Consider the following 144,179-nt stretch of genomic DNA (forward strand, 5'->3'; position numbering starts at 1 on the left):
TGAGAAACTATAAAATAAAATCTTTGTAAGAACTATTTACTTTTTCCTTTTTTATGGAACCCCTAATTTCTCTTCCAGGAGGCTGAGTGCCAATTCCCTAAATGAAAAATCTAGTTAATGATATTGTACATAAGTAATGTTTTAACTGTAGATGTGTGTGTGTGTGTGTGTGTGTGTGTGTGTGTGTGTGTGTGGTTATTTTTTTTAAAACCACAAAACCAGAGGGGGAAGTGTGGGAGCAGGTGGGCTGGGCAGTGGCAAAAACCTCATGACACATTTCTCCGCCTCCCGGAGTTGGTGGAGAACGTCTGGAGCAGCATTTAAATACTGGGAGGTTAGGGTTGTCAGCAGCAGGAAGAGGAGCCAGAGAGCACAGCATCTTCTGGCACTGGTCTCTCAGGTCACTCTCAGCCTTCTCCACCAGACACCAGCCAAGGTAAGCCTGCAGCTGGCTACTGTGCTGTGGGGTGTGCATTCAGTTGAATTTCATGGGGAAGTCCAAGTTGTAAGGAAAATAGTATTAACTGTAAGGCTGTTAATCAGACTTTTATTATTCTAGTCTTTTGAATAAGCAGGTCAGACGTATGACAGGTCTCCTGGATCAAAGGTTTCCAGGTATTTTGAAAGCCAGTCATATTTAAAACTAAAAAATACTTCCAGGGGTTCTCAAAGGACGTGAAATCAATGCTTCCATTCAGAAGGTAAAATTTTACATTCCTTTGGGATAAGTATGGCTACATCACTATAAGGGACTAGATGATCATGGAGGAAATTAAAACAAGAAGAATCTTTCATGCTAATATAAACTACTGATGAGGCTATTTTAAAAATTATTTATCTCATTTTTAAGGAAAAATAAAACCCTTTCTGAATATCTTACTTTTGCATGTTAAAATTTTCACCAACTGTAGACTCGTGATCCCAAACAGAAAATCTGTTAACTGTTTTCAATGTTTCTTTGCTCATTTTAAATTTCTAGAATACCGTATTAAATAACTTCAAAGATAGTTCATGGCAACTAAGCAACACCTTAATAATTTAAATTAAAATTCACATTTGAAATACATGTTGGAAAAATGGAGAAAGCAAATTTTCTTTTATACTTTTATTTTCTCTTTGTGTTTTTCTTTCCTGAAAAATAAATATTCCATACTCTAGTTTATTTTTTAATTATTAAAATTGTTGATCTGAGATTTAGATAGACGAATATATCAGCTAGTTGTTGTATAATCTCTGGAAATCTAAATTTAAAAGTTGAATAAATATAGAGTTGTAAAATTTCTCTCTCCCTTGCTAGTAATGAGAAATGGAGAAAAGGGGTGGCAATACAAATATTAATTCAAAGGATTTGAATATTAAAAAGAAAAGTTTTCTAGAAGCAATAGAAAATATTCTGTAGGATATATTTTATTTGTGATTATTCTGTAAAGTGGCAGCATCTAAAAGTATGTCTTAACCTATGAAAATAGTAAATCCTCCTTACAAATGTTTTGCAGGAAAGGTCACTACCATGAGATTTGCAGTGATTTTCTTTTGCCTAGTAGGCATCGCCTACTCCTTCCCAGTGAGTACAGCTGAATCTTAAAATTCTTGAGAACAAATAAATCATGTGCTTCCCTGTACTAGGAATACTTTCACACTGCAATTTCTTTTCCATCTTTTCTCTCTGAAAGGTTAAACAGGCTGATTCTGGCAGCTCTGAAGAAAGGCAGGTAAGCACGTTTTAGGTTTATCATGTAGTTAAATTATGCAACTTTTGCGAGAGGTGCTGTAAACATATTTGTTGCAATTTTATCTTCATAGTCAATCCTATGAATTTTTAAGTATTTATGACTGCTTGCTCTAGATCTAAGCCAGTAGCAAGCATGGTATACTTTTTAATGAGTATTCTCATAAAACTAGATGTTTTCATATAATAACATAATGCTCTGGGCCATTGTCACTTATACAAAATTGGTTCTGTAAAATTCTGTGAGTTTTTTTTTCCCTAAGAGTCAACATGCTGTTGGAGAAGCAGAAAATTCCATCCTTTGCTTTATTTTGTGAAACGATGAGTTTAAAATTCACCTCAGATGTTAGAACTGTTGGTATGACCATAATAGTCACAGCATTGCCTAAGATTTTAATAAGAAGCCCATTGTGAAAGTCTATTTATGCTGTTTTTATCTATTGTGTTCATCAGCTGACTTTAGATCACATTTTCTAACCGAGCATAAGACCAAACCAAATGCTTTCTTACAATTATTTGACTACCATGGCAGAGGTACCTGCCCCTCCACAATAGATGAAACTGTGCCAGAGGAATAACAAGTGGGCCTTGTCCAGAGGATTTTGGACAAAAAGGCACACAGAGTTCAAACCCAGATGAATGGAATAGAGGCCAGTGTAGAGTTGCCTGGGGTCATGGCAGTTAGATTGCTTAATGAAGACAGCAGAGAGGTGTTCTTTCTTAGTCTGTGTGATCCAGCTGTGTGTGGTGTGTGAGTGTGTGCAGGTGTGTCAGGATGCATGTTTAAAGGACACATGAAGTCATGGCAGTGTATCATTAAATGGTCTTCAGAAAGTAAGTGAAGAGCTCAACGCTCAGCCTTTCAGAATCCCAGACATTTAGAGGAGCTGGTAGGAAATACAAGAAAGTCTGTAAGGATTCAGTCCTGAAGATGAGCACTGGGAGTGCTTCTCTGGGAGTGTGAGGATCACTGAATTTTTTTAAAAGTTTTAAATTTAATTTTATTTTTAATTATTGGGGAAGGAACCTGGAGGTACTTTACCCTGAGCTATATCCTCAGTCTGTTAATTTTTAAATTTCGAGATAGGGCCTTGCTAAGTTGCTGTGGGTGTCACTAAGTTGCTGAGGCTGGCCTCAAAACTTGCAGTTCTCCTGCCTCAGCCTCCAGAGTTGCTGGGATTACAGATGTGCCATCACGCCTAGGCTCTGAATGTTTCTTAGTCTGTTAACTTTGTTTATATTTTCTTCATGTGACTTTTTGAATTATAGATTTAACTTATAGTCTACTTGGGCCTGTATTCATATGCCATCAAGGAAAAACAATATATATCGCAGTAATTTTTGCATCTTTTTCAGGCCAGCAACCTCTTCTTTCAGCAAAATCTTTAGAGAAGCCCAATATTAAGCTGCTCTGTTTAGAGTCAGCCATGAGAGAAATCCTAAGTCTTACTGTCTAGTTCCTTCCCTGCTCACCTCTCCTTCATGTGGCTGTGGAGGGGACTGTGTGGCATCCCCAGGGTTCTCATTTTCAAATGACAGAGCTGTGAAGTGATTGGGCCAGGGCAATACAGCCTGTCAGATGACACTCACCAGAGCAATTTCTATTTCTCTGCATTGATCTATCATTACTTTCCATATAGATTAATTTGGCTAAAGGAAAGCCCATTCCACTTACATTTTTGTCACATTAGAGCAATAGAACTTATGTGCAATGTTGTTTTTTGCTGTATTTCTTACTATCTGATAAGACAGCCACTAGACACAGGTGGCTATTAATAATTCAAAATGTGGCTCGTGCAACTGAGGAAGTAAAATTTTTAAATATTTAAAAATTGTAATTAACTTAGATTTAAATAACCACATGTGGTTAAATATACTATATGAGACAGCATTGCCTTAGAGAGTTTATCTTTGTTCTGAAAAGAAAAGAACAGTGAAGATGAACGGAAATTAAGTGCATCTCTGCTCCAGGGATGCTTTATCAGAGAGAGAAATTCATCCAGCAGAGATAGAACAGCAAAGTGTAATGTTAAAATCAGTTTTGAGGGCTAGTAAGCCTGAATTTGAACTCTGAATCTGCCTCTTATTATCAGTTAACCACATTGTGACTGAGTTTCCTTATTTGTAAGATGGGGAAACTAGTGGTAAACATTATCAGAGTGTATTAAAGGAATCAAGTAAATTAATATTTGTAAAACACTTTGAAAGAATGCTTGGCCCATAGTAGGTTCTATTAAGTTCAATAAATGAATCTACAAGTAAAAGTAAGTTATAAAAAGGGTATCTAAAATATGTTTAAATGAATGCATATTATGTTTATCCATCCGGATTAGTATAGTTGTTTTTCAATAGTTGGATATAGTTACATAACATTTTGATATTCCTTGGTTTTTTTCTTTCTTTTTTTTTAATATTGACAAATATGCACCTTTTCATAGCTTTACAACAAACACCCAGATGCTGTGGCCACATGGCTAAAGCCTGATCCATCACAGAAGCAGAATCTCCTAGCCCCACAGGTATTCCTAAATTTCTCAAAACTAAAACCAGGTCATTCAGGCTGGTAAAATGGTCCTTCCAACCTGTTGGGAAATGCATGCTCGGGACACCAATTGGTCAGCATGTTGGCCTTTTCCACTCTAAGACATCGACCACTGAGGCTGAAAAATACGACCTTCTTTGGACTGAAAAATTAATTTTGAATCAAAACAACTGAGAATGTATGATGTACACTAACATGTCATTTCCTCCTCCAGAATGCTGTGTCCTCTGAAGAAAGGGATGACTTTAAACAAGAGGTAAATTCTCACTTTAATCAAAGACCCACCACTTGAGACATGGAAGAAGCTGGAATCTCTTATCAAATTCCATTAGCAAGTTTCCTAGTAAATCAGCAGTCTAAAACTTGCTCAGTAAAATAATATGTATTCACTAACTGTCAGAACTACAGGTTTCCTCAGATAAGTGTAGTGTTGCAGAAAATGTCTACTAATGCCTATTACTTGAAACATTAAGCTTCTTGGCATTTATTTAAGGTTTTTCAAATATGTCTTATATAGTACCCGATACACATGGGATTAATGTTTACCAAAGTCAAGGTTTTTTGCCTTTAGAATATTTTTGTTCTTAACACAATAGTTGGTTTGATAACTATTCTTTTTATTAAGACTATAAATGTATTTTTTGAGCAAGGAGATAAATCTATTTTCCATTAAAATTCAACTTGTATATGCTAAAATTGCTAATAAGGAAAATTAGATGAATGATACATTACTGGCTGATTAGAATTTTAATAGACATTTAATGATTAATTCAGTGGACATATTTAAGCTGTGGTTTATACACATATGCATAGCAGAGTCATCTTTTTATTATACATGATAATAGGGATGTGGTTATAGGTTTTGTATACACATTAAAATATGAATTATCTGATAACTTCAGAATTTTCATTTAAAATAGAAAAATCAACCTTATAATTATGTGTCTATTTCTACTACATCATTTAACTTGTAAAATAAATAATGTCTAACATGTATAGAAAAAGTAATGTTGTAATATGAACATTATACTCAGATATTTGTCTTAGAAATATCTATGAAAATTATTTTTTACTGGAAAGTAAGAAAAGTACCCTAGAGCATATTTCACTTATTGTTGTGTTAAAAGAGACATTGGAAGACACTCACTTCATAGAGTATATTGTAATTGCAAAGATTGTGAAACTAAATAAAAGAAAAATTAAAGACTTGCACAATAAAAGCTGAGGGAACATAAAAACCAGAGACACTAATTTGTTGTACTGTCTTGACTTTCAGACCCTCCCAAGTAAGTCCAATGAAAGTCATGACCACATGGACGATGTGGATGATGACGATGATGGAGACCACGTGAACAACCAGGACTCTACTGACTCAGATGACTCTGATGAGGATGATTCTCACCATTCCGATGAGTCTCACCATTCTGATGAATCAGATGAAGTGGTCACTGAATCTCCCACTGATGGTCCAGACACCCCGGTTTTCACTCAGATTGTCCCCACAGTAGAAACCTATGATGGCCGAGGAGATAGCGTAGATTATGGAGTGAGGTCAAAGTCTAAGAAGTTCTACATTTCTGAAGTCCAGGTAAATCCTTTAAAAGACACATCCAATGGTAATGAAGAGAATTCAGTTCTAGGAAATCAGAGTCTGCATACTTCTTTATCATTCATCAAGCAAGCAAATATTTATTAATAATCTATGATCATTAAATACAAAACTTTTTCCACTTGGTGGTTTTTAAGTTCACACAATTTCTTCCAAATTTTTCCACTCCAACACAATTCTATGTGTCCAAATTCTGTCTCCAAAGCATTTGATATAATTATTTTTTTAGATTAAAAAAGACTTCAGAAAACAATGATTGTTTGCAAAATATGAGGTTCATATTTTTATAACTAAGAGGAATTTTAGAGTCACTAACTGTATTGAACCCAGAGGCAAAGGATCAAGATATGGCCTAGCTTCACACTTAGTATTCTTTTCATAATTTAACTCTCAGAGTTGTGTTCTCTTTATGTAAATTGGAGATAATGAGACTACCTCAAAGGTTTCATTATATAGGTAAATGATGTACCTATTAACTCAAGGACGTGACTTATGTGAAAGGGGCTGGTAAAGTACTTAGCAACATGCTAGAATTCTTATTTCCTTCAACCAAATTTAGACAATGTTTAGAATAATTTGGCCTAAACATTACAGAGAGCTAAAAAGAATTCTAATGTTCCCATCCTTGACTGTTCATATCATTCTTCTTCTGTCTGTGCTCTGGTTCAGTATCCTGATGCTACAGACGAGGATCTCACCTCACACATGGAGAGCTCAGAGCTGAACGATGCTCACAAGGCCATCCCTGTTGCCCACCGCCTGAAAGTGCCCTCTGATTGGGACAGCCATGGGAAGGACAGTCATGAAACCAGTCAGCTGGATGACCACAGTGTGGAAACCCACAGCCAAGAGCAGACCAGGGAATACAAGAGGAACGCCCGTGATAACAGCAGTGAGCACTCTGATGTGATTGACAGTCAGGAAAGTTCCAGAGTCAGTCAGGAATTCCAAAGCCACGAATCTCATAGTAAGGAAGACAAGCTGGTCCTAGACCCTAAGAGTAAGGAAGATAAACACCTGATATTTCATGTTTCTCATGAAATAGAGAGTGCATCCTCTGAGGTCAATTAAAAAGAGAAGGGAAAAAATGTACAATTTCATATTTTACTCCTAATAAAAAGAAAACATACATTATAGAGATTGAAAGACAATACTCAATGCTTATTTCTCAGTTTAGTGGGTGAATGGATATGTGGATCAGGAAATAGATAATGTTTTTGATCATTAGCTTGTAGCTTTGTCATGGTAACACCCTTGTAACCTAAAAGCTTCAGCATGTTGTCTACATCTTTTCTATTGAAAAAATGCAAACTATCACTGTATTTTAATATTTGTTATTCTTTTATGAATAGAAAGGTATATAGAAGCAAAAGATACTTATACACACTTAAGAGAATATAACATTTTATGTCACTTTAATCTTTTGTTTTTTTAAATGAGTGTATATTTTGTTGTGATTATTTTTGTTGGTGTGAATAAATCTTGTATCTGAATGTAATGAATATGGTGGAGTCAATTATTTATTTGCTTTCCCACAGTAGTCTTGGAATTAGTAACATGTAACCATTCTAACTAATCTGCTGCATTTGACAGAGATCCTGCTGGGGTCAGAGACAGGATCCACTAACCATTTTTTGGCTGAGCTTAAGTTCCTAGACAATGAAACCAGGGTCTGGGAGCTGATACTCAGCTATAATGCCTCCAGCCATGCCAAAAAAGTCTTTTTACTAATTTTAACATAGCTGATACAGAAACTAACAAAAGCCTAGATGCAATCACAAATCTGTTGTATTTTTTCTCATCACAACTCATTAAATTTGGACAGTTAACTTTTTTATTTCCTGCCTTTGATGAAACCTTATGCAGGTATGATAGCTATTCTGATCACTCTTAGATAAGAAAGAGACAGACCCTTTGTAACAGAAACATTTTAAATGCTGTTTCAAGTATAATCAGAATTCAAATTTTCATCAAAACTAAAACTATGGAAGACCGAGTAGAGCAGGCTTCTTCAATTCCATGTTTTGCTCTTCTGCTGTTTCTGAAACCTGATATTCTATTTAGAAATTCAAAGATTGCCTATTTTCCCTTGGGACAAAAGAAGAAAAATTAAAACCGTAGAATATTTAAAAAAAGAAACATTGAAGACAAAAATCAATATAATATAGTTAATCCAATAATCACAGGAATACTGATAGCTTTACATCCTTGCAACAAAACAAAAAGAATAAAATTAAGTGAATTGAGCTCTAGTCTTAAAAATTAGAAAAGAGCTACAAAACAAAGCAAAAGAAAGAAATGATAATATGAGAAGTAAAAGTAATGAGATAGAGAACCGGATAAAAAGAAACTAATAAATCAAAACACTAGGACTTTGGGGAAAAAATCAACAACATAGATAAACCACTAGCCAACCTAATAATGAAAAAAAAGGCAGAAATCACAAATAAGAAATAAAAACAAGGAGATAGCCAATTAAACTTAGAACACCTCAAAAATAAAAAAGAAACTATTTGTCACAACTGTATTCAAATCAAAAGGTAAACCTAGATGACTTAGATCTTTTTCTTGGAAAACAACACAGGTGATCCTTGACTTCTGATGGAGTTACATTCAGATAAACCCACTGAACCTTTGAAATATTATAAGTCAAAACTGTACTCAATGAACAAAATGTCAAACATTACAGCTTAGCAACACTGTATACTATGCAGCATCAGCTGCTTTCCCTCCTGATCATGTGGATGACTGGTTCCTATGGCTCACTGCCACTATCCAGCATCATGAGAGATCATCATACTGTGTATCATCATCATGGGAATTCATAGTGTGAGTTCTACTGAACGTCTATAATTTTCATACTTGTTATAAGTTGAAAAATCTTAAGTCAAACCATCAGGAGTCATCTCTATACCAAAATCAACTCTGGAATGTTCAGAAATAAACATACAAATTTCCATTGAGGAAAGAGAAAAAATAACTACAAAAAATATAAAGAATTAGCTATAAAAAAACTAATTCCAAATAATTTGACAGGAGAATTCTATCAAATTGTCGAAAACTAGATAGTCTCAATGCCACTCAAATTGTAGTAGAATAAAATAAAAAACATCTCTCAAATGATCTTTATTCCACTATTATAATCAATTCTGAAAAAGATTGCATGCAGATATGCATGTACACACACACACAAAAAAAAAAAAAAAAAAAAAAAAAAACTACAGACCAGTCTCATTCATGACTAGCACTGGAAAACGCCTAAATAAAATGTCAGCAAGCAAAATGTGAAATCAAGCTCAAAGAAGCCCTCAAAATCAAAGAAAATTTATTCTAGTGCAATGGTGCTTCAATATAAGTAAGGTCATTCCTATAATTCACCATATGTTTGTGTCTAAGGAGAAAAATGTCATGTGATTAGATTTATAGATGATAAAAAATACTTTATATTTGTAAGCTCTTTCAGTGGCAATAATGAGCAGGATACACTCTCAGGGCTTTGCCACAGGTACTATTTACTTTTCTTCTTCCCCAGTTTGTAGTTGATCAGAGTGGTGGTGCTTGAGGGTGCAGGATGGATTTAGTTGTGCTCCACCTCTCTCTCAGTCTGGGAACAGCAACTGTCCCAAGGCAAGTCCTGATGGAAGGAGCAGAAACACAAGAGGAGTGAGCATAAACATGATGTGTTGCACTCAGAACTGAAACACTACTGTCTTTAATCAAATTTCATTGTTCAAAGCATGTCACATGGTTAAAGCCAGTATCAATGGACAAGTAAGACATACTTCCTTCACAGTGAATTGGAATAAATGAAGAGAAAAATGAAATAATAGTGAGCAAGTAATAACATGTTATATAGCTTGTGACATATTTGACATTCATTCCTAATTTTGTAACACAAAAGTTAAGGGATTCTTTCTTAATATGATGAAATATTTTATGCCTCAGCCCCCAACCAGTATCATCCTCGATGGAGAAACATTAGAGGCATTCCCATTTTAAGATCAAGGACAAAGCAAATATGCCCTCTATCTCCACCACTGTTCAGCACCATATTGAGATACAAATTTATGATATTAAACATGAGAATTGGGCAAATTATATTTCTATGTAGGTAAGAATCAATACTGAATATGGTAACTAATAAATTCTGTAAGTTTGTATGATATAAAATTGACCTAAAACATGCCCCCCAAATACAAACACTAACCACTTAGAAGACATGTCATTAATATAGAAAAAAAGATAAAATACTTAACAGAAAATGTATAAACAATGATACTATCAAAACTAAAACACTCCTAAAAGCCAAAGAAGAAGACTTGAACAAATGGAAAGATAGCATTTATTTTTTGTATTGCACTATTCAACACCATAAAAATGTCAGTTCTCTGCAAGTAATATACACATGTAATTTGATTCCAATAAACAATGAAAGTAAAAAATTCTCCTGGAGCTATGCAAGCTGCTTCTAAAGTTTATATGGAAAAATAAGCATAAAAATATGAAGACAGATTCTAAAAAATTACAGCAACAAGGGAGTTCTAACCAATATTAATATACACTATAAAGACTCTAAAAGAAATGTTGTGGTACTGGCACATGAATAGACAGATCTGTGGAAGGGAATAGTAAGTTCAGAAACAGATCCAAGCACATGTGGGATATTAATATATGAAAAAGGTGATATCCAAGACCACTTAGGAAAAGATGGACTTTCCAATATATGAGTTTGAGTGGCTTGATATCCATTTGGACAAAGATAAAATTGGAACCATATCTTACCCATATATCAAAATCAAAACAATATCCAAATACGCCAGAGATTTAAATTTAAAAGGAAGCCATTAAAACAATAGACAAATAGATGAGTGGGTTCCATTAAATCTGGGTATCAGAAAAACTTTTCTCCTATGACAAGGCAATCCCATACCACAGTCCTGGTAGGCATCATTAGTCAAGTGCCCCAGCATTTTGGGCTCCCAATGTACTTGCTTCAATTGGCACTTCATCACAATTAACTGCAGCTGATAGCCTAGTAATTGTGTAATCCGTACATGCCACAGAATGCAAGCATCTCATTTCCTATCAGGAACACTGCTCAGCACTGTGCTCAAATCCTAGGGCATCACCAAGTTTATCCCGAAATCACATCTTTCAGTAGTGGTACCAAACCCCAGTCTCTGGAACACTTCTTTATCAGTCAAGGTTCAGAAACAGAAAATTCACCAGTAATTTGAACAGGGAAACTTGAACATAAAAAATTATTAACTAGAAATAAGAGGTTAACCAGAGAGGATAAAAGACAAATTTGGTGAGGGCATAGGGATGAGATAAGGAACAATTTAAGCAGAGACTCATGCCTATTGGAAAAGGTGCAGCGACAGCCCCCAGGAGATGGTAGAGAAGTTTGTTGTGTCCGGTCCACAGCGGGTGGGCTGAAGTTGGTAAACAGGATACTGACCACAAGCGGCTAGAAAACCGAGGCTGGCGAGTAGGAAATCATGGGGCAGGGCAGCTGAGCTGGAAGCTGGAGAATTAGCACCAAAGCGGCTGCGCCTTAGAAGCAAGAAGAGCAAGGACACCCGGAACGCCTGAGCGGGCCGGTTCGTCAATGTCCCTCCAGCGCCCTCTACTGACAAAGCTCGGCATTGTGCAGCAAGATAAGGAAGCATGTTTGCAGGGTCCAACTCTAGAATCATAAAGCACAAGAGAGGCAATGGATTTGGAGCAGAATGGTAGTAAACTAACTGATAGTTGGACAGGCTTATTAGAAAAAAAGCCTAATTCCTGGTAAGAAGAGTAAAAAGTAAGCCTGGGACATCTTTTTATGATAGAATGAAAACAAACACTCAAAGACAACCTGGACTCCTATTCATGGTACTAAAAAGCAGGGACTCTCTATTGACCAACACCAGCTATTGAAATAAGTAGTAAAAAGAAAACTGTAGTAATGGATTGTAACAAATTGAATTTTAAAATTCCTTTCTTATATATAGTGATGGGTAGAGAGAGGTTAGGAGGAGAACATTTCTTTACAGACAAATGCAAACTAATAATAAATGCAGAAGAAATGATAAAATTAGAAAATAATTTCACAAGCCACAATGTAATAATTGATTTAGGAAGTTACCACTAGTGAATGTTAAAATCAGTGCATAAAATGTGACTGGGAACAGGTATTCATTTGGTCTCAATATATTACCCCACAAATTACTCAAAAATTTCAAAAGGAGGAAGGTGTTTTTAACTAGAATGATTTGGTAGTAAACATTTTAATCCAGTATTGAACTTAGTTTACCAATGAGACCATTAACTATGTCTCCTAGAATGTGATGAAATCAGAAGCATGCAACATCACTTATAAAATATTTCTCTAAATAATATTAGTGGGATCAGATCACTGAAAAATAGGTAAATACAGAATTTGAACTATTTTATAAAACATCCACCATGGACTTTCCAAAAAGAAGAGCTAACAAATAAAATAGAGACTGTCCAGTTAAGTTTGAATTTCAGAACAACAAATCATCCTTTAGTATAAACATAGTACACATTACACTGAAAGATAATCTATTGTTTATCTGACATCCAAATTAACTGAGCATCCTTAATTTTTATTTTCTAAATCTGTTAGTCTTTTAAAAAGGGAGTTGATGTAATGAGACATAAAAGACATGAAGATTCAAAGTCTAAAAGACACAACCAAGGATATAGCCAGCCAATGATTGTTTATTGGTTCCTGGATTAAAAAATACATAGAGTTATAAAAAAATGTAGAGATAATGGTGATGATCTGATTGTGCACAATATGAGAGATGATTTTGTAGAATTATCGTATATTTTTCAGGTGATAGTATTGCATTGTTTATGAAAGCAAATGTCCTTATTCTTAAGAAAACTATGTTGAATATTTAGGTATGAAGGTTCTTATAATTTTCTTTCTAATGGTTCAAAAAGGGGAAAAACAGTACTAGCAGGAAATGGGAAGAGGCAGGTAAGAAGATACAAACTAACAGATACAGAGGATGAATAAGTCTAGAGATTCAATGTACAATAATATGAGGGCTACAATTAATACCATCATACTGTGTATGAGATCCCTACTAAATGAGATTTTAATCCTTCCTGCCACAAGACAAAACAAGAAAAGGGTAAAAATGTGAGATCATGGATATGTTAATTTGCTTCATTATAGTAAACTTTTTGAAATATATATGTATGTGTCTGTATATATATATATGTATATATACACATATATATATATAACTCCCATAACATGTTGTATACCTTCAATATACAAAATAAAATTTATTTTAAAAAAATAAGTAAAGTGGCATACAGAAAGAGAAAATGAGTATGGCAAAATGTCTTATTCTTTCAACTTTGCACAAGGTTTGAAAATCTTCTGAAAATTGAGAGGAGAAGGAAAGAGTAGGCAGAATAAAAGTGAGTGTATAATGAATAAAGTCCATAAAAGAATATCTCAAATATTATTGATATAAAAGTGTCAGAACACTTTCTTCATTGTTCAGCTCATGAAATTATGGAAACAGCATTCATAAATTATTATAAATTATAAAACAATGTTTAAACCAATGTCCCATCACCTTCCATATCCCCATAGTAGATACTCACTTTGGAGGAGCTCTTCTTAGTCTGAGAATCTATTCATCATTCTCTTGTGGCAACTATATGACCTCATTGTGATTCAAACTCTTTATTTCTGGTTCCTGGCAAGGCCTCTCCCCTCAGCCACTTCCATTTTCTACACTCCTAGTAACAGTGTCTCCAAATACTGTTTGATTGCAATTGCAGCATTAAGAACCAAGTCTCCTATGGTGCTCAGTCTAGCCTGTGGAGTCAGACACAGACAAAGAACAGTAACGAGCAATTCTGATATTGATATGTGCCAAGCATGCAAACAGGACTTTAAAAACATCATTGTGGAGATTGAGGAAAAGGCTATTTTCTACTTTGAAAATTCACAAGGCAATTTTCTGTACCTATTTGATATGGCAAATTCATACACTGAAGCATAATTATGTTCTTCTTCACTTGAAACACCCATTCCCAAATCATAAATTCTCTCCAACATTGCAAATTCAACTTCAGTGTTATTTTTAAACACTTTCTTCACCTTACCTATTTTTTTTTCCAAATACCATAGTGGTTCATGTCTAATTAATATGATATGGTATTTTAATCCAACTAGCAGCTAGATATTATCCATTAGACCTAAATCTCTAATAGTATACCCTCCTAAGATGAAATTAATCCTAGAGATCCATGTAGCTGAATATGTTCAGCTTGTCACATTGAAAGAAACATAAGGTAGCCAACAAAGAGATAAAAGATCAGTTTTCTCTGAGGTTCTATAATGAGAATGTGAAGCAGTCCTAAAGAGAAATCCAAAAGTAGGATTCTAAAGTGTTCTATCACCAATGTTGCTCATAACATATCAAGACTATACTTGAAGTTATTTTTTTTTAAAGAGAGAGTGAGAGGAGAGAGGGAGAGAGAGAGAGAGAGAATTTTTAATATTTATTTTTTAGTTCTTGGCGGACACAACATCTTTGTTGGTATGTAGTGCTGAGGATCGAACCCGGGCCGCACGCATGTCAGGCGAGCGCGCTACCGCTTGAGCCACATCCCCAGCCCTACTTGAAGTTATTATTTTAATATTATTAAATATAATATTTAATAATATTTTAATATTATTAAAATAATAAAAGTACTGATTAAATAAAAGTACTCATGTTTTGCTTTTGGAAGGCAGGGAAAAGTAATACAGGCCTTCCTCTAGGTGCAGCTCCAACACTGGACATGCATAATTTTCCTCTTTATTCCTGAGAGGAATAAAGAGAAGAAGGGGCTTAAGTGCTGATGCCAGGCAGATTTGATGCAGCAGTTCCTAGACCTCTCATATGAGAAAAACAACCATTTAAGATCTCAGCCCAAGAAACTAGAAAAAGAAGGGCAAAACAAATCCAGAGTAGGCAGAAAAAAGGAATAATAAGGAGAAGAATAGAGATCAATGAAACTGAAAACAAAGAAAATTAAACAAAGTGCTCATTCTTTAAAAAATAAGTAAATTCAAAATCTTCTAGCAAGATGGTTAAACAAGAAGTTAAAAGACACATGTTCACATCAGGAAATAAAGGTAAAAGACCACACAGATCCTGTAGCCATTAAAGGTAATTAGGGAATGATAGTATTATGAGCTGAATGTATTCCCTTAAAAAAGAGATATCAAAGATCTAACATCCAGTATTTCAGTAAGTGACCTTATTTGGAAAGACTTGTTGCAGAGCTAATTGGTTTAGTTCAAATGAAGTCATACTGGAGCACAGTGTGCTCCTAAAGCAATATGATAGATATCCTGATACGAAGAAGGCTATGTGCAAATAGAGATGCTCAGGGAGAGATGGATGGTATACACTGCTGCAAGCCAAGGAACACCACATACTGTGGAAACGACCAGAAGCTAGAAAGAGACAAGGGAGGATTCTCCAATAGAGGTTTCATAATTCTTAGGCATAAATACTTAGGCTAAGTGCCTTTCCTTTAAGAGGGAGAACAAAGCATGGATGTCCACTCTCATAACTCCAACTCAACATAGAACTGGATGCAATATAGAACTGGATAGAACTCACTGCAATCAGACAAGAAAAACAAATAAAAGCCACATAGATTAGAAGAGAAGAAAAGGCACTATTTCTATTTTTAGATAACATCATTATGTTGAAAATCTATATAGACATTCCCAGAACTAATAAATGAGTTCAGCAAAATTACAGAATAACAGAATTAACTCAAAAATCAATTAAATTCCTATATTCTGTCAACGAACAAATAGAAACCCAGAGCACACATCACACAAAGGACTTATATCAAGTTTATAAATGTCCCAATTCCCTAGCCACTGATAAGAGTCTGACCATTCAATTCAAGTCTGACACTAAGTACTCAAGAGTCAGTGCAGGCTCCAAAAGCTAAAGGGATCAGTCTCATAAGACTGAACTCACTTCACATACCAGTTGCGCAAGACTTAGGTCCCCAGGACACCCACACTGATGTCCAGTGTGGCTACAAAATCAGGATTTCCATGACTCTCTTCAGGTTTAATAGCTCATTGGAACAATACACAAAACTCAGAAACATACTTGCCTGTGTTTACTGGTTTGTTATAAAGAGTGCAACTCAGGGAAAGTTGACTAGAATGGATGAATCAGGCAAGGCAGGGAGAGGGGGTGTGCAAAACTTCCATGCTTTTTCCAAATTGCTGCCCTCTGAGCTCCTCTGTGTGTTCACCAACTTGGAATTCCTGGAAACTCATGTTTTAGGGGGTTTTACTGGAGGTTTTATTATGTAAGGCATGATTGATTAGATCATTTGCCAATGGTGATTAAACTGGGTTGCCAGCCCCTCTGCCCTCCACAGAGGTTAGGGAGTGGGGCTGAAAAGCTCCAACCCTCTCATTATGGCTTGCTCTTTCTGGCAACTAGCCCCCTCTTGAAGCTATTCAGGGACCCAGCCACCACTCATATATTTAACACAAGAAAGGCAGTAGTCACTCCTGAGAATCTGAGTATTTTAGGAGCTATGTGCTGGGAACCAGAAACTCAGATTAACTTTTTCAATTATTATTATATCATAATAAGGAGCTCTCAAAAGTTAAAATTTAAAAATCAAACAATGCAACTGAAAAATAGACAAAAGATGTTCCCTGACATTTCACTGAAGAGGAAGTACAGATGGCAAATAAACACATTAAAGAAAAAAAAGTGATGTCAACACTGAGGAAGATTTGGTGTAAGGTACACAGAACTTCCTTATATATTTCTTTGATCTTGCTATGGATCTATAATTATTCCAAAATTAAAAGTTTGATTACAAAACAAGATAGATGGCCTGGCTTTTTTGATAGTACCTTTCTAGTTCTCACTAAAATACCAATGAAGACAAAGAATAAAATGGATATTCACACAACTATGCAGCAAGTAATTAATTTGAGTATAACCTCTCCTAAACATAAGATAGGGAAGCATGAATATTTTTCCCTCCAGACTTCCTCAGACTTTACCTCAGGTAACAGAGATCAACGAGGAGGAAGAGGAGGGGAAGTGGGAGGAAGAGAACCAAAGGGAAGAGGAGACAAAAGAAGAGGAAAGGGGAGAACATAATTGCTTATACTTGTGGACATACCTGCCCACTGTCTGGTGGTGAACTCAGAGTCAAAGAACTTGTACGAACCAGAAAGAGGTCCAGTAATTCCTCCATCTTCTACTGGTGATTTGAAAGAGAGTACCATTCTGTTTTTTGCCTTTTCCCGGATATCTTAATCTATCAGAGAAGAGAGTTCATTGGCAGAGAGCAATGAATATATTTAAGTATAAAGAAAATTTATTATATTATTGTTTTACAACAAAATGAAAATGTATAGACTTTGGTGATGTAATATTATTATTTATTTTAAAATGTATTTGTTAGTAGAAAGGATATATTTGCTAATATCTTAAGTCAAAACCTTCAGTAAAAGGGGAAACTTAAAAAAAAATAATACAGACAAGCCAGACTGAAGGAAAATATTTGCAAAAGATGTATCTGGCAAAGGACTATTATCCAAAATACACATCTCTTAAAACCCATCAACAAGAAAATAACCAATCTGGTTTTAAATGGGCCAAATACTTGAATAGACACCTCACCAAGGGAGCTGTATATAGCAAATAAGCATATGAAAAGATGTTTCACATCGTATGTCATCAAGGAATTGAAAATGAGATATTACTGCTGAAGTATTAGAATAATCAAAATCCAAACACTGACAACTTCACAGCTGGGGAGGACATGAAGCAAGTGGAACTCTCACTCATTACAGGTGATAAAGCACTTTAAGATATGTGACTTGCATGCTTCTATCAAATGATCCAGCAACTGTGTCCCCAAAGCAATTGAAAACTTGGGTTCATACAAAAACTTAAACATGGATATTTATAGCAGCTTTATTTATAATTGCCAAATTATAATTTACTAGATGTCCTTTGTCGGGGTCGCCCTGAACAGGAGCTGAGCATGTCCCCTTAGCCTTGAGTAATGGGGTATGGAACTTGCATTACACGCAGTGCAAAACAAGTGGGCCTTACCTTCATTTGGCAAGGAAGTGCAGCTCTGGGGTTGGGCGTCACCCAATGGGACTGGGCTACACCCCCTGTTTGTTGTAAGACAATCCCTTGCCTTATTTGGGTGGAATATTCTATGGAATGTCTTTCCCCTAGTAAAAACAGGGGTTCCTGTGCCAGCCCAGTTCACCTGTAGTGACCCTAATTCTGTTGATGCAGGACGTGGGCTATAGTTCTTCAGAAGGCAAAGAGATCAAACTGTGCTACGTATAAACAATGGAATATTATTCAGCACTAAAAGCAAATGAACTAGCGAATGTGGTGGCTCACATCTCTAAGCCCTGTGGCTCTGGAGCTTGAGACAGGAGGATCACAATTTCAAAGCCAACCTTAGCAACTTAGGGAGACCCTAAGCAACTTAGGGAGACCTTAAACAACTTAGGGAGACCCTATTCAAAACAAAAAATTAAAAGGGCTGGGGATGCAGCTCAGTGGTTAAGCTCCTCTGGGTGCAATCCCCAGTACAAAAGAAGAAAGAAAAAGAAAAGAAAAGAAAAGAAAGAATCATTTGGCCATGAAAAAGTGTAGAGGAAATTCAAATGAACCCTACTGTTTTAGTTTTTTGTCACTGTGACAAAATACCTAGGATAATCAACTTATAAGGAGGAAAGGTTTATTTGGGCTTGTAATTTCTGAGTTTTCATTTCTTGGTCACTGGGTCCTATTGTTTGGGGCCTGTAGTAGCAGGACATTATGGTGGAAGCACAGGAGCATTGCTCACCTCATGGTGGCCAGGAAGAAAACACAGAGAGGAAGGAGCAGGGTCACAATATCTCATTCAAGGACACACTACCAATGATCTAACCTCCCTTCCACCAGGATCCACCTCCTAAAGATTCTTTCACCTTCCAATAGTGCAATAAGCTGGGGGTCCATGGGGTTTGAGGGACACTCCAGATCCAAACTATAACAATTTTGAAGAGAAAGAAACCAACCTATATGATTCTAACAGTCTGACATTCTGGAAAAGGCAAACATTAGAGACAGGAAAAATATCAATGGTTTCCAAGAGTTAGTGGAGAAAAAAGGATGAATAGGAAAAGCATAGAAGATTTTTGATGAGTGATACTATTTATTCTGTATGGGATTGTAATGGTTGACAGATGTCATTACAAATTTGATCATTAGAATATACAACACTAAGAGGGAATCCTAAAATGTCAACCATTGACCCTCAGTGATAATACTCTTTCAATGTAGGTTTATCAATTGTAATAAATGTAGTACTTTGATGAGGCATATTGATAATGGGGTAAGCTGTGTGTGTATGGGGATAAGGGGTGTATGGGAAATCTCTGTATATTCTACTTAATTTTGCTATGAATCTAAAACTAACTTAACAAATAAAGCCTATTTTAAACATTTTTTTGTTAACTGATGATTAATATTAAAATTTGCATTTGTAAGTGATTTCTAAATATCATTCAAACAGAAACCCAATATAGCTTACGAATGCTTGCTGATAAACTAATGAGTAGCACTTGGGTCACATCAAAGTAAGGGCTGTGATCACAAAGAATCATTAAATAAAATGAAGCCATTGAAATTTACAAATTTAAAATATCTTATGGAGCCAGTAAGCAGCAGTATGAGAAAAGCTACTTTAACCAAGCTGGGATGATGTTAGTAAAAGGCTAAACACATACATCAGAGAACAGAATAGAATATACAGAAATAGACTTACTTGTATATATGTGGCCAATTTAATTTCAACAATGGTACAAAGATGATTCTAGTCTTTTCAACAAAGAGCTCTGGAATTATCTGATATTCATATACCAAATGACCAAACAAATCAAAACAAACCAAAAAAACCTTCATCCATACCTCATATCATATACAAAATTATCAAAAATGGGCCATATGCTTAAATGTGAAACCTAAAATTATAACACTTCCAAAAGAAAATATGGACAAAAATACTTGTGACTTCAGATGAAGCAAAGATTTCTAAGACATGACATCAAAAATAAAACCATTAAATAAAAAAATTCATAAATTGAACTTTATCAAAGTGACAAGCTTCAGAAAATAATGTCAAGAGAATGAAAAGGCACTTTTAGAAGGTTCTTTGGAATATTATTATAGCAAAGATTTCAAAGTTTCAATTTAATGGCATTTAAAAAGAAAAAGTTGAGGTTAGTGTCTCCAAAGTCCCTAACTTCCTCACCTGGTAGAGTGGGAGCCAAGCCAGCCACCTCAATTCCTTCTTTAGCCCCCTCAGCTCAGACAAGGGGCCCAATGATGTGTTTGTATAGCTTTTTATGCATATGTCTAATATGACTTTTACCAGTCTATAGGATTCACTTCTGTTCAAATATATTATTTAGTGTAATTTTATTTTCAATTAACAGAAATCCTAACCTTAATAAATCAACCAAAAAGGAAATGTTTCAGCTCATGAAATCCAAAGTTCTAACTTTAATTAGTACTTGATTTGGAGGCTCAAACATCATTAAAATATGGTCTTGCTCCAACTCTTTGCTCTCCTCTTTTAAAATACAGATTGCTAAAACCTACCTAAGACATAATAAATCAGGACCCCTAGGGATTAGAGCCCATAATCTGTATTTAAGATAAAAAAAATTCTACAACAATACCTTTCCAGAAGAGTGTCACAAAGCTCTTGCTGGTTAAATGTTTTATCTGTGTATAGCAAGTTTCTTGCAGTATGCAGGATGAATGGGCAGGTATTCTATAAAGTCTGGAATATCTGGGAATTCTAAAAGCCTCATTTATGTTGGCTTCAAGAAGCATTTGAAAAAAAATCTGATAAACTTTTGGAAAAGTCTATGCTAGTGGTAGTACAGTTGGAGTCCGTTTTTAAACAAATACACTCATAGGGTATTAATGACTAAGTTAGAGTTGTTGAAGAGAAGAGCTTCACACAGTGTTCCAAGGAGCTCTGTTCTTGGCCCTACCTAGTTCAAAATTCTTTGGAGCTTGAAAAAGACAGATGATAAATAAAATATCTACATCTCATTAAACCAGGTGATGGCACATGATAAAAATGTATATTGTAATGTTCCTGACTATCATGGCTACCCAAATATTAGTTCAATTTTGATATTCTTCCAGTCTTCACATTGCATGCACTTTCTTGTGTATGTGCTCCTGGCTCCATTTTTTGGAGTGTCAACATTTTGGCTGCCATTTCGTCTGGGCTTACATCCTTACAACTTCAAATCTAATGGTAAGAAAAGCTTTTCTTTTCCAACAACTGGGAAATATCTCTGGCCTGGTTTTCACTGAATCATTTTCGTTTTCATTGTTGAGTACCATTCAGAGGGGCCAAGGGAACTCGATGTTCCAGGCACGCCTGAGTTCCATGCTCACCACTTGGGAGCTTAATGGTGGTGCAGCCTCACCTGAATCACAGACTTGGTTATTTTATCACTGTAAAGGAGACTTGCTTTTGAGCTGCTCAGCAACAATTAAATAAGTCAGAGTCTCTACTCTATGAGTTTTCACAATTCTTAAGATGATGACAATGTGAAAAAATACTTCTAATATAGGATGCAAATGTTTAGATAAAGGTTTGCTGGGCATACGTGCAAGTAAGTTTGGGGCTGGGAACCAAGATCAGGTCAGTTGTTGATGTCTGAATCTAGAAAGATTCACAAGTCTATGTAGGATAGAAGAGGGAATGAGAGAAACATAAGGATGTTTCCCTGCAGTCTTTTGATTCCTCCTGAAGGTAGGCAATCATGTTTTATCTTTGTCTCTCCCAAGTCCAACATGGTGTATGGCATCTAGTGGACACTGAATAAATGTTTGATGAACTTATTATTTTTTCTTGATTAATCTTCAGCAAAAATTCCACAGGGGATTTGAGCAAATATTTAACCTCATTGTTTAGAGAAGAAAACTAAGGGAGAGAGGGTAGGTCCTCAAGACCACAGTGCCAGCCAGCGATGACGCCAAGATAATCCCACAGAGACAGAAACACACAATGGCAAATCCAAACCAAACCCAGACATGAAGAAGAATACCACAAAGCCTAGCCTGTCTTATTAGAGCAGAAAAATGGGAAATAAAATAAAGTCTAAGTTTTACTATGCTGAGCAGTTCTTATAAAGTCCCAAACACCAAATTTTCTTCTAATGATTTCAGATGTCAAGTGGTAAAAAATTTATTTTATGATGTTCTTGAATAAATAAGGACTGAGAAAAAATGTGGGGGAAACATGTTTGTTTGGGTGAATTGCTAAGCAACACCACACATGCCAGAAACTCCTTTTGGATTTCCTTTTAAAGGTGGAGACGGCGAGACTAACGGGTACTTCAGCTCATGTCTGTCTCATCAGTTCTCACTGGAAAATAAAAGCAAACCAGGAAATAAACAGGCAATTCTAACAATAAATAAGTTAGAGATGGGGAGATGATGATGTATCCATTCATCTGAAATCTTTTTACTGTTGTCTTTTAAAAATGTCCTCTCTAGCACTAAAACTAAGAATGGGGTCTGCACATCACGTCCCCCAGAAACCTGCTACACAGATAAAATAAAACTAAATAGCATCCAGGCCAGGTTATCTGTCCCACCCCATATTCAAGACTTCTGGGATTATTAATACTGGTAATATCACAACAGGACTGTGACTGTCAGATGAAGAAAAATGCAACTTTGTGAACTGTGCTTATGTAATAAGAGAAAACTTCTTATGAGAAGTAGAGTTTTAAGATGGATATTAAAGGAAGGAATTCTATGGATAGAGAGAGAAATTTACAGCCTTGGAGATAAGTGAAAGGTAGAAAGTTTGCAGGGGTAAACTATTTTAAAGTAAAAGCACAAATGGGAACATTAGAAAGCCAGAAAGAATGGATAAAAATTTGGATGACAGGTTTTGGGTTTACGATGCTAAGAGAAACTCTTGGAGTGTAAGATTTAATTAAGATGCAGTGGGCCAAATGCTATTCAAATTATATGATACAAGAATTGCTGACAGTTTTTTTTAAAAAAATACATTTCTTTTGTGATAATTTGTAAACCAAATTGTGGGTAAACACACATTGAACTCTAAATTATGTATGTGTAGACACATTTTCAAGCAAGATGATTAAAATTTTTTTTTTGAATTTATTCTATCTAGTTGTACATGATAGCAGAATGCATTTCAATTCCAAGATGAATTATTTTAAGGGTGATGTGATAGAATCAGGAAGAATGTTTCTGATTTTCTTTTAAATAATTTACACTGTTAAAAACCCCAGATCTATTAATATTTACTGCATAATAAAATCTGATCTGGCCCTAGTATCTTCCCTCCCACTTCAGCCTGGTAATCTCTTCTCTAAACCTCTTCTTGTGTGTCTCTCAAATAAGAACACAATTCCCCAAAGGATCTATCTAAATAGTATTTTTGTTCTGTTCCTCCTAAATCAAATAATGTTTTTATATGCATAGTAAAAGTATAAAATTTAAACCCAATATGTAGATAAAAATTGAATTAATTTGCTCAATCTACTGCCCCTGGATATGATTATTTTCTTATCACTTCTCTCTTCCTTGTGTCACTAGACTGCAGACCCTCTACCTGACTAGATTCATTCATTCACTCAGAAAATACCCGAGGAATGTAAGTCCTCCCCTTTAAGGGCTAGGCTTTTAGCCTATTTTCTTGATTATTCTCTTGCTCATAGTGTTGGGCTTGGTACATAGTGGTACTCAGTAAGTGTTTCCTATAAAATCCTGTGCTTGGCATGGAGCCCCTGTGCTCAAGAAGGTCACAGTCCAATTGGGACAAAGATGACCAAATAAGCAATTATAGCAGTTGAAAATAATTATTGAAGATAGACAAGTTAATACAACCCTAGCACTGCTAGCATTTACCATTGCCAGACAGTGTTCCACATGCCTTACTGCTCTAGTCTGAATGTTAATGTTTTCTTAAATTTGTATACTGAAATCCAAACCCACACAGAGATGCTATTACGCAGTGGTGTCTTTGAGAGATGAAAAGGTGGTGGGAATAAGGCCCTTATAAAAAGGATTACTGCCCTTATTTTAAAAGGTCCAAAGGGGCTGTGTTAGTCAGTTTTTTATTGCTGTGACAAATTCCTGAGATAAATAAAGTTAAAAGAAGAATAAGTTATTTTTGATAACAAATGTTTTAGTCCATGGCTGATTGGCTCTATTGCCATTGGACCTGTGGTAAGGGAGACCATTATGACCAAAAGTGTGTGGTGGAGCAAACCTGATGACTTCATGGAAGCCAAGAAGCAAAGAAAGAGAGGAAGGGACCTGATTCCAACATTCCCTTCAAGGCTATGTCCCAAACAACCTAACTACCTCACTCTAGGTCTCAATGCAGAAAGCTGCCTCCTAGCAGGGCCACAGGCTGACAACCAAACCTTTAACACATAAACCTCTGGAGGACATTAAAGATTCAAACCATAACAGAGTTCTTTTGTCCCTTTCACCTTATAAGTCTACAGCTAGAAGGTTTCCTCCAAATCAGAAACTGAACCTTCACCAGACACCAAACCTGCTGGCACCACTATCTTAGACTTCCCAGCTTCCAGAACTGTAATAATTAAATGTTGTTTATAAGCCACTCCTGTTTGGTAATTTTATTATAGCATCCTACACAGATGGACTAAGATATTTATGTGTATTAATTCACCTAATTCACACAACACTGTGAAATGTGCATTCTCATCATTTCCATTTTTACAGACACAGTCAAGTGCGATAACTTGTCCATGGTAACACAGCTCAGAAGTAGAGAGCAATATATAAACCCAGGCAGTCTGCCTCCTGGGTAGAGCACTGCAGTCACAAACCAAAGAATCAGACTGACTTAAAAACTACTGAAATTTCTTCCAGGACTGAGATTCTAGGTGATGGCATCAGTGGTAATAATGAAGCATAGGACAATGGAAAAGACATTTATGAAAGCCTTTCCATTTGGAACATACTGTTGCTTCTCAAACTTAGGGTGCTCCAGAATTCAGAAGATTTAGAATTCCAGGTCTGAGGTCCTGGAGTTTCTGAACCAATGAAGTTGGAGTGTGGACTTGGAATCTATATTTTTAACAAATCCTTCAAGTGATACTGGAAGTCCAAGTCATATTTAAAAAGCATTGCACTAGATCTTGTTATCTCTTTCATTCCTGGCTCTCCTCATTTTTTTTGGGGGGGGTAACTGGAATTGAACTCAGGGGCACTCAACCACTGAGCCACACCCCCAGCCCTATTTTGTACTTTATTCAGAGACAGGGTCTCACTGAGTTGCTTAGTGCCTCGCCATTGCTGAGGCTGGCTTTGAATTTACCATCCTCCTGCCTCAGCCTCCAGAGCCTCTGGGATTACAGGCATGTGCCACTGCACCCAGCTCTCCACTTTTCTCTTAATTTAAAACTGAATTAACAATGCAGTACAGGTGCTGCTGCTCAGGGCACTCCATCTTTAGAAGCCTCTTGAATGACAGGGTTCATAGAATCTGTTCAGGATGTAAATCTCTGTTTTTGGTTTTGGTTGATGTGTCTCTTCTGGAAGCCAAGAACTATATCACACTCTGTTTAATGTGCTTAGATCCTTTCTTGGAACACAGGAAATTTCTTATCTACAGAAGGAACTGATGAATAGCAGGAGTCAGGCTTGTGCTCTGGACCAGTCACCAGTCCTGCCTTTGAGAAGCTTACAATCAGGAGAAGGACACAGACACCTAGATCAGGTGATGGGTAGCCATAACTTTCTAAATATGATCAGCATATATGAGTGCATAGGAACCAATAAATAATACTGAATAGACAAATGTACAGAATGGGAAACCATACTAGAAAAGTACCTTAGAGGCTGTAACCGGCTGAATTGTGTCCTCCCATAAATCGATACATTTAAAGTCTAACTCTAGTATTTCAGAATATGGGTATACTTGGAGATAGGCTTTAAGTGAACTTATTAGGGAAGTCCCTAATCCAATATGACTGGTGTCTTTGTAGGAAAAGAAGATTAGAGAAAAGATGAGCCATTTTCACGCCAACATCTTGAAAGAAAATAAATTTCCATTGTTCCACCCTGACCTTGGTAGTTTGTTATGGTAGCTCTGTGTTAGCAAAGTAATACAAGAGTAAACCATGAAAATTTACTAAAGCAAACTACAGAAATTAAATGTTATTTAAACTGCTGGAAGTCCACAGAGATGTCTAAGCATCAATATGATAAATTAGCGGCTTTGATTCTGTAATACAATTTGCAAACAGTGGAACACTGACAAGGAGAAAAGAAGTGGAATTGAAGGGAGGTCATTTGATCCAATGTAGAATAACAAGATGTAAATCAAGGCTAGTGGGAATGAAAAGTAGAAATTTCATCAGAGAGACATTTGGGGGCAGAAATAACAAGATTCAGAGAACAAGAGGTGCAGGAGGTGAAAAGCAGACAGATAAGAGTATTATGTAGAAAAGTAGCTTGGGAAGTCAGGAAGGCAGTGCTGATGAATAAACCCTCAACTGAGGGTGTGGGCGAAGCAGTTTTAGAAGTGGAGAAAGGATTAAAAGTTGAATTTGGGGTAGATTGAGTTTGAACGTCCAGTCGGCTGTATGAGCTGAACAGAAATACAGTTCTAGACTTCTGGCCTAATGTAGGATTCTGTTACTCAGAGGCTAGTGCTGGCTAAGGGGAGAAATAAAGTCACCTTGGAAGCACTAGTGATCTGAGATCCAAGCCCCAATCCTTGGGATCCCCACAATGTGTGGAGAAGCCAACTAAAGACTGAAGAAACCACCAAACAGCAAAATCAGGGAGAGGAAGGTGGCAGAAGGCAAAGCAAGTCAGTCTTAGTAGTTTGCTGGTGGTCTCTAAAAGAGGGAAAGTTTTCTTTGCTCCTGCTGAGACTTCAGCTTTGGCTGGATTTTACTAATTTACGCTATCCTACCAAAGAGTTTCGATATTTCTGTGTGTGTGTGTGTGTGTGTGTGTGTGTGTGTGTGTGTGTGTTAAACGCTTCGATAAATCAAGGCAATAGTGGCTAGCAGTTAAACAGCACCATTATTTGGAGGTCTCCCCGCAGTCGGGCGGATCAGTTACTCCCTCCCTTACTGAGCCTCTACCCGAATGGAACGTGGGCGCCCGCAGGGGCGCCAGCTCCGACTCCACTTGGAACGCGGGCCGGGGCTCAGCAGGGCGCGCGCTGGCCGTGGGGGAAATCTCCTTGCGCCTCCCCAAGCAGCGCGCCACGGCTTCTGGGCAAGGCGAGGCGAGGCTAAGGGAGGCGGGCCGAGGGGGCGGGCGAGGGACGCGGGACTGCGGGGCGGTCGGGGGCGGGGAGCGGGCGGCGGCGGCCCCAGGAAGAAAAGAACATGGCTCCTGCGGCGGGCAGCACCGAGGGAGGCGCAGCGCATCCGCGCGCCGGGCGCCAGTGACCAAGATGGTGAACTCCAGCCGCGTTCAGCCGCAGCAGCCCGGGGACGTGAAGCGGCAGCCCCCGCCCCGAGCTCCCGGCCCGGGCCGCCTGATGGCGGGCGGCGCGGGCCTCGCAGCCCCGGGCGGCCTCCGGGAGCAGCGGGGCCTGGAGATCGAGATGGAGCGCATCCGGCAGGCTGCCGCGCGGGACCCTCCAGCGGGAGCCTCGGCCTCCCCCTCTCCTCCGCTCTCGTCCTGCTCCAGGCAGGCGTGGAGCCGCGACAACCCGGGCTTCGAGGCTGAGGAAGACGACGACGAAGAGGAGGTGGAAGGGGAAGAAGGGGGAATGGTGGTGGAGATGGACGTGGAGTGGCGCCCGGGCAGCCGGAGGTCAGCAGTCTCCTCCACTGTGAGCTCTGTGGGCGCCCGCGGCCGGGGGCTGAGTGGCTACCACGGATCTGGCCACCCGAACGGGAGGCGGCGCCGACGAGAGGACCAGGGTCCGCCATGCCCTAGCCCGGTCGGCGGCGGGGACCCACTGCATCGCCACCTCCCCCTGGACGGGCAGCCGCCCCGCGTGGCCTGGGCTGAGAGGCTGTTTCGAGGGCTGCGAGGTAAGACCGCGACCCGCAGTGGCTGATGCACAAACCAGAGTTGCTACTAGTGGCCGGAGCTCTCGCCCTTGGCTGATAGCTGTCCAGGCCTCCACCTAGCGTTCCCCTCTAGGTCCCCGCCTCCTTTGGAAGGGCCTTCCCCACCTCTGCTAATTCTGCTTTATTTCCGGTACCCTTCTTGCGATTCCACTGAGCCCACGTTGGTCAGAATTTATTGGGTTCCTCCCTCTTTAGGATATGTCCGCATGAGACATATCCTAAACAAGTGAGAACAAGTCAAAGACAAATTGGGTTTTAGTTGGGGGGGGGGGAGAGTGAAGATTCCAGTATAACTGATGATGGTTGCAATTGCATGTTTTCTTAATGTCACAAAATCCAGAACAAAATAAACTAGCTCCCTTGCCTGCTGGTCCTCCGGCGTTGATGTTCCATTATCCCCCCATTCCGTTCTGGAAAGAAAACAATACAGTGTTATCCAAATTATGGGAGGGGTGTCCTTAGGTTGTCATCGATGTTGTTTTGATGATGTGTGTATCACAATTTGGGGAGGAGTTGTTGAGAACACCATAAATAGAATAAAAATGATGTCTATGATAGTAGATTTGGGGGACATTTCTAGTTCTAGTCATTTTTCTAAAACAGTTGCAAAGAACAGATTACATTGCTTAAAAAAAAAGTGTTTTTAAATAACAGTGTTCCTTGGAATTCCAACAAAATGATGAAATCTTCAGATGCCACTTGATAAATGTGTCTGACTTGGGTGCACTCAAAAGGCAGGAGAGGAGTTTTCAAATTATCTGGTGCCTACTAAGAGGACACAGATTTTTATAGTAGCAAGTGAGATCCTGTTTTATAAATTTTTGTAAGACACATCCTTGGAAAAGCGTTGCATTGACTCTTACCACCAAATTATTTTAATATCCATCTTTACAAGTTTCCATTCTCAGTTTTTTGGAAACCCTCCCTACATTTCCCTGTCAATTTTGGAAATGGTTCACAAAAATTCTACAGATATTGTTATAGCAGTGTAATTAAGACAGGTCAAACCTACATTGGAGTCCCAGTTCTGCTACTTGTTGGCTATATGACCTTGAACAAGTTTGATCTCTTTGACTCTTAAATTTTGCATCTGTTAAAAAAGAAAAGAGATAATCATAGTACTTCTTGATTTGTTGGAAGAATTAAATGAGATATCCAAAATGGGAAGGAAGCCTTTGCCATATTGTGAGTGCTTTATAAATATTATAAATTGTGTTTCTTTTACATGTGTGCTTGTACTAGTTTATTTGATTCAGGATATTTGATTGAGGGCATTTGGTTAAGGATATGATGGAGAACAAAAGATACTTTTTGATAACCTAAATGAGCATGTTAGTAAAGCACTAATAGTTTTTAAGGATCAAAAATATATCAAAATTAATTAGATATTATTTTATACTATGTAAAATGTGATTTAAAAAAGTCAGTGAAGTGAGAGAGAAGTTTCTTTTAAGTTAATAAATACTAATAAGTCTCGTGATCTTTTAAAACTCAGATTATTTAATAAAACAACCTTTCACTAAACTCAATAATGGAATATAATAAAATGAAATATGTATTTTTATTTGAGGATATATACACATTTATTTCTTTTGAAGAAAAATTTGAGGGCTATTACAGTGAATACTAGTCAAACCATTTCAGTGGGAACTTCCACATAGCTGAACACATGGGACTTCTAGAGTGTGGTGTTCCTGGAAAGGACATGGAGGCTGTGCACCCCTTCCCAGTGGTAGGCCCTGTGAATCTGTTCATTTGTTTCCTTGGTAATATCAGTTATATTTAATTGATAAATATAAGAAGGAAAAAATCCATCAGTGGTCTAACTTATAGGAGAGGAGACTCAAGCATAATTATTAATTATAGAAAATGTTTTAAATTTTGTTTTATTTCTTTTAGGTAGAGATATAGTTGGCATTCTTGTTGCTTACAAACAACTTGATAAATATCACCTAGTATGTAGTTAATCATGTGCTAGCAGCTAGGAAAGGAAATAAACCAGAGTGGTACATCACCATTTTCTTATGGAGAGAACTAAGAAATGCAAAATTAACAACCATAAATGGATTCCATTATTTTCCCCTCTCAGGATATGGATGATGGGAATCTTTTTTGTAATATGTAAGCAGTGCCCCAGGATCAGAAGAAAGTAACTTTTTGATTTTTAAAGGTAGGAGAAATTACTGGAGCTTGGAGTGGTCAGGAGATTGTCTGGAGTTCTCCCACCTTTGTGACTTTAAACAAGCTTCACCATACTTGGTTGTTGTTTAATGACATGAATCTGAGATGGACAGCAAATGGTCCTTCCTGCTCCTTGGACAATAGATAGATCTGTCTTTCTAGCAGAAGATGGTGAGCAAAGAAGTGCTGAGAGCTGGTTGTGGAATATATTGTATCTAAACAAGGAATTGAGAATGTCTTCCTATATATTAAGAAGCAACTGAAGGTTTCTGAGTAGGAGCAGAACATGCTGATAGGAACTAGGAGTCAGCAGCTTGGAGAGCAGGAGAACTTGTATTTCAGGAGAACTTGAAAAGGGAGATACCAATCGAGGAGACTGAGTAGGAAGTAGCCAGAGTGAAGGCGCTGAAAATGTGGACCAGAGGCAGCAAAGGATGGCTGGAAGATACAGGCAGTGCCCCAGACTAAGAGAGATTCCCAACAATCTTCTTTATTCTTTTTTTATATATTTTAAAACTTTTCTTAGTATAAATGTGAAATGTGGCACTCAATAGTTATCATATAGTCTGAATTTCTAAAGTCGAATGATTTATGATTGTATCAACTTGCTAAAGTCAGTTTTTTCTTGTTATTTTAAATATGTGTTCTTGAGCTATTTTGGTTCCTAAGAAATTACAAAATATATGTTAAATATTTCTTATCTGAAATACTTGAACCAAGAAGTATTTTAGATTCTGGATTTTTTTTTTCAGATTTTGAAATATTTACATATACAATGAGATATCTTGGGGCAGGAACCCAAGACTAAAGGTGACATATATGTTCCATATATACCTTATACGCATAGTCTGTAAGTAATTTTATACAATATGTTAGTGCACTTGCATTTTAACTATGATATATCAAATGAATTCAGGAGTAGAGTTTTCCATTTGAGGGATCAAGGTGGTCCTCAAAGGGTTTCAGATTTTGGAACATTTTGAATTTCTAATTTTTGCATTACGAATGTTCAACTAGTCACATTGGTCAGGGTGAGCTAAGTTACTATAAGGAATAAACATCTTTTTTCCCATTTGGTGGCCTGAAGAACTAAAGTTGATTTCTTATCCTCATTACATTCTAAGGAGGGTGTCCAGGTTAGTGGCAGCTCTCCTCCATGGAGTTATTCAGGGACGTAGGCTCCTTCTTTCATGTGGCTTTGCCAGGGCCCTCTCATGGTATCCATGACCAAAGCTGGATATCCAGGTTCTTGTGACAAGAGCATAAAGATGGCTTGTCATTGCTGTTGACTTAAAGGGTTCATCCTGGAAATGGCCCCCATAACCCCCACTTACGCTCCATTGGCAAAGTTCATAATCACATAGCAAAGAATACCAGCAAGAGAGGTTGGGAAGTATGATAATAGCCACATGTCTAGAGGGAAGAAATGGATTTGGTTAGACAGCTAGCAGTGTCTGCTATATTGGTGCTAGGGCTCAAGTGAAATATTAGGTGTACTCTTCTAAAGGAATCAGACCCTGATATTGAGATTGATCTGCTATTTGTATTTGATAAGTGACTTTGCTGTACTCTTATTGAGTACTCTTGATTTTCCCTGCCTTTCCATTTGATATCTTTAGGGGAGAATATTCACAGTGATTAAGACTTAAAAAAGATCTGAACTTGGCTGTAGCTGATGGTACTAAACCAGATCGATAAACATGGAACCCACCATTCTTTGTTGCATTTCATGAGAATTCATCTAATTTTCTTAAGGCTTCAGAATTCAGTCTTATTTCCTCAACAGCAGTGCCTTGTTCTAAATTGGAAGCCTTTAACCTTCAGCCTGGGTTCAAGGGCAGTTTTGTCCTTCAGGGGTCTTTGGCAGGTTCCCAGTACAATTTTTGTTTTTTTGAATCAGGGTGTGAGGTGTATGTTTGTGAGGGGCACTCCTGGTATTTCTGGGTAGAGGGCAAAGATTCTACTAAACATTCTACAATGCACATATGGTCCCCCGCTCCTACCACAGTGCATTATCTCCTGCCCCAAATGTCAAGAGCGTAGAGGTTGAGAAGCCTTGCTGAAAGTTGATAAATTGAATAATAATAATCTATTCTTCACTGTGTTCTAGGTACTGTATTGAACTCTTTATTATGTACATACTTTGATTTTTATCCTCAGGACAACCCTGTGAAGCAAGTTCTATCATCACTACCATTTTACAGATGAGGTTAGACCACTTGCCCAGTGTCACAACTATTAAATGCTTGAATCAGGATTTAATTCCAAGCATTGGACCCCAAAGGTGTTATTATCCACTATAGTATATCCTTGGAATGCCTGAATGTAACTTCAGCCAGCCATTCTCCTTACAAATATGAATTCATTAGAATATTCCAGATAAATTTGCATATCCAAATTCTTGATCTAGAGAGTAAGAGAGCCTGCCTTTCTTTAAAAAAAAAATGGCATATATAACAGAAAAATATTGTTTTAACCATTTTTAAGGCATTTTATTTTATTTTTGTATTTGTAGTTGCTAATGGACCTTTATTTTTTATTCATATGAGGTGCTGAGAATTGAACCCAGTACCTCACACATGCTAGGCAAGCCCTTTGCCACTGAGCCACAACTCCAGCCACTGTTTTAACCATTTTTGAGTGTATAATTCTGTGGCATTTAAGTAAATTCATAACATAGTGAATGTGCTTTACTTTTATTATTTCCAGAACTTTGTCATCATCCCACAGAACCCTTGTATTCATTTAACACTGATTCCCTAATCCTACTTACCCCAAATTCTGGTAGCCTCTATTCTATTTTCTGCCTCTATGAAATTCTCAATCCGTGGCTATCTAATATAATAAGTGAAATCAAACAATATTTGTCCTTTGCATTGGCTTATTTCACTTAGCATAATGTTCTCAAGGTTCATCCATGTAGCAGCAGGCCCTTCATTCCTTGTTATGAATGAATTGTGTCCCATTGTATGTCTGTACCATGTTTTGTTTTGTTTATCCTTTCCTTAGTTAGTAAACATGGTTCCCCTCCAACCCCCACCCTTTGGCTACTGTTACTTTCCCTTATTTTTAACCCAAACTTTATCGCTTCCTTTTCCTTTTTTGTTTGCACCATGATTTTGAACAAATGGGGGTTTGTATTTTCATTACCTGGGGGGATTCTTTTGATGGAAGTTTGCTCCCCTTTGGAGATTGTTAAGGTTATGCTAGTAACAGAATTCATGCAATCAATGGTCATATTTTGAGAATCCCTTTTATGGTAGGTCTTAGGGATACAGAAAAAATAACACCAGGACCCAACTTTTAGAAGGTCAGAGTTGAGTAGGGGTAGTAGAGGTGATAGTAGGTCCCAGGGATAGAAGGAACCCAAAGAAGAGGGGGCTAGTTCTGCCTGAGGAGGTCAGAGACTTCCAGAAGCAGGTCAAATTTGAGCTACATTTTGAAAGTATGAGGTAGAAATTCAGGGAGGGAACCACCGAGGGAGCAGGACCAAGCAAACCTGCAGCTAACATTATGGAATTGGAACTTTTTCCAGTAGGCAGTTGGAAGACAGAGAGGATGGGGTAAGGTGGATGGTTCTGAACCCCAGGTCAGGAGCAGGCTGATAGGGAGGGGTGACCAAGGCCACAACCAGACACATGAGGATGGAAGAAAGAGGTTGTCAGGACTGTGGAACCAGCTCCATGTGAGGGCTACGAGGAGGGCCTATTTCTGACTTGATGCAATTAACCCAGACAGGAAAACTAGTCTTCTAGAGAAAGAAAAGAAAAATCTTTTGGGCTATAAAAGTCTGAGCCACCTATGGAATGTACAATTCAAGTACCCCTATTTTGGATAAGAGTTACATATTTAACTGTTCTTACTTTATCAGTGATATTAAACAAGAGAAATAGTTGACTACAGGACAATTATTTTACCCATCAGAATGTAAATAAGTCCTTGTCTCTCAAGGTAGATCCTATATGTATGTACACACACACACACACACACACACACACACACACACACACACACTGAGTGGGAAAATGGAATGAAAATGTTAAAAACCCATAAATATTTGAGGAGGTAGGTAGAGTAGTTTAGAAAAAGTAAAAAACACTTAATAATTGATCATATAAAAATATAAGTAAGGGGACTTGTTTCTTTCTTAGAAATGTTTCATTTAAGGGCCAGAATTAAATTGCCATAGGTTATTGCAAATTTAGCTTGAATAAAATTTGATAGAAATCTGTTTGTTTTTTTCCATTTAAAGGCCAACAACACCATCTGTGAATATTAAGAATGATTCCTATTGTTTACATGTGGTTATCTGTCAACCATGGGAAAGAATGAAATCCCTGACCAAGTAGGGCAAGGTAACAGCCCTTCCTGATGCCAAGGAGACTACAGTCTTTACTCACATGACTATTTTATACTGGGGCTCCAAAAGAAGTCTACCAAAAGAAATGGTGTGGTTGTATCCGGGACTACTTAATCCTTGGCTGCTTAATCCTTGGCTGCTTCTATTATTCCAAGTTGTAATTTTCCATGTCATTTAAATTTGTAATAATTCTTTAATATGATAGAGTTTCAATGAACAAACATTCTGCTTGCTGCATTTCTTTTGAGTGAGTAATTTCTGACGACTACCAGATCTTGGCAGAAGCAAACCTGGTCATAAGTTATGCTCCATTTTCAGAGTGGTAAAACCTGTGATGTGTAACACAGTGTCTTTCAATTCAGATGCTCATTTTCCTAAAGGAAATTGGGGAGAAAGAAAGGAAGGGAAAGGAAAGCATATACTCAAATTTAAGAGTACAACTAATGTATTATCCTAAGATAATACTAATAATGAAGTCATTTCTTCACAGTGAAAGATTCTATACAAAATTTCCCTCTGTTCTGAATGGCTTGATTGTAGTTTAAGTGCCATGTGAATTTCAATTATTGAAGGTCTGTAGAATAAAAGCATGAGGGGACATGTAAGGATTATTAACAACCAACCTAATTCATCAGAAAGGATTGAGAAGTTTGTCTTTTCTGGAAAACATTAAGGTTCTTCCAAGAAACTAGTAATGTGACTTGACCACACTGTTCATTAACAGAGGTTTGGATGGCCACCATGTCTGTCTGCTGGCAGAATCCAAAACTGTGGTAACTCTCTCCAGCAAGCTCACGGAGGGTTATGTCATCTTTACGTAGCCAGCCCAACACTTTTTCCATCTGCTAAAATGTAGAACATAATTGCTGATTTTACTTTTTCTTCAGTGGGGCGGGTTGGGGATGAACTGTTGCTTTTAAATTAAAAAGCATATGTTAATTGGCATTTTAAAAATCTGCTAAGCTAATCAGGCACCATGGAGTTTCTTAAAGGACAAAGATGAGCACAGAGTAGCTTTTCTGCCAGCGCCTTAGATGCTTGATGGGTGTTTCCAACTTGAATTGATGTACCAACCAGAAATTCTTTTCACTGGGGTGACCTGAAAAGTCATTAGCAATGCAGTCCTTTATCTACTTAGCTGGGTTTAGTAGTCAGATACCAGGTTGTATTTTTTTCTCAAATAGAAAGAGCTGTGAGTTGTGCACAATTGCTTAATCTCCTCTTTGAAATTACCCTCGTTTCCTGTCTTAAATTTTTACTAAAATTTTTGCTAATGGTCTTGGGAGTTGAGAAGATGACTGGATTGTTGCCTCATGTTTTGCACGTTCAGGGGAACAGGAGAGCATGTAAAATAAAAGCTACTCCTGCTAACCCCAGCTTCCTAATCACATTCAGAGATTGCTAAAGTGTTCATATTTATAAATGAGAAACCCCCGTACAGATTATACTATTTATTTCATGTTTTTCCCTTTTGTCATTTATAACATTTCTTAAATAAAATGACATCTTCTTTTTCCATTATTATTTTAAAGGTCTCTGGGGAACAAGACTCATGGAAGAAAGCAACACTAACCGAGAGAAATACCTTAAAAGTGTTTTACGGGAACTGGTCACATACCTCCTTTTTCTCATAGTCTTGTGCATCTGTAAGTAGTCTCTTAGCTTCCACTAATGGAAAAGTTTTGAAAATGTTTGACCTGTCAAAATTAATTAAAAAGAAGTATGTAGGCACTGGAAGCATGTTGGCTCGAACCAAGAGTTCTCATTTGCTTTGTTTTCAATACTGATTTAGAATTGGGTAAACTCTTTTCTATCCTCTAGAAAGCACAGATTAAAAATCAGCATATCTGACTGGCCAGTTCATTGTCAGTTGTGGTCTTTTTTTTTTTTTTTTTATAAGAAGCATGGAGTCACTTGCCAAACCTGAAGAACCCAAGTTAAATGGTTTTAACATTAGATTTCATAGCAATGAATATGGTATCATCACTATTAGGAGATCAGTGAATATGAAGTCTTCTGTTTCAGAAGAATGACTTTCCAAGTTTAACTTTCAGGAAACTCAGATAATGTTACCTGGTATTATTTTGATATACATTTAAAGGTCCCTTCTTTTGGATTTGGATATGCCATGTCAGTGTTTCATACCAATTCTTTATTTTTTCCAAATCTTCAATAATTGTTCCACTTTACCTCAAGGAAACTTGTGCAGGCCCCTCCCACTCTCCCCACTACCATAATTCTGTTTCCATGATTTCAGCTATGTTAGATTTCTCATGTAAGAAATATGAGATTATTGTATAAAACATCCTAGAAATAAAAGCTAAAAACTCGAATAATCTATATATTACATTAAAAATTGCAAAGCAAGAGATGACATCTTAAACTTTTATGTCCCAAGCTGCTAGAAACTTTTATGTTCTAAGCTGTTTTTTACTAGGACTAGTAAGCTTCTAACAAGTTTTACCAGGGAATGTCTTCTTTTTATATTTCCTAAGACTTTGCCTACCCAAGTGGAAATTTAAGAAAGAAATGAAGTTTTTTTAAGCTAAAACCTCTATATATATGAAAAACATCATCTTCTTGTTTTTTTCACACTAAGTTTCTGAAGTTTAGTTTTAAAATATTTATTTAGGAAGAAATGTCTCATGCTTTTAAAAATGATTTTAGTCCTTTTTTTGTTTTTAAAGAAACTCATGATACTTTATTTTTTAAGAAAAAAGCTTTATTGAAGTATAATTTACAAAGCTTTATTGAAGTATAATTTAACTCATCCATTTAAATATCAAATACATGTATTTCTTTTTATAAATGTACAGAGTTGTGCAACCCTCAAATTCAATTTTAGAACATTTCCATCATCTCAAAAATATCCCCCAAACTTCCCTCTGTTGGTTGCATTTGGCAGAAAGCCCCTTTATCCTTCAAATGCTTCTGCTAACCATTACTTAGCTTTTGGTTTGTAGCATCCTACTGACTTTATTTCTTAATTTTTTGAGGGGGTTTTGAAAGGACTTGTTTGGTTTTTATGTCTTTGACTCATTACTCTACCCCCTTAATTCTGTTGCATGAATTTGGCCATGTTAGATTCCTCATGTAAGTGATATGAGATTATTTTATAAAACATGTTATCTAAGAAAGAAATGCTAAGATGCTAGAATAATCTATATATTACATTAAACATTGCAAAATAAGAGAAGACATCTTTTAAACTCTTGTGTTCTAAGCCAGTAGAGCTTAGAGTACTGAGGTTGAATTTGTTTCCTGCATGGAAATGATGTTTAAATACTAAACTGCAGTAGCCTAAAATATTAACAGGTTGATTAGAACTATTAAACTTTTTCAAGCATTACCTATGCACACATATTTCTTAAGCAAAATAGGCCTTCCCTTTAAGTATATCTAGAATTATAGAAACTGCCTAAACATCAGAACTTCCAAGAAAATTAAAAAAGAAAGAAAGAAAGAGAGAGAGAGAGAGAGAGAGAGAGAGAGAGAGAGAGAGAGAGAGAGAGAGAAAGAAAGAAAGAAATCACAGTTGGCCAAGATCCACTATCCCACCTTCCAAGATATGAGTTTTCAGATGCATTAGTAAGTTTGGGAAATAGGTCAGATAAGTAAACAGAAGAGTTTAGAAAACCTACCTGCAGTCACATAACAAATTAGTGTTTCTTACTTATTTTAGAATTTTTATATTCTTAGTTTGTTCTTTTTTACCCTAAATATACTTTTCCTTAGTTCAGAATCTACATATTTTAATATGCATAGTTTTATTTTTAGAATATTTTATCATCTCTGGTTAAGATCAGATCTTAGTAGCCATATGGTCAAACTTACATTGAATGTTAAAATTTCCCCTGCACCATCCCTTCTGAATGGCCATCATCCTGCCTCTGATTGAGGAAGAGGCCAGGTTAAAAGACCCACATTTTGGAACTAGTTTATTTCTTTGTGGCTAAGTTACAGATTTCTTCCTTCTATCAAGCCAAAGACTTTCCTCTGTGACTCCTTCTCCTAGTTCTACCCTCCAAACTTACTGATGCCAAATACCTTTTCTATGTCTCTTCCAATCTAGCCCTTTGGATGTCTGCAGGCAGACATCCACTCATCGTCTTCTCCAGGATTAAGCTTTCTGGTTTGTTCAACTATTGATCCTGTGATTGTATACATGCTTTTGAGGAACTCACCCCATGGTAACTCCTAGTAGCATGTGTTCTGTTTTTCAGAGTCCCTCACTATGGATATTGGGGCTGTGAGCTTCTTTCTCCAGATACTGCACTGCCTTCATGCACCCTACCATCCTATTTAGAAGGTTGCTTCATCAATGATTCCCTAGTCTCTTCACCCAAAATCATAAAGTTCTATGTCTTCTGATTAGTATTTGAGGTTTTCCCTTTCAGATTGTATTTTTAATCTCATTAGATTCTGCTCATCATTCCAGTTTTTTGAAATTATTTAGATTTATTCATCTCACATATCAGCTTTATTTCAGCTTCACAGTATTAGCCGAGTTATCCTTCATGTTCTTATACTTGTAGTTGAGAAGTCAAAAAAGATTGACCTATGAACATCAGTCCATTAATCAACACCCTTTAGATGAAGTTCACTCATTGCATATCATCCAGCTCCGTATTCATGGAAGGTTAATGGTTTATGACTTCTTAATGCCTATCTGAATAACTCTACCATTCCTCTGATAGATCAGCTATTGACTAAATTGAAAAATGAGGATTACCAGGCATGATTCAGTCCTAATAAAGCCTTCTGTCTTCTAATGATGGAATTCTTCAGAAACCATCTTTTCAATCACTAATCTTAAAATTTCACCATCAATATCAAATGATTATGAATTTTCAAAATCATTACTCTGTGTGCAAATGAGATCATATGCTTAACCCTATGTATGTCTACATATTTGCATAATTAAAGCTCTTTTGTTTCATAAAGATCTGAGTTCCAGTTCTACCACTGAGATGCTAGGTAAACTTGAGTGAATTATTTAATCTTTCTGAACATTTGTTTTTTTCATCTGTAAAATACTTGTTTTGAAGATTAGAAGTAATACATGAAAAGTTACCAGGATACTGTCTCTCATACAATAGCAATGATAAGTAAACCTGTAAATCATTAAAAACATCAGAATGACCAAATTAATGAGTTCTAAGAACTATAAGGTGTTATTATTTGAACCCAGATTCCCAATTCCTTTGGAGTAGCTAAATGCCCATTAAGAGCTTATTTTTCACCTTAACATTGTTAGTTCTGTTTCCTGTTTTAAAAAAGCAGCCTACTTTGTTTGCCAAGAGGATAGAAATAACAAGTAAATTAAGTATGCCTATTTTCTATTTTAGGATTTATTCTTAGTTGAAATCTGAGGTTGATATTAATTCACTATCAAAGTACTTATCAATATATATGGGTTACTATTTTAAATAATAATAGTATCTCACTTATGTGAGTTAGATGCTGGCTGAAATTATAGGAAGGAATAAGGAGTATTTCCACAGATTTTTGCAAAAATCTTTTTTCTTTTCAGCCTCTATGATAAAAATATATCTCTCTTTTCCTTTTTCTATTCTCTTTACTCATCTACAAAGTTGTTCAACCTCTTAACTGTGGATATAATGAAAATTAAAAATCTAGTTGAATCAGTACCATAGAAATACAGTATTTCTGAAAGTCAAAGAAATTAAAATGCAGAAAAATTGCAAAGACCAAGTACAAGGAATATAACAAACTATTAATATTTTAATAAATTTTAAAGTCAGAAACCACTGAGGTGGTTCTGTAAACATTTGCAGGAGAGAAAACGTAACTTTTTTCACAGAGTGGAATATGTAATCCATTTATGTGGGAAGTCTTTGACTTTAAACCCACTGGTATGCAAAGAAGTAATAAAAATGAAAGAATAAGCAACAAAAGTCACAGTAAAATCTGATAGGTCCTAGGAAAGGAGGAGCTCTTTTAAGAAGAAATATGTCTCTCCATTTTTTTATATTAGAAGGTGACTTTCCTTTCCTTCTTAAAAGAAAAAAAAAGGCATATTTCATTTTACTTGTAAAGGACTGCAAGGATGCTATAGATAGTTTGCCTGATTAGCAGCAAGTCCACACAGATTGAATTGCTGATAACTATGTTCATTGAAGTCCAGGTCAGTGGTTTATGGCCATACCAGTGGGACACTGCTTCCATTTCTGGTGACAAACATTCTAATAGCTTTCCATGTAGTTTTCCAAAATGGAAACATCACAGGTCACAGTCCCTAGGAAGTAACTGTTAAAGCCTTTGATGGTGGCTGGAAAACTTCTTGTCCTTTCTGGTAAATGACTAGACAAAAATTCAACTTTACAATGACAAGAAAGCAAAGATGTATAGAAATGACTTTAATCATGACCTTTTTTTCCACTTGGCATATTTTTTCATCTTTCTGGTGATGCACATTGTAAATTTTCCTCTTGTTTTGAAACAGAACAAGCAAAATGCTAGTCTAGCACTGATGTTCTCAAAAGCTTCTGTGTCAACATCTTCTATCCCTTAAATATTCCCATTAGAACTTGTTATTTACCATTTTCTTTGAAATTTTAGCCCAAACTGGATTAAACATGGGAATTTGAATAACTTTATTTCATGAACTCTCTTGTTGATTCCGCAGTCTCTCTTCCACCTCTTAAGAGCCCTGCGCCAAGGTTACTGGGGATCTATTTATTGCCAAATTCTATGGGATCTTTTCAGCCTTTCTGGGATTTGGTCCCTTGACATTTAGCATTCTGGAATCTTCCTTCCCTTTTTGACTTCTATAACTTCCTGTCTTCCAGTACTCCTCCTTGTCTTATTTAATTTCTTAGTTTCCTTTGTTCTGAAACCTGTAGGCAGAGTTTTCTCTGTGACTAGTTTTCTCTTAGATGAATTTTCCCAAAGCAAAGCTTCAACTAGTACTTTTATATGGTGACTCTCAAGTCCTTCTATCCAGCTCCAGACCTCTCTAATGAGCTACTCATCTTGTGCCATATTCTACTAGACATCCCAATGGCATTTCTCACAGGCATCTTATCCCTAATAGTCCTAAACCTGTCTCATCACACCGCCGTTTCAAGCATGTTTCAGTCACGTCGTCTACCCAGGTGAACATTACTATCCTCTGTGAACACCTTAGCCAAAGCTCAAGAGGCATCTGAGACACCTGCCCTTACCTCTTCAGTATCTCTCAAATATGTCTTCTTTTAAACATCAATCTTGTTCCTCTTTTAACCCTCTCTCCTGAATTATTCATGTTTCATTCATATGACTGTTTACTAAATTATAAACAGATTTAGGTTCTGCCCTTAAGTGTTGAGAGCCATCCATGGTTTGGAAGTGTGTCACTGTGCATAGAGCCTTCCTCATGGATAGAGACATCTGGTATCTGGGAATGATGCTCTAAAAATGCACTTTATCTGGTCAATTGCCCAGGGAAAATGTGAATCTCTTTCTTGCTCTGCCATGGTCCACACAGTACCAGAGACAGGTGTGGCCTGCCAACATGTCAATCAACCTGCTGACTGCAAGACATCTGGAAGCAAGACTCCACCCTTTAAACATATGCCTGCCTTTCATGTACACTTTAAATAAACCACCAGAGCCATTTTCCCTTTTTCTAGTTCCAGAACCCATGTGGACTAGATCTGGCCATAGACTCTCCAATACTTAAGGTTAGTGATATGAAAGTTTAAAACTGGGAAAGAGGGTTCTCCTACAGGGAAGGCCTTTCTGAAGATTGAAGCAAGAGTGTGAGCCACCCAGATAAAGAGAGAACTTCATGAAGGTTCTGAAGCAGGAAAAGACTCAGAGCATTCCAGAAGTTGAATAAAGCCAGTTACTGGATAATGCCATCTAATGAAGATGGAAAAGTGATCATGGCCCAGACTCTATAAATTTTGTGGGCTTTCATTAGGGGCTAACAGTTTGAAGCCAGGACTTTAAAAGAGTTATACAGTTCATTTAAGTTTTAAGAAGATGACTGGATGCCAGGTAGGAGACAGTTTGGATGTATACCACTCTCCCTCTGTCTTGACTTTTAGGATTACCATGCCCTGCCTCCAGGCATTAGAGCTTCTAAAACAGATTAATGCAGTTGGATTTCCCAAGGGACAAGGTGTAATCACCTCTTCTTTAAGATACAATTTTAAATATTTAGATAATGGACCAGCATTTTACTCTATGGTCTTTGCTTACTTTTTTAGAACTTCCATTTCCTATAAATAATGGCACTTCAACCTCCTCAAGATTTGAGAGTCAAATTTTGACTCTCAAAAGGATCTCCAGGTGTAAGTTTCCCTTCCTGTCAATCTAATTGCTGCTGTTAAAGAAAAACGATGCAGTATTTATCAAGACATAGTAAGGTAGACAGGACCATCATGGTGGGTATAGGAAAGGATGCTCTAAATGCAGCATGGGCACGTGGAATTTATAGCCAAGGAGCAGGGTGGGGAGTGAGGGAATAAAAAGTTCCTAAGAGGAAATAGCAGCTTAAGGAGGATTCTGGCAAATGATGGGCCAGAGTGACCAACTGGGGGAGCTGTAGGATGAGGAACCTGATCAGATACGGAGGATGAAAGTCTTGCTAAACAAATTTAGCAAATTTCTTTGCTGAAGCTGGACTTAACAAGGAAGTATGTAGATGAGCCTAAGAGAAGGGTCAGGATCTTGACTGTAGTTTGACCAAGCAAAAAGTCTTTGTCAATCCTTACTCTTCAAGATCAGCTCAGGAGCCAGATCCAGAGAGAAGCCCTGGGCCACCTCTGTCATGCATCCTCAAATGGATTGGCAGACTGGCTCATGGTCCCTCACCCTCACAGGGAGGGAGGAAGCACACTGCAGTGCTGGCATGAAGGCTTCTCACTTACTGTTGACAGCTTTCCCATTTCCATTCTCCCTTTTGTTCACTAGTGCTTCTCATTCACTAATGCACAGAATATTCCCTACAAGTTGATGACAACTAAATCAGTTCAAGCCTAATAATTCTTTGATTTATGTACAGTGCTTGGCATTTCTTTATGATAGATTTAGTTTCTAGAGTGCCTTCAAATATATGTTTTTATTATATCTTCAACATATCCCTATAAGAAGATGGTACAATATGAAGTTAGCGAAAAAGTTAAGCTTCCTGTGCAAAGTGGCTCCTTCACTTTGTGGCACATGGCCTGGAATCCAGGACCAATATGTCTTAGTTCTACCATCTTTATATCTGGGACAGTTACATTTTTATGGTATTTTGATTTCCTCTTTGGCCCATAACTAATTAAGGGAAAGAAACTTTTTAAATTGTTTCATGACATAATATTATATGTTCATGCTATATGCATCCTTTTGTTCAATTTCATAATTTATTGTTTAAAATATATTGGCTTATTATGTTTTTCTATTTGTTGTGAGGAGTTCATTTGTCTTGTGTTTTTCCTTAAAACTATAGAAATTTATTGCCTCAAGAGTTCTGAGGCAAAAAGTCTGGAATCAAAGTGTGGACAGGGCTCCCTCTGAACTATGGGGGTCTTTGCTTGTCTCTTGTAGCCTTTGTGGTTGCTGCAGCTCTTGGCCTCCTAGGTATAGCTGCATTGCTCCAACCCTCCATCTCCATGTGGCATTCTCCCTTTCTCTCTGTCTAAACACATCAGTGTCTTCAGAAGTGTGCCCAGTTTATTTTTAATTTGGGAGATTTACTGATGTTCTTTTTGTGGCCTAGCATATTACCAAGTTTGTAAATGTTCCACAAATACTTGAGGAACAATGGGAGTGATCTCTTTTGATTATACTTGGGTAACTCTTATCCAAAATACTTAGGACTAGAAGTGTTTGGGATTTGGGAGTACATGTTGGTATATTTGCCTATATGTAATGAGTCATTTTGAGGATGGGACCCATGTTTATATGTACCTTATACACATACCCTGAAGGTAATTTTATACAATATTTGTAATAATTCTGTTCATGAAATAAAGGTTCATAGCATGGAATTTTCCACTTGTAACATCATATCAAGCCCTCAGAAACTTACAGATTTTGGAACAAATTTAGATTTCAAATTTTTGAGTTACGGTTACTGTATGAAGTTTTATATTTGTATAGTGAGTCATGTGTTCAGTTCAGACACTCCATATGCCTAGATAATTTTCATCTACTTTCTCTGTCAAAGATTGAAAGATGTAAGGTTAAGTTTCTATGATTTTTGCTAATTCTTACACTACTTGCAAGTATTAGTTTGTATTTGTTGATGATTTGTTATTCAATACACATGAATTCTTGATACTTAAATTATTGTGTATGGTACCATATACAATAACTTTATATGACTCAGTGTTTTCCTTATAATCTCTTTTGTCATATTCTTAATCCACTTAATAACTTTAATAATATTTTGTCCCTTTTTTCATTTCAACTCTACATTGAATGTTTCTTATAAAAACACTAAATATGCTTTTTCCCCCCTTTTTAACCAATTATTTAAAACCTTGTTGTCTAGTAGAGTTTAACTTATTTCAAAATTATTAGTTGTCCAAGATTCTAAGACACCAAGACCCATAGTCATTATCCCTAGAGCCATATATTCAGAATAGAACATAGCTAAAATCCTGATCCAAATCATCTGACTCCAAATTCAAGGGTTGTTGAGCAGCCACCAACATGGACTCAAGGCTGTGACTCACTCCTGGAGTGTGTAAAACTGCCACTCAAAGACATCACATGACAGCTGGGTGTGGTGGTACATGCCTGCAATCCCAGCTACTCAGGAGGCTGAGGCAGGAGCATTGTAAGTTAGAGATTGGGCTCAGCAACTTAGAAATACCCTGTATCAAAAAGTAAAGAGAGCTGTGGGTGTAGCTCAGTGGTAAGGCAACCCTAGCTCCAATCCCCAGGACAGGGAGTTAAAAAAAAAAAAAAAGGAATATGCAGTAGTTCATTCTAGGGCCTGGTGCAAAAAAGCGGCTGACCTGATGAAAGGTCTGTTAAAATAATCATCCTTCAAAGTGAGAATGTGTTGTTTTCCTGGCTGTCCAGCAGTTGGTGCTACACAAGCAGGAGAAGCTTGCTTCCCTTTGAGTGTAGGTGTGGATGCCAATATAAATCCTGAGAATTTAAAAGGCAAAACTCAATATTGGGTCTTATATACATGAGGAAAATGAAAGATAGGCATATTTAAATCACTGGCTAAAATACTTAAATTTACACATAAAACAGGATCATATTTAGAATTCAGAAGGTTTAAGCTGTCAAAATTCATTTTTAAAAGCAACGACAAACCCATAGGCAAAAAAAAAAAAAAAAAAAAACAAACTCTTTCACAATATTCTTTATTCTCTCATCCAAAGGAATTATAATTTCATGTTAACTAAAAACAATCAAGTTAATCATTTAGTTGGCTTTAGGAGCCTTCATTACTTACTCTTTCATGTTATCTTTGCCCCATTAATTGGCTCTGGATCCGTAGAAGGCCTCTGCAGAGTGTATTGTACCTGTGTCTACCTCTTGGTGGTATATGAGCAGACAGCACATCCCCTGAAATGCTATAAACTCCTCTCCTGGAGGAAGAGGTCACCTGTTTGTCTTCATGTTTAGTACCTGTTCTGTCAATGTTAATAGGTTAGAATTATAAACCTTTAACAAGGATCCAGTACATTTTGAAAGGTAGCAACTCGGATAACACTCGGAGAAGACTGTTCTTGTCCTTAGTACTTCAGGTCATAGGATGACAGGTGAGGGAGCCTGACCAAGGGTCAGGAAATTATTCATACTTCTTTGATGTATTATTTAATTGTCCATATGTGTATATTTCTTGCTGATTGCTTGGGATGAGCTTGATTGTACTGAATCACTATTATCAATTCCTCTTGTTTAATAATCTGCATTTTTATATGCTGAAAAGGTGAAGAGGGCTATAGGAGAGATTGACTAAATAACACTGAATCCCAACATAATGTAAGTTTAATATACATTTTGTGAAGCCTGAAGATTATTATAAAGTCAGGTAAGTGTTAATCATCTGCTGGGTGTTCAGAGCTGTGTTCAAAAGAAATATAACACATATTTTGTCCCCTTGAGGCTTTTTGTGAGCAAATTATGGGAAGTGTACCATATTGCACTTATAATAATTAGAACCCAGTGTGAAACAATACTTCTTAATTTGCTGAAATTTGCAATAGATAGATTGTAGCAACCCAGCAGGGAGGAAGAATCACCATGATTGGACATTTGTTAAGTGTCAGGCATGTAGTGCTAGATAAATCTTATTTTTGTGTAACTATCAGAAACTCTCATGGAATAGCTAATTATCCCATCATACAGAAGAGAAAACTGAAGCTCATGAAGTTTAAGCCACCTGCTCAGTGTGGGTAGTAAGGAGCATGGCCAAGAGTCAAACCCTGATTTACATTGATCTCACAAGTTTATAAATTATTTTCCCACCTTTTCTAGACCATTCAGTGTAATGAGTGAGTGTTCATGGGTTAGGATAGGTCTGTAACAGTGGGCCTCCAGGGAGAGAGATGGTGAAACAAGGTGATAATTCAAGTCGAATGAAGAGGCTCTTTGAAGAGTTGTGGCAGCAGTAAGGGAATTAGCACTGGAGATGAGGCACTCCGGGGAAGGTTACCGCCTCCAGGATGGAAGAGACTCTGGGAGGGAATGGCCTGGCAAAAATGCAGTGTATCTGTGGGAGAATATTCCACCAGAAGCTGTGGCCAAGATATAGGATCCTTTGCTAAACTGTATTAGATGGTCAGAATGGAGCGTAAGAGTAGAGGGAAAAACCCAGACCTCTGTCTCTTCTGAGCTACCCGGTCAGATGCAAAGGCTCACAGGTGATCCAGTTCACAGTGGTCACCCTCAGGAACTGAGCAGGGAAATAGAAATGGAAAGTTCATCTCAGGGAGCCAGAGAAGGGCCTGTCCATGTTATCCCCATAGCATGGACACAGCCATAGCTTGAAAAACTTGGCACTGCTCCTTTTGAACCTGTGCACATCAGACTCACCAGCCCGTGGTCTGACACAGGACCACTCTATGGGAGATGACAAACTGGCACATTGGAAACCATCAAGTAAAATGATCTGATCTTAACGTGATGCTCAATGATGAACCAATTTTGTTTCACAGTGGTCAATGTTAATGTTAAATGTGTTTTATAAGCCAAAGATATAGACATGTTTAGAAGAATGATGTAGGAAGGAAGACAAGTGTAAAAAAGACCTAACATGGATGTTTGTCCATTCAAAATGTTCATCAACCAGGCATAGTCCACCTGTGGAAGCTGTAAGCTTTGCAAATGTGTGTGCAGGTTGCCTTGTGGAGTTCATTTGGCTCTTTCTGTGTTCCAGTGACCTATGGCATGATGAGCTCCAATGTATACTACTATACCCGGATAATGTCGCAGCTCTTCCTAGACACCCCATTGTCTAAAACAGAGAAAACGAACTTTAAAACTCTTTCTTCAATGGAGGACTTCTGGAAGGTATTTTCAAATAACTTTGAAAGTACATATTTATGCCTTAACTTTGTTTATTTGGCCTCAGAATTTCACTGCATGTGTTTCTTCAGGGCCTGCTGAGTGTTTACTACTTTGTGAGATGTTGTAAGTCATGGTGAGTTCTTCAAATCTACTGCTGCTACCTTCAAAGAAGGATAAAGTTAAGATTTATTGAGATCTTTGCAGATGCCTTATGCCACACTGGGTATTTCATACCTTCCCTATTTAATCCCCATGGTAATTTACAAGGTCAATACTGCTGCTGTCCCCAGTTTGCAAATGAGATTCAGGTGTTTAAATGTGCAAGGTCACTTGGCTGGGGAATAAGAGACTTGTTCCTACTATGACAGCCACTTTTCTGCGCCAGTTTATTATTCATTCAGCCATTCATGGTTCAGTAAACATTGAGAATCAGGAGAGCATTTTGGTTGCTTGCTCTGTGTTGCTTGGATTTTGTGTTTTGTCTTTGTTGGTGATGACATGTATCCCCAGCTCTTGGGATGATGTTTAATACAAGGGAAGCATATTCTTTCAAAGGTTTGCCAATGTAAAATTCCACCCAGCCCCTTTCCCAGTGTCACAAATTCAACCATAGTAGCAGAGCATAAGCAAAAAGTTATATAGAACATATTTTAAGCCAATCTGGGCAATACGGTGCTCAGTGTCTGAGAAAATCTGATGGAAATGGAAAGAAAATGATTGATTTTCCATGATGATATACTTTGTAAAATTCTGACTAACCTCTGGGTAAAAACTGTTGATTTTAAGCATAAAAAAAAACTGAGTCATGGGAATCTATTAATAAATAACAGTACTTGGCATCAAAAGCACATTTGTATAATATTAACATTTGCCCCCTCAGTGGAACTGGTTGCTATCTCTGCTGATCATCTGATAAAGATTATACGCTGAGAAGTGGCTAGATCTCTCTTCCCTTGGGGTGTAGCTCCTTGTACAAACTAACAAGAGATTTCTCACACATATACAATTCTGTGATAATAAATTCCAAGCTCTAAAGAGGAGGAGATATGTTGAAAGGCTCCAGTAGAGCAGGAGTCCAGACATTAAAAAAAAAAAAAAAATCCACCAGATGATAGGCTGACAATTGACACTCTTACCTTTTAGCTCAGAGCAATGATTATGTGGAATGCTGTTTTCATAATGCTGTGGACTCACACAACACTCTCACCTGACTGCCTTTAGTCCCAGAACAGAAATCAGAGTGGCCACTTATTAAGCACCCATCCTGTGCCAAGTGTACTGACAACAGAACCCCCTCTTACTGCTCTACCTTGTTCAGAGTAGCCAAAGCCCTGGTAATGCAAATATTTCAGGCAGAGGGAAGACAGTGACTTGGAGATTTTTTTTAAAAAAATCATGCCATTGTGCCAGGGATGTGGCTCAGTGGAAGGGTGCTTGGCTGGCATTTGTGAAGTTCTGGGTGTGATCTAGCACCAAATAATTATAAAAATAAATAAATAAATAATGATGAAAAAAGGCAAAAGAAGAAAAAAAAAAGTTGTCTTTGCTTTTAGTTTGCAGAAGGCCCCTTACTGGATGGGCTGTACTGGAAGGTGCAGCCCAGCAACCAAACAGAAGCTGACAACCGAAGTTTCATTTTCTATGAGAATCTGCTGTTAGGGGTTCCACGCATACGACAAGTCAAAGTCAGAAATGGATCCTGTTCCATCCCCCAGGACTTGAGAGAGGAAATTAAAGAGTGCTATGATGTTTACTCTGTCAGTAGCGAAGACAGGGCTCCATTTGGGCCACGAAATGGAACTGCGTAAGTATCTGGGACTGTGGCCACTAAGTGACATTGACTCATTGACTCATTCTCTGACCTCCCACTGACATTCCATCATTTATTCTCTGATGGTTTTAGCAATTAGAAGATGCCTTCAGTGAGTCTTCAAAGCTTGTTTTAAAGCTTGGGCCAAACTGACATCTGGTGTCTTAAGTTCTCTCTACTTTTCAATTCCCTTCTAGTTTCTCTATGCATATTTCCAAAAGGCTAAATTGTTGATTGTATGATCCACAAAAAACAAATTACCTGAGTCTTTAAAGTTTTATTTAAGATGTTTTGATCTTTTTTAAATCAGTGCATTATAGTTATACATAATATTGGGGTTTATTTTGATAAAATTATACAAGTATGGAATATAATTTAATTCAGTACCCAGTGCTTCCCCCTTTACCTTCCTACTCCCTCCTCCCTTTCCCCTTTCTTTGACCCTACTGGCCTTTCTTCTGTTTACTTATAGTTTTTTTTTAAATCACTATATAATGGATAAATATATATATATATAAAGGTGAATTCACTTGTCGTATTCATGTATGTACATAGCATAATTTGGTTAGTTCCATTCCACTGTTTCTCCCTTTTCCCAGCCCTCCTTCTTCCTGCTTAGTCCATTTTCTCTCCTTTACTGATTTCTTCTCTGTTTTCATGGAATTCTCCCTCAGCTCCTCACTTTCTACCTTATTTTGGTCTAGCTGTTGCATATAAGAGAAAACATTTGACCTTGACTTTCTAGGTCTATTGTCTCCTAGGTTATTCAGTAGGAACTTTTCTGATGTAGAAATTCCTTTTTTTTAAATATTTCTTATAAATAGTTTTTTGTTTACAGTGTAGTTATTTGAAGTGTAACTTATTTGAAAGTTGTTTGAAAGTTGTACATATTTATGGTGCAGTACAATAATTTGACCAGATTTACAATAAGTAATGATCGAATCAGAGTAATTAATATTTCCATCTCCTCAATCATTCCTCTGTGTTGGGAAACTTTGGTTACTTCTTGTTATTTGGAGATATTATCATTACAGACCCTAGTTCCCCCTGTGGTGTGGAATATCAGAAGTATTTCTTCCTATCTGACTGGGGTTTTGTGCCCTGGATCTGGCATCTTTTGTCCCCACTCCATGCTCTCTCCTAAACTCTAGTGACTACTATTCTGTGCTTGTATTTTATGAGATTGATTTTACAACTTTCACATATGGACATAAACATGTAATATTTACCTTGTTCCTGTCTTCTTTCACCTACATCACATCCTGTCCTCCAGGTCCATTCACTTTTACACAAATGGCAGGATTGCATGCATTGTTTGTTCTTTCTTTCTTTCTCTCTCTCTCTCTCTTTCTCTCTCTCTTTCTTTCTTTCTTTCTTTCTTTCTTTCTTTCTTTCTTTCTCTCTCTCTCTCTCTCTCTCTCTCTCTCTCTCTCTTTCTTTCTTTCTTATTGCTTAACAATATTCCTCTCTGTGTGTGTGTGGTTTTTTAATCCATTCTTCAGTTGATAGACACTTCTTTTGATTCTATATCTTAGCTAAAGTGAATAGTACTACAATAAACATGGGGATGCAGAGGTCCCTTCGAAATACTGACTTAATTTCCTTTGGATGAATACCCACTAGTGAGATTGCTGGCTTATATGCTACTTCTACTTTTAGTTTTTCAGGGAATCTCCATGAAAAGTGTAGTTTTTAAAAGTGTGAGCTGGTAAGGCAGCATTTTCTTTTTTTCTTTCTTTTTGTCTGACTTAAAGCCCCTGGTTTAAAATGTATGTTTATAATCCTAAGTATACATTTGTACATGTGCACCTTTGCAGGAGTTTTAGTATACTTTAGCACCCATGCTTCAAATGTTTCTGCGTTCTAAACTTCCTAGGTTTAGAATTATTGTAGTTATGCCAGATAAATGGGCAAAGCTCTCAGGCTATCTCAGGGTGGGCCTCCTGAGGTGACTGCCCCAGGGTAAGTCACTATGGCAGAGCCACCTTCTAAGCAATGCTGAATGACTAATGTCTGGTCATCTGCATAATTTTCTTGAGAACTGAGTCACCCAGAATCCACATTTGTTATGTTCAATGAGACAAATACCTTTTTCAATGACAAGTTAATTTACCTACAATTCAGTGTACACTGTATTTAGTACCAAGGCTCAAAAGTCACAAATTTAGTAGAAATCGGGAGATTAGACCAAAGGTACTAAATAATCTGAAAAGATTTTTTCCAGGTTATGAAAGTGATTATACTTTCTAATGCTCCTTTTTCTAAGTCCTGCAGAATAATATATTTAATCAGTGGCACCTTTTCAAATATTTTACTTTATCTCACATCATTAATAAGAAATTTTTCCAGCCCCTACTCTGTGTGAGATTCTTTTTATAGATGTATTATTTTATCTCTCACAAAATATATGCATCTCTATATAGGCATCATGTGTATTTTATATGGAAAAAATGGAGACCACATAGCAAGACACAGGATGGACTTGTCCCCTTTTATCTGTGATTTTCACTGGGGACTTGGAGTCATGTAGTCCTTGAGTATAGACAATCATCAGGGAAAGTAGCAATGGGAACTCGGGACTGATGGCAGAGGCTCTGTGGACAGACAGACCCTTGTGTATTCTCAACTCTACCATCAAAAACTTTGGGACTAAATTGATCTCAGTAATCCTTAGGACCCTCAATGCCTTACTGGGGCTAAAAACTGTATGACAATTCAGTAAGAAAACACTAATGAAGTACCACATCAAGTGTATTACTCAGTATGATAAGACTTATTTCTTTTTTTAAAAAAATTATTTGTTCTACTTAGTTGTACATGACAACAGAATGCATTTCCAATTCATTGTACACAAATGGAGTGCAATATTTCAATTCTGTGGTTGTGCACAGTGTAGAGACGCATCATTCATGCATTCATACATGTACCTAGGGTAATGATGTCCATCTCACTCCACCATCTTTCCTATCCTTATCTTATCAGGAACCTTGTAACTGCCATTGGTATTTCACTGATTTTACCTGTTTGTTTTTGTTTTTTAAATTAGTTGGATCTACACAAGTGAAAAAGACTTGAATGGGAGTAGCCACTGGGGAATAATCGCATCTTACAGTGGAGCTGGCTATTACCTGGATTTGTCAAGAACCAGAGAAGAAACAGCTGCCCAGATTACTAGCCTCAGGAAAAATGTCTGGTTGGACCGAGGAACCAGGGCCACTTTTATTGACTTCTCAGTGTACAATGCCAACATTAACCTGTTCTGCGTGGTCAGGTGTGTACTGAGGGCACACAGTGCTCCCAACTCTGGGGAGTGCCTGTATATCCTATTTTGGAGATAGGCCAAACAACTCTTGCCTATGGCCTTATAAATGAGGATCCAGGCCAATAACAAGGCAGGGGTGAAAACTGAAGTCTTAGTGGGACATGGAAATTTCAGGAAGGGATTTATGATCCTAGAATATTATGATTTGGAAAGAACCTTAAATCTAGTCCAAGTTCATCCCAGTTCAGACCCTTTTCAGAAAAAGCATCTGATTTTCTAACACCTATCCTCAGCCATTATGAGGATGATCGAGCTACATGCTCCTTTACATGTTCCAAGGCTGCCAAACATAAATTCCCTTCCCTGACCTTCCCACTCTCAGATGATGCCCAAGCTATTAGTACATAGACAGTGTCAGGGGCTATACCTTATGGATTCCTGCTCATGCTTAAGTCTCACCAAAGGCACCTGAGGTGAACTTTCCCTTAATGATTCCAAGAGAATTAGAAGAGGATAAAAATAGGCAAGCAGCCAACATTTAAGTCAATGTCTATCTATAAAAATTCTAGCTCTATCTCTCACTTAGTCTTAGTATGTCCTTCCCAGACTTTAAGGGTGATGACCATCAAGGCCAGTTACTCCGTTTTCCTGTATAGTTTTCTAATTTTCTGGAAGTGGTTGCCAAGTACAGAGCCAGAATGGGTCAGAGAGAGATGACTTGACACAGAGCCACTTCCTTCCCCTTACAGTTGACTCTGAGTCTGTCTCCAGGCTCTGCTCTCCGTATTGCTCTCTCGAAATTGTGGTCCTCATTGCTACTCTCTAGTCCTACCTGTACCAGAGGAGATATCGATGCCTAGTAGCTTCCCAAGGGCCTTTAAATGTCTGAAATCATGGAGTTATTAAAGATTCTGTTTCTAATTTGATAGGAAAATGGTACCATTAAGTGAATCATTTAACTTGCTTAATGTGAGAACTGTAAAATGGGAATTTTAGTTCAGTCATAGGAAAGCACTGATTATCAGTGCCATCAGTATGAGTGAAAACATGTTACTGCTTCAGACAATAGGCCCTGATTGAGAGCCTGTGAACCCCAAAGCACTGGGGAGGGGAAAGAAAGTACCCTGGAGGAAAGTATCTGGTGCTAATTAGGCATTAACTAGTAAATGAATGAATGAATGTGATGCTCAGGCCTATCTTCACATATTGCAAAATATATACCCTACTTCTCAACCCTATCATATGTTTTAGTGCATATTTTGTATTTGGGTTTTTTTTTCATGCTACCTAGTAAAATGACTTGCACCTAATAGTAGCATTAGAAAGATTTCTTTGTTGAGTAACTATCCATTTTTAAAAAATGTACAGTATTTTAAACAGTACAAATGCCAGAAAATATAAAGGGAAGCCTGAAGAGAAAGGAATCTTTTGGATGCAGGTCTTGGGAATTCTGGTTCCTTTTTTAGTATAAGATTCTACAAGTGTGTTGGTATTGGCCATAATAAAAATGATTTGCCACTAGCTTGGGTGAGCTATGGTAGCAGATTTATTACCTTGTAATTCAGAGAAGGAAGAAACACCCTTCTGGCTATAACCCTGTGCTGTAGTTGTTTTAATTGTTCTTATTGCCATGCAGGTTATTGGTTGAATTCCCAGCAACAGGCGGTGTGGTTCCCTCTTGGCAATTTCAACCTGTAAAGCTGATTCGCTACGTCACCACTTTTGATTTCTTCCTGGCGGCCTGTGAGATTATCTTTTGTTTCTTTATCCTTTATTATATCGTGGAAGAGATATTGGAAATTCGCATTCACAAACTACAATATTTCAGGAGTTTCTGGAATTGTCTGGATGTTGTGATCATTGTGGTAGGTTGAAAAGCAATACCAATTTCCCCACCTTATCCCAAAAGCATATTAATTACAGTCTTTGATCTCCTCAGAACTGTGGATCTTGATATTTCCAGAAGAAAATCTAAAATGTCCTCTCTCTTACATCCACTTCTGCATTACAAATTATTTTGCATGTGAGACCTTACTAACTATGGTGTAGAGGGCCATTTACAGTGAGCTCTCAAATAACCACACTAATCATGAGAATAACTCAGCAATTACTATTTGACTGTGGCCAGCCATATGAGATATAGGAGATAAAATTATTTATTTGGGGTTCAACTTCTATTAAAAAATTATTGACATTTTTCTGCCTATGTGTCAAGTTATGGCAAGAAGGAACATCCTGAAAATATTTTGAGTGAAAGAGTAAACCTTCTTAGGTTAAGAATTTCTTATGAATAGTCCACAGAGAACAAAATTTAAGTCATGCCCATCAAAGTTCTCTGTATAAGGTACAAGAAATCATGAAGCACAGTTACATAGTCAAGACTAAAACAACTTTTAGATGTTGTGCCTGCCCTTGACTGTATTTTAACTTCTAACAATTGTTCCATTTGTTTTCCCTTCGTTGGAGTCAATTAATTAATCACTTCCTTCCAGAGGCCTCAGTGTAAAAATGAATTATCAAACTTGTGTCTTCCTTCAGCAAAAATAGTCAGCCTTTGCTTAAGTTTTGTTACACATTTAGCCATGTAATAATGCATCTAATTATTACGTGCTTAAAATTTTGAATAGCAAACTGATGTCATATTTTTCTGTTTATATATTGTTCTATGCCATTGCCTAGCATAGAAATGAACCTCAGAAATCTCAGGAAATGATTCATTATCCTGTTGGCACTCACTCTTGTCTTAGCCTTCCTGGTGACAGTTATTCTTTCCTTTGCTCCTCTCCCAAAAATTTATTTGGCTTTTGTGAAGCATTTACATCAAGTCAGTATTAAATCATTTCTTATTAGTATTAGTTAAAAAACATGTCACTCAGTGAAAGGACACTTTAGGCATAAGTAAAACTGCCCAGGTATGTGTTTCATGGTAATGAACAATATTAGTACCAATCATTATAATAACAATACTCTGCTCGTTAGAAGCTACTGTGTTCTGAGCATTTCCAAGTGCTTTCATACACAAAAGCTTAGTTAACTTTTCCATTAATCCTCTTAACCACTCTGCACCTGCTTCTGGAGCCATGTACATTTGTGCTACAGAAAAAGGTCATACTTAGAAAAAAATTCATGCAGAATAGCTACAGTCTGGAACCTAGTGCAGTCAAAACCGCCTCCTTCTTTCATGATGGCTGTGTAACATCACACAGCCCACACAAATCAAGGTAACAGGAGTTGTCCCCCACATTTCCAATGTATTAATAATGAGCAGAGTTACAAACGAATTTCAGTACTTAAGGAAGTAGGAGAAGCAACAATTCTGGAAATAATTTTTCGAAATATTCTCTACTAAGGGAGGGCAGAGTACAGACCCTATACAGTAAGAATTACTTTGGAACACAGTTATTGTTTGTAACCCTTAAGGATGGAAACTCTCTTTTTGGACTTATATAAATTTATTTGTTATTGAGAATAACGGCAAAAAGGTAAGTGTGATGTTATACTAACATAACAGATTTCTTTTAACCAGATGACTTCAGTATTGACAAAAGACTAGTTGGTAGGATTCATTGTTTTTTAACTTGTATTTCTATCAGTGAAAACTTTGACTGAATACTATAGTATATTGTGTGTGTGTGTGTGTGTGTGTGTGTGTGTGTGTGTGTGCGCGCGCACGCACATGCTCTCGAGCGTATTGGCAGAATTTAGAAGAGTAATATAAAAATTAATACAAAGAGAATTTGATCACTTTCTTCTTACATACCTACAAGTTTTTATGCCACACTCCAGTGAGTTGCCTTGTACCTACTATGGACACCCCAGGGAAAATAGATGGGGAGATGTGTGGGTCAAAGATTATTTCTATATCTTAGCAGTCACAGCATTTTGCAAGTATCTTTTCAAAACTTTTTCCTGCTTTCCTTTGTTTTGGTTTAACTCTGAGTAGTGCCATGACACAGTTGAGACTGTACTTCATATAGAACAGGGAAGGACAATTGCAATTCACCTTCTTATTGAAAATTTTTTTACCATCTAGAAGTAAGGACATGCTTCCTACTCATCCCCAAATGTACCCTGAGCCAAGGATTTCTGTCATCTAGCCTAAATTTGTTTGAGTTCACCTTAAAACCTGAAAAAAAAAATTTACATTTTAAGGATCACATCTCGCTGTTACTTTGAAATTGTTTTCACTCTTTTCTCATTCTATTTCTGCAGCAAATACTCCGAAGTCTACAGGTTTATGTCAGTCAGTCAATTGTCCTAGGCTACAGTATTTTGTAGCTAGCAGAAATATTGAAAAAAGTTAATTTACAGGACTAAATTAAAATAATGTTGATTGCTGTGTCTCAGAGCAAAGATGTTTCATTATTCAACAGATATTTTCCAAGCATCTACTATGTATAGCACTTTTCCAGGCACTGGAGATACAGAGTCAAATAAAATAACCAAATCCTCTGCTCTTATAATGCTGACATTCTAATATGGAGAGAAAGGTCTTTTGTAGATGTGGGTGAGAATCCCAGAGATAATCAGGAGTAACCTAACAACCTACATGCTCAGAAACCTCTTTCCTCACCTCTCTTCTTTTATTCACTATTTTGGAGGAAGTGTTCCAAGGAAAATTAATATAACATGATATTGATGTTGTATAAACAACCACCACTTCCGTGTGTTTATGAACATTTCTCCTGTGTGGAGTAAAAACATCTGGACTAGGTAGCAAATTGTACCATGTGAGAATTGTGTAGAGGGTTATTGTTGGATTTGTTCAACAAACCTCAGCATCTTTATCCCTCTCAGATGAGTCAATGTACAAGAACATTTTCAGAGAGCTCTAAGAAAATGTTCCTACTATCAGCACAAAAGTTCAAGATTGTATCTGGAAATCCTTCACTGATAAGAAAAGAAAGTGAGGTTGGCTTTTTAGCTGTGATTGTCATCCAGGTGGGTCTTTTCTATGAAAATCACCTGTCTGGATTGTTTTCTCACGAAGGTCTAATGAAGTGATCTTTGGCCATCATTCAAAAGTAGAGGGAAAGAACAAAGAAGGTCAAAGAACCTGTCACAGCCCACGTAGTGTAGACTCAGATCCCACAGAAAAGCACAGATACTACAGTGAACTGTTCACATAATACACATTAATCCAGTGGTGGTGGGTGGCAAGAAGGGGCCATTGTTCCCTCCGATCTTGTATAGCTCAGACCCAAGAAACATGTGAAAAGTTGTATGTTATAAATGCAGAGATAGCCATGATTAAGAAGGAACCAGTTTGTTCACATACTTCACTGCAAGTTTCCTTTAGCCTCTCTGACCTTCATTCCCACCATATTCTAAGACCAAGCACATTCTGTCCTCTTTTGTGCACTCCTTTTCAGTGTGTCTGGTTTCGGCTTCACCTCATGTTGTGTGATGCCAACTCTTTAGGAACTTTTTGTATTATTTAGCTTTGTGTGTTTATCTTGTCTTGAATTAAGAGTGTGAGTTTTGGGGGAGTGGAGCTTACCACAAGTTCACTTCCATGTGTTCTTCCTGGCCCAGACACTGTTGTATATGTGCATATCTGAAGAGAAAGAATGGATGGCTAGAAACTGGAGAATGAAGAGGCACACGAGAAAATTTTTAAAAAATTAAAAAAAAATTAAAACCAGAAAAATCAGGGAAAGAGAGGAGAGGGGTAGAAAATGATTTATATGTGGGTGGCAAAATGATCAGAAGGCCTTCCTTCTCGAGTTTGGGTTTGTTATAGTGACATCTCGGGTGCATCTGTGGGTACTCATTGTATGCACAGGCCCATGGACACATGCACTTACTGGATTTCTGTTCCTAAGTAAGGAAATGCAAGCAATATATATTGTGTATGTCTTTTATGGCAGTGCCAAGCATTGCCATTTGAGTGTGTGACTTTTATGAATGCCATTGGGTGTGCATATTGGCCAGATGTGGCATCTATACATGGTGAAGAAAAATGAACTACTCATTATAAGGTAAGCTTCTTTGAAAGCAGTATAATAAAATATAAGCCTTTTGTTTTCCAGCTCTCGGTGATGGCTATAGGAATTAGCTTATATCGAACATCAAATGTGGAGGGTCTACTTCACTTTCTGGAAGACCAGAATACTTTCCCCAACTTTGAGCATCTGGCATATTGGCAAATACAATTCAACAATATAGCTGCTGTCACAGTATTTTTTGTGTGGATTAAGGTAATTGATTCCAAACGTGTTTTGGGTTTTTAGTATTATTTTTTCTTCCTTTAATTAATACGAGTCACACAAAATTTTAAAGGACTTGAACTTGCCTTTTTTGGGGCAAATTCTGTGGCCAGCTGCTCCATAATTTATATCAAGAAAAACTAGTGAGACTCATGGGATGGTTCCTCTCATTATGGATGATGCTACTTCTGCTGCCAGAATTCTTTCAAGATCAGATCCTCTAGATGTCATTTAACACAAACAAAAGAGGCCTTTTCAGTGTTAGTTGGGCCTGGGGGACCAGGTTACCCTAACCTGGGGCAGATCTGAGTTTTAACTTAATGTAATGTGACCAGGGGAGGAAAAGGATCTGAGAGAGGGGATCATTTGTAGGAATTGGAGAGATGCTGCACCTGGAAATGCTTGTTAGAACAATCTGCTCTGTTCCAGGAGGCCAGAGGGAAGCTTTACCCAGAACGTCAGCTGGGACAGACCTTTCCTCCAAGGAGAACCTAATTTACTCATTTCCCTCTTTCACAAAACGTAATGTGTATTTTCAGGTGTGTGAAAGGTTAGGACATTTTTATGTACAGTGAGCCTCATTTTTGGCGATGCAGGAAATTTCATTAATTTTGAAGCAGCCACCAACCTGGTGTGACCAGCTCAAGTTCTGATTGTGCTGTACAGATAATAACTGCTGGCTACAAGTGGCTATTTACATTTCACTTTCAATTAATTAAGGTTACATGTAATAAAAATTTCAGTTCCTCAGTCCCACTAACTACATTTTAAATGCTTAATGTCTCTATGTTAATAGTGTATACTGTTTTAGGAAATGGAACTAGTAGAACAGTTCTACCATCACAGAAGTTTCTCTTGAACAGCTGTTGAGGAAGGTGCTTACCAGGAGCTGTGTGCTTTCCTGAATTTATATTTATCCCTGGAAGCACTGAGGTTTAACAGAGGGCATAGACCTCACCTTGTGTTTCTCAGGCTGCTTACTCAGCTATATGAAAAAACCATTGCCACATAATTGATGCCCAAATAAAATATAGTTACTGATACACAAATAGTATTTCCTGAAATGTTTTGTGGTGTTTATTTGTTAGAGATTTTTCTTTTACATTTTAATCCTTTTTTGAGGAAAAATATCACTAGTCATTGAAACTGTGAGGAAGCCCTTTTCCATGATATGTTAATCATCCTGGAAAATGTGACCACATGAGGCTGCAGCTGTGTTCTGTTCCCTGCTTCCAACTCCAAGAACAGATCCTGTCATGGGTTAGGGACTTAGCAGACCCTTTTGGAATAAAAGAATAGAAGAGCTGGTTTTGGAAAACAATAAAACCAAGTCCTTTCGGTCCTCTCTCTTTTGGTCTTTCTGTGGTTAAAACACATAACACAAAACTTGCCATTGTCACATTTTAAAACGTGGAGAGCTGTGGCATGAAAGACATGCACAGTGTGGGGCCACCATCACTGCTGTGCACTACCAGAGCCTTAACACCCTAAGGTGCACATCAGCACTAACTTCTCATCTCCCCCTCACCTCAGCCCCTGGTAACATACTTTCTGCTTTCTATTTATTTTACCAATCTAAGTGCCTCATATATGTGCAATGGTACAGTTTTGGCCTTTCATGACACATAGTTTCCCTGGGAATGATGTTTTCAAGGTCGGCATGGTAATATGTACCCAAATCCCATTCCGTTTTGTGCCAGAATAATATTCTATTGTATGTATGTGCCACATTGTGTTTATTCACCTGTCACTGTCTTTCCTCTTTTACAGCTCTTCAAATTCATCAATTTTAACAGGACGATGAGCCAACTGTCTACAACTATGTCTCGGTGTGCCAAAGACCTCTTTGGCTTTGCCATTATGTTCTTCATTATATTCTTAGCATATGCTCAGTTGGCGTACCTCGTCTTTGGTGCTCAGGTTGATGACTTCAGTTCTTTCCAAGAATGTATGTAAGTATATATGAAATTAAGAAGAAAAATATAATCAGAAATGTTACTGCCTTCTCAAGCATTAAGAAATCTTCACAGTTGCTATTTGAGCACTATGGAAGAGTTAAAAATGTTTATTCAAAATAAAAATGAGTCACTTTTTCCAGAAACATTTACCTACCAATGCAAAGTTGTTAATACCTTCTGAAATACTGATGCTTAAGATAGCTGCTCTCAGGTACTGAGATTAAGTGGATCAGCCACAGAAAACCACTATTCTAGTCTTCCTGGCTCCCAAAGTATATGGGAGTCTTTTAAAAGGCCATTTTTGTATATTTTCATTCTTGGAAAATAGATTACCATACATTTTGAATTTCCAGTTATTTTATAAGTAGAATAATAGATATTTCTAATATTCTTGGAGAAAATTCAGAGTGCAGAAATTTTCAGTCTTTTTCCAGAGTTCCCAGATACAGGAAAAACAAAACTAACAAAAGAGTCAGTATAAGATTCCTGTGCCATTTACAAAGAGGTTAGTAGTTAGGAAAGGAGAGGAATAACATGACATTGAAGTTGATAGGGCTTTGTGCATGGGGAGTCCTAATTCACCTGGCTGTTTGACAGAAGTCAGTGAAGGAAATGATTTTACTAAAACCTAGCACCCAAAATGTCCAGTCACTTTCCCTTCATTTTGAATTAATTTGAGATTGTTGAATCTTTGAACACATGTAATCTAGCCATATCCTTTAAAAAATCTTTTCTTTTTTTCTCTTAAGAGATATTGTCTTCAGGTTCAGAATGACCATTGTGGAGATATAGAAAGGCCATAATTTAGCCAGATTATGTTTTAGATTGTTAAATCCAGTTGTTATACAAGTTACCTAATAATAATTACATTTAATATTAACCAGATGGAAATAATATGTAGCACGAAAGCATATTATTATTCCAGAACACTTCCATTGCTGACATAAGCAGCAAGATTTTTCTAAAGGACTTGAATTTTTAATTATTTGGGAGCTATCCACACTTGCACAATAATCCTAAAATGTGAAATCATCTTTAACAAATGTTGCATCAGTTTCGGGACATTCTTTGTTTCTGTATTGTGGTGTTGTGTTGTGTTTTGTTTTGTTTTTATAGCGTCACTCAATTCCGTATCATTTTGGGTGATATCAACTTTGCAGAGATTGAGGAAGCTAATCGAGTTTTGGGACCACTGTATTTCACTACCTTTGTGTTCTTTATGTTCTTCATTCTTTTGGTATGTACACTTTTGTTTATAGTGAGGGGATTTAGATTTAATGTTCAAGATTCACCATCTTCTGTTTTTTTTTTATGCTCTATTCTTCATTATTTTAAATAGAGACCAGGAAGTAGAACAAAATGTTGATTTGGCGAAATTTTTTATATTTCATTCATTCAAAGTTTTAAGTCTTAACAAAATATTTATTTTCATTGCCTTTCATTTACTCATATGTGTTTCTACTCAAAGGAAAAAAAGTTAAAACTTAAGTGCAAATTTATTATATTACTTAAGACAGTACTTTGCCTCTAAAGTAGAATATGCTGACTCACACTTTTTTTTTTTTAACACAAATGTCAACACTTCATAGTCACTTGCTAGCATTACTTTTCATTTTACTCTTCTTTAAAAAAAGTAAAATAAAAGGAAGGGACAAAGAAAGCTAGATCCAGGATATCACGAGTAGTATTTGAGTGAATTATTGCATTCCAAGATTAAGATTTTCTGTTTTAACTTATTCATATTTAACACTTTGTAGACACCTAGTGACTAATATGAGGAATATTACCTGTAAAACTCAATCCAACAACGAGTGTAAATTGCTTTAAAATTATTTTTAGGTCACTTTTTGAGTCTTTTTATTTGTTACAAATTAAATTTTACCACTTTCAATCTAATAAGGTAGTTTTAAAGGTTTTTTTGTGTGTTTTGTCTTAACATTTATATATTCACTTAGTCTACTGAAAAATATTATTAAAGTAACTCAGCTTAACTTAGGCACTGGGTATTTTTCATATAACACTCAGATTTAATGATTGCCTTAAGAGTCATCTTAAGAAAAGAAGTCATTTCCATTTTTAGTAAATTTATAAAGATCCTTTGTAGAAGGTTGAATGATGACATTTGCAGTAATTGAGGGTAGCATTCTGAAGGTAGGCCCAGGTATTCCTGGTTAGGAGATGACATTCACTGATGGAGTCATGATGCTCTTGAACAGGCCCTGAAGGTGCAGCAGTTTCAAGCAAGTCCATTTGTATCTTGCTGTGTGCAAGCATCCTGGCTAGGTTGTGAACTGAATCCTCCTAAGTGTCTTCTTCTTGTTATAAATAAATTAGCAGAAGCTTAAGCCTTTGTCACCCTCTCACATTGGTGGTGCTTTGGATTCTGGGGCACCTGAATGTCTCCTCTGATAACAGACCAGGAATTTAGAGTCCTGCAGTAGATCCTTCAGTTGACCTCAGGCCACCTAGTGTTCTCAGTGTTCAGTCTGCCAAATGAGGGACAAAACTATGATGATATAAACTGCTCAGATGAGGACTCATTTCAATATTGTACTTCAAAAGGCAGCACCTTGAGATCAGTCGGTCATTTTATTGGATCAATCTGCAGAGCAGGAAAACAAGCTCTTAGTTTTTGTATTTGTATTGAAATATAACTTTTTCAGTGCTACATTAGCAGGAACTTTTTTCCCTGTGTCTCATAGACATACGTAGAAGGGTAAATAGATAGGTAATAGACAGGAGTCTACTTTTAATACAAACTTGTCTGCTGAGCAAATAACAAGCTAACTGTAGTATTGGCTCTCTTTGCAAGCTGACTGCCTGGTATTAATTCATTGCCTCTGTTTAAAAATAATTCACATTGGTATGAATAGGCTTATTTGAGTCAGAACCAGAATCACTCTCCCACATCCCCCTACTCACAGGGAATGATCTCCTAGTACAGAGGCCCATCTGACAGCTAAGTGACCCTGGTAAGACTGGAAGGGGAGGAAGAAAGTGAACCTCATCTCCCACCCTTTCAGGAACCTTACTCTGCCACTGTACTTTTCAAAATGTCTTCGGAGGAACCCCTGCCCCTTGAACCCATTTTAAATAAGACGTTTGCAAGCATCATGTAGCCACTGGAAAGCCAGAATACAATGTTAGATGCCTGGTTGGAAAGAAGGATGTGGAGGACATTCTGACTGAAATTACCCTCCCTTCAAATGGAGCCTTTAGCAAGAAATTTATTTGTATTCTATATTCTGTTCTCACAGCTTTAGAACACTTGTATTCTTTCTGATGGAGAATCAGTAGCCTTCTAAAATGAGAGCCCTGTTTTGTTCATGTATCAATGAGTCAATAAATATTGACTCCATCACTTTATCCCTATAATATTACATATAGAATATATAATGTATATTGCACAGTAGAAGGCATATGGGTGATACCAAGGATGTCATGGTAAGGCAAGCAGAGCCTGACTCTGCCCTGATGAAGAGTTCATGGACTTTTATGTGGGGAAACAGAAAAAATTACACATACCACTCTATCCTTGCAAACCGAAGTAAGTACAAAGAGGAAGAACGTATGAAAGACCTATGGTTTGCAGTGCTTGGAGATAGTTAATTGCAATCAGATGCTGTGACTAGAAAGCATTACCACTGGGGAAGGAAAACGCAGGAGAGTGGACAAAGTAGCAGCCACTGAATAATAATAATAGGTGCAAATAATTTAGCCCTTGCCTTGCAGTAGGACACATCCTAAGCATTTTACATAGTGTTGCATTGTCCCATACTACTAATCTGTAAATGGAAAAACTGTAACTTGCCATTACATAAATGCAAAACATATCCTAAAAATGAGATTTAAAAAAGTTGAACCATATAGTCTTAGCAATTGCAAAACTGAAAACCAATTTTACTTGACTACAAAGTCTATATCTTTTTGCAAAGTTTTCTTCTTTATTTTTCTTAACTCTTTGTCTACTGGGTCTATTATATTCCTATTTGCAGAGATTTTTTCCATATTTTTATTGGTGCATTATTGTTGTGCATAATGTTGGAATTTGTTATTACATATTTATACATGCACATAATATAATAATTGATTTGGCCTATTATTTGCCATGATCTTTTTAACTCTTTAAAATATATTGTATAAATCTCAAATATGATCATGCAAAAAATTTGATATAAGAATAGAATTCTACTTGTTTGTATTGACTTTTGATATTTGAAGACCTTTTTACAGATCCACACCCATAATAGTTTATGTGACTTTTTTACATGTATGGAACAAAACAAGCAATTTAAAATAATCCACTCTTCCTAGGTAAAGATATTAATATTTTCCTGCCATTTTCCTGTATCTTTTTGTAAAACATATCAAAATACATGGTTTTATAACTAATAAAATATAGTGTATTTTCCTTTGCCATGACTTAATGGGGAAATTTTTTGAAGAAGAAGATGGTAGCAAAACTACTTATGACTTCATAAAGCCTTCTAATTGAGGGAAAAAATGTGAACAAAAAAGCATGTGTCATATTGAATTAATGTTTACAAAATATGTTTAGGTTTCGTCTGTTAACCTCTACCTTTCTTTGATTTACAAACAGAACATGTTTCTGGCCATCATCAATGATACCTACTCTGAAGTGAAATCTGATTTTGCCCAGCAGAAAGCTGAAATGGAGCTCTCAGACCTCATCAGAAAGGTAAGATATTCCCAAATTCTCTGAATTTTAAAATTTACTACTTAAAATAACAATCGTCTCAAATTTTCCTAATCAATAATGATCCATTGAAATTATTTCAAATAAGGAGTATATTAGTATATCTTAGAACAAATTTAAATATTCTCTATCTTGGAGGCTTGAAAGCTGTGCTGCTGGCTTGAAAGCTGTGCTGCTGGCTTGAAAATCAGGGAGTCTTTATGTCCTGAATTCAACTCTTTTTTTTTTTAAGAGAGAGAGAGAGAGAGAGAGAGAGAGAGAGAGAGAATTTTTTTAATATTTATTTTTTAGTTTTTGGCGGACACAACATCTTTATTTGTATGTGGTGCTGAGGATCGAACCCAGGCCGAACGCATGCCAGGCGAGCGCGCTACCCCTTGAGCCACATCCCCAGCCCCTGAATTCAACTCTTTATTACCTTGTTGACTCTTAGGTCTGAGCTCTTTTGTATGTTCAGACATTTCCTCTAGTCCACTGTCACTTCCAGATTCTGAGCTCAGAATAAACTGGAAGGCAAGATTATATAAACCCATTTCCAGCTTTTCTATATCAATTATCATATTAAAAAAGAAAAGGTTTTAGATGCCAGTATTTAGTGCCTTTTCCTTTACCCTTGACTTTCTAAGAACAGTTGTAAAATGGTCAAAGGAAAAAGTCCTTGGATATAGGCCACAGCCTGGTGCCTGAGGACTTCCACTTCCTTAGCTTCCCAGGCAGGGTTAGATGTTGAAGAGAGGGCAGGACAAGGAGTGGGGCAGCTTCATTCTTCTACAGGTGACTTCTTTATTTGGTGGAAAATAAAGTTTCACAATAACAAAGACTTTTGTAGTACAAAAGCGTGTTGTCCAACATCATGCTGGTAAATACAAGGGCTCCTTGACCCTGTTTTCTGTTGGGTCAAGCCCTGGGACCGTATTAACTGTGGATCATGGTGTAAGGAAAAGTTCCAGCTTCTTACAAGTCCCTTACATGAAACCTAAAATCCCTGTTATCTTAAATTTAGCATCATGGTTGCCTACATTTTAGCATACCTCCATCATGTACAGAAACTCTCCACATTGTGTACAGTTTTGATAACACACAATGTTCAGGTACTACACTTTTGTTACATAACACCAAATCCTTAAAAATCTGGTTCAAGTTTGCATTATCACTGCTCATTAACAGTGAGTAAGAGCACAAAGTATGAACTCCACTGCTGGCTCTTTAATCCCCACATTAATTCCTAAATAGCAGATGTTCCTCATGCTTGGGGACCTTTGGTGACACTGCTTCCTGTCTGCTGCTGATTGGTCACTGGAAATCTGCTGTTGGGTTCATGCAGTGACAAAGTGTGTAGTGTTGCTTTCTTGTCCTCGGTGATGAATCTATGCGACATTTACAGACATGATAATAGAAAAAAATGAATAGGCCAGAAAGATGAAACGCAGGAAAGAAAGGAAATACACAAGCCTGAAAGTGAAATCTAAACAAATGCCATGGTTTTCCAAGAAGTAGCTGAGCATGGGAATGTTGACACTGCCAACACTGGAGAGACCCAGGTGGACACCCAGAAGAACAGTTTTTCAACATCAATAAGGAAAGAATGAAGCTGTCTTGGAGGAGGGGATGCCAGCAAAAATCTTCAAGTAAAAAGAAGAGTTTGTAGAGATATTTCATAACAGTGAAAGGACAAAGAACATTGTCAGAAGGTGATCCATAATTAGAAAGCAATATGACAATCCACTGATGTACAGAAAACACATTCAGTTCACATTGTAGGGGATAATATTATAAAATATATGAGAAGGTGACGACAAGCACAGTTTAAACTGCCCTGAATCTTTTTTTTTTTTTACAAAGAATTATAACAATTTACTTTTCAATATTTCTAGTGTTTTAAATTTCAATGCACTAATATTCTATTTTTTTAATGAATTTATAGCTGACACTAAGAGAGTTTGAATGTTTCATCAAAATGTCTTAAAGTTCTCGGAACAATTAAAATTCCTGCTGTTAATTATTTGGTTCACTTTTCACAATTTCAATTTTCAGGGTCACTTTTACAGACCTGCATTACCATGCAAAGCAACCTCTGACTATAATTTATTGTTTGTGTGTTTGTCTCTTTGGTGTTGAGGATCAACCTGGGGCCTCACACATGCTAGGCCAGCATGCTACCATTCACTACACCCTAGCCTCAACTCTATATGTTAGTGAAAAATCCTCATCCATATTTCACTGGGATTTTTTTTTTTTTGTATATCTAATATATATAAAGAAATTACTTACTGTGAGACAAGGAAAAGATAATTAATCCATGACTCAGATTTCTTGGTATTATTTTTTTAATTAATTTTTAAATTTATATATAACAGCAGAATACATTTCAATCCTTTTTTTTTTTTTTTTAGAACGAGAGAGAATTTTAATATTTATTTTTTAGTTTTCGACAGACACAACATCTTTGTTTGTATGTGGTGCTGAGGATCGAACCCGGGCCACATGCATGTCAGGCGAGCTTGCTACCGCTTGAGCCAGCCACAACATTTCAATTCTTATTACACATATAGAGCACAATTTTTCATATCTCTGGTTGTATACAAAGTATACTCACACCAATTCCTGTCTTCATACATGTAGTTTGGATAATAATGACAGTCACATTTCACCATCATTTCTAACCACATGCCCCCTCCATTCCCCTCCAACCCTTCTGCCCTATCTAAAATTCATCTACTCCTCCCATGCTCCTTCTCCCTACCCCACAATGAATCAGCCTTCTTTATAAGAGAAAATATTTGGCATATGTTTTTGGGGGGATTGACTAACTTCACTTAGCATTATCTTCTCTAACTCTATCCATTTACCTGCAAATGCCATGACTTTATTCTCTTTTATTGCTGAGTAATATTCCATTGTGTATATATGCCACATTTTTTTATCCATTCATCTACTGAAGGGCATCTAGGTTGATTCCACAATTTAGCTATTGTGAATTGTGCTGCTGTATACATTGATGTGGCTGTGTCCCTGTAGTATGCTGTTTTGAAGTCCTTTGGGTATAGACCAAGGAGAGGGGTAGCTGGGTCAAATGGTGGTTCTATTCCCACTTTTCCAAGAAGTCTCCATACTGCTTTCCATATTGGCTGCACCAATTTGCAGGCTGGCCACCAGTGTATGAGTATACCTTTTCCCCCCACATCCTCCCCAATATTTATTGTTGTTTGTCTTCATAATAGCTGTCATTCTGACTGGAGTGAGATGAAATCTTAGAGTGGTTTTGATTTGCATTTCTCTAATTGCTAGCAATGATGAATATTTTTTCATATATTTGTTGATTGATTGTATATCATCTTCTGAGAAGTGTCTGTTCAGGTCCTTGGCCCATTTATTGATTGGTTTTTTTGTTTTTTTGGTGTTTAGCTTTTTGAGTTCTTTATATACCCTAGAGATTAGTGCTCTATCTAATGCGTAAGGAGTAAAGATTTGCTCCCAAGAGGTATGTTCTCTATTCACCTCACAGATTGTTTCTTTAAGAACTGTTGCATATACCTATATATTTGGGAGCTGATAGCTATAGAATATGTAGTGATTTTTATTTGTCAACCAATCCAAAAACACATGTGAAGGAAAGGACCTCAGTCCTTGGTTTATTGAAAACTTCTTACCTTTTCTGTATGTCTTCTACAGGACTTTCATATTATTCATTCATTATCCATTCATTTAGCACACACTTCAGTGACCAAGTTCCACCAAGCAATGGTTTATGTTTGTTGATGCTACAAATGAGAGTTAAAGCAAATGCAAAAGCAGCAAAAAACTAAACAGATGTTCTGCTTTGTTTCCCCAATAGGGATACCATAAAGCTTTGGTCAAACTAAAACTGAAAAAAAATACTGTGGATGACATTTCAGAGAGTCTGCGGCAAGGAGGAGGCAAGTTAAACTTTGACGAACTTCGACAAGATCTCAAAGGGTAAGAGTGACACATCCTGGGTCACTAGGAAGTTCCTGCTGCTAAAAATCAATTCTTGGCGAGAATGTTTATGGCCCAAATTCTCATAGAGAAGCACAGTTATTTCATAGGCAGCTGTCTTTCTGGAATATGCTCTGAGAAGAGGCTAGGCCTCCATTTGGTGATTTCTCTTTCCTCTTGCATTTTGATTTTTTGGTGTTGGGGTTGGACCATGTATAAGAATGAATTCATCTGTATCCTCTCAATTTCAGGAAGGGCCATACTGATGCAGAGATTGAGGCAATATTCACCAAGTATGACCAAGATGGAGACCAGGAGCTCACTGAACATGAACATCAGCAGATGAGAGATGACTTGGAAAAAGAGAGGGTGGGTCTAGGTTAAGAGACCATGATCTGTTTCAGCACCCACCACCAGTCAAACACTGCACTAAGTGGTGGGTGACTGGGAATCTGTCTTTCTCTCTCTCTCTCTCAACATATGTATTAGTGCTCTGTTTATCCCCAAAAGAGTATATAAACAGTAATATATAAGGTGCAATAAAATAGATGAATGCCAGAAAACTAGAAACAAGGGTGCAAAATTACATTATGGATAAAGCTAATAAAAACTATATTGTATAACTAGGCATATGCTTATAAACATTGGAAAATGGTCTTGGCCTTTTGGGCCCTAAGCTTTCTGGTAGTCAACTTGAAAGAGGAGCTTGATTACTTGAATAGTTCTTTATGTCCAAGAGAGTGAGAAAAAAAAAAGTTACCAGAAGATAAAAATTTCTCTGGTTAATTAGTTGCTCTTTAAATTATTAACTTTTATAGCAAAATAAAATTATCATGTGTCTTTCATTTGAATATTTAATGAAATAAATATTCAAATGAAATTTGAATAGTAATAGAAAGTAAAATTAACTGTTGGGCATGGTGGTATCCACATAATCCCAGCTACTCAGGAGACTGATGTGGAGGGTACTTTGAACCCAAGTGTTGGAGACCAGCCTGGGCAACATAGAACCCATCTCAAGTAACAAGTAATAAATAATAATCAAATAAAATTGTAAGTGAGCTTATGTAACTTAAGAAGAATTAACAGTTTTACCATTAACTTTCAAATATAAATGTTTTAACAACAACAACAACAAGAAATTAAGGTATAGAGAACACAGATGAAATGCTAATATACAAAGCCACTTTCCTCCAAGGAAAAGTCTAGAATAATTGTTACTAAACAGTGCTCCAGACAAGTTTGTCCAAAGGTTACAAACTTCAACATTCATTGTGAAATGTAAGCACAAAGACAATAAATGAAATTTTCTTGCGTCAGTATTTAGTCAAAAATCTGAGATTATATCCTTCCTGCTTTAGAGTTATTGAATTTGTTCTTTTATGAAAAGAAGGTGATAAGGGTATTCTTTTATTTACTTTTTTTCTTTCTTATGTTTTTGATGTTCTTTCTTGTCCAAACAAAAGCTTAGCAACTCCTCGTTAATAGTTAAAATCTGTCTGAAAATGTGTGCATTCCACAGTATAGAAAAATGTGGCCATCCTGGTCTGGCTGACACCCATTTCCTACTTGCCCAAGACCTTGCTAAATTCTGTGTGAGGTCTTGGTGCCTCTCTTCACTGGGCCACCCCTTGTCCTGCAGGAGGACCTGGACTTGGATCATAGCTCTTTGCCGCGTCCCATGAGCAGCCGCAGTTTCCCAAGAAGCCTGGATGACTCTGAGGAGGATGACGACGAAGACAGTGGACACAGCTCCAGAAGGAGGGGAAGCATCTCCAGTGGGGTTTCTTATGAAGAGTTTCAAGTGTGAGTATAAAGGAATTGGCTGAATTTTGGTGCACCAGAGTCTAAATGAGATGTGGCTGTTTCCCATTTTTTCTTTCTTTTCTTTTTTTTGGTTTTTGCAATTAGTAAAGATACTGAATATTTTTTTAAACCTTCACTATGTACTTTATTTTTGTTTGTTTGTTTCTTTTTAGTTACACATGGCAACAGTATTTATTTTGACATAATTACGAAAGCATAAAATATGATTTGTTCTAATTGAGTCCCTGGTACTTCCCCTCCCCTCTCCTTTCTGGAATAGTTGCACCAATTTGAAGTCCCACCAACAATGAATGCATGTATCCTTTTCCCTGAATACTTTCCAATATCCTTTCCCCTGTTTTCATCCCTCTACTCTACTGGTTTTTCTGCTGTTCACTTAGAGTTATTATTTTTTTTTTTAAATTAGTGTCCTGTTGATGTACATAGTAGTGAGATTCACTGTGGTGTATTCATATAGAATATTATATAGAATTAACTCCACTGTCTTTCTTGTTCCCATCCCTCCTCCTTTTCCTTCACTTGCCTTTGTCTACTCCACTAATCTTTCTTCTATTCTCTCTCTCTTTTAACTTCCCCCCTTATTTTTGATAGTTTCTTCATATCAGAGAAACCATTCAACCTTTGGCTTTTAGCGATGGGCTTATTTCTCTTAGCATGATAGTCTCCAGACTCATCCATTTACTGGCACATGCCATAAAGTTATTCTTCTTAATGGCTCCTCCATGTGTATACATACCACATTTTCTTTATCCATTCATCAGTTAAAGGGCACCTAGGTAGGCTCCACAGCTTAGCTATTGTGAATTGTGCTGCCATAAACATTGATGTGACTGTGTCACTATAGTATGCTAATTTTAAATCCTTTGGATATATTCCAAGGAGTGGGATAACAGGGTCAAATGATGCTTCCATTTCTAAATTTTTGGGGAACCGTTATACTGCTCTCTGGAATAGTTGCACCAATTTGCAGTCCCACCAACAATGAATGCGTGTACCCTTTTCCTGCATCCTTTCCAACATTTATTGTTAACTTGTATTCTTGATAATTGCCACTCTGACTGAGTGAGATGAAATCTCATTGTAGTTTTAATTTGCATTTATCTTATTGCTAGAGATATTGAACATTTTTTTCATGTATTTGTTGATCATTCATATATCTTCTTTTGAGTAGTGTCTTTTTAGTTCCTTTGCCCATTTATTGATTGGGTTATTTGCTTTTTGGTGTTAAGTTTTCTGAGTTCTTTGAATATCCTGGATATTAATGCCCTGAAGAGCAGGTATCAAAGATTGTCTCCCATTCTCTATGCTCTCTCTTCATGTTCTTGATTGTTTCCTTTGCTCTAAAGAAGCTTTTTAAATTTGATTCCATCCCATTTATTGATCTTTTATTTTAATTCTTGCACTTTGGGAGTCTTGTTAAGGAAGTCAGTTTCTGAGCCAGCATGTTAGAATGCTGGGCCCTCATTTTTGTGTAGCAGGTGCAGGGTTTCTGTCTAATTCCTAGGTCTTTGATACACATTGAGTTGAGTTTTATACAGGGAGATAGGGTTAAATTTTATTCTACTTCATTTGGATTTCCAGTTTCCCCAGCACTGTTTGTTGAAGAGGCTATCTTTTCTCCAGTGTGTTTTTGGCACACTTATCTAGTATGAGATAACTGTATTTATGTGGGTTTGTCTCTGTGTCTTCTATTGTATTCTCTTGGTTTTTGTGCCTGTTGTGGTGCCAGTATCATGCTGTTTTTGTTACTGCTCTGTAGTATAATTTGATTTCTGATACTGTGATGCCTTTTGCTTTGTGCTTTTTTTTTTTTTTTCACTGAGGAGTGCTTTGGCTATTCTTCCAGCTTTTTCTATTTCTGTGAATGCTATATACAAAAACCCAAGGCCAACATTATTCTGAATAGAGAAAAACTGAAAGGATTTCCTTTAAAATCTGGGACAAGAAAAGGATATCTATTTTCACCACTCCTATTTAATATATTGTTAGAAATTCTAGCCAGAACAATATAGTCAAGCAAAAGATATTAAATGGAAACAAATAGGAAATGAAGAGCTCAAATTATCTCTGTTTGCTGACCTAAATACTCCATAAAGACTTCTAGAACTCACAAATGAATTAAGCAAAGTACCAAGAATCAACATCTAAAAACTGCCCCACTGCCCCTGGAAAATAAAATACTTGGGAATCAGTCTAACAAAAGAGGTGAAAGACCTCTGTAACAAAAATGACTGAACACTAAAGAAAGAAATTGAAGAAGTCCTTAGAATATGGAAAGACCTCCTATATTCTTAGGCAGAACTAACATTTCTAAATGGCCGTACTACCAAAAGTGCTCTACAGATTCAATGCAATTTCCATCAAAAATTCCCTGCATTTCTTAATCCATTCTTTTCCATTGTTAACCATCAATTCTTTTTTTGTGACTTTTATTCATGCATTTTGTCTTTAGAAAGGTAAAGTGTTTATTATAGGAAAAAATGGATAATATAGAAAAAAGAAAAAAACCATAAATATCTCCTATATTTCTACCAATGAAAATTTCTATTAATATTTTATTATCTGTGGTTCCATTTACATGCATTTAACAATATTTTTACAAATTTTCTTAGACTAACATATACTTTATTGTGGAGGTTTCCAAGTGCACTTGAAAAGAATGTATATTATGCTACTTTTTTTTAACTAGAGTCATATATAATAGTTGGGCTCATTTTGACAAATTCATACATATATGGAATTTGATTTACTCCCATTTCAGTCCCCTGTGCCTCCCCATTTCCCTTCTCTCTCCACAGTCCCCATTCTCTGCTCATCTTCCTTTCACTCATTTATTTATTTTTAATTGGTGTTTTATACATGTACGTAAAAGTGGAATTCACTGTGTTATATTTATACATGCACACAATGTGATTTTGTTAAATTCATTTTGCATTTTCTCCCCTTTCCCATCCCTCCTCCCTCCCTATCTCCTTCTCCCTCTACTCTGCTGATCTTCCCTATATCTTAATGAGTCCCCTCGATTCCCATTTATTCCGCTTTATTTTGCTCTAGCTTCCACATATGAAAGAAGAAAACTTCAGCCTTTGTTTTTAACAGTCTGGTTTATTTATTATGCCATTTTGAGTGCAATGATTTCTAGAGGTCTGATATGTCTAGTGGCTTTATGGTGTTATTTGAGTCTCCTATTTCTCTATTGTTCTTCTGTGTAGTTGTTCTAATTGTGAAAGTGTGCTATTAAAGTCTCCAACTGTTTTATTCAATTGTCTATTTATCACTTTAATTCTGTAAGATTTAGTTTCGTTTATTTTGAGGCAGTGTTGTTAGGTGCACATTTGTAATTAGTATATGTTCCTAATTGATGACCCTCCTTTCATTATAAGATGTCTCACTCTATCTTAGTAAATTTTTTTTTTTTTTTTTTTTACGGAAATAACTGTAGCTGTTCCAGCTTTCTTATAGTTGCCCTTTGCATGACATATTTTTGCATCTTTGAATCTAAAATATGTCTCATGTAGACAGCATACATTTAGATCTTGCCTTTTTTTTTTTCATTTGTCAATCTCTGCCTTTTGTTTGGATTGTTTGAGCCATTTTCATTTAAGGTTATCATTGACATAGTTGGATTTATTTCTAACATTTTACATTGTATTTTCTAATGTCTCTTTTGTTCCTCCATTCCTTCCATACTTTTTTCTTTTACACTAAGTGAAAATTTTATAGTGTAATAATTTGGTTCTTTTTCTAATTTTTTTCACTATTTTTAGGACTTTTTTGTGTGTGGTTGCTTTAGGATGTAACATATATAAATCAGTTAGTGAGAAACTACTTAGGTTTTAAATTAAATTAGTCCAGCAAGCTAAGGAAATGTTATTTCTAAATAGCTCTTTTTCTTCTTTCCACTTTCTGTGGCCACTCTATGTGTGTGTATATGTGTATCTGTGTGTATGTGTGTGTGTGTGTGTGTGTGTGTATGTGTGTATTAGCTCCACATGATACTGATCTACATAAAGTGTACAAACTCAATATTACATTGAAGTAGTTATCCCAATATATAATTTTATGTCTCTTAACAAAGTTGAAAGAAGAATTAGAAGTATATATTTATAGCATTTGGTAAATTAACCTTCTCATCTTATTAACCTTACCACATCTGATTCTCTTCTGTTCTCTATATTCATGGTGCCATCTGATGTTATTTTCTTGCTCCAATAAAACTTTGTTCCTACCTATACTGTAAACATTATTTAATTAAATATTCTGTCACAGTATAACTTCTAGTGTCACCTGGTCATTGTTAAGTGTATTGTATTTATATATGTTTATAGGACCAATAATCCAATTATGTACAGATCTCCCACAGTTGATTTTAAATTAGTTAAGAAAAATAGGAGGAAATGTGAATTTCTACTGTATTTTATATTTACATAATGACTTCTACCAATGTACTGTTTTTTCATGAGGATTATAATTTCTGTGATTTTATTTCAACCTGAAGAATTTCTGTTAGTATTTATTGTAAAGCAGATCTTCTAGCAAAAACTCTGCTCTTGTTTATCTGAGTATGTTTTGTTTTGTCTTCATTTTTTCTGGCCTCCAATGTTTCTGATAAGACAGATGTTATTCTTACTAAAGTTCTCTGCTACATGTCTCTAAATATTTGTACTTAGTATGTCTGGGTGTGCGTCTCCAAGACTATCCAAGACTATCCCAAAACACTTGGAGTTTTTTTTTTTGTGTGTGTGTGTGCTTCCTTGATAGGTAATGTTTTTCAAAATATTTGGGAGGCATTCAAGCATTATTTCTTCAAATATTTTTTAAAATGTTTCAAACTCTCATTCTTATAGAAAAATAGCAGATTTCTTTGAATAAATATCTTTTCATTTGTTGTATGACCTTAAGAAAATTTCTCGTGCATTTGAATGTTGGAGTTTTTAAAAACAATTTTCAACATTTATAGTCATTTCACTGAGGAGAGAATCTACAGAACTCTCATGTGCCATCATTCTAGAAGTTGTCTCAAGTTACCCTATTTTAAGATATTTACATAATATTTTAAAATTGAGACCCCCAGGGATGATGAGTGAGCTTAGGGTTTTCTCCACTGGTTTATTTACTCAGTATACTGTGAACATTATTTAATTAAATATTTTGTCACAGTATAATTTCTGGTGTCACCTAAGAGTTCCATTGTATAGATAGACAGTGATGTATTTAAACAATCTCCGATTGGCTAATGTAGCTATTTCAATGTTATGCTAATAAGAAGCAGCATTGTAGTAAAAAATTATAAAACATTTCTTTAGAAAAAGTTCTAAAACTAGAACATCCAGAAGAAGGATTAGGCATCGTTCTAAGATTTAAAATACAATGGCAACTCTCTGGAGATGTGAGCCAGCTAGGAATCCCACCAGCAGCCTAAGAAAGTTTGTCCCTAGATCTTGAGACCACTAGAAAAGGGTTCAGGGCTGGAGATGTGGCTCAGTGACAGAACACCTGCCTAAGGACCTGGGTTCCATCCCAGCCTTGCCAAAATAATTTAAAAATAGAAAGTATTTCAGGTTATGATTGTTTAAAAAAATCTTAGCATTTCTGTTTGAAAAGCCAATGGAGCTGAAAAGATAATGCGGCTTTTCCCTCTTAACTGTGGTTACCTGCAGCCTGGTGAGGCGCGTGGACCGCATGGAGCACTCCATCGGCAGCATTGTGTCCAAGATCGATGCTGTGATCGTCAAGTTAGAGACCATGGAGCGGACCAAAGTGAAGAGACGGGAGGTGCTAGGGAGGCTGCTGGATGGGGTGGCCGAGGTAAGAAGTCATGGGCTGGAGAATGATGAACAAAGGATTCATTTCCATGTACAAGAACATGCATCACCTCACCAGTAACACCTTGGTTTCTTTTCTCTTGTTAGGATGAAAGACTGGGTCGTGACAGTGAAATCCACAGGGAACAGATGGAGCAGTTAGTGCGGGAAGAGCTGGAGCGCTGGGAATCCGATGACGCAGCTTCCCAGATAAGTCACCGGCTAGGCACACCTGTGGGACTCAATGGTCAGCCTCGCCCCAGAGGATCCCGTCCTTCCTCCTCCCAGTCCACAGAGGGCGCAGAAGGTGGAGGTGGAAATGGGAGTGCCAATATGCACATGTGAGGAGTGTTGTTGTGTATGTTCCTGATAGGCGAGAAGGCACCGTCCCAATCGCCATAACAAGTATACTATTTATATGCCCTGATTACCATATGATGCTGGCCTATGTGACTGATTGTTAATCTTCTGCACTTTAACTTATTTTATATAAATGTTACCCGTGGATCCAAGTGTTTTTGTTTGTTTGTTTGGTTTGGTTTGGTTTTTTGGGGTTTTGAGGTATTTTTTTCCCCCTCATATGAGAAATCTAGATGTAAATAGTGAGTTCAGGGAAAATCTTTGAAAAGTATGTGGAGTGTATGGTCAGTTGCCACCATGCCTGCATCTTCCCAGTTGACAGTGAAGTAGCCTTTATAGCTAGAAGAGAACAGTCAAAGGTCTTGTGAGTTTACTTCCATTCACAAAAATCAGTATTGCCACTTTTGTCCAGTGTATGAAAGCAAGTAGGACATTCCTCTCCACTTGGGGAGTAACTCATGAGCTCAATGCATGGCTTTCTTTTTAAAAAGGATTCTTTTTTTTTTTCCAACTACCTTACTGGAGTGAACTTTTCTAAAAGACTAGGTAGAAAAGAACTCCAGACCACAGAATGGGTATGTAGTCACTATGCTAGAATTTGTATGAGTGGTTAAGATAAATGTTAAATACTGTGCTTTTATTGTTTGTTTATATCTAAAATCTGTGAGACTATCTTTCATTTTTATATTATATTAGCTTTGAATTTGAAATAGTCAAGAAAACCACCAAAGACCAATTTGAAGAGGAAATGGTAATTTCAAACTTTAGTTTTGAAATTCATTAAACCAACAACAAAACTAAAGTTTCAGTTTAATACTCTCTCAAGAATATAGTTCTCAAATATTCCTGATTCAGTATTTATAATGTAAATGATGCTCAATTTAATAAAAAGGAGGCATTGGTATTCAAAGTTCATCCTTTTTCAGAAAGTACCAGCCCCATTTTGAGTGCAGCAGTTGTTTTCAATAGGAAAGGGTCTTGCAAAATTTATGGGAGGAAAACCTATTTCTCAAAAAAAAAAGCAAATTATTTTTGAAAAGTATTGGGAAATGTGGCCTTTTGATAGCTAATAGGACCAGCAAGGGCAATGTAATATTGGTGAGCATCTCTCAGTTGGATATCAGAAGGGAGTCCTGCTTTTTAATGTTGCATCTTAAGTAGTTCATTCCATTGGTGGAGTATGTCAGTCAAATCTCTAATGAAAAGAGAAGACAGGCCTTTCTGCCTTAGTGTCTATAGAAATAAAACATATTGAGTGTCTTTAACAGTCATTCCCCATGGATTCATCTCTGTCTTTACTTTAACATGCTACACCAATTCTTTATTCCTAGGTACTGAAGTTTGCATTCCAGGGGTATGGAGTGTACATATTTATGTTTGTGTACCTTGTTGTTACATGTAAACAAACTTCAATTTGAAGTGCAACTATTATGTGGTATCCATGTATATTGACCCGGTGCCATAGGTTGATTATGGTCACTAGAAACTCTTTTTATGGTACTGATCATTGTACTGTTTTTCATTTCACTTGTAAAGCATGGTGAAATTCTTTTCTTATTATCCGTAAGTTCCATAGATTTTTATTCTTTAGTCATGGAGCATTCAGTCCCAGCCCTTTCCTTATCACCTTCCCACCTCTGTATGACAGGAATAATTATGATGTTACATATGCCAGTCTCAACAATCAAGAATTTTATAATTGTGTAATACTGAGCACTTTACTTCTTAATAAAGACTTGATAAAATATCAGATGTAAGAACTGTGTGTTTCCTATGTAGAAAACAGTTGGGTAATTTGCCTTTTATCAGGAGGTAGTTAATAAGGGATTAGACTTCAAAAAAGACACTTTTTCCATGTTCAAAAACAAGATATTTAATACATTTTCTTATTTATTACACCACATAAACATTTCCGGTAACCATTAAAACTTTACATACAGGGCTGTCATGCATGGTGTCTAATTTTTAGTTCCCTGAGGATTATAGCCCAAGACAAGGATTCCAGGAGGTCAGGAAGGTGGCTTTATTTGGGAAATGGAAGTGATAGACTGGGGAGAACAGGAGAGGGAAGATGTTAGGAAAGGGTAGGCTATCACACTGACCCACACCACAGGCTACTGAAGCCCCAACTCTGGGAAACAGTAAGATACAAACAATTCAGACTCATCTAATCTTGAGATGTAGGACTTTGGATGAAAAGCTATTCGAGGAGAATGAGTAATTCTTTAGTTCTTCCTGTAGACACAGCAGTCCTTACTGGCTTCTGAGTCAGGAAAAACCTGCAGGCACAGGTAACTGGGAATGGGTAGGCACACACTGAAGTGCTATGACACAAAGGACGTGGGCAAGGTGCCTGCAGTACCCACTAGATGGATTCACCCAAAATTCAACTCCAAGGAATTCCATTCACTTATGACACAGGTAGATAAAAACCCTGTGGAGATATGTCCCAATCTTTCTTTGTAGACCACCCATGACACAGGGAGAAGCTGTAAATATAGCACTAGGTTAAGATTCTGGTCCTCACTGTATAAATACTAGACATGTGATCCTACGAAGACTCCTAGTAGCTGAGTCTACTTTTCTGAAGACTTCCAATTTCTCATTTATAAATTAAGAAATTGAATGCCTATCTTGTGTCCCTTAGAATATTCTCTTACAGTGGAGAAAATAAGGATGTGTAAGTACAAAAGCACATTAAAGTTGAAATTTCCCTTTGAAATGAAAAGAGGCTGTGTGGTACCTAGCACAGGGACTTGTTCAACAAATAATGATTGGTGGAATCAGCAAAAGTGAAAGCATTTCTCAAAAATTTAAAATTGGAAATCTAAAATAGAGTGACTGATGGTGACAAATGATAATTGGAAACTCTTAAAAGTCTTCTATAAGCTTTCACTGTAAATATACTTAAAACTATTTGTCAATTACAAAATTTAATAGCTTTCCTGTATACCAATTAAGAAATCATGAAAACCATGTCATTCACATTAACATAGGGAGAAAACAGAAAGAAGAAAAAGAAAACCCTAGGAATAAATCTAACCAAGGAGTTGAAAGACCTCTACAATGAAAAAAAAATTGAATATTGAAAAAGATAGAAGATGAAAAGACCTCTCATGTTCATGGATAAGCAGAATTAACATGGATAAAATTGCCATACTATTAAAAGTAATTACAAATTCAATACAATCCCCATCAAAATACCAATGACATTGTTTAAAGAATTGGAAGGAACAGTCCTAACATTCATTTGAGAGAATTAAAGATTGAGAATAGCCAAAGCAATTCTAAGTCAAAAAAGCCATGCTGGAAGCTTCACGATACCTGACGTCAAATTACACAACACAGCTGCAGTAATAACTTCATGGTACCAGCACAAAAACAGACACATAGACCAAAGGTACAGAATAGACGACACAGAGACAAATCCACTTAAATGTAGTCATTTGACTTCTGACAGGTGCCAAACACAAACATTAGAGAAAAGACAGCCTTTTTCATTTACATGGTGTTGGAAAACTTCTTATCCATAAGTAGAAGAATGATACTAGACTCTATAATCTCTTACCCCAAATAAAAAAGAACTCAAAATGGATCAAATACCTAGGAATTAGACTAGACACTATGCAACTTCTAGAAGAAAACGTAAGGTCAACACTTCAAAATACATGCACAGGAAATGATTTTCTCAATAGGACTCTTTTATTTTTAATTGATTTTATTTTTTAAATACATGGCAGCAGAATGCATTACAATTCTTATTATACATACAGAGCACAACTTTTCATATCTTTGTATAAAAGTATATTCCTGCCAATTCATGTCTTTATACATGTACTTTGTTTTTTTGCATTACAATTCTTATTACACATATATACAACAATTTTTCATATCTCTGTTTGTATATAAAGTATGTTGACACCCAATTTGAATCTTCATACATGTACTTTGGATAATGATGTCCAACACATTCCACCATCCTTGCTAATCCTCTTCCCCCTCCCTTTCCCTCCCACCCCTCTTCCCTATCTAGAATTCATCTATTCCTCCCATGCTCCCCCTCCCTACCACACTATGAGTCAGCCTCCTTATATCAGAGAAAACATTTGACATTTGTTTTTGGGGGGATTGGCTAACTTCAATTAGCATTATCTTCTCCAGTGCCATCCGTTTACCTGCAAATGCCATGACTCTTAAAGCTCAGGAAATAATGCCAAGAGTTAATAAATAGGATGGGATAGAATTAAAAGCATCTACACAGCAAAAGAAACAAGAATGTGAAGAGAGAAGCTAGAGAAAAGAAGAAAAATCTTTGCTAGCTGCTCTTCTGATAGAGTATTAATGTCCATGATATTTAAAGCACTCAAAATCAACACCAGAAAAACAAATAACCTAATTAATAAATGGAGTAACGAACTGAATAGATCTCAAAAGAAGAAATAAAAATGTTAAACAAATATATGGGAAAAAATGTCCGGCATCATTAGCAATTAGAGAAATGAAAATAAAAAAGTTATACTGAGATGTCATCTGCAGTTAGAATGTCAATCATCAAAATTACAAACCATTGTAACTGTTTAGGAGAATGTGGAGAAAAGGAGCACTTTTACACTACTTGTAGGATTGTCAACTAGTACAACCACTGTGGAAAACAGTGTGGAGGTTCCTCAAAAATCTAAGCATGGAATTGCCATCTAAGCCAGCTCTACCATACCCTTAATATTTATCCTAAAGGATTAAAGTCATCATATTATAGTGATACCTGCATACCCATGTTTATGGCAGCACAATTCACAATACCCAGACTGAGAAACAAGCCTAGGTGTCCATCCACAGATGAATGGATAAAGAAAATGTGACATATATACACAATGGAGTTTTATTCAGCCATAAAGAAAAAATAAACTATGTCATTTACAGGAAAATGGATGGAACTTGAGACCATTATTTTTAGTGAAATAAGCCAAACTCAGAAGATCAAGGGTCATATATTTTCTCTCACCTGTGGAAGCTAGAAAGGGAAAAGGAAAAGTAAGGTGGGAAGAATCTCAAAAAAATAAAAGGGAGATCTGTAAAGGAAAGTGACTAGGGGGAGAGAGAAGGGGTAAAAAGGGAACACACTGGGGAATGATATTAATCAGCTATATTGTTATATATGCATGCCCAAATATGTAAAAACAGATCCCACCCTATGTACATTTAAAATGTACATAAAAATAGTGATGGAAAAAGTACTATTTCTACATTTTACTGCCTTTTCACCTCATATTAAACATGTCCTGAAATCCTGATTTTGTTATGGTGACAGAGTATGTTACTATAAATTATTTTACATATTGCATGGATATATATGTATATCTCTATATAAAATAATGTTATGAATTTATAATTTATACCAAATAACCAAAATATATTAACCTCATTCCTGCTATTGATGAAAATTTATACTTTTCCATTTTTTAATGATTTTCTATGAGACTATAAGTAATATAACCTCTTTTTAAATTATTTCTTTATAGAATTTTCACAAAAATTATGAGAATATAGTCTTGATGCAATTTTCCAAGCAATTCTTTAAGATGTTTGTACCAATTTATACAAAAGCCAAAACAATATGAGCCCATTTGCCTAATTGCAAACACATTTTTTTAACAAATTATTTATTTTTAGTTGAATTGAAACAAAAATTTATTCATGAAATGGAATAAATTATTGAACCTCAAAGGTTGCCCCCAAAAGACAGGATTTCCTAAATCTTCCTCCAGACATTAAAAGAAACACATTCAAAACTTTAAGATAAAGATTTCTCATCAGGTGTAGGTTTGTTTCAAGAAAGTAAAACACTCAAGATTTTTAATTGAAATCACAAGCCATCACTGATCTTGAAAAGGAAAAAAAAAACTTTGACTGAAAAAAATATTAATTTTTGCTAACTGAATAAGTCAAAATGGCATCAATTTTACAATTTCTTAAGGTTTGATTTTTTTTCATTTTAATCATTTATGTTTTCATTGTATGAACTACGGATTCTTTTATTAGCTACAGGAAATATTTACTACTGTGGAGGAAAAGGTATGCCCAAGATATAATTAAAATGACTAATGGGTTCTTCCTATTGGACAAACTTCAGGCTGCATTACAAAGGCAAAGGCATCTCATTGAAAGGGTGGGATGAAGAAGAGGGGTGGAGAAATTGAATATTCAGCATATTTCAAAATGAACCTGTCAAATGGAAGAAATATTGGGTATATACAATCTCCCAAGAAAACAGAAGGATCATGGTAAGAGCTGTGTTGAAAAAATGAACTTTTTTATTTACCAGTGAAGGTTAAAAACTATCAAGTAGCCTGGAAAACAAAATGGTTTTGAAAAAGCAACATATATTAAACACTGGAGGCAGCCAGTGTTCCCCCAAATCTAAATGCACATGAACTTTACGTTTGAAAAGATTATTGGATGATTATGAAATAAATGCTATTAACACAAATTTTATTATTTATCCAGATCAATCTCTTAGTTTATCAAACAAATCTGAGCATATCATGAAATCCAATGTGTAGTTGCAAACATAGAAAAATTCTTAGGCTGTCTGTTTATCTGTGAGTCCAGACTTTGAACTCAAAATAAATAAATAAATGGCAGTAGAAGAGGAGACAGAGGGGGAAAGGCCAATACACAATTATGCTGTTAAAGTTGCCTCAGTAGGCAAAAGGCTGGATTCCTCCTCTGATAGCACAAAGGAATGCATCCCAAAATTTCCTGTCTGAAAAGCATCATGCTGGGAAATTTCTCTTTGGCCCTGTCCCTGTTTGTTACAGGTGCTCATGGGATATTAGCCTTGGTCTTGCCCACCACACTTGCACACAATCTGACTTTCTTGTAACTTAGAAACAGGCCTAAGAGCAGTCCTAAGTGAAGAGAGGTGTGGTGCAGGCTGGAGGAGGGACGTTGTTGGAATGAGCTCAGCTCACAAGGAATTGTCCACCACAGCAGCAACCAAAAGTGGAGGTGCACAGAGGAGGTGTGACAGCACCAACAGCACCCAATTCAGCCCACTCCTCCCACCATACAGATCCACTCGTAAACATCTCAAGTTCACTCTGGACAGCTTGAGGGAGAGGCTAGTAGCAATATCTAGAAAACACAATACTGGAGGGTCAATGGAACTAGCTGGTCCCCATTGCTGCTATTTCCCACAGACCACAAGCACCATTTTTTATTTCTCTCTTCTAGCGTCCTTTCTAGAACTTCCTTATTCTTGGCCATTACTTCAGCTGTACTATGCTGCTTGCCAGGTGACATCCCAGCTCTTATGAGATCCATTGACAGCCTCCATCTCTGTCCCCTTGACAATTCTTTTCTAAAGCCCATTGGATATGCACTGGAGTAGGAAAAAGACATCTTACAAATCAGTATTGTTACTGTTCAAATATGTATACGTGCAGTAGATGTTAATGAAATTCAAATCTAAGGTTCAAGAGGATGGCTTCAAAGACAGAGTAGAGATATGTACACTTCCTCTTTAATCTTTCTCTCCAAATTACCTGCTTTTTCTCCCCTTTCTTATTCCATCCCCAACATATCAGCCTTCTGTAGCAGCATTCTTGCAGTTTTTGCCATCCCAAGAAGAGCAACTGGAGTATAATTATCAGATGATGCTTCATTTGCTCTTTGCTTTCTTTTATTTTAAACCAAATCAACCAGTCCCCTCCATTATAGATTAGTTCTGACATCCAATGAAATAACAACAAATTACATGAGAGTACATACATGTTCTTAAATAAATTTCTGCAAACAAACATTTTTCCAACTTACTTTTTAAAATGTTCCTCAAAAGGGGATTGTTGAAAGCCATCTCTGGGCTGTGTGTAGACTATATCATACATCACAGCCAGGGAATAGAAGAATCTGGTGTCTGGGAACTTCCAGTAGACATTTCCTCTGGGAGACTTCCCATACACACTGTGAGCCCTATTCAACATCTGCCAAAGGTCCCACACAGTACTGGAGTTGGGGTGACCTGCTGTAGCTGCACAGCGCCCCCTGAGATGGGTGTGACCTGCCAAGACACGAATCAACCTGCTGACTGCAAGACATCAGGAAGAAAGACTCCTCCCCTCAAACCTTATCCCTGCCTTTGATGTACCCCCTGAAATAAACCACAGGAGTTATTTTATAATTCTCTAGTTCCAGCTCCTGTGTAGACTAGACCTATTAGGGGCTCCATATTTTGAAAATATCTTTCTGACTTTGTCTTTTGTTCTTCATTAATTATTGTAGACTTTAATTTCATAGGTGGCTTAAACCTTCCTGAGCAGGAAAAAGAACCCCCCTAACAAGGCACATTATTTACCAGTACTGCCATACTTCCCTATTAGAGGTAAAGTTAGAATAAAGAGAGTATATAAAAATAAATGAGGTATACAAATGATGGGGCATCCTGTGAGGGGAAAGATAGAACAGCTATTAGACCATAAGTCTAAAATTTTTAGAGCTGAAAGGACCTTAGAAATTATGAAATCCAGCCCTGGCAAATTTCTTCTTGGAGGTGTCTCTATAGGTACTGCTGTGGTGGGACAGGAGGGGTAGACAACTATGTCTTAGCAAAGCTCTCAGGAGAATCTGTTGCAACCAGATTATATACTACTGAGGCATCTGAGGAAGTGAAGTTACTTTGCAGAGCCAGAATGTCCCAGAGATGACACAAGAGCTTCATTCCTAGAACCCAGACCCTCAACTCTACCTATAGCTCTAAGTTCCCAGCCAAGAATCTTGAGATATTACAATTCCTTTAAAGAACTATCAGTAAGTTCCACGAACTTCAATTAGCTTATCAAAGACATGAATTTCTATCTGAATGTCTTTTTTTTACTGTAGAAATGGCACTATGTTTCCAATATATTTTAGGTTTATTACTTTTCTCGGACTATTCCCTGAAGACCTTAAAAGAGCTTACTACAGGGATACTTCCACATCGATGTTCATAGTGGTACAATTCACAATTGATAGACTGTGGAACCAACCAAGATGCCCTTCAATAGATGAATGGATAAAAAAAATGTGGCATTTATACTCCGTGGAATATTACGCAGCACTAAAAAATGACAAAATCATGGATTTTGCAGGGAAATGGATGGCACTAGAGCAGATTATGCTTAATGAAGCTAGCCAATCCCTAAAAAACAAATACCAAATGTCTTCATTGATATAATGAGAAAAACCAAGATCAGAGCAGGGAGGAAGAGCAGGAAGGAAAGATCAACATTAAACAGATACACTAGGTGGGAGGGAAAGGGAGAGAAAAGGGAAATTGCATGGTAATGGAGGGAGACGCTCATTGTTATACAAAATCACACATAAGAGGTTGCGAGGGGAATGGGTAAATAAACAAGGAGAGAAATGAAATACAGTAGATGGGGTAGAGAGAGAAGATGGGAGGGGAGGGGAGGGGGGATAGTAGAGGATAGGAAAGGGAGCAGAATACAACAGTTACTAATAGGGCATTATGTAAAAACGTGGATATGTAACAGATGTGATTCTGCAATCTGTATTTGGGGTAAAAATGGGAGTTCATAACCAACTTGAATCTAATGTATGAAACATGATATGTCAAAAGCTTTGTAATGTTTTGAACAACCAATAAAAAAATTAAAAAAAAGAACATTAGCACACTTGTTATTTATTGAAGAATGGCAGATCAAGGATACAAAGGCTGTTAAAACTGTCCAGCTACTAATCTGCTTACTCATTTTGAACATGAGAAATCTGATAGCACAAATATTAGCAACTTGTCAAGAGTGTCTATAGTTAAATTCTCCTTTGTTATATCAAGAAATTAGCTGGCATTTCTTCCTAATTCTGACTGTCCAATGAGATAAGTTAACATGCAATATGTAATAGAATTAGGTTTTGATGTGGATTATTTGATGAATAATTCAGTTATTTCTGTAAGTTTTTATTAAAAATAATTATTGCTTACCTATGGTATAATGAAACTTAACAGAAGACAACAAATAATTTTCATTAGATATTTTTTAAATGTGAGGGTAATTCATAGAAAATTAAAGCAGAATTTAAGAATGTTTGTGAAGAAATAATATTCTTAGGTAGGCAATTATGAGTAAGATAATCATCAAAATAGCCAAAGTCACATGATTCGTCCACAAACCCCAAGGTGAGAGATCAATGTTCTGCAGTTCCAAGAATTCTTCACCAGAACATCTGAAATTAAACACATAAAGAATGTAACTTCATTCCTAGAATCTATGAAATTTTAGTCAATACAGTTGCTGTTCCTTAAAGACATCTCTATGCACACAAAATCTTCAATAATTATCCCTTCATATATAATACCTATGAATCATTAAATAAATCAAAGGGGTATACATATCCTATATATTTAAAAGAGGAAGGGAAGTAGGCTTAATGAACTTGGCCAAGTTTATAGTCACATTAAGAACCAAACTTCTAGCTTGATCAAATTCATATGTTTTTAAGTCTCTAATGCTGCCCTCTTCAAAGGGCTGAAATGATTATCAAGTGACCTTTCACTTACTCCTGATGGGGAAAACTGTGGCCTAAGTTATGACACCTATGCCCCTTCCTAAGATGATCAAAGTTGTTTGCAGTTCTGCTTATCCTCAAGACAACCTTCCCAAAAACATAGGCTAAGAATTCTAAAACCAGGACCAGAGAAGAGCAAGGGCTTCCAGCCAGAGTTATGTTTGTCAGCTGTCACTCCAATATTAGGATGAGCATCACAGATGCTAGGGTTCAGGATGTTACCTGCAGGCCCAGAAAACAGACTCAGACCTGAAGTACCAGCTGGAACAGAGCAGAATGGAGCATTCCTGCCACAGATAGAAAAGCACCTGATACTAAGACAGTATCAAATGTGCAGCCACAGTTATGGCCTGTTGTCTTGTGCATCTTGGCATTTAGAATTTCCTAAAATAGCCATGACCTCCCTCTGCTAAGAGGAGCTTCTTCCTTCCTCTTGTGAAGATGAGCCTATGTAAGTGTGAAGCCTGTGGTGGCTCCTCCTTATCTGGTCCCACATTTCCAACCACTGCATCCTCCCTAGAAGCCTGGGGGTGACTCTATGTTACAAAGACGCCACACCCAAATCAAACCAAGGAGAGTGGACAAAAATAGAAAATCTCTTTTCCTAGAGATTTTTCCCATCAGTAATTCAAATACAATATTGTCTTATTACTAAGAATTATTTCTAAGTTATTTGAACATCCAAAAGGGATTTAAAATACCAGTATTCTCTTTTCTTTCATTAAATTTGTATTAATATCAAATGATTAAAAACAGTAATAGAAAAGTAAAATATAAAAAGTACAAAACAAGATCTTCTCATTTCACTAAAACCAGCATTTCTATTTTAAGAACTTGATGCAAAAATGAGAATTCCTTCTTGATTTGTTGTGTTTATTCACTAAAGGACATAACCATTGAACCATTGATAGGGAGAATTCCAAGTCAGTCTCTCTCTCTCTCTCTCTCTCTCTCTCTCTCTCTCTCTCTCTCTCTCTCACACACACACACACACACACACACACACACACACACACACACACACACACACTCACACACATACACATAATGTGAGCAGAGGAAAGGACTAGATCCAGATCTTAATGTTACCCCCTTTATGTTACTGCAGCCCTTTTAGTGCCTACTGTGGTCCATGGGCTGGGCTGACAGCACAGAATCCATACATCCAGAGACTATAAGCTTTGCTAAACTATCAAACAGCCTGTTTCAAACTCAAATGCTCTAAAAACTAAAAATCACTCAAAAACTGAAACATTAATTTTCAACAGGCCCCCAGTGAACATTTCTATACAAAAACAATTTTGACTGTAGCATAATACAACATGTTCACATGCATTAGTGCACAATGACTCACTTTATGAGTGAGAAAATGTAGGCTCAGAAAGGTTTGTTGACCCTGAAAATTCTGTTCCAGCTCTAAGCCCAGGGGACTCTCTATATCTCATCACAGTAATAATAAAGCCTGTTAAGACATTGGACACAAACTTACATTACGTAGTTTGGACAGTTATCGCCACATGTTATACTGAGGGCTGGACAGAAGTATCGTCCCCAAAATTCATTATGCTGTAAAGCCTATGTGACAAAAAGGACAATTCAAGGTAGTTTTAAATTTCAAAACATTTCCAAAGAATCATAACAATTAAATCTTCAAGTTCAATCTTTATTGTTATTTCCAAAAATATACAAAGTTGCATATTCACAATATATTACAAATTAACTAATTTACCTGGAAATTAAGAGGCCTAAGGTTGGGATATTCCTTCCAATTGGCCAAGAAAGGAGATCTCTTGGTAGATCACCCCATAGCCCCTTCTTTCTTCTCTCTTTAACTGTATGACCATATAATCTTTATAACTAAAATGATGTTCTTTAACTGTATAATCCTATAATCTTTATAACTAACATGATGTAGTATTGCTCAATGAATATTGCTGACTTATGGTAATGATCTTTTCTTGTTTTCATCAAAATCACTTGTAGGAGTTAAAATCTTGGTTACAATGTATTAAGACATGGTTTTCTTTGGAGTTGATTCCTTTGCTAGAGCCATAGAGCTAGGAGTGTTATTTAGCCTCTTTGTTTCTCATAATTTCTCTTTAATCATATGCTAAGTATCCCAGTCTCCCATCCTCTCATTTATTTCCTTATTGAATGGAAACACAATGTTTTTCATCTGTCATTCTTTCCACTTTACTATAAGATTTATTCTCCTCACCTTTCCTCATCTGAAACAACAGGGTGACTGAGGAAAACCCCAGATGACTCCCTGACCTTGTGCTAAGGGATAATAGGAAGTACTCCTCCATTGCTCCTGGAAGGTGTCCACAGGTCATGGCAGGGGAAGTGAGACGCATAGTCTTTATTTTCATTGTTCCCACCTTGGGCACCTATTCACAATGATAGTCAAGGACAACTTACTGTAAAGCCATAATAAGGAATGCTGAAGTACTGAAGCCACAAGATCTGAGGAGCCATGCTTCCAAAATACAATGACAGACCCCCAAAAATCTACAAAAAGCAAAAATCATGAATTAGAACTGGTCCAGGAATTTCATGAGGAATTCTAGAGAAGAGCATCTTCAAGAATGCTATAACCTTCTAAACATTTCTGGTAGGAATAACTCTTGAAATTCTTTGACCTTGCTCTAAATATTAATCTTCCTTTGTATGTGTAAACCTCACATGGCCAAGACTGTTTAGGGTTTTAATTAATGAAAATATACTCAAGTCTATATCATAGATTTTATTTATTTGGAAGATCCTTAATTGTTAATACTATACTTTCATGTTTTTCTGTACTTGCAAACAATGGAAGATTAAGAAATACATTCATCTCTTGGTATCCAAGGGAGACCAGCTCTAGTACTCACATACATAGATACTCAAATCTGCAGATCTCAAATTCCATTATTTTAAAAGAGCATAGTATTTGCATGTAATCCCAAGCAAATGCTTTATACTTTAAATATATGTGTCCTTTGCATTTTAAATCATCTTCATATTTCTTTTACCTACTATAGTATAAATGTTGCATAGTAGTTTATACTATATACATATAACCGTATAAACTATATAGTTTAGGCAATAATAATTAAAAAAGAAAATGCACATATTCAGTACATACCTATTTCTTGTTCTGTATGTTTTTCATCAGTGATTGTTTGAATTTTCTAATGCAGAACCCACTGACACAAAGAGCTGACTACTGACTATCCTAATTATAACACCAACATGTGTTGCCCCTAATGATCCTGAAAATCTAGGAACTTATACAAGAATGTTCCTAAGCTTCACATACACCTCTCTATTTCCATACAACTGTAAGATTTGTTATTTATAAGGATTTGCTTTTTGCATCCACGACATTAATAATAATTTGGGGTTCAGAATTGTAGGCTTCATGTTTCCCAATGCCTAGAACTTATAAACTGTATAGCGTGGTATAGTACAGCAGAAAACATGGACAATCCCTCTGTTTAAAGCTATGAAAAAGTGATATTGCAATGCAGATTCAGGAAGGAGCGCTGGAGATGAAGGAGAGGCCCACATAACACTGGCCCCAACTGGGGTGAGGTGAGCCGGGATTTGCACAATGGTGGCAGTACCGTGGTGTGCCTGCGTATATCAGAATTGACCTACCAGAAGTGCCTGGTGTATAACATGACATCTCTGAGTGAAATAAAATTTTACGACTGGCTTTTAAAATTCTACACAAAAACTTCCAAATCACAATCAATGTATCAAATAAATCAAACAAAGCATCTTTATTTACTGAAGGACTTTTTTTTTAGTAAATGAAATACAAATTAGACATCACATTGTTGATGATATATATTGGCAGTTGACAAATTCAGAAATTGAACTAAACTTTGACAAGAGTATATGTAAGCCATGGTTTTATGGTTGCCTCAAAAATGAGCCCCAAATTATAGATAACTATACCACATTAATAAAAAGAACTTTTTTAAGTGTTGTATATGTGCCATTCAAGGGCATCTCTTTCTATTGTACCAGAAAGGATGTATACACCAATTGGCTGAGCATCCCTGTTTAGTGGATATTGTGTGGGGTGTGTGGTAATTGGCTCTGTTTATCTGTTGATTCATCTATATGAGTGCAAATTTTAGGACCATGAAAGATTATGACTTTGTAATCATTTTCTAAAAAGATGAAACAGAAACATATTGACATTATCGATTCTCAGGAAGCCAGACAACAGGTGACCTAATACTATGGACTTTAGAAATTTCCAGTAATTTTAAAACATTTTCAAAATGCAAGAGGCATCCAAGCTAGACCCCCGTTACACTTCTCATGGAGCTTCACTTTCACCTTGGGGTATAATGAATCCAACCAAACCAGCTCTGCTGCTTACACAGCTGGCAGTTCTCTAACACCAGCATGAAAGGCAGCCTGTGGTTTTTGCTAGGGAATCAATCATTATTCTTGTTTTTGAAGTCCTAATTTATAAACGTTCATAATCACCAAAAAGTCTTTTTTTAAAGCTCATTAATAAGGACATGGCTAAGATAAGTAACTACATGAGAACACTAGCAGAAAAGCCTATATAGGAGCAAGGAAGAAAAGTGGTACATTCTTTAATATAAACTTTAGTTCAGTCTATGGCATCCCGAAACCATCAGATTCCCACATCCAGAATCCTTAAAACAGACTTTTTTATGACAGGAAGGTGTCAGAGAAACAGGGGGAAAAATTCTGTTCCCAGAGAAGCCCAATTCACACTCACCAACATAAACGTAAAATAGAAGTTCATGACCTGTCTTGTTATAGTTACATCACTATGATTTATTCCTATGGCCAGTGACATGGAAATGGATGAAAAAGCCACCATCATGAGGGTAAAGATCATGATGAAGAAAGTCTCCACTGCTGGTTTTCATTCTTAAAGAAAACAAAGGATCAGTTTAACTGTGTAGCTCCCTGTGTATCTGGAACTGTTTATAGTGCCAATAACACTACAATATCCTGAGAAAGTAAGATCAGAACAACATCACTCACATGCAACTACCCTGTGTCACAAATTTAATTGTTTCTCTTCATGCGAATGAAGGGTAGCCATCTTTATAACGTAAATCCCCCTAGTATAATCACCACGTGGCTCTGTGATTGGGAATAGGGCTGCCAAGCTTCTTAAATTACTTTATAATTATCATGAGCTAATGCTCTGTATTAGAATGGTCTGAAGATTTTGGAACATCTGTAAGAATACTGATAAGAAGTCTACAATCTCTTTCTACATATCTCTGCATATCATAGATATTACCTGCCTATGTATATTTTTTTCTCTACATAGAGATACATGTAGTAAGATATAGAGAAAAAATACAGATAGGCAATAAATATCCCAGCTGGTGGCAACAGGAGTCTGCACAGCAGCATCTCATCTGGGCTGTGCCTTCTTGGACTAATCTGGAGTGTGTGGTGTGTGTTTTTGTTCTGTAGACACAAGCACATCAGTGGATACTACAGGGTGTCGTCTTATTTCTTTGGAAATATTTTATCTGACTGACTAGCCAGGAGGTTCTTGCCAAGTTTTATATTTACTTTTATAGTATACTTCATGGTGGGTAAGTAACAAGACAAAGGGGATGTGTCTCTAGCCTTGAATATGTGGAGATGTTAACTTCTCATTGCAAACACGCTTTTGGTTCCCAAAACTATAAAACAAGCTATAAGGAATCATGTATTGATGGTATATTCTCTAAATTAACTGGTTAATGTGGACACTTTTTCTAGACTTTTTCCCAACTGAACTTGAAAATGTATTTACGGAACTATATTTTTCTGAAGGATGCCATGTATCATACTCAAACATGGAAAGCATTTGTCGAATTATTTGAGACTGTGCTAGAGAAGCTGGGATATTTTTTTCCCACCACAGTGCTAGGACTGAAATTAGAGCCTCATACAACAGCCAAAACCAAGCCACATCTAAATATTCCACAGAAACTCAATGATTGATAATAAAATTAATACCCCCCCAAAACAAGCTAAATTGATTTTCATATAAACTACCTGAGAGAGAACTAGTTTTTTGTGTGACATAGGGCCATGAATAAATCAAAAAATGGGCTGGCTTTGTAGCTCAGGGATACGGCAATTATTTAGTATGTATGAGGCTCTAAATTCAGTCCTAGCACTGCGGTGGGAAAAAAAACAAAAACAAAAAAACAAAACAAAACAAAACAAAAAACCTTAGAAGTGATCATCAACAACTACTACAGAGCCAGTAAAAGGAAAAAAAGAACACCATCACACCTTATATAAAGGAGTTAAGCAGACGTGAATAGCCTTGTTTAGTCTGGTTATTTCCTGTGCATAAACTGCACATTCTTTGAGACATCTATGGCTTTACCAGGATTAGAATCTCTTAATGAGGAGAGTCCATTATAAGGAACAGCATTCTGCCTACAGTCTCTTCCCTCAGACAGTGCACGGAACAAACTACAGTCAGGAATAGTCAATAAGACTAGGTTCCTTCAACATCTGATATCAAGAGCAAACCAACCATAGTCCATCTACCTTCTTCCCTCTCCCTTCCCCTTTTGTATTTTCTTTTCTCTTTAAGACCTCTTCATAGTCCCTTCTACCATATGGCATGCTATGAATTTTCTGTTTTCAGATATCATGTCTCTGCCCTCATAAGAAAATAAAATCTATGGCAGTAGAGGTTTTAATTTTTACCCATTTCATTCACCAGTAGAGTCGAGTATCAAAATGGAACACATAACTCTTGAGTTGAACTTTTCAAATGAATTAATAAATGATAGTGAACAGCTATTAGAAAATACTGTATTTAGTTGATATTTTGTTTACTTGACACTTTTTTAAAAAATAAAATTTTGTTGAAGATTTTCCATTAAAATTTGTCTACATCATCAAAATTTTGAGTTATATAGTCCAGGAAAACACTTTAAAAAGCATTGCAAAGGTAGAAATGTAATTGTGTCTTACCGGATGTGTTATTCAGCTTTTTATCATTGTGAAAAAATACCTAAGAAAATCAACTTAAAGGAGGTATTATAACTTTCATATGAGGTGTCCCCTGAAAACTTATTTGATAATGCAGCAATATTCAGAGGTGGAATGGTTGAATTGTGAGAGCTGTAATCTGACCCGTCCATCCATTACTATGGAATGTCTGAGTAGTAACTGCAGACACATGGGGTGTGGTAGGAGGAGGTGGGTCACTGGGGAGCATGCCCAGAAAGTATTGTTCTTCCTGAGGCCCCTTCTTACTCTCACTCTCTGCTTCTGAGCATTTACACTTATTTGTATAAGTGCTACCTCCCCTTGGGCCCAGAACAATGGAGTCAGTCCTCTATGAACTGAGACTTTCTGAAACCATGAGACTCAAATTACCTTTTCCTCCGGAAGTTGTTTTCTGCTATTTTGGTCACAGAAAAAAGGACACTGACAGGAGATAAGATTTATTTTGGTTCACAGTTTCAGAGGTTTCAGTCCATGGTCTATTAGCTGAATTGTTTGGGGCCTGAGGTGAGGCAGAACATCATGGCAGGAGGGCATGATGAAGAAAAGATGCTTACCTCACAGCAGCCAGGAAGCAGAGAGAGCAAAGGAGGAATCAGAGACAAGATAATCCCTTCCAGGGCAACCCCCCACCACCCCAGAGACCACTTATTCCAATTAGGCCTCACCTCCTACTTTCCCAACCTCCCAATACTGCCACCAAACTATAAATCCCTCCATCCTTTGATGAGGTCAGATGATCCAACCACTTTCCAAGAGCCTCACGTCTGAATACTGCTCTATGGGGACTATGCCCTCGACACATGAGTCTTGGGGGGAAGACTTACATCATTTTCAAACTATTACACTGGTTCAATTGACTCTTTCTATATCTCAAATAGAATAGGAATGACAAATGAATGGGAGGATGGGTAGAAGATAAAATAATCCTGGAGCAGTCCATATCAGAACAAATAGCTCTCACATGATTATTTCACAGCATAATTAGAAGAGTCTGTCAGTTACCTGTGCTATCCAGGGCTGGGGACGACCCACCAAGTTTTGGAATGAACGCCAGGTGATGACTATGAGCTGATGACCAAAAGAGGTAACATAGGAGATCTCCTCCCTGAATAAGCTCTTCTTGTTCTGATCATTTGAGAGTTGTTGTAGTTCAGATTTTGTTTCTCCACAGATGGAGGATTTTGTATAAAAATCAGCTAATGCTTCTATGACTGACTTTTCATTCTTTGAAGGCATTTCACTGTTGTTGGCTGGATTAAAAGTGGATAACAGGCCTCAGATTACTACTTCATTAGTAACAGATTACTACCAGTTTTACCAGATTTTCTGTGAACTCTTATTTGTATAACTCCTAAATTCTGAAACTGGAGTACAAAAAAACCAACATAATCATTGTAAATTAGATAAAAATACTCACAGTATTCACTGACAACTAAATTTATTTGGTTACCACATTAATATGTAAATTCACTAGGCTGTGTTTTAATGAGCTACTGCATTGCTAAACCTTAACCAACTTAATTTGGCAAAAATATAGAAATGTTAGAGATTCACATACCTTTTGACTTTTGCTTTATTATACCATTAATGATTTCAAAGAAGACTTCAACAGGATTGACGTAGTGCTCACAGCTGTAACCTAGAAAAGATACCAGCAAGAACTCCACATAGGTCTTGGAAAATAGAGCAGACTCAGTAAGTCTGATGGAGGTAAGGCTAGGGAAGACTGACTCAATAATTTATTTCTCCTTGTTCTTTTTTCATCTCACTGATTTATCCTTTCCTCTTATACATTTAGTCCTACAATATTTCATACACTCTGTTCCTAAGTTAAAAAAATTCCAAAACATTTTTGAAATCTTATATTAATTCTTACTTCTCATAAATCTTTGAACCGCAAGTAGCTTTCAATATGTCTTGGTGCTTATTAGTACTTCTTAAAAAATCTAAATATAGGTCCAAGAAAAAATATTAAGTTTCTTGTGAACTTTCAGTTCATGTAAAGAATACTGAAGCATCAATATGCATATCAGCAAGGACTTCTTGGCTACCTATTAAATCCAGAGATCAAAAAAATCACCTCTCAAACTGCCATAATCCCAGATAGACAAGAAATTCCCATAAGAAGCACTATCAACAGAATGTAACCAGTACAGCACACCTGAGCTCTCACCTCAACTTCCTGTGGCACAATCATCTAAACTTGGCCTGAGCTCTAACTTTTCAGTTCATTTTCTCTGGATTCCTCAGATTCACATGTATTTGATTATTTTCAAACAACAAAGATTTAATAAAAACAAATTGAGGAAGATAATATTAACAATTTGATTTAGGGTCATGGAGAAATAATACCCAAAAACTTCTAAAAAGAAGAAGATGGATAAGCCATTAAAGAAATCATAATATTTAATCTGAAATAGAACCAAGCAGCCTGGAATGTTTGGTCCATTAATGTCAGATTCAGGGCCAGCCATTCCACTCAAGACCACATCACTCAAGACCTACATCTTCAAACTAAAATTACTAGAAAATGCAGCAGCATCTCATGAACCCTCAGGAAGGCAGAGCAAGATCATGTGTCAGGGGAAATACTGGACAACAACAATCTGTTACATGGTCCAAAAGACAATGATTTGGGACTTTTAAAAAATGTTCAACCGACAAAATAACTAGCTGTAAATCCAACATGTTAATTATTTAACTGTAAGGGAAAGGTCACCACAACTGGGAATAGAACAAGCAATGAATTGCCCTTGAGAAATACATGTGTATTTCCCCCCCCACACACACACAGTATGCATACTCACATAGGAGAAGAGAAAGAGAGAGCCCTGAACAATAAGCAAGTGCTGCAAAACTGATCAAAAATGTTTTAGGGTGGTGAAAATCCAGTTAGGTCTATGCAAAGATCAAGCAGCACTGTTGCTACCCCCTCTGCTCTCCCCAGGAGTCTATGAATGAAGGATCATGCATGAAAAGGTCAACTACACCTGCTGATTTGAAGTACTCCAAAGCCATCTTGGCAGGACCATGGTACATGAGTTTTCCTGAGGCCAATATGGTGAGGCTGTCAAATAGCTGGACGATGGAATACTGAGAATGATAAATAGAGAAGATGATTGTTGGTCCCTGCTCTGAAAGGCTAAGTGAAAAAGGGAAAATAATGAATTATTAAACTTCCAAACCTTGCACTTCTTGGTAAAATACTTTATTCCTGTCAGTAGAGCATTTTCTCTCAGTTCAACTTGATCTCGTCCCACAAACTTCTCATTTCAATTCATATTATATACTTGGTGTTAGCACAAAAGGACAGGGCCGGATGCAAACTTCATGGATCATTTTAGCCTTTTATTCCAGAAGGGGAATACATTCACAGGAATGGACCCACTCTTCTAGTGGAAATTGAGCCCCTGGACAAAGGAGGCTTCTGGGCTTATATAAGCTATACTGAGAGGTGACTTAATTAATGATCTTATTAGTTTGGGGCACTTAGGAATTTGGGATATGACATACTGGGTGAAATGGGAGAGATCTAGGGTCAGTGGTCAGTTTGGGCACTCAGGAAATAGGTTTGTGAGAATTTGAAAATTTGTTTTTACTGGGAAATATTTTTACTTGGGGAAGAATGGAGGGTCTGGGGTCAGCGTACAGTGCTTGTCTCTTTCCCTTCAGGGTCCTACTGTACTGTCACTGGGAAAGGGTTTATTTGGGGAAGGATTAATGCTTTGGCTTCCTTTCTAGGGATTGTTCTGTCACTGGGAAGAATGAACTGGGAAAGGATCAATGCCGTTAATGTGCTAATTTTCTTTTTACATCCTCTGTCCAAGCCATACTATTTTAGGGTTTGTCATATTCTATATCTCATACTTGGAAACCAGGGAACCTAAATTTAATGGTCTTTTAAAGAAGATAAAGATTCTTAAAATTTGATGCATCAACAGTCTAGAATTGGCTAGAATTTTAGTGAAAATGCAGGTTCCTATATAGTCTTCCCAGACAGTGAATTACAATATCTGAGGTTATGTATAGGGAATCTGTATTATTAATAAGCATCACAGATAATCTTTAAGTACACTCATTTTGAGGAGTAGTTATGGACCAATGATTAAAATAATGTCATATAACTATTTCTCATTGATCATTTAACTATTCTGGCTCATTAGGAATTGGTTTTCACTTCTATCCTCATGATCTATTATTACTAAGCACTCAGAATATCTTCACTAAATGCTTTAGAGTTAAACTCATTTCCATTTACAAAATGTTGTTATAAGGCAGTTCTAATATTATCATTTCCCTCCATTTTACAGATAAGGCTAAAAGGTCAAGCAACTGAACAGGGACTCACAGTTACTAAGGGGCAAGTTTGGGATCTGAGCTCTGAACTAATGCTAAGCTAGGAACACTGCTACACTATCTTTTATAGAAGTTATTACTTATGGGAAGAAGAAACAAAGGCCACAGTCACTATTCAAAACAGTTATTGAAATTATTTTAAGAGAAGAATCATTTTAATTTAAAAATTTGATAAGCACCTTGTGCATCTAGCAATGTATCCAAGAAAGTTCTGATTCAATGAGAAACACAAGATAGGAATCTGTAATTTCAACATGATGATTAGAAGTAGCTAGTGGTTCCTTGTAAACAAACAGAGGGTTACAACCCAGTCTTAAAATAATATAAGTAGAATATTGAAAGCACTAACAGGAGTGAGTTAAGAAAAGAGATACTCCTGGTTAAAGAACAAGGTAACAAAGAGTAAACTGAACAGGTCTATTCTGAAAATACCAGAAGCTGTTCTGTGTCACACAATAAGCAGTGCTTATGTGTGTGCTTGTCTTGGTGTTGTGTTGGGTGAAAAAGATAACTAAAGTGAGGAGCAAAACAAACTCATGATGAACCCTTCACTTAGAAACTGGAACTTTAAAGGCCATAATGAGTTGGGTAATGTCTGGAAGATGGAAATGGGATTGCCTGGGAGCCATGTCATTCAATGAGTGCTGACTGTAAATAGACGGTATGGAGAAGCAGTGAAATCTGAACAGCCCTGGATTGAATCCTGGCAAGCCATGCTTATTGACTGGGGAGTGCAGGCAATGGTGTGGCCTCCCTCATTGGAGTCTGTAGTAGGTAGTATTTGGAGTGCAAAGGCATTATGGCAGAAAAAAAACTATGTAGGGAGTACCAGAGAGAGCAGGAGGGGCTATAGATGCAGTGAAGTATGACAGTGAGGAATCCAGGTGAGAAGAGCAGGATTTCATCTGTATTATATTTGCATCCTTTCTGTTAGTATGAAATATTTTTCTATATTTTTAAAGATGATGTTTAAATCTCAGCTATTGAAAATTTTCTTATAAGTGATCCCTCATTTTTTTCTTTCTTGTAAGAGGAAAGTAATTTCTTTCATTTCATTCTTCCACATCTTCAAGCCCCAAATCTCAAAAGTTTGTCTCCATCCTCCCATCCCAAGTCTAATCCTGAGCTGATCCTGTTGAGTCCCTTGAAAACAGACCCAGAAACTGCCCAATTCTCATCACGATTAGCATAGTCAAAGCTCCATCCTCCCTTAGTAACTCCTTCATGGGGTCTTCCCTCACCTTGCCCAACTGCACAGTATTCTCCACAATCATTGCTCTGCTTTAAACTCTCAAACCATTACCATGTCCCCCAGTGACAGTAAAAGCACACATCTGATATGGCCTATGAGATCTATGCAATCTGCCAAGAGCCCAACTCCACCTCATATCCTAATCCACCTGTGATGGTCTGAACTGGGTCCTCCCCAAACTCAGGTGTTGAAGCCATATCCCCTAGTACCACAAAATGTGGCCACATTGGACACAGCACCTTTGAAGATGTTATTAAAGTTAAATGTGGTCTTCGAAAGTCGCTCATCTGCCTTTCCAATTAGGAGCAAATTAGGACAAAGACACACAATGAAGTTGATGGCCATCTACAAGCCAAGGAGAGAGGCCAAGGAAGAAACCACCCTGAGGATGCATTGATCTCAAATTTATACTTCCAGAGCCATAATAAAATTAAATTTTTTGTTAAGCCCCCAGCCAACCTCAACGACCTTTAGTCCATGGGTCTGTCCCTCAGGCTTCTTTGATGTCCACACACCAGATATGACCTGCCTCAGGGCCACTGCTTCTTACAACCAGAACTCTCTTCTGAATTTACAGCACCTCTCTCTCTCTCTCTCTCTCTCTCTCTCTCTCTCTCTCTCTCTCTCTCTTTCTCTCTCTCTCCTCATGTGTCACATGCTTGTGGTCTTACCTGACCTTTCTGCTATTTTAAAAGCTTCCCAACTTCACATGAACTTCCTTCCCTATGCTCTTGTTTCATCTTTCTTGAACTGCTTCTTGTATATTGACTGTATTCCACTAACCAAGAGGAACACTTTTTTAGATTCTGAATCCTCTGCACCAAGAATACCAGGTGAACAGATAGCAAATAAATTAAAAAACAATGTTGCCATAGCATTTACCTTTTCAGGAGTTTAATGACCTTATATGCTGTGTTCCAGTCTAAACCAGTTGTGGGCTCATTCAGGAACAAGATGGAAGGATCAAGGATCAACTCCATTCCTATACTAATTAGTTTTCTTTCTCCTTTAGATTTCACCTAAAACACAAATTATTATCATCATCCACATGAATGAATATAGTCACTGTCATTTGATGAATTAAACTGTACCATTCTTCATAGAGACATGTTATCTCATTATGTTGATTATTCTATATGTTAAGTAAATGACACCTGGGAGAAGGAGAGGTTTCTCTTATCATATGCATAAGGTGAGGCCCAGAGCAAAGTTATCAAGTGATTATACCTGATATGATATAAAATTAACTAGAGTGATAGTAGTGGTAATATCATGTATTATTAAAGCTCAGGCTCTAATAGTCCTGTATGTTCCTCACCAAGTCAAGTATTTAGTTTTAAGAGAGTAAGTTACAACACTAAAAAAATATGACTCTGACATAAAAAAAAATCCCTACTAAGATAGGAGAGGAAACTATCTATAGTGATCTTTCAGTGTTTTCTAACCACCTCCCACTGACACACTGCCTCCACAAAACAATCCCAAAGGGATTGATAAAGAGAGTCAAGTTGGAGCCAGGAATGTACACTTTTTATCATACCATTTCAGCATATTTTCAATTTCATAATTTTTTACCCAAAATGTTGTTTTCTATACCTTAACTTACTTGGAATTCCTGATTCATCTTTTCAGAAAAATCCAGAAAAGCGAATATTCCACAGGGCAACTGGCCCAGTCTTTGCAATGAGTAAATATATATGCAGGAGAGAAAGAAGGTTTGGGGGAGGAAGGAAGTAGAAAACACATCTGGAATTTGGAGTCTCCAAACAGATGATATCCAAATGCTACTCATGGCCCTTGATTGGGTATCATTAACAAATGAACTATAAAAGACATTTGGGTACCTTTATCAAAATGTCATATGCTTGTACAAATATGCCACAATGGAATCTATTATTCTGTATAATTATTATAAACTAATAAAAAAACTTGAATGTAAATATATAGAGTTGATGCTTAATATTAAAAGTGCTACACAAATACATGATATTACCACTACTATCACTCTAGTTAATTTTATATATCTCCCTAAATAGATAAAAAACTTCAAAAGAAAAGTATACTAAAAATGTAATTGCTTGGAGTTTTAGGAAACCTTTCCCTACAAGAGATTTTTCTTAAATTTTTTCTCTACTTTAAGTAACAAATTACGACCAATGTCGTGGAATCTTATGGAATTCAATTTTTAACAAGCTAATCAGTATTGAAGAGGGGAATACAATGAATAATTTACAAAGAAAAAAGTCAACAAGATACTGAATGTCAAATGTCTGTCCTATTTTTTCATCCTCCCTTTATATCCATGTTGATCTACTTACCTGTAAAACAAAACAAAGCAAAACGGATTTTTAAGATTAAGAAAACCTTAAAAATTGGGAACTTAAAAAAATGATTTTTATTAAATCTTCATCAATCACGAGTCTAAAGCAATTGTATATTGTATACCATGATTGTGACAAAAAATATGGACTTAAAACAGCTGATTATACAGAGACACTTTTTAGAGACATTTTATTGATTGATAATGTGTTGATAAGGTAAGTAAATGTACTTATTTCCTTTTGCAATTATGTGAGAAGAGGTAAACAAATGAGAAATCAAAGAGAAAGATGTAAGAGTCTGGAAATAAAAACAACAACAACAAAAAAGACTGGAGAGAATGAGAAAAGAAAACTGTGAAAGAAAGAAGAAAGGCTTTACAAAATAACTTTATCATTCCACAAATTAGAAGTAACTCCAGAAGCCCAATTACAACAAAGTGAATCACAGCACAAGAATTAGCGAGTCCCAATCAGCTCACAACAGAAGGAGGTAGTGAAGGAAAAGCAGAATTAAGAATTGGGTGACAAAACAAATGCTTTAAGATGCAATATTACAAAGTTTGAGACCTGGAGAGACTTGATGATAGGTTACTTGAGTAGAAAAAGAGCACAGAGTCCCCTAACCCTAAAACTGAACCAGGTAGGTAAAGTGGGACTGGGCAACAAAGAGAGAAAGGAGGGAGCAGAAAAACTCTTAAGCTCACCCACTTAAAAACAAGAAGAAAGGCAGACAAAATTTAAAGTGTGACAGGAACATCAGGGTTCTTAGAACAAATAGCTTAAAACCAAATCTGAAAAGAAAACTGAACTGGAGTCCACAGTCCTTCCACCCCTTAAAGTTATCCCTTAAATCACCATGGCCATTTCCCATACCTAGACAGCTGCATTAAAGAACACAGAGTTCCTGTGCTCATAGAGTTGCTGCACTCAGTCAGTCACCAGGATCCTCACCACCACTAAAAGGATCTGATAGAGGGTAAGAGGTACACAGTGACCCATGGCACTCATAGGGACACTCCAGATTCTTCATCCTGAACTCCTACGCACAATAAAAACAACCAACATACAACACTGCACCCTCCAAGCAGACAGCTTCAAGCCCCTGAGCTGACAAACTGGAACTGCCTGGAGGAGGTTCACAGCAACTTGCAAATTGGCTCCTATGCCCCTGTAATATGAACAGATCCACAGCCAAAGAATGATGGTAATTTCCTAAATGTCCAAACCCCACTGAAATCTAAATCAAAATTCAACAAGGTTTTTCTTTGCCTAAGCATGGTTTACTATAAACAACTTTAATATTAACTTTGATAATATATATAACTCTTTAATTTGAATGATAGTTGTTACCCAATAACTAACATTGTACCCTCAACCCATATGAAAGTATTTCATCCAATGGTTTAAAGCATTAATTGGAATCAATCCTATCTTCGCTTTTCTAGCTCTAGCTGATAAATGTTCCTCTTACCCCTAATTCATCTTCTTACCTTATCTGCTACTATTTTAAATATACAACATTTATTTCTCTCTATATCTGGGTCTGAATTACCCTTTTATAACTTTACTCTCTTTTTCTTATTTTCGGTATCTCTTTTCCCTCTCCGTTTGCCCAATCTTTCTCCTTTCCCCCATTTAGCCCTCATTTAAGTATAGTAATTTTACTAAATTAAATACCAATTTTTTGGCCTGTTACAGAAGTTTATTCCAAGTTTACACTGGATTTGAGGAACCATAAAAAACAAATAGCAAGAAGTTTTAGTTTCTCATAAGGTTGAACAGCATGAGGCTTAGCTCAGAAGCAATTATAATAAAGAGGGTGGCACCTCTGAAAGTAGTGCTGATATTGGGATAAGTAGAAGTCAAACGTGGTATAAAAAATGAAAAATCAATATGTGGATATTCAACCTACCCAGGACTCTTGAGAGAAAGAAACTCACAAAATAGTCCCTCCCTTAAAAGAAGAAGTGAGAATTATACCCATACAAGGGTAGACATACAAACAGTATAAAAAGGCAAGAGAATGAACTACCCCAATTTTTATATAATGCTTCAACTGACTTCATCAACACTATAGTAGAGGAAATGTCAGAGAAATAATTTAGAAAGTTCATAGTTAAAATGTTCTATGACCTAAAGGAAGATGTAAGAAGTGAAACTGAAATAAAATACAGGAAGTAAAGATTATTTCAATAAAGATAAAAAAAATTCTGAAAAGGCATCAAATGGAAATGTTAGAAATGAAAGACTCAAGAAACCAAATTAAAAACTTAAATAAAAGCATCATCAATAGATTAAAATACTTCAAAGATAGATTTTCAGGCCTCAAAGACAAAGTATATAATCTTGAAAATAAAGCTGACAATAAAGAAAAGAGGTTAAGAGACCATAAGTAAAATATTTTTAAAAATGTGATAACATTAAATGACCAAATTTAAGATTCATTGGGATACATGAAGGCTCTGAAATTTGAGCTAAAGGGATGCACAGTCTTTTGAATAAAATAATACTAGAAAAATTTCCGAACCTTAAGAATGAGATAGAAATCCAAATAAAAGAGGCATAAGTATTACAATTATAGAAAAATCACAATAGATCCACTCTAAGACACATTATAATGAAAATGCCTAACATACAAAATAAGGATAGAATTGTAAAAGCTGCAAGAGAAAAATGATTGGTCACATTTAGAGCTAAACCAATCCAAATTTCAATTCATTTCTCAACACATACCCTGAAAGTCAGGAGGACTTGGAATAATATATTCCAAGCTCTGAAATAAAATTGATGCCAACCAGTAATTCCATAGCCAGCAAAATTAAGCTTCAGAATTGAAATTGAAATAAAAACTTTCCATGATAAACAGAGCCAATAGAATTTATAATTAGAAAGCCTGACTTACAGGATACACTCATGGGAAAATTTTATGAAAAGGAAATGAAGAATAAAAATGATAAGCAGATAATCACTCCCCCGGAAAGCCGGGGAGAAAAAAAATGATAAGTGGCATAGGAATAAAGAGTACTAGTAGAATAGTCAAAAGAAAATCAAGTCCACTTTAAACATTAGAAATAAAACAAAATGAGCATAAAAATCATCTCTAAATAACAAATTTGAAGGTAAATGGTTGAAAATCTTTAATCAAAAGACACAGGTTGGCAGATTGGATTAAAAAACAGGACCCAACATTGTGCTGTCTCCAAGAGACTCACCTTACAGGCAAAAACATCCACAGACTGAAGGTGAAAGGATGAAAAAGACATACCATTCAAATTTTACTCATGAACAATCAGGGGCAGCTCTTCTCATATCAGATAATGTAGACATTAAGACATAATAAATCAGAAGAGACAAAGAAGGTCACTTCATGCTGCTTAAGGGAGCATTTCAGAAACATAATGATTGTAAATATTAGTCCCCCAAACAAAAGAGCATCTACATACATCCAACAAACAAAATTTTTGATTTAAAAAATGAAATCAATATTATAAATCAACAAAACACTAATACTAGGTGATTTTAACACACCTTTATCATCACTGTATAGATTCTTCAACATAAACTAAATAAGGATTTTACAGAATTAAAAAATAAAATGAATAAGTGGAACTAATAGTCATCCATGAAATATTTCATCAATCAATGACTTGTTTCACTTTCTTCTCAATAGACCATGTTTTAGGTCATAAAGCAAATCTTTGCAAAATAGAGAAAATACCTTGCATTCTATCAGATCATAAAGGAATGAAGTTAGAAATCAATGATAATATTTTTAAAAACCCACTTTAACACCAGGAGATTAAATACTACACATTTGAATGATGAATGCATAGTAGAAGAAATCAGAGAAGAAATAAAAAGAATTATAAGTAAAGGAGAATAGTAATACAACATATTAAAAGCTCCAAGTTCATAGCATTGAGCTCATATATTATAATAATAGAAAGATACCAAATAAATAATTGAACATTACATCTCAAGGCCATAGAAAAACAAGAACAAATACACCAATACCAAAATCAGTAGAAGATAGGAAATAATTAAAACCAGAGCAGAAATCAATGAAATTGAGAATAAAAAAAAATGATCAGAGAGATCAACATAAGAATTGGTTTTTTGAAAGGATAAACAAGATTGATAAACACTAACAAAAAGAAAGAAGGCTAAAAAACAAATTCAGGATGAAAAAGGAATTAGACTAGAAACCCTGCACCTGCTAAAAGGAAATGTAGGCCCAACACTCCAACAAATCAGCAAAGGAACTGACTATTTAAATAAGACTCCTAAAGTGCAAGAAATAGAATAAATTCAGTAAGTGGGATGGCATCAAGTTAAAGTTTATGAATGGCAGAGGAAAGAATTAAGAGCATGAAGAGAAAACCTACAGAATGGGAGAAAATGTTTTCCATCTGCTTCTCAGGGCATTGATATCCAGAATATACAAAGAATTTAAAAAAAAAACACCAAATAAATAAATGAAAAATCAGTAAGTGGGCAAAGAAATTAAACAGACACTTCTCAAAAGGAGAAATACAAACTCTCAATAAATACATGAAAAGTGTTTAATATCTGCTAATCAAGGATATGCAAATTAAAACTACATTGAGATTTCTTCTTGATCTAGTTAGAGTGGCAATTATCAAGAATATAAGTAACCATAAATGTTGATTAGGATGTGGAAAAAGGTACATTCATACATTGTTGGTAGGACTAAAAATTAGTGCAACCACTCTGGAAAGCAGTGTGGAGATACCTTTAAATACTAGAAATGAAAACATCCTTTCACCCAGTTAGCCCACTCCTTGATATATCCAAAACATTTAAAATCATATACTATAGTGATAAAGTCACATCAATGTTTAAAGCAGCACAATTCACAATAGCCAAGTTATGGAATCAAACTAGGTGCCCATCAAGAGATAAATGGGCAGAAAAAATAAAGTGGTAAAAATATAAAATGGAGTTTTACTAAACTGTAAAGAATGACATTATGCCATTTGCCAGTACATGGATGGAACAGAAGTCTATCAAGCTAAATGAAAGTAACCTGTTCCACAAAGCTTAGGTTCAAATGTTTTCTCTGATATGTGGAAGCTAATCCAAAATAAGAAAACTAGAAGAAAGTTCAGTGAGGTAGAAAAAGGAGGATGAAGAGGAGAAGGAGGGGTGAGATAAGGAGAGACAGTGGAATGAGTCTGACCAAACTTTCCTATGTGCCTATATGAATGAACAACAGGAAATCTTCTCATCATATAAATCCAAAAGACATTAATTTAAAAAAAAAACTATAAGTAAATAGCTGAAGTTTCAGTAGAGTAGAGGGAAGGATACAGGGCAGGGAGGTTAGAAGGGGAAGCGAAAGCACTGGGGACTGAACCAGAACAAATTATATTCCATGCTTTTCTAATTATGTCAAAATGAATTGTAGTGTCATGTGCAACTAAAAAGAACCCATTTAAAAAAAATCCTTGAATTCTTGTCATTTATGAAACACAGAAGTGATTTCAGAAAACAATACAACAATGTCCCCCAGAAGAAGAAAGGGGAAGAAAAGTAAAAAAGGAAAGAAATAAACAACAACAAGAAAAGTGCAAAGACATCAAGTGATCTGTGTCTTGAGCAATGAGGGTGGGCTCTCTCCACATAGACCAACTCCACCCCAGGATTAGATCACGGTTAAGATTATTTCTTCACTTAATTTACCCCTTTAAAGTAGGAATCTGGACACTTCTTTTTATCACTACAGAAAGCAGCCAGTTTTGACCATACACATCTTAGGAAACTTCTGATTAAGGTCATATTGCCCACATAGGGAAGTCCTCTTTCCTGGTTATGAATCTGTCAGGAATTTTCACATTACTTTGGAATCTGCCACTTCACAGAGACCTAACTTTTCAATGACCTTTTTGATTCGCTTATTTTTTCTCTTCTTTGACATAGTTGTTGGAAGTCGAAGAGAAGCTGAGAACCACGTTTTCTCTCACTGTCAGGGTGCTCATCACGACATCATCCTGAAGGGAAATGTGCTTTCAATGAGTCATACTGAGTCTTTTCTAAGACCATCACTCCAGCGAATGTTTAAGTTTGTTCACAGAAATAACAAACCCATGGAAAATTTCTAGGTAATGGTGAACTTTCAACTCTAAACATTTCAGTGACTCCACAAAGCTTCAGAGCCCAGGGAATAATTTTCCTTCCCTATCTTCACACCCAGATGGAGCACAGGTGATTATGGTGACTACTAAGCACTTCCAGAATGCTTTGTATGAGGATTTGACAGGGGCACCTTTTAGGAGAAAAAGAGAAGTGAAGGAAGGGCAAAAGGGCAACAGTAGACCCTTTGGAAATGATTCAAAGTTCGAACTGTTACCATTGCCTACAGGTTCATATTCCAGATCCTTTCTTCCTCTCCTTAACCTCTTTGTCAGTCTTAAGGGAGATGATGTAAATTCGGTGTAAATAAGATTGGTTCCTTGAGCATGTTCAATTGGAAGCATGATATACTACAAGCCAAGGCTCTTGCCCATATAGAAACAGGGGAAACCTAAAAGGAAAACCTACCCATACTTACCTGTACCACATATCCTGAATTGCATTGGAAATTGTCAGGGTGAGGTACCTCATGTACCCAAACATTTTCATATAATACTCTTGGTTCTTTCCTTGCAGCTAAGATATCTAATAACCTATAAAAGGACACACATGTTGTGAGATTTTTCCTTACTACAAAGGTCACATCTCTCACTTATTCTGAATCCAAATTCTGTTCAGGTTAGAAAGTGAACTAGCCAAAATATTCTGTGGTTTAACATATGCGTGTACATGCACGTAGACATGCAAATTCTTACTTTCCTTTATCATGTGGTATAAGAAAGCCAAAAAACATTAAAGCAAGATATCATTGGCTTATCCAGTACAGATCTTCCAAGTGACCCTCACCTTTATGGATCCAACCCAAGCAATAGGAGCCTTTACCTCTGAGGTATGTCCCACTGAGACCTTCAGCTCCTTATCTACATTTTTAATATTATTCCCTTATTTTCCTTTCTCATTATCTCAATAACAAGGTCAACTGCTTTGTGTTAATTACTTTATCATGCTGTGTTTGTAATACTGAATTTAATAAGAATTTCTGGTCCTAGGATTAAAACCATAAGATAGTCCAAATGCACATTATCCACAAGACAAAAGCCAAGACATGAAAAGAAAATGCATGTGATTTGTAAAAGCACACAGAAACAGCACCAAAAGACTTATTTGTGCTTTCTGTTATACTCACAATGATTTGCCTCTACCTTGGGGTCCCACGATGGCATTAAGGCCAGGTTTCATGATCCTACTGTAAACACAAAAACATACTGATTTATTATTTTACTTTTTAAAGAGTTCTATAGGCTTAGGGGCTACACTAAATATATTATTGAAGGCTAATGAAATTGCAGACATATAACAAGAATCAAATTTTAAGGAAAAAAATAATTGGTTAAAAATAGTCTAGTATACATAGGATATGAATCACTAGTCAAGACCTATGAAAGAAAAGCCTCAGATCCTTGAAAATCCCTTTCATTTATTTATGAAGCCACTAATCCCTAAATAGAAATGACACATTCTATATCAACAGTCTGTGAAATTCTTGTAAATAATCTCCATTCCTCTTACTCCTCTTAAACAGCTTCTGAATAATGTTTGATGATCAGCCTCTTCAAATTCCCTGGCCTGTTTCCCAGTCAAGAAACACACAATTAATAAATCAATGATTTGTAGACTATCAGGAGTAGTGTTCTCACTTTTAAAATCTAATCAGAACAAAAGAATCAATACATCTTAAATAAAAATAAAAGACTGGAATAAAGCACTCTCGAGTATAAGAAACTATCACCTGTTCTTCACATTTGAGAAAAACACCTTACCAATTAAAAAAGCAAAACATGCCCTAGGATAGATGATTTACTGCTTTGTTCAGGATCTGATAAATGGACTGGAAAATGATCTGTGTAGAATTAGGAGACATCCCTCTAGCATGGATGTCCTTTGGGGATGTGCAGGCACAAAACAGATACAATTGTGCTTCAATCTAATTAAGTGTGTATGTGAGGGTAGTGAGTATTCAGATAGAGAAGAAGGGGGTGATGATGGCAGTGTTGACTGTGCTAAGACCCACGATGAAGTCAAATAGGCTAAATTTTGTCCTAAATATAAGAGGTAAAACTACTAAGAAAATTAAATGGAGGAAGGAGAACTAAGGGCAGGGACATTGCAGATGCACAGGAATGATCAAAGAGCAGTCTGACTTAGCCCATTCAGAACACTGGTGTCTATGCCAGTCTCTCTTTAGAACTGTTAGGTACCTCAAAATGTGTTCTACAGTGCCCCACAGCACTCACACCACTAGGACTTTGGCATTCATGGCCGGTGCCACCTAATCTGTCTCACAATGATAGTAGGGCAGCTGGGGGCTGAAGTGAAATGTACCTTTCACTTTGCTTTTTAACTAGGAACAACTCACTCAATGACTGAACTAATATAATGAGAGTGTGATAAACCAGGAACAAGATGTGACACAGAAAATTCTTACTCTTTTGGTAACCTTCCTCCCCCAGTGTAAAGACACACAAATGACTGGGTACATCTGGGGGTGAAGATCAGTGCTAGCATGGGTGTTTAGCATGTATAAAGTCTTGGGTTCAATCATTAGCAAACTCCCAAATTTAAAATGCTTGGGTACACTCTCAAAGTGCATTTGTATACAGTTCCTAATGATCTTCTTTATTCATATCTACCTAGAAACTGCTTCTAAAATGAGTAGGAAAAGCCTTCCTATTCCCTAAGTCTTCATTCAGTGCCTGGAAAACTTCCCAGGTTTTTAAGATTTGTACTCAAGGAAAGATCAAGCCATCCTCAATGATTCAACCAAAACCAAATGTAAATATGTAAAGGCAAAGTATTTCACAGATACCACTGTTTGGTTTTCTTTGACACTAAACCCAGTGTTGCAGAAAATGGTAGTAGTGTAGTTTCCCAAATGCCACAGTTCCAATGTGGAGCAGTAGCTAATTCCATATCCATTGAGACAGCTGGAAAGGATAAGCAAGGTAAATGAACCCTCACACAGAGTGTATTTTATATCTATTCAACCTGCATATATTCAAAGCATGGTACAATCACTTCTTTCATCACAAAATCTGTAGGGACAAACATATTTTAATTACTGTATTCACAAAGGCTTGTTAGCTTTTCATAAGTCAAGTCTATCTAATGTAGTAAAAGATCAAAGCCTGTTATCCACCATTTCTCTCCTTATTCTCCTAGTCAGGATTTCCTAAACCAACACGAGAGAGACAAGAAGTAGGCAAGATAGCAGGTGTTGCTGCATGGACAGAGATCCCATCCTAATACAGTCAAGGCCTCAGCCCAATCAGCCCTCAGATCCTCACCATTTCTTTTCCACCCATGCCTCAACATTTTCTATGCTATCTTATCACTTCCTTGATCTGAAGGGAGTTGCTGGCATTAACAAAGAAGTATAAAGTCACATAAAAAATATCTAGAAAACAGAATGAATGTCTAATTCCATATAGATCTGCAGCCACATTGAGTCAAAGTACTCTTTTATAACCACTCTCCAGCCTTGGGGAGCCAGGAAAAAGTTTTTGCTTTGTTTAGGAAGAATTTTTCCCTTAGGACACAAACAGAACTTATAGCAATGGTATCTATGCAAAGCCAAATTCACATCATATATTGGAATCAGAGACTCACAAATATCAGAAAAACATTGATACCCATAACGGTCAGTATCTGAACTCACAGAGGTACATGTGGTAGTGATAGGTTACATAGAAATACTCATTGCCCTCCTACTCTAGATCCCATTTCAACATTGCACTTTGAGTTCTGAATTTGTTGTGAGATGAAAAGAATAAAAGTCATAATTGCCATGTACTTTAAAAATATAATTATTTATTCCCAAATGACTTAAAATCATCATACTACAGTGACACAACCACATCAACATTTATAGCAGCCCAATTCACAATAGCTAAACTATGGAACCAACCTAGGTGCCCTTCAACAGATGAATGGATTAAAAAAATGTGGTATATATACACAATGGTATATTACTCAGCCTTAACGAAGAATGAAATTGTGGCATTTGCTGGTAAATGGGTGGAGCTAGAGAATATCATGTTAAGCAAAATAAGCCAATCCCAGAAAAACCAAAGGCTGAATGTTTTCTTAGGTATGTGAACGCTAATTTACAATAAGGCAGTGGGGGCTAGGGAAAAATAGAGTGGACTAGGCAGAGGGGAGTGAAGGGAAGGGAGAAGATATAGGGGTTGGAAGCTTAGTAAAATGAATTGGACATTATTACCTTGCCCTATGTGCATTTATGATTCCATGACTGGTGTTATTCCACATCATATACAACCAGAAGAATGAGAGGATATACTCTATTTCCATATGATGTGTCAAAATGCAAAATTCTACTGTCACGTAAAACTAATTAGAACAAATAAAAAATAGTTGATTTAAGATTATAAATTCTTATTACTCTGTACTTTAACTGTATAACTTCAATTAACTTACATCTTATATTTAAATATGTTCTACCTGTCTTTATTAGAATAAGTGATAAGTAAATTATTATAGAACAATTATAACTATTATAAAGAGACAATTTTAAAGCAACCATTCATTTAACCCAGGTCTGTTTGAAAAGAAAAGTACTTTCACAATATACTAGCATTTTAACCTTCTTGCTTCTAGACTATAAAGGATATAAAGTGCACAGGTACCTAAAATGCATCTGTTTCAGAAAGCACATTGTATTTCATAGTTTGGAAAGTTCAGAGTTACAATTATATACCCACAATTAAAAAACAATGATACAAGCATCCTTCCACCCAAACACAAGGCTTACTCATGAAAAACCAAAGACCTATTAATTGTTCAGTTTCTTAAATAAATATTGGCATACGTTTTACAATCATTTTTAGAAATGGTGTGTCAGTTCAGTTCCTTTCAAACCAGACATACACTTAAAGATGATTCAATCATTTCAGTTCTAGTTTAGCCAAAAGATGTGAAAGCATATCTTAATATGTCTGTACACAGTCTTGAACACAATAGCCAAGACCTGTATTCATTGTTGGTCAATATAGTGGTCTTTTAAAAAGTTCATGCACATACTTGATATTCCATAGTCCCTTTTCCTCAGTTGTTTTCTGATCAAATGGAAAGCTTTTCTTCTCTTTTACATGATAAGAGACATTGTGAAAACTCAACACAGGCCCTTTCTTATCACTGGAAGTTGTCTCAGGGAGGTCATCAGAGTTTCTTTGGGACATGGAAATTGAACACAGGTCATTACTGGAAGACATCTGGATAGTTCTGTCTTTCTGTAGAGAGAAAAGCATTTGTAAGTTGATAGTCCATGTAAATCAAATTTTAAACACTAGATAACAACATATGAACACATTTAAACGAGGCTCCTTTAAATTGTGCTGCAGTGAGTAGGTTCCTTTCTAAAGAAGACCCCACATCACTGTGATAAAAAGAACCTTAGAACCTATAATGGGAGGCAGATCCAAACTAGAATACCTGCACTCCAATTAGATGTCACACTCCCAAATTAAGGTGTCCTAATAATTAAACAGTATGAAAATTATTCAAAACCCAGGATTTGCAGCAGGGAGAGGTCAGCAGGCCGATGACCCTACGGGGGCAAATCTGGAGGCAGAAGTGCATGTGGTGCAGCAATGCAGAGCCCATGGGGACAAGACAGGTGGCCTGGAAGCCAGGGCGGAGCAGGGAGGAGTGTGGGGACACTGTCAGGTGAGGGCAAGGCTTTGGAGGTGGAGCAGGGCCAGCGCCTGTGCTAGAGTGCTGGGGAGGGTGCCACAGGCCAGGAAGGCCCTGTAGGGGAGGACACAGTGGGCTCCGGCACAGCCAGCGGGCATCCCAGAGACTCTGCACCCACATCCTTCTGTGTCTGGGCCTCTCCCTGGCTGGCTGGGTCAATGCCCTCCTGCCCACGTCACCCCTCCCTGTCTACCACATGGAGACCACCCTGGGCTGCTCTCTGGGCCCTCCGTGTCTTGAACACTGTCACACCCGCTCCCATCTGGCAGAAGCCAGCCGCTCTTGGCCATAAGGCACAACAGGCCCTCAGAAAGGGAAACTGAGCAAGGAAGGGTCTGTGGGGTTTAGCTACAGCGTGGGCAAATGAGGAGCACCTGCAGGGGGAGAACCTGCAGGGGAGGAGCACCTACAGGGGAGGAGCACCTGAAGGGGGAGGAGCTACAGGAGGAGCACCTGCAGGGGACAAGCACCTACAGGAGGACCACCTGAAGGGTGAGGAGCACCTGCAGGGGGAACAGCTACAGGGGAGGAGCACCTACAGGGTGAGGAGCACCTGCAGGGGAAGGAGCATCTGCAGGGGAGGAGCACCTTCAGGGTGAGGAGCACCTGAAGGGGAGGAACACCTGCAGGGGAGAATCTACAGGGGGGAGCACCTGCAGGGGAGGAGCACCTGCAGGGGGAGCAACTTCAGGGAGGAGCACCTACAGGGAAGCAGCACCTACAGGGGAGGAGCACCTGCAGGGGGAGCAGCTACAGGGGAGGAACACCTACAGGAGGAGCACCTGCAGGGGGAGCATCTACAGGGGAGGAGCACTGAGGAGGAGCACTGCAGGGGGAGTACCTGCAGAGGCAGGGGTGATCTGGCTGGAGTCCTGGGCATCAGTTCTGCGTGCTGTCTGTACTGGACTCCCAAGGAGAGTTGGCACAGAATTTTGCAGGCAGGGCTGGAAAGGGAGCCCCACCCTCCTCCTGACAGCATCCCCACGCTCCGCCCTGCCCTGCCACGGCTGCTACCTGTCTTGTCATGGGCTCTGCATTGCTGCATTGTGTGGCACTTCTGCCTCCAGGGAGGATGGGTGACCCTGATGCTTGGGCTCTGCTCCCCATGCCCAAGCAAGGGAGAAAGTGGGGACAGTCAGGCAGTGGCTTAGCATAGGGCCCAGCTTGCTGCAGGGCCCAGTTCCCAAACTTTCCATGAGGGCCTCTTTCCCCACACTGGGAGGGGCCACAGCCTAGGCTGAGGACCTCTGAACCCCACAGGAACCTGGGCCTCAGTTCCCTTTCCTGGGAAAGGATGGTAGCACAACCGTGGGGAGGCTTCCGCAAGATGGCAGGGTGCAGCTAAGCCCGTGGGGACGGCTGAGCGCGCTGGAGTCACAGAAGGGAGAAGGTGATGATCACAGCCGTGCTGAGGGAAGACGGCACCAGACTGCGGCCCAGAGTGTGGGGGCCGTGGAGAGGCCACGGCAGGTAAATCAGGTCCCCAAGGCCTAAGCAGAGGGGAACTGTGAACAGGAAGGGGGGTGGGGGGGTGGGGGTGGGGTTCCTCCGGGAGAATTTGGGGCAGAAATGAACACATGGGATCATGTGAGAGAGGAGGGAAGGTCAAGGGCCCTGAACCAGAAACAGCCCAGTGGATGTCACCTGCCCCCAGGGGGACCTGAGCCCTTGCTTGGACCACCCCCTCCCCCACCTGGGGAGCTGAGGGGAGAGCTGGCTGCAGGCTGAGGGCTCTGCCCCTTCCATGCCCCACCACACAGGCCCCTGCCTCAAAGCCTGCCGGGGCATGGAGTTGGTGTCTGTGGAACAGCTCTCAGAGCCCCAGAACCTTGAGTTCTGGATCCTGTGGGTGGGCTGGGTGTCCTTGGGGCGAGAAGAGAATGTGCAGTTGGAACCCTCCACTCACTGGTCCATTCCCAGCCAGCAGCCAGGGGTGAGGCAGCAGTGGGTCCTCAAACATCTGCAGCCTATAGCCGCTCAGCAGTCTGCAGGCCCAGGCAGCAGTGAGACCAGCAGGCAGCAGCCAGGAGCAGAGCTCCCCATGAGCCCAGCCCAGGCCCAGGAGGCTCACACCTGCCCACATGGGGAGCAGAGGGCCTCACCATGCACCCAGCAGGGAAAGACAGGGCAGGAAACCCAGCCCTCACCACCAGGCTCCACAGCGCCCCTTGCTTGGCCCAGGATCCCCCAGGGCTGGTGCCCCCTCTGCACTCCTGCCATCTGGGGCAGGGCTCCCCAAATGACAACCCTACCATCCCCTATGGGGGTCCTGCTTCTCAAGTGTGGGTCCCTGTCCTCAAAGGGCATTCCTCCCCTCCTGAGCCCTTTCTCCACCCAGGCCACAGATCAAAGCAAACCCACAGCCCTGGGAGAAGTCAGAGCAGCAGGTGAGCACGGCATGAAGCCCCTAGCAGACCAGGCACCTTCCAGGGCACCCAGAGGCACAGCGCCCCAACAGGGTTGGGCACATGGGGTGGGAAGCCTGCGGGCAGGGTGCACCCCAGCTCAATGCCCAGCTGTTGCCTGGGCTGCTCTGGGAGTTGGGAGGCCAGCAGCAGAGCCAGGAGCTGTCCCCTGTAGCAGCTCAGAGTTATGCAGGCTGGTGACTGCCCTGACCCTGGGGCTCTCAGTGTGCCCTGTCTGGCATGGCCCCCTCTGCAGCCTTCTCCATGGCCCAGGGCACCAGCCTTATCTGTCCTGCAAGCCCCTGTGCAAAAAAAAAAAAAAAAAAAAAAAGGAATAAACGAAGACTTGAAAATGGACATGTAATTTTGCCTTTTGAAGACGTCCGCACTGGTGCATTTGGCAGAGCGTGGGTCCCTCCCTGGTCTGCCCAGACCCCAGGGCCCGGCAACCCAGCGCCCCCCGCCCCATGTCCCCCACCCTCTCCCTGCAGCGGTGTGTGGGGCAGTGTCTCTTTCCCAGGAGCACCCTGCTCTCTGCAGTGACATTTAAGATGAAAAGAAAGGGAGAGTCCCTGCTCTAATAGTGTAGCAGGCCTGAAATTAGCATGAGAAAAGGAAACTGTCCTTATCAGGAGGAGTGTGGACGCTGCTCAGCTTCAGTTCCTTTGTCTATTGTCAATAATCACTTACCGTCAGGCCCATAAATGTCATTCTTGGGGTGCTCATAAACAGCCCGTCCCTTTTTAAATTAGCAGGTAGAGATATTTATGGGTTTCTATTAAGGTGATGATGGGGGAGTTGAGAGCCCGGTGGCCCGGATAAGGGAGAGGTTGGGGAGCGGCAGGAGGCAGGGAGCCTCTGCACCCTCCCTGCACAACTGAGGGCGCCTGGGAGGCTCCACGTGGGGCGGGGCTGTCCAAGGGCAGAGGCCACCCGCTGCTTGAGGGGTTGCATTTCAGTGTGGTCAGGAACTGGGGCACACCCCCACCAACCTCCACCTACTCCCACCTGGGGGCTGGGCCTCAGCTGCTCATCTGAGAGGTGGGTGGAGCCGAGCTGCAGCCCAGCTGCCTTGGGGACCACAGAAGGGCAGCTCCAGCAGACAGACCCTGCACGCGTGCAGCGCGCTCGCGCACACACACTCACACACACACACACACACACACACACACACACACACACACACACACACGGCCCTCCACGAGCCCAAGGCTCCCTCCTCCTCTCATCCATGCTCCCCATTACAGCTCAGCCTATCTTCCCCCTCCTGCAGGCTTCCTGTCCCCTCAGGACCTCTCTCCTGGTTCTATCTCCTGCCCCGCACCCCACTCCTCCCAGCTCCTCCTCCTCTAGCTCCTCCTCCCCCAGCTCCTCCCACCTCTAGCTCCTCCCTCTTCACAGCTCCTCCCTCCTCCTGTTCCTCCCCCCTCAGAGCTCCTCCCCCTTATAGCTCCTCCTCCTCACAACTCCTTCTTCCTCTTGGATCCTCCTCCTCACAGTTTCTCCCTCCTCCTGCTCCTCCCCCCTCAGAGCTCCTCCCCCTTACAGCTCCTCCTCCTCACAACTCCTTCTTCCTCTTGGATCCTCCTCCTCACAGCTCCTCCTCCTCACAGCTCCTCCCTCCCCCTGGCTCTTCCCTCCTGTAGCTCCTCCATCCTCACAGATCCCTCCTCCTCACAACTCCTCCTCCAGCTCCTCTTCCTCCAGCTCCTCCTCACAGCTCCCTCTTATTCACAGCTCCTCCTCCTCACAGCTCCTCCCTCCTCCAGCTCCTCCTCTTCACAGCTCTGCAATCCTCCAGCTCCTCCTCCTCACAGCTCCCTCTTATTCACAGCTCCTCCTCCTCACAGCTCCTCCCTCCTCCAGCTCCTCCTCTTCACAGCTCTGCAATCCTCCAGCTCCTCCTCCTCACAGCTCCCTCTTATTCACAGCTCCTCCTCCTCACAACTCCCTCCTCCTCCAGCTCCTCCTCCTCACAGCTCCCTCTTCTTCATCCCTCTTCTTCACAGCTCCCTCCTCCTCACAACTCTTTCTCCTCACAGCTCCTCCTCCTCACAGCTCCTCCCTCCTCCAGCTCCTCCTCTTCACAGCTCTTCCATCCTCCAGTTCCTCCTCCTCAAAGCTCCCTCTTCTTCACAGCTCCCTCCACCTCCAGCTCCTCCTCCTCCAGCTCCTCTTCCTCCAGTTCCTCCTCCTCACAGCTCCTCCCTCCTCCAGCTCCTCCTCCTCACAGCCCCTCCCTCCTCACAGCTCCCTCCTCCTCACAGCTCCCTCCTCCTCACAGCCCCTCCCTCCTCACTGCTCCTCTTCCTCACAGCTCCTCCTCCTCACATCTCCTCCCTCCTCACAGCTCCTCCTCCTCACAGCCCCTCCTTCCTCACAGCTCCTCCTCCTCACACCTCCTCCCTCCTCACAGCTCCTCCTCCTCATAGCCCCTCCCTCCTCACAGCTCCTCCTCCTCACAGCTCCTCCTTCTCACAGCCCCTCCCTCCTCAGAGCTCCCTCCTCCTCACAGCTCCCTCTTCTTCACAGCTCCCTCCTCCTCACAGCTTCTCCTCCTCCAGCCCCTCCTCCTCCTCCAGCTCCTCCATCCTCACAGCTTCTCCTCCTCCAGCCCCTCCTCCTCCCCCAGCTCCTCCCTCCTCCTGGCTCCTCCCTCCTTCTCCCTCCTCCTGTCTCCTCCCTTCTCGAGCTCAGCCCCTCACTCCTGACCCAGGTTTGATTCTGTTTCCACTTTCTGGGCAACTTCCTTTCTGTTACAGGACCCCAGGCTGCTCCAGAGGCCCTTCTGGTCTGTGATGGCCCTTCAGTGGGGCACACTGGCTGGTGTCTGGTAGTGCAGACCCAGGGCTTGTCTTGCATTGTTTCCTGGTCAGCAGGTGCCCTTGTCACCTCCCAGCAGGGTCAGTGAGATACCTCAGGGATCATTGGTCCTGTGGCCCACATGACGTCTGCCAGGGGCCTCCTTGGGCAGGACCTGTGCCCTCAGTGCTCCTTGCCTGGGTGGGTCATTAAGAGCAGCTCCCCAGGCGGAGTCAAGCTCCCTCCTGTGGGGTCTAACATTCTTCTTGCCTCTGGGAGAAAGACTGGCAGAGGGGTTCTGTTTAAAACAGAGGTGGCCTCCAATGCCCCATAGCCGCATGCTCTCGGACCCTGAGGCCATACCCTGGCCCCTTACCTTGCAGAGGTGTCTCACACAGGCAAGAACAGGAGGTGCCAAGGAGCAAAGGGATGGCTGTACAGAGGGTGACCAGTGCAGGAGCAGTCTCCCTCAGTGCTGGAGCGCCCACGTCCCCTCGCACTTGTGGCTAGACTCCCCCAGCCGCCACAGTGAGGCCAGTCTGCCTGAGCCCTTGGGTTGCCTTGTCCCTCCCTCCCTGTGGGTTAGCACACTTCACACAGAGGTTAAAAATGTGCAGCACACACAAGGTGCAGGCAGGACTCAAAAAGTGCCCACAGGGACTTCAAGATGCTGGCCTCCTAAACTGTGACCCTGCACAGTGTCACCAGTAGGGGCACCATGAGGAGGGAAGTCGAGGGGTCAGAGGTATGCACTCCTGAGGCAGGCACGGAGGACTGGGTAAACGGGGCAGGAGACCTTGGGGACCTCAGGGCAGCAGGAAGACAGGAAGTGGGGAGGCGAGCATACAAGGTGGGGCATGGGGTAGTGCCATGCGGGCCCGCCAATGTGGGAGCCCAGACACAGGGGCCACTCTCAGGTCCCCACCCAGAAATGACTGGCTACCCCTCAGGTCCCAAGCAGCCAATCTCCCTCCTTGCCAGGGTGACTAGTGGGAGGACAGAGTGAGGTGGCCACTGGGACCCTAGGGTGGGCCGGGAGAGAGATCAGTCTCTGAGGAACTTGAAGTCTAGAGGCCATCGCATGGCATGGGAGGGGAATGGCCCTGCAAACCCTGGCACACAGGGCCCTCCAACCCCTCTGTGGGGCAGCAGGGCACGCCGGCCCTGCTGCGGGGTGCAGCTGGCAGCCTGGGTGGAGTCCAGTACCTGGCAGAGACACAGGCCAAACCTACTGCTGGGTGGCTGTTAGGAGCCAAGACAAAGCCATGTTCGATGCTTGGTGCCATGGCTATGCCTGGCTGTCCTGGGAGGGACTGGAAGGGAGAGGCATGCTGGGAGGTACGTACTGTGGGGACAGACACCCCCAGGATTGTGCTCCAGGGCAGGCCCAGAGGACACCTGTCCCCAAGGCTGTCAGGCCTACCCCTGGGAGACACTGGCATCACAAGAATGTAGGCAGGGCCCTCCTCTGCAGGCCTGGTCAGGGACAGGACCTGTACACCCAGTTCTGACCCTGGGATGAAGGGAGAGCAGGAAGGGCCATGGCTGGAGGCTGCAGAGGACCCAGTGGCCAGAGCTCGCTCTAAGCCTAGTACTCCCCTCTCTACGCTGACCACACATCTGCAGGGCACTACTGCAGGCCCCAAGCTCTGTGGTCACCCTCTGTGCTGCCTGCTGACCCGGGCCTCCTCCCCAGAGCCATGCAGGGCCAAGCCAGACCACCAGTGGTGTGCTCAGCATGAGGCTGGGCACCGCAGAAGATCCCAGGACACGGGCTCTCCTGCTGCGCTGGCTCCTCCACCTGCAGCCAGTGGCTCTCCCCAGTGGCCTTCTCTGGCCAGACGGGCTCTCCTTCCTGCACAGCACTTGGAACTGCACGATCACCTGGCTTTGCTTTTCTGATGGGCGCCAGCTGCACCTCCTGGCTTCCGTCCCTGTCCTCTGGTCCCAGGGCCTGGAGCGGCCCCTGGCTTGCTCAGCCCCTGGCTTGCTCAGCCCTGGCTCTTTCTGGGGGTTGCCGGTTCACTCCATACCCCCCTTTTCTTTCGAGGTTTGTCTTCTTCCAGGTGGTCAGATTATGGTGCTTCCCTGTGTCTTGTACCAACCCCCCGAAGTCCCAGACGTCTCGAACACCACTGTCTACTGCCAGCCCTGCCCTGGTCTGCCAAAGTCTTCTGAGGAGAACCCACCACGTGGGACCATGGCACCATCCATTTCCCACCCTGAGTTCTCTGGGGGTCTCCTCCAAGAAATTCCTCCCAAGGCCACGAAGAAGTTCCCCAACACCGTTTCCTATCTGCCCACAGTCTCACCATCGTGTCTGAGGCTTTGATCCACATTTAGACTTCCCTCTGTGGGGTGTGAGGTCGGGATTCTTCCTTCTCTTTGCTGCAAGGTAAGTGGATGTCCCCGGGTGTCCCGGTTTCTGTTGCTGCATAAAAGCTGCTCTGACCTCCAATAGCCTCAAACAAGCCCCTCAACCTGATTCTGAGCACTGGGGACGTGGGAAGGGCTTAGCAGGGCTCCCCTTTGTAGGGGGAGAGTGGCTGCTTGTAGCTGCAGCCAGTCATCCTGCTGGACATGCAGGTTGGTCAGCCACGTGGCTAGGATGTGGGCCAGTGGCTGGGAGCTTGGCCAGCTGCCGAAACCCGTGCCCACCACACGGGTTCCTCAGAGTGCATCCTGATGTCCTGCAACTTCTTGCTCTGTGTCCAGCTACTGTCGGACCTGTGACCCAAGAGAGGCAGGAGCTGTGTGACCTGTGCTGCATTTTGTGGTCACCAGGAAGTCCCTAAGGCCAGTCCAAGCCGAGGAGACCCAGGTCCAGCTCTCAAACCAGGGTTGAAGCACAGACCTGTTATTTCAATTTTTTTTAGTATTTATTTTTAATTAATCAACTAATTTTTTATACTTTGTTTGACTTATTTATTTTTATGTGGTGCTGAGGATCAAACCCAGGGCCTTGCATGGGCTAGGCGAGCGCTTGCTCTACCGCTGAGCCCCAGCCCCAGCCCTAATTAACTAGTTTTTAATCACTAACATATATGTGGCGTGTATCCATCTGGTGTGCTATTTTGAAATGTGGATTGTGGGACAGCTGCATCAAAGCTGGGTCACATGCACAGCCCCCCTGTCGTGGGGACCCTGGAAGTCGTTCGTTGGAGGACATACCACATGCCATTACCTGTGGTCCCCAGGCTGCGCGACAGGCCTCCTGCCACCTCCCAGCAGCTGAGTCTGCCTCCTGTGCCAGCATGTTCCCCGCCCTTGGCCCCTGTTGACCACCTGCGGCTCTCTGCTTCCATTAGGCTGAGCGCCCCAGACGCTGCTCCTGGGTGACACCCTGTGCACGTGGCCGTCTGCCCCTGGCTGTCCACTGGGCACAGAGTCCTCCAGGCCACGGGCCTTTGCAAACATGGCTTTTCCTCCCTCCTCCAAACAGTGCTGCCTTCAGCACAGGTGCCCCACCCTCTGTCCACCATCTGCTGACCGACCTCTGGGCAGAGTCCAGTGAAGGGGGGCAGGTGTCCCCGACACCATCTGCATTTTCTCTGAACATTTGCCCAGGAGGGGCATGGCTGGGCTGTGGGGCAGCTCGGGACACCTCTACACCTTTTTCTACCACAGCTGTACAACTTGAGACCCCAAGAGTGTGCAGGGGCACCCCCTCTACCAGCACTTGCTGTCTTTGCCCTTTACTGTCAATCATGCTGACAGGCCCGAGGCCAGCTTCTGTTGTGACCTCACGATTCCTAGGTAGTTTTGATGTCGAGCATGTCCTCACGTCCCAGTTGGCCTTTTATGTCTTTTTTTGAGAACTATTTATTTGGCCTTTATTTATTTATTCAATGGGGGTGGATCAGTGGGAAATCCATACCTCCAGCCAATTTTTCCCCCCAACCAATTTTTAAAATTTTATTTTGACACAGAGTCTCACTAAGATGCCGAGGCTGGCCTTCAACTTGTGATCCTTCTGCCTCAGCCTCCTTGAGTCACTGGGATCACAGGTGTTGCCATGAGGCCCAGGTTTGGCCACTTTTTATCAAGTCACTTGTTTTTCTGATGGGGAGCTATTGGGAGGATGCGCCTGTCTGGGTGGCAGTCCTGTGCAGCGTGGGGCTGGCAGGAGGGAAGGCCCTTCTGCAGGTCATCTCTTCACTCTGGTTGTGCAGAAGCCCCTTGGTCTGATAAGTCCCTTTCTTCTGTTCTTGCTTTGTCGTTTCAGGGTCATGTCCAAAATATCATAGCCCAGGACGACGCCAGGGAGCTTTGCCCAGACCGGTTTTTCTAAAAAATCATGCATTTTCCAGACATCTCCCCGACATCTCTTTGAAAGACTCATGGCCACTGTTCTACATCAGGTTGCCGTGAGCAGGGGGCCTGCTGGAGGGGTCCGCAGAAGTCCTGGGGGTTGGCTTTCCAGCCCAGGGCCCTCTGTGCCTTTGACTGCAGGGCAATCTCCTTCCTTTTTAAACACGTCTAAGGTGTTCTTCATACTCATCCTAATGTAAATGCTAAAATTAGTCGGTAGCCTTTCTCAAACATCTGTTATTTGAATTGTCTTTAGGTTGCAGATTGACTCAGGAGCTTGCTGGCATGCGCGTCCATGAACACCATCCAGCTCTCCTTGGCCGATTTGGATCTTTGATCTTCTACATAAGGTCAAGGTTAATTCTGAGGTGCTTTTTGTTTGATGCTATTGTGCCAGGACTCTGTGAGACTCAGACAATCCATTGTCTGCTTTCAGAATACAGTGTTTAGCATTAACTGAGCACTAAGGTCCAATTGTAGCCATTTTAACTCTAGCCCTTCTCTTTGTCCTCTTCAGTTTTGAAATTAATCAGTTGCATAGATTGTAACCCCGAGTCCCTCCTATCAGAGCAAGGGGCAGCACTGCATCAGGGATAAATGAGGTGGACGGCCCACCCAGCGGCGCTTGCTAGCCAGGCTGGGTCGCTACTCTTGAGTAGCTGCAGGAGTAACGTCAGCCTTGCTGAACTGCTTCTGAGCACATGCCTGATTTCTTCTGGCACCCCAGTATTTCCAACAATCTTGGGGGCTCATTGGGATATGTCACCCAGGGGACCATGGTGATGTCCTCCTCAGAAGATACACATCCTGCTGCCTTGAGTGACTGCCTCCTTGTCGGGGAGGAAACCTGTGATCCCTGAGCCCACAACAAACTCAAAACCAAAAGTGGATCAGCAACACAGGAAAAGGTCCCAAGCAAGCACTGTGGTGACCAGGCAACTCCAGGCACAGACCAAGGTAGGAAACCTGTTCTTCAGAGAGAACTCCCTTGGTGGCCGGGACAGTGGGGGGTTGTGTAAGTGTGACTAAGACAAGAAACTCGGGGGCTGGGGGATTGAGCCCCCAAATTGAAAACTCTAGTCTAGAGAAAGAAGTTGCCAGCAGGGAAAACACACCACAGTTCCCGAAAGCCCTCTGGGCCTCATGTAAAATCCTGGAAATCCAGGCTCAGGACCAAAGGGAAAAAGAAACCAAGATGATAAAACACTCCTGCTTCATCTGTCCTCAGGAACCTGCCTCCACGCCTTTAGTGTTTTGGTCAAAGTTCAGGGCAGATGGAGGCTGGATGGAGACTGACAGAATGTGTAAATGATAACTGTCCTGATAGTGTTAGACCAGGACGCAAGAAAAGACCACTGACTCCAATTAAAATCAAATTAAAGCAAGCTTATTATTTCGACCGGCCGGACTGCCTTTTCCTCCCAAAACGGCAGGAACAAGACAGCTGCCCCAGCTTTCCTACAGCCCAGCTTTATAGCCCAGAAAGTTACACAAAAGGGGGGTTACAGATAACAGAACTCTGACAAGCATCACACTAATGGTAGTTTACAATTTTTGCTGGCTCCAACATCAGAATTTATGAAGACCATTAGAGCCTCAGAGAGGGTCGTTGTCTGGCCAGGGAAGGCCAATATTTATGAGGTGTCACTAAAGTTTCAGAGAGGGCTGCTATCTGGTCAGAGAGCCAGGCATGGGTGAGTTCAAGGCATGGGCAGGCATTCCAAGCAGGTTCAGAATTTGCAGTAATTTATAGTAAAGCCGAAATTAGCTTTTCATGGCTTTGTGGTGAGAGGGCTCCCAATTTAATAAAAGATCAGGTTGGGTTTATCAATAGGAAGAGACAGATTATGCTCTCTGTAGGAGAAAGGGGCCTATGGTCCTCTTTCCTTTGTACTATTACCAAAACACTCTTCCCTAATTACTAAAACTGAGAATAAAACTGGTGAGACTCAGAAGGAGAGCAGGGCCCCTTGTCTTCCCTGGGAATATTTCGAAAAAGAACAGAGAGGTACCAGGGCCAGGAGCAGCGGCTGCTGGCCCTCCCCAGCATGGTTTCCTTTCCTACCTTGACTAGGAAGAGAATTAGGCCAACTCCACAGAGCACTTCCCCTTTACCCTGGGAGAGAAGTCTGGGTTCTTTTCTTCCCCATCAACCTTTATCCTGTAGGTGAGGATCTTCCGGGAGGAGGTGAAATCAGATTGATACCCTAACTCGCTCAGAGGTGAAAAATTTGATACGGGATGCCCCATGAGGAGTTGCAGACCAATTAGACCCATTCCTCAGGCCCCGACTTTACATCTGGATTGAGTTCATGTCCACGTGCGATGGCCAAACCAGACCTGGTTGTGACGTGAAAGCACAAAACCACTGTGGTAAGAAACCTGGGCCTGGGGCAGGGTCAGTCCCCCCAGCCTTTCTCCAGGAAGCCTGAGGGACCACGTCCCCACCTTTGGGGGGTGGATGACTGCCCTGGGCTCTGATGGCGCCTCTAGACGTGGGCGATGCCTGTGAGCAGAGCGGGTCCTCCCATCCATCTCTGTGAGCACCTTCAGGTTAGAGGCCCTGCATGGGCTTCAGCCTCTAGACTAGGAATGTTTTAAAAGAGGAGAAAAGCCCCAGTGATAGGACAGGCCTAAGATGAGGACCTGTGAGTGTCGAGGAAACTGCCGACTGGGGCTTGGAGTCTGGGGCTGGCTCTCCTCTGGGTCCGCTGCGTAGATGAATTCGGAGTTCTCCCCTTGGAGGGCGGCTTGCAGCTTCCAGACGGCCTGCTCCCCGACACATGTTGATAGTTTATCCCTGGCAGCTCGGGAACGTGAGCATCCAGCTGGACACAGTGGTGGTGATGACGTACACGTGAGGGCCCTGTGAGACGGTTAGAGAGAGGGCTGCAAAGGGAACAGGAGGGCGTCCCGGCCCAGCCACCGCCAAGGACACACCAGAAAGAGAGGAAGCCCGCAGCATTTCTGAATAGATTGAAAGAACAGGTGAGAAAATATCCTGGATTCCATGTGGTGACCCCTGAGGGCAAGGAAGGTCAACACCACAAGTTGTGACTGACGGCTGGCCTGACACTGCTAGAAAACCACAGTAACTAGGAAACTGGAAGGACACCAGCCCAGGGGCTTGTGGAGGGGGCTCAGAGTGGTGGAGAGACACAGAGAAAGAAAAAGTCATGCTCCCCGCCACAGAACAGGTGACCCAAAGAAAAGCAGGCCCTAAAAATCAGGGGCAGGGCTGGGGATGTGGCTCAAGCGGTAGCGCGCTCGCCTGGCATGAGTGCAGCCCAGGTTTGATCCTCAGCACCACATACAAACAGAGATGTTGTGTCTGCCGAAAACTAAGAAATAAGTATTTAATAAAAGAAAATGTTTAAAAAAAATCAGGGGCAAAAGGGGCCCCACTTGAGACACCTTCGGAGACAGACCCAGAGGACACAGCAGGCAATGGAGATAACACATGCTGCACCTGGGGAGCGCCTTTCTAGGCCCGGGGGCTGGAGGGGAACGGAAAGATCCTACGTGCACAAGGCTTCTCTTCCTGAGAACCTTTTCCTGAGGAACTCTGGACTCCCACTCTGGTCTGACACGGGCGGCCCTGTTCTCCTCTGCTGGAGTCATTAGGCCCTCTCGCTTCCTCGGAAGCTCTGTCTCATTGGAGTGGTGGGCCCAGGTCCATGCTCTGTGTTCCGTGGGTCTTGCTTTGTCCAGCTGGAGGGTCAGCCCTCCATCTGCCCTTCCTGCTGCCTGTATTCAGAGGTCAATTGCTCAAGGAGAAGGTGTGGAAGGTATGTGTGCATGCATACCTTCGCACCTGTGTGTTCTGTGTTGGGTCTGATGTGTGCTTTTGTCCACATACAAAATCAGCATACAGATAATGGAGGTCCATAAACTTAGTAAAAGAAAATGGATCCAAATTCCTTTTAGTAAAAAAAAAAAAAAAATCCAAATTCCTTTTAGTTCATGTGACTTAAGCCTTTAAGGAAAAGTTCGATTTAAATTGGTTAAATGGATAAGACTAAAGATATCTTTTAAATTACTAACACACAAGTTTTTCTAGGTGGCCAATCATGAAAGTGTTAGGTTCCATAAAAATGCTTAAGGTGCAACGTCCATTGCTTTTAAGGATTCTTCTTGGCAGGAATAGCCAACTTAAGGTGTCAACTAGACTTGACTGATACCTTGATTTTCATGGGTAAACGGAATGGGATAAACATTTATAATTGTGCTCGTTAGAGGAAATGTCTGATTTTGCAGTTAAAATACTAAAACAGCAATGGTTGAATATGAAATCAAGTACTCTTGGCTTGAATGATATGAGACAATATATTTGGGACTATTAAATGTTTTTTTATAATTTGTTGGTAAATGAGAAAAGACTATTTCTGGGTCTTCACTGAAAGCAAGGTTACTAAGAGTCAAAATTCTAACATGTAATTCTATATGCAAAGAATATAAAAGTTCCAGCTGTGTTTTAAAACCTGTGAAACAAAGCATTTTTTACCTTGCTGAAAGGAGTGATTTGTCTAAATTCACAAAGTTCATAAGTATTTTTTCAGAAAGTAGATTTAAAAAAGGGTCTGAAACTAGAAAAGAGTTGTGAGAAAGTCACGGTGTGGAAATGTATCTTAACATGGAGAATTAGAAGGAACAGTACGCTACAGTCCAAGAGGAAAGGGAAAACCAAGGGGCAGTCACACTTCGAGGGTCTTGGTGGCAGCAGTAGGGGTGGGAAGGCCAGTCTCAAGAAGTCCTGTGTGACCAGGGGCCATAATCAGCACAAAGGCATTCAAGGGTTCTTCCCTAAGGTCAGCTTTAATAAGCCAATTCTCTATGTTCAGAAATAACATGGCTGCTTAAAACATTGATCTGCTCTTATCTATCAGGGTGATTTCTTGTGTCTATTAGGTTTTAATATTTAGGAACATAAAGTCTTAACGGATTTAGAATTTGTAGCTGTTTTAAAGTCTTCTAAATGATTACTTTGTAACTGGTTAAATAATCAACTGTTGTTTTACATCTTTCCAATAGAGTTGATACCCTAAATATATGTGACCAGAGATGTGTTTACATCAGAGATGTGTTTACATCTGAGACCTGTCTGAGCCTTGTCTAATTATAATTTTGTAAAATGAAAGTTTATGTAGGTTTACAGGCAAAGTAACCAGTAAGTGCTCTTTTATACATTGTAACCAACGTAGAAGGGCCCAGCTGCCATTTGAAGACCTGGCTTCTGTGTGCCTTGACTAAGTTTGGTTTGGACCATGGACACTGTTTCTTAAACTGAGAGATTTAAAGTCACACTTTGACTTTTGTCAGTGTTGCTAACACGCAGACCTGTGGTCATAGTTACCTACAGTGTGGATTTAAATTTTTCTCTAAAAGTTAAATTTAGTTGATATAAGGACACCAGTATAATTGTGATACTAATTATTATTGGCTTTTTTGTATATTAGATATATTCATAGCATCGAAGTATACAAGTCTTCTAAAATATAAAGCTTAGGATAACTCTTTACCAAGATGGTATATTCCAAACCAAAGTTTCTGTAGTTTTCTCTTCCAGACTTACATGAAAGTGACAATTTAGTTGGGGATCTACTTATGTCATTTGATGTTTTGTAATTAAGTAAAAATAACCTGTCACCAGCATGTGATATACAAAGATTTTGTGTTACTGCATTCATTGGGATGATGAGTTAAGGCATCAGAAGATTCTGATGTATTTAAAGGTTGACAATGTGAAACGTGGAAACATTTGCCACTTCTTCCACAAAGAAAAAATTAAAAATTCTTTTATTTGATTTGAATTTCAGGTGTAATTTGCATTGTGTAAACTGATATTCATATCACCTCAGGAAACTATATATAAAAATTTTATAAGATGTTATTTTAAAAAGAGGCAAAGATCAGCTTCAGAAATAAAACATCTAAAATTAGTCAAGAGCTCCATCTCACTTGAGATAAGGCTCTGCCTCTTACCCCACTCCATGTTAGGAGGGCTTCAAAGTAGGCCAGAATTAAGCACATTTCAAGTTATGCTGGAAGGATAGATTTTTTATTGTAAGGGTTACTGTGGTCTCAAAAATAAACAGACAATCTAATACAAAACTTTAAACTTAAGTAAAGGATTGTATAAATTATAAAAGGTATTCAATATATAAACTCTTTATAAAAGAGTTTCAAAAGAAAGTAAATCTGAAAAGCTCTCTTATGTGATTAAGTTATAAATTTATGGGTCTTTGTTAGGCAAAATAGAAACCAAAGACATATTGGTGTTATTACAGAAATTATGCTTCTTGGTTCAAATCTATTACACAAACTGAAATGTTTTTGCTTTTATTAACTTCATTTTTTATTTTCCTTTAAAACTTTATAACTGCTACCCATTAATGTGTTTGCAGAGTGCCTGCTTCTAAAAGAACAGCCTGAGTTAATTTGAGGCAAGAAGCCATCATGTAAAGTCAGATAGAATATAAAGTATTAGTACTGGAAGTACTGGAAGAATACTAATAATATTAGAGTACTAATAAAGTATTAGTACTTCCAGTACTAATAGTGACCACAATTAAATGGAAGGGGTAACTATAAAATTATAGACATTGAAGTTAAAACCCAGTACTCCTACTCCAAGACTGGTGAAACTGACCTGCTGGATGTTTCAACCCAAAACTTGAGGACCAAAATCAAGGAAGTAAAAGCGCCAAGGAAAAAGCAGCCAATATTCTGGGTCTTGCCTTCTAAGGTCAACCAGGAGAATGACAGGATCCTTCTAAGGTTAACTGCAATGAGTCATCTGAGCTCCCGATTGGGAGATCACGAGGACCCTAGAGAACAGGAAGCCACCCAATGCACATTCTGCAGAGGAGGGTCACTGGAGAGGGAAATGTCCCTGATGTTTCCAGGGAAGCCACACATGGTCAGCAAGATTCTGGCCCATCCTGGCAGATGGCACAACTGGAAGAGGAAAAGCTAAAGGAGCCAAGAGGCTTTTCACAAGTTCCCAAGTGTGATCCCTGACAAATCTCAGCTAACTTTAACAGTAGAGAGAGAGGAAAAAAAGGCCAATTTTGGCCAACTTGGTCTTAAACACCCAGCAGGAGAGTATAACCAAAGCACAGCTGCATGTAGACATTTAAAAGGTAAGACAGGTTCTTTAACCTGAGATGTACATTTGTGTCCTCCTGAAATTCAGTGAAACTGGGAGGTTATAAAGGAAGCGTCTTTATACAGGAGTGTCTGATAAATATTGCAAAAAGCTCTGTCAGAGTCACAGGTGTGTTCTAAGCCAATCTGAGACCTGTCTGTGCTTTTTTTTATGGTATGATTATCATGAGCTGCTGCTCAGACTCCTCTGGAGTTTGCAGTTCACTTCCAGCCTGGCGACTTGGTTTTAATCAAGACCTGGAAAGAAGACAAGCTACAGCTGAGTTGGAAAGGACCTTACCAAGTGCTCCTCATCACCAGGATGCCTACCTGGTCTCCTAAAAGGGGAGAACTCATTACCATGGATGATTTCCACTCAATATATCTAGGATGGATGGCACAAGAACAGAAATGAAAACGCAGCCAAAGGGTGTAAAAAGAGGGAACTGTGAGAGACAGAAAGTCCAGTGGTCCATTCTCAGAATATAGTATTTAGCCTTAATTGGGATGAAAGATCCAGTTGTAGCCAATTGAACCATAGTTCTTCCCTTTGCCCTCCCCAATTTTGAAATTAGCCAGTTGTGTAGATTGTAACCCTCAGCTCCTCCTATCAGAGCAAGGGACAGCACTGCATTAGGAATAAGTCAGTGGACCACCCACCCAGGTGTGCTTGATAGCCAGGCTGGGTAGCATGCCCTGCTGCAGAAGTAAGGTCAGCCTTGCAGAGCTGCTTCTGAGCCTGTGCCTGGCTTCTCACAGCACAGGATTTCCAGCAGGTTCCTCATTCCATGTTTACACTTTGTAGCTAAATTGCTGGTGCAGAAAAACATGGGTGGTTTTGTGAAATAATTGGGGTTTATCAAATATGTCCATAGATTCTCTGCAGCCCTTCCTTTAAAAGGCAGAGCATACCCCTGCCAAGTATGGGCTAGAGGTAGTGATGCTCTTCTCAGGAGATGGTGGGAATGGCAGTGTGTGACTTTGGAGAACTGGCTGTAAAAGTCACCTCAGTGTCCTCTTGCCTGATCTCTCTGTAGTCACCTGCTCAGGGACAGCCAGCTACATGTCACGAGGATGCTGATGGAGCCATGTCAGCAGGTCCCCCTCGTCAGGAAATCAGGCCTTCTACCAGTGCCAGAGAGGAGCTGATGCCCTGTGATGCATCATCTTGGAGCAGGTCCTCCTACCAATCAGGTCCTCCAATGATGCATCTCCAGCAGCATCTTGATCTCAAGCCCACACGGTCTCTGAGCCAGACCCACTGGACCACACTGCTCCTAAACCCCTGACCTACAGCAGCTACAAGAAAACGAGTGCAATAATTAATTATGCACCACTTGACATTAATCAATGACCCTGTATCCACAGGCACTGCTAAGTCTCTTACCAATTCTAACGTGTCTGCTGATCTCGTTGAGTTTCTATGCAGGTAACCGTGTTCTCCTAGAACTGTGGTGGGGAGTCCCTCCCTTTTCAGTTCAGTGTCCTAGTTTATTTTTTCTTGTCTTATTCTACTCTTGTTGGTGACAAATTTGAGCAACAGTGGTGCATTCTGTCACCTTAACTCTTGATGTATGAGGGATGCCAGAGAAAGTTTTCTAATAAACACTGATGTTTGCTGTCAGGCTTTAAACCAGTAGCTTTTGATAAAGTTCAGAAAAGGTTCAATCTATTTCTAGTTTCCTGTAAGTTTAAACCATAAATAGGGATTGAACATTATCAAATTGTTTTTATCTATACTCACAGTAGTCTTTTCCTTTAGTTGATTCATGAGATAAAGCACATTTTGGTGCATGACAGGATTTTTCTCATGTTAAACCATCTTTGCATTCCTGGAATAAATCCATTTTACAATGAAAAAATATAGATAAGATAAAATAAAAATCCTTGGGCTTGGTTATATTCTATTTAGGATTTTTATTGAAAAGCTCATAATTGTCCTTTCGTTTCTGATTTTGGAGTAAGGGTATCACTAGCTCATAAAATGAGCCGAGATGACTTACTCTTGTATTCTATAAAAAAGTTTACATAAGAAATAATTAGTCTTTATTGAGGATTTTTGGTGGGAGTCATTTGTTCCCTGTTGCAGTTTCTCTCGTGGATATGGGTCTATTTAAATTCTCTGTTTACTCGAGTGTCCATTGAGCACTTCATATTTTCACAGAAATTGATTCATTCCAGGTTTTCTGAACATATTGGTGTATAGTCACTCATGAATTTCCTCTAGTATTTCTGCAGTTGTTTTCCAGTTTTGTTCTATGTCCATCTCGTGTTTCTTTTCTCCTTTCTTGCCAGTCTTGCTTGAGATCTGCCAGTCTTGGCCTATTTATCTATTTAAGTTTCCTCTGGCTTTTAAGGTTGAGTTTGTTCCCTTTTCTCTGACTTTTGTTCTTATCTTTTGAACTTGACACCCCACTTCTGGTGTGTCTGCTTTAGCTGTGCCTACCTCTGCAGCTGGCCGTGACAGTGGCCTAGTGCGTGGCCAATTTCTATGACTGATTTTCACACAGAAGAAACCTGTGTTGTCTATGGGATGTGTAAATTGGAAGATCATATGCAATTGGATCTACTGTAACATTGAAATGCAAGGACCTGTGCCTGCTTTCACATACATCATCGTTTTATAGGAAGTTTGTTGAAAGTTCCAAATACCACAATGTATTTGAGTATTTCTCCTGGCGGTTTTCAGCCACAGCTGAGGGAACCCTGAAGACTGTGTTACTTAATGCATATACATACATAGTCCTTCTATATTCCTGCCTATTGTCTTTTTGAGCAAGTGTCTAGTCTTCCTTGTCCCTTGTGATTTTTTGACCCTAATTGTATTTGTCAGATATTAGAATCACTACCCCAAATTTCTCTGGATCTTATCTGCCTGTGTATCTTTTGTCCGTCTCTTTATTTTCGGTCTCTCTGTGCTTCTGTACGCTGATATGTCCTGCTGGCTCCCCCCCACTGTGCGGGTCCCTGCTATCAGATCAGCCCTGCGCCAGATTTAGCCGGTACTTGCTGGCACCGTAGACCCCTCTCATTCTGAGTTTTCTAATTTCTGTGTAGTTGGCCTATTTTGTCTTTTCTCCTTCTCCAGGGCTGCAAAGATCCCTCCTCTCTCCCTCTTTAACACCATAGCCTTGGGCCCTGCAGGTGTTTACCCAGGGGCAGGCCAGCCCCTCTCTGTGCCACACCCTTTGGGCACCTAGAGAGCCAGGAGCAGAGGAGGAGGGAGGGAGGCAGAACAAGACAGGGCACCCAGCCCATGACATTCCTGCCGTGGTGCCAGCCTGATGTGGTGCATTGACAGAGTTTCCTGCAGCACCTGCCCACGTGCCCAGTGCCCACCTGCTCACCCAGCCCCCGTCTGTCTTTCATGGTTGAGAAGTGAACCCATGGTCCTGCCTCATTTTGCACATGTGGTCGGCCAGAGGCCCTCCCCTTCCTGCGGCTCCTTCCAGCTGTGCATTCAGGGTCCACCCAGGCGCCTGGGGTCCCAGGGAAAGAGCATGAGCCCCCATAGAGTGGCCAAGGAGGGACCTCAGCGTCAGAAGGAAACCCAGATTCCTGAGCTGAGGAATCCGCCAGAGCCCCGCTTACTTACAGGTCAGGAAGTTGGGGACTAGGGTCCCTTACCTGCAGGAGCACTGGAGCCCCCTCTTGGAATGGAGGGAGGTGAATGGGCAGACATTCAAGCCCAACTGCCGGTCACCCCAGACCTCAGGCACAGCCCAGGGCCATCCAGCGGGATGATAAATGGATGCTATTTTTAAAGAGAGGTGCTGCAAAGATCATTTCTATTTGTTTTTGTGGTGTAGCTGGGCCCTCGTGCCTGTGTGGTAATGCAGCGCTCAGGGAGATAAACTAAGGACTGAGCTCTGAACCCACTGGATACCATCGGGCACCACAGTGCACTGCCGCCTAACAATCTCGTGAAGGTTTTCTAAATTAAGACCAAACAGATGGCCGCTGTGTATCCCCACATCAGCCCCGTCCAGCTCCACACTCCCATCCATCTCGCTGTGGAGTGACAGCCAGCCAGGAAGGCAGTGTGGGAGCAAGGTGGCCTGTGGTGGCCATGTGGCCGGGAGGGCACAGCTCCTGCAGGGAGGCTCGGGCACATGGTGGGGACCACACAGATCACTGCAGCTCTGGAGGAGAAGCACCCAGGCTTCCTGAGCAGCGGTGGGGACGGGCCAGCCGTGGAAGCCTGGCACGGGTTTGGGCGGTCCAGGCTCTCGGCTGTGGTCCTCCGAAGCCCACTTAGAAACAACCAGCATCCACTTCAGCACCAGCCGCCCTCAGCTTCCAGAGGCTGGTCCTGCCCCAGCCCAGTCCCATATTCAGGACCAGGCCAGGCAGAGGCGAGGTGGTCCAGGCTCAGGGGGGAGAAGCCATGGGACCACAGGGAAGGACCACAGCCACTGGGAGGGAACAAGATCTTCAGGGGTTAGGGCTGGGATTGCGGCTCAGCAAGAGAGAGTTCGCCTAGCACAGGCGGGACCCGGGTTCCATCCTCAGCACCACATAAAAATAAAGGCATTGTGTTGTGTCCATCTACACCTAAAAAGAAAAAAAAATTAAAAAAATCATCAGGGGCAGGGTGGGGAGGAGTGGAAGGGCAGTGTGCCCCCTGGGAGCAGCTACCATAGAAGGAGACTGAGCCTGTGACTCAGGGACAGTACCTCACCACCTCGCCCCAACGGAGGTCAGGGCTACTCCCCAGGATCCTTGACCACTGCCATCATAGCCCCAGGAGCTGGGCTGAGCTGGCACACTGGGCCTAGAGGAGTGCCACCTGCCCAGCTCCAGGGCCCAGGGTCTGACCTGCGGAAGCAGCTAGAGGGAACCTTCCACCCAAGCAGGTACGGCTGTTACCAGGAGCAAGGGACAGGGTCTGCAGGGCCTTCACACCTCCCCCTAGTCACCACTCCAGGGATGGCCCTGGGTAGGGGTCCTCAGGCCCTGGCCTACCCTGCCATTGCCCCGAGCACCCAAGCCACTGAGGCCTGAGCCCACCCAAGGTGGATGTGTAAGAATCCGAGAGTCAGACCAGCCTCGGCCTCTCCAGATGCTGACCCCTGGTCCCCTGTGGGCTACAGGGCTATGGGCCTGGACCTTGGCCTTGGTTCCAGGTGCTGCCAAGGCAGGCGTGCTGCAGGCTTGCCCACTAGAGAGCACCTCACTGCAGCTGCTGCGGGGTGCCCTCTCCAGAGGCCTGCTCGGGGCCTCTCGAGTCAGGGCAGGTCACCCCTGCTAGAGCCACCCTGCCCATCCGTGCTGTCCAGTTTCTCTCTTATGCAAAGTGCAGGCCTCCGGCCGATGGTTGTGAGGATCGGTGCTCACCGGCATGTGTGCTCCAGGGAAAACGGACAGCACATGGGTTCAGTGAGTAGAGGACCAGGTCCCGGGCAGGGCCTGAGGCACCCGAGGCCTTTCTGCCTCCACCAGCCACACCTGCTGCCCAGTGAAGGCCTGTGGGACCCAAGGGCTGGCAGTCTGCAGCTCCGAGGTCTGGGGTCAGCAAGGCCACCCACACCTCTTCCCACAGGACCCTATCCTCACCTGCTCAAGGAAAGAAACCCACTGAGGTGCATGGACTCCACCGGGAGTCGGCACCACACCAGGCCCCACTGAGGCCAGGTGCGCATCTGGAGACCCCCTTGGCCCCTCCCAGGATGCTCTGCTGTGTGGGGCAAGCACAGGCCCTCGGGGCCACCCCTGGACACCCTGCCCCACATCCCAGCACCCCCCCCTCGGCAGATCAATAGCTTTGGAAATCTGAAAAGGGCCCAAACAAAGAAGTGGGCTTGTAAGTACCCAGCTCGTATCAGCTGATAAATGGCCCCCTCTTTAAGGGACTTATCTCTCCAGGACTTGCGGAATGAGGGATGGTGTCATTTGTCCTGTTGGCTCGTCTGGACCAGCCGAGCCAGATCTATTTAAAAGACAGTGCGATACTGTCGACAGCAATAGACAGGGTAATTGCAGAGCGACTGCCGGGGTATAAATTATACGGCTCTAAGTGGTGGAGTGGCCGCGGGAGAGCGGAGAAATTCCTGACAATTTACTTGTCCCTCTGCCCCGCCGCCTGCTTATCACGGGCCAGCAGAAGAAACATGCTCTGGGTGAAAACAATTAAGTATTGATCAAATTAACAGTTTTTACTGATCTTTTTAAGAAGAAAAGGAGAGCAACAATTAAATTTAGAACACAAAAGACACTGGCAGGATAACTCCTGACCCATGGCAAAGTCAGTGATGAGGACAAGCAGGAATCACAGAGGCAGACAGTCCACAGCCCACGGCCTCCTGCAGGGCCCGCCACCTTCCCCAGGCCAGCCGAGTTCCTGGGAAGATCCCCCCAGCCACCCACAGAGTGCAGAGGTGGAAGGAGGCAGACGCAGGCTCATCCTGGGGTCCCATAGGGCCTGAGGCTTCTGGCAGCATGGAAGGACCCTGTGCCCAGCCCTGTGTCCCCTCCTAGTGGGGCTTCACGGAGACCACCCACCCACTGCCATTCGCTCCCCCTTGACATGGCATGGCCTGAGGGCCGTGGGGCAGAGGAGCTCTCAGGCAGGACGGCTGTCATCCTGATCAGGATGGTCCTTGTCCTGGGCCTGTTCTCTGTCCTCACGAAGTAGAGGGCCCAGGACACCAGTATCAGGAAGGCCTATGGGTTGGGAAAGCTGGGACCTCCTTCAGCGGGCATCAGGGGGGCCTGGGGCTCGGGAAAGAGGACTCCCTGTAAACGGGCAGCCCCGGCCAGACCCTGGACAAGCCCTGTGCCCTGGCCATTCTGCTGCCCTCACCACCAGCAGGACAGACACACGACCTGTTCACTGAAGCCCCACTGAGGCTTCACCTTGAGCTCAGGGGTCGGCAGCAGAGTCTCGGGGCCACCATCTTTAAGAATGCCACAACCCTGGGTGACCACTGGGCAGTGACCACAGACTACAGGTACCCACTCACCCCCTGCCAAGCTCCCACAGGCTGGGACTCGGGAGGACTCTATGTGCTAGGAGCGGTGCCTGCCCTGGGACAGGCAGCAGTTGGGTCTCCTTGGTGGCTACACCTGGAGCCACCACTACCCCAGTGGTGGCCCTGAAGCACCTGGGAACCCAAGGGTAGGCTAAGTGGCTGTCGGCGGGGACCGGATGGGCAGCCCTGGGAAATGGCCCCTCGTACAAATTAATGGCTTTGACTGGCAGATAACTGACCTCTGAGCAGACCCAGTGATGCCCAGCCAGGTGCCAAGGTCTGGCAGAACAAGCCTACCTGGGGCCCTCATGGTGGGCCCACCCCAGGAGGGAGGACCTCTCTGGGGAGTCACAGCCCCCAGCCAGCCACAGCCAGCCACAGCCAGGCACAGAAGGACACTGAACTGCAGCTCCCCATGCTGAGGCCTCGTGTGGCCCAACTGGGGTCCACTCAGGCCCTCGGTCCCTCCTCTCTCTTGTCCTGACCCACCCAGAGACCAGGCGGTTTCTCTCCATGGCCCAAATTCTGAGTGGGGCCTCACAGGGCTAGTGTGACACCAGGGTTCCCTCAGCCTAAGGCAGCCTGAGCTCAGGTGAGACTAGCCCCCAGAAGCGGGGCCAACAGGTGCTGTCCCAACGCTAACTCTGAAGTCTGTCCCGACCCATGTGGCACAGGGAGGTCATTGCCCTTGAGCTGGGCTTTGGGTGGGGAAGTGGAGGAGGAATGAGGCTCAGCGATGGGGCCATGCCCAGGGACCACCATGGGCCACAGCCCCAAGCCATTCTGAGGGCTGAGCCCACGGCCAACCCACCACGGGTCAGGAGCTAACCCTGCCCTCTCCATGCACCTTCCATAGGGGCCAGACACCTGTCCCAGCCCCAAGATGCCGCTGCTCCTGGAAGGGATCAATTGTCCCTGCTGACCAGTGGAACTCAGTGGCCAGGAGGCGGGCAGGGAGGACCTCCCCCACAGGCACCCCGCACAGCCTCTCCTTTTGGTCCAGCCTCTCCGGGTTTCCCACGCATTCTGGGCCAGGCCCTGGGGAGACCCGTGAGGGAGGCAGACCAGCAGGGAGAGTCTGAGAAGAGCCCAAGGGGTCCGTGTGCTCAGAGCCAGCAGGCTTCTCTGCACCCCACCTGCCCCGGGGCTGTCCCTGCACCAGGTTCTCGGCGGGGGGCGGGAGGGGTGGTGCTCTTCCTACACCAGTGCCCTCTGCTGGGTGGGGGTCACGGCAGCTCTCCTGGAGGCTCAGGTACAGTTGTGAGAAACAGTGAGCAGAGGCCTGCACCCCTGAGACCATGTCCCGCAGGGCCACCACACAGCATCACAGCCACACACCCTCACCAGCCAGCCAGAGTCCACCCTACACCCCTCTGTGACCCGAGGACCACACAGTCCTACTCCTTCTCCGTGGAGTGCTCCCAGGCGTCTCGTCCCTGATGGCCATGGCGTCTTCTCATCCACAGGACTCCACCTTATGTCCAGCTCTTCAGCCCCATCGCCTTCAAGATAAACTTCTTCACAAAGGAGGCAGAGTGAGGCAGGGCCTCTGTGACAGGGCCCACCCAGAAGGGCCGCCTCCCCACTTCCCCATCAGGCCACCAAGTGTGTCCCACAACCTCTGCTCAGGGCTGTGGCAAGGCCCCGTCCCCACCTGCCCTCCCCAGGCCCCAAGCCCAGATGACCCAGTGCCTGATGCCAACCTGCTGAGGGGAGCCGAGGGCTGCTGGTCCCCTGGCCCCTTCACACCCACCTGCCTGTGCCCTGTCCAAGCCCCTGTGGACTTCTGCCTGTGGGCTCCCCATGGTCAGCCAGGAGCCAGGAGGATGTCTAAGCACAGGGACTAAGCTGGTGCTGACCTCAGTGTCCTATGAAACCCAGGACCCCACTGCCTGTGCTGTCTCTCAGGCCAATGCCCCACCGGCGATGCCGTGTAAGCCTTCAGAGGTGCCCAGGGCAGCATGTGGCCTGGCACCCCTGGCAGAGCCAAGGATCTTTGTGGAACTATCTCGGGAACAGGGCCTAGAAAGCCAGGAGCTGAGGGGCAGCAGCTGGGACCATTCACACAGGAAGCCCCAGGGCCTGCTCCTGGGGTAGGCTGCCTCCCAGCCCAGGGGACAGGCAGGGCGCGCAGCCCTGTCCACCACTCAGGTTGGGGATGCAGAGTGAGAGGAAAGGAGAGGACAACCCCCTCTTAGCACCTAGGAGGGCATGAGCCCCAAGCCCATGTCCCTCAGAAGATGATTTTTAAGCATGAGGAATTGCTGCCACGGGATTCTTCCGGAACGCCCCTCCTGCGTTTGATGCCTTTTCTCTGCATAGTAATGTGTCTTAAAAAAAAAAAAAAAAGAGCCACTGATATATGTTACAAGAAGTGTATCTCTTTCACTGAGACAGAACATTTTAATTCCCCGACACCTTTTAGTGATTGCTTCAATATCCGAAGATTTTGATAAAATCATGCGGTTTAAGAGTCGTGGGAAGGAGGCTGGCGCGGGCAGAGCTTAATGAAAAGCTCCTGCTTCTCAGCCTTCACTTGACACAGCCCGGCTCAGGGCTAATAAATGCTGCATGATAAATGTTGGAGCCACGATTGTAAAAATATACTTGTAATTGGGTTAATATGCCTTAAAATACTACCCATCAGTTATCCTCCCTTCTCCCCTGATGCCTGTGCAGGGGTGCGTGTGGCCGGTGCCCTTCTCCCTCACCCTGGGGTCCCGCTTCCTCCATCCCTCCCTGGCCCTGAAGCCCTTCATCACCTGTGATCTGAGAGGCTGGAAGGCAGTGCCCCCCAATGCCCTGCTTGCCACATGGCGGGGGCTGCACTGGGCAGGACACGCGGCGGGTGGTGCAGCCCAGGAAGCCCTCCACCAGTGCCCAGCTCCCTGCAGGTGGTCCTGCGCCTGCCCCGTGTGTCCAGCAGAGGCCTGAGGGCAGCCTTCCCCTCACTGCCCTCATCAGCTCTATCTCCACCTCAGGGAGCATCTGTCCCCAAAGGCAGGGCCCCCAGGGCTGGGAGACAAGCAGAGTGCTCAGAAGCAAGGCAAGAGTGACCCGGTGGGCAGGCAGCCGGTTTGCTCTGAGGAACAGCCTAGGCAGGGGCAGGGCCATGAGCCCAGGAGGACCAGGCTCTGCCCTGGAGAGTTACTAGAAAAAAATGCACAGGAGTGAATCAGGGGACGCCAGGCTAGACATCGGGAAGAGGGTGGGGTCACCAGACATGGCCTTGCCCCTGACCTGTCCTTCCACTCATGTTGTCACCTGTCCATGGATACAAAAGTGAAGTCACAGGCAGCACTGTGTGCTCTGCAGGGGATGAGACTCCTGAATGGGCCTGCTGGGCTCTCTCCAATGCCAAGGCCATGGCCAGCCCCACTAGTGTTCTGCTGAAGTTTGTGAGCTTGCTGATAGCATGGATGGATGGATGGTTGGTGATGGATGGGTGGATGGATGGGTGGTTATGGATGAATGGTTAGTGATGAATGGATGAATGGATGGATGGTTATGGATGGATGGTTATGTGTGGATGGTTATGGATGGATGCTTATGGGTGGGTAGTTATGGATGGATGGTTAGTGATGGATGGATGGTTATAGATGGACGCTTATGGATGGTAATTATGGATGGATGGTTATGGATGGATGGTTATGGGTGGATGGTTATGGATGGATGCTTATGGGTGGGAAGTTATGGATGGATGGTTATGGATGGATGGTTATGGGTGGATGGTTATAGATGGATGCTTATGGGTGGGTAGTTATGGATGGATGGTTAGTGATGGATGGATGTTTATAGATGGATGGTTATGGGTGGATGGTTATGGATGGATGTTTATGGGTGGGTAGTTATGGATGGATGGTTATGGATGGATAGTTACGGGTGGATGGTTATGGATGGATGCTTATGGGTGGGTAGTTATGGATGGATGGTTATGGATGGATGGTTATGGGTGGGTGATTATAGATGGATAGTTATGTGTGGATGGTTATAGATGGATGGTAATGGGTTGGTAGTTATGGGTGGATGGTAATGGATGGATGCTTATGGGTGGGTAGTTATGGATGGATGTTTAGTGATGGATGGATGGATGGATGGATGGATGGATGGGTGGTTATAGATGGAAGGTTATGGGTGGATGATTATGAATGGATTGACGGTTATGGATGGATAGTTATGGATGGATATTAGTGATGGATGTATGAATGGATGGATGGTTATGGATGGATGCTTATGGGTGGGTTGTTATGGATGGGTGGTTAGTGATGGATGGATGAATTGATAAATGGTAATGGATGGATGGTTACGGGGGGATGGTTATGAGTGTATGGTTATAGGTGCAAGGCTATGGGTGGATGGTTATGGATGGATGGATGGTTATGGATGGATGTTTAGTGATGGATGGATGGATGGATGGGTGGACAGATGGGTGGTTATGAATGGAAGGTTATGGGTGGATGATTATGGATGGATGGTTAGGATGGTTAGTGATGAATGGATGAATGGGTGGATGGTTATGGGTGGATGGTTATGGATGGATGCTTATGGGTGGGTTGTTATGGATGGATGGTTAGTGATGGATGGATGAATGGATGGATGGTTATAGATGAAAGATTATGGGTGGATGGCTATGAATGGATGACTATGGGTGGATGGTTATGGATGAATGGTTATGAATGGATGGATGAATAGTTGTAGATGAATGGTTGGAAGGTTATGGATAGATAGGTTATGGATGGTTATGGATGAATGGATAGTTAGGGATTGATGTTGGACAGTTATGGATGAATGGTTGCATGACTATAGATGGATGGTTATGGATGGATGGATTGATGGTTAGATGATTATGGATGGACAGATAGATGGTTATTAATGGATGGATAGGTGATTAAGGATGGATGGTTTGGATGGATGGATGGATGGATGGTTATCGATTGTTATGGAAGGATGGATGGATGGATGGTTATGGATGAATGGATGGGTGGTTAGTAATAAATGGTGGAGGGCTAGAAGATGAGCAGATGGATGGATGAATGGATAATTGGATAGATGTATGGACAGATGAATGAATGGATGGATGGATGGTTGGGTGGGTGGGTGGTTATGGATGAAGGGATAGTTATGTATGGATGGTGATGGATGGATGGTTATGGATGGTTGGTGATGGATGCTTAGATGGTTATGAATGGGTG

The 144,179-nt window shown here is 39.9% G+C and overlaps 3 protein-coding genes and 1 long non-coding RNA gene across 6 annotated transcripts; 2 read left to right on the top strand and 2 right to left on the bottom strand.

Moving 5' to 3' along the window:
• Positions 1 to 277: 277 nt before the first annotated feature.
• On the top strand, positions 278 to 7,378 carry Spp1 (secreted phosphoprotein 1). 2 transcript variants are annotated; one of them, XM_005341895.5, is made up of 7 exons: positions 278 to 436; positions 1,497 to 1,564; positions 1,674 to 1,712; positions 4,168 to 4,248; positions 4,486 to 4,527; positions 5,548 to 5,859; positions 6,550 to 7,378. In XM_005341895.5, exons 2-7 carry the CDS (start codon positions 1,511 to 1,513, stop codon positions 6,949 to 6,951), a joined length of 930 nt encoding a protein of 309 aa, XP_005341952.1. In that variant the 5' UTR covers positions 278 to 436; positions 1,497 to 1,510; the 3' UTR covers positions 6,952 to 7,378. The 2 variants fall into 2 exon arrangements, with proteins under 2 accessions (XP_005341952.1, XP_005341953.1); XM_005341896.5 differs by lacking the exon at positions 4,168 to 4,248.
• A 1,810-nt stretch (positions 7,379 to 9,188) lies between these two features.
• On the bottom strand, positions 9,189 to 11,497 carry LOC120892321 (uncharacterized). The gene is made up of 2 exons (XR_005736926.2): positions 11,342 to 11,497; positions 9,189 to 9,514 (listed from the first exon to the last, which is right to left on the bottom strand). It is a non-coding gene; the product is annotated as an uncharacterized LOC120892321 (long non-coding RNA).
• A 15,823-nt stretch (positions 11,498 to 27,320) lies between these two features.
• Pkd2 (polycystin 2, transient receptor potential cation channel) lies at positions 27,321 to 79,731 on the top strand. Of its 2 annotated transcripts, XM_078021596.1 has the most exons (15): positions 27,322 to 28,024; positions 36,137 to 36,250; positions 47,947 to 48,080; positions 49,631 to 49,881; positions 52,934 to 53,158; positions 54,786 to 55,014; positions 59,182 to 59,349; positions 61,129 to 61,310; positions 62,433 to 62,553; positions 65,917 to 66,015; positions 69,869 to 69,990; positions 70,242 to 70,359; positions 71,633 to 71,796; positions 77,478 to 77,625; positions 77,730 to 79,731. In XM_078021596.1, exons 1-15 carry the CDS (start codon positions 27,436 to 27,438, stop codon positions 77,964 to 77,966), a joined length of 2,901 nt encoding a protein of 966 aa, XP_077877722.1. In that variant the 5' UTR covers positions 27,322 to 27,435; the 3' UTR covers positions 77,967 to 79,731. The 2 variants fall into 2 exon arrangements, with proteins under 2 accessions (XP_077877723.1, XP_077877722.1); XM_078021597.1 differs by lacking the exon at positions 36,137 to 36,250 and having other exon boundaries at positions 27,321 to 28,024.
• A 5,217-nt stretch (positions 79,732 to 84,948) lies between these two features.
• LOC101957021 (broad substrate specificity ATP-binding cassette transporter ABCG2) lies at positions 84,949 to 114,871 on the bottom strand. Its single transcript, XM_078020725.1, is given in 13 exon segments — positions 84,949 to 85,115; positions 88,150 to 88,202; positions 90,034 to 90,119; positions 90,966 to 91,055; positions 96,564 to 96,811; positions 97,120 to 97,200; positions 98,552 to 98,703; positions 102,052 to 102,188; positions 109,351 to 109,459; positions 109,461 to 109,501; positions 110,062 to 110,176; positions 110,770 to 110,829; positions 114,681 to 114,871. Coding segments are annotated over 13 exon segments (1,530 nt in total).
• Between the last annotated feature and the right edge of the window lie 29,308 nt (positions 114,872 to 144,179).

This window comes from Ictidomys tridecemlineatus, chromosome 9 (genome assembly GCF_052094955.1).
Source record: "Ictidomys tridecemlineatus isolate mIctTri1 chromosome 9, mIctTri1.hap1, whole genome shotgun sequence".
Lineage (NCBI taxonomy): Eukaryota > Metazoa > Chordata > Mammalia > Rodentia > Sciuridae > Ictidomys > Ictidomys tridecemlineatus.

Coding starts and splice junctions, on each gene's coding strand:
- Spp1 (XM_005341895.5), top strand. CDS start 1,511: ATGAGATTTGCAGTGATTTTCTTTTGCCTAGTAGGCATCGCCTACTCC. Junction 1,713..4,167: donor GCAGCTCTGAAGAAAGGCAG/GTAAGCACGTTT, acceptor ACCTTTTCATAG/CTTTACAACAAACACCCAGA. Junction 4,249..4,485: donor AGAATCTCCTAGCCCCACAG/GTATTCCTAAAT, acceptor TTCCTCCTCCAG/AATGCTGTGTCCTCTGAAGA.
- Pkd2 (XM_078021596.1), top strand. CDS start 27,436: ATGGTGAACTCCAGCCGCGTTCAGCCGCAGCAGCCCGGGGACGTGAAG. Junction 49,882..52,933: donor GGGCCACGAAATGGAACTGC/GTAAGTATCTGG, acceptor TTTTTAAATTAG/TTGGATCTACACAAGTGAAA. Junction 66,016..69,868: donor TCTCAGACCTCATCAGAAAG/GTAAGATATTCC, acceptor TTTCCCCAATAG/GGATACCATAAAGCTTTGGT.